This window comes from Photinus pyralis, unplaced genomic scaffold (genome assembly GCF_008802855.1).
Source record: "Photinus pyralis isolate 1611_PpyrPB1 unplaced genomic scaffold, Ppyr1.3 Ppyr1.4_LG6, whole genome shotgun sequence".
Classification (NCBI taxonomy): Eukaryota; Metazoa; Arthropoda; class Insecta; order Coleoptera; family Lampyridae; genus Photinus; species Photinus pyralis.
Genome location: NW_022170663.1, coordinates 35,437,703 through 35,581,881, shown reverse-complemented (window position 1 = coordinate 35,581,881; position 144,179 = coordinate 35,437,703). Strand labels below are relative to the sequence as shown.

The following is a 144,179-nucleotide window of genomic DNA, read 5'->3' as shown; positions in this document are numbered from 1 at the left end:
TAGCGAATTATCCACGTTTTTTAATAATGTTAATGCTTTTAATCAAGTTTACATTCATAGCTAAATTTCTGGAAACTGTTTGTGACCATAACATTCAGTTCATTACAACTTTTATCATACAATCCTCCTTATAAACCGAAATAAACCGTGATCGCAGGGTTCAAGATATGCACAAGTTTATTTAGGTAATCTACCTGCTGTTCAAATTTCCTCTACAACTGAGTCGCTTCCAATCGGTTCAGCCAGAAATTGGAGTACAGACAGACAGACCTACAGGCAATTTCAGTGAAATTTTTTACCCCATTACAATAGTATCTTGCGGGCGGTAAAAAAAAGGTAGCTACTGAACTTATTAAAATTAAAGGAAACAAGTATTGATAGTAGAATCAGGCATACGTTTTCTGACAGTTTTTCAAGGTACTGTGCTGTACTCGGCTTTATAATTATACCGTGTGGAAACTTGCCACGGAGTATTTTCTCAAATATGGAGTTAGTTTGCGCATGTTCATTTTGTTTTGATAGTAAAAATCAAAGCACTATTGTTGGTTCTTATTCTCAAATGTCTTGCCTTTTTGTGTGAACTGTGCGATATGGAAAAACAAATGTGCAATATCAGTGAAAGAATGGTGCAATGTGTGCACTATTAATGCAACGTGTGCAACTTGTGCAATAGCTGTGCAATGTGCACAATATTGTGCAATATTAGGACAATATGTCCAATATTGCATATGAGGTACCTCTGATATTGAAGTGATTACCCCCTCGCCTCTGAACAACATGAAAGCACAGGTCCTGCTAATGGGAGGCGAGAATCTCGCTATGCAGTGCGGGATACAAAATATACGCAATCTACCTACTACGGTGCCTAGAGGACCACACATCCAAGACGACCGGAGAGCAGGAACCAAAATATCCCTTCTAGCAATCGACTTGGCGAAGGCCTTCGACCAAGTGAAGCATGAAGCAATAGTCACTTCTCTGACGCTGCTGGGACTGCCCAAATATAAACGCGTGCCTAAGGGAGTATACTAGTATACAATGGTTTGGGAAGAAGATCGAGCACCAAATGAAAACCAGAGGAATCAAACAAGGTCTCCCCAAGGCTCTTCGCACTGGATAACGCCGTAGAGCAAACAAGGAGGGTGGAGAGGAACTTCAGCGCCAATGGCCAATTACAATTACCGACTCTATTATCGTACGCGGGCGACCTACGCATTCAGAGTCACACACGGAATCCGGAACTTCGTACGAGAGAAGAGAATACCGGCCAGCTTGAAAATGGAAAAAAAACACGATCATAGCTCCGACAAACCTCAGCGGAAAGTACTAAAGATACTGATGGAAAGCAGCAACCTCACGAGAAAGGGAGACTGAAGATGAGGCAGCTGAGCTATTGGGGGCATATAAACACGAGGATCCCCATAGAGAGATGGGGGAAGAGTGGAACAGAGACAAACACCAAATGAAGAAAGCAGACGAGTACTTGAGATGGAGGAAGAATCAAACATAAGCACAAGCAGCTAAGAAGAGGGGAGGAGGAGGAGGAGGAGGAGGAGACAGAAAAGGAGGACGACAATAAGAAAGGGAGACACGAGGAAACGAGATCAAAGGATGGGGGCGTCGGAAACTAATGCAGATATTCCAGTGGCGAAGCTGTGGCCGAACCTTTCGGATCGGACAACACCCAGTTAGCCCCCCCCCCCACAACCTCCCCAATCTACGAAATCCACCATATTGTTTGGCATATGTCGCGGTCCGGCGCAATGGCAACAAAAGTGGTGGAGAGATTCTACTAGGGAAGGGACACATCCCCACGACAGTTGGCCAAGTTCTGGGGGAGGCGGCTACGCCAGGCATATGCCAAAGTATCAAGTAATTCAGTACTTTTTGGTAATCTTCTCCAATTGTACAAACATCTACTTTTTGTAGTATCACACGCATCCATTTTTACTCATGGTTTACCCCTCGGAACTGTATTAGGCAAATTTCTGTAAAAAAAAAATAGTTCCCAAACTTTCAGATATGAACGGTGCAGTACCTAATCTCAGTACCTAATGGTATCATTAAAAGGTAACCCCGCCACAATTACTTGCAGTTGGATCTTAAATCTTTTCGCACAAGATAAATCTCATTGTGGCATAATTTAATTAAACATTGTAAGTGCGAAGCATAAATTGTAAATCAGATATAAATTATTAGCGTGTGCCACTATAAATTAACAAGTGGTTGTAAATTAACACCAGATCTTTGTTAATTATGTGGAGATTAGAAGTTAAACCACCTATATCACATCTAATTTGGTGCAGTTTCCAATGTCACTAAGCACATTTTATTCGCAACGGCACGGGAGATTGGCGAAAATGAAAAATATGCAGAACACAATGCGTGAGTGACATTCTACACCTTTTCCATCATGTTTGCGAATGTTAAGTTCATTATTCAAAAATATCCATTGCCGTGACTGCAAAGAAAGCGTGATCTAATACGAAACAGCGAAAGCTAGAAGGGGATTATTTCTCACGTCACTTCAGAAGATGTCTAATTGACATTTCTGCAGTGTCTCACAGAAATGGTCCGAGCTTGGGATGGCAGCCAATACGTGTTTCTTTTGCAAACTCAGTTTTCGTGTGTTCCAAAGACGATTGATAGGTGAATTTTTATCCAAAAAAAGACTACGTGGAGTGAATGAGTTGTTCAAAGCGAGAGAGGGAAATTGCAACATGCAACAATTTACCTTCTAATTCGACGACTTTTCCGGCCCTTTTCAGTGCCTTAACCGCTTCATCGTGGGTCGCCTCCCTTAAATCTTCCCCGTTGACGGAAAGGATGGCGTCACCTACGTATAATTGTTCGGTTTGATCCGCCGCCATCCCCTTGAATATTTTACTAATAAGTATGGGCATCTTGTTCTCTTTACCGCCTTTAATTGAAATACCGAGTCCATTATTATCCGATTTGACGACACGCACTAAACGTTTCTGATTTGCCACCGAATCCGGCACGTCCGGCGTGTCACTAAGTCCGCTGGGGGTTTCGATGTTATTATTCAATGAGCCGTTCAGCGTAGTCGAATTTTCGCAGGATTCGTCCAGAGTTATGCTAAGATAGTCGTCTTCGAGGGAGACGAAGACGCGATACCACTGACCTCGAACGTGAGTTTCGAGGATGCCAGAACGACCGTAGTAACCCGGAGAGGTAACACCGTCACATCCCCCTGACATTTTCACATATTTTCCCGTCGACGTGTTTCAATAAGTGCACCGATCATCCGTCCGCAAAACACCTGCACACTCTCTCGCACTTCATACGTTACTACTACCAAGAATATTGTTGTTTTTCGGGTTAGAGCTCTTTTACAGAAGCAAGGCCGTCTCCACGGATCCCCCACACGCTTCGTCGTAATGTTGACAAACACACGCCAGACTGGCCGACGTCGTCCTGTCTGAAATTCTCGTTAAAAGCGGCTTTCGCCTGGCACCCTCATTCCCTATGATTCGGCGCGCAAGGGAAACCCCCTCGCGCGTTTCCATGGATACAGCTATCCTTTAGAGCCCCTTTCCAAAGTCCTTTAATTTTGATTCACAACCCGGTTCAAGGTCATCTAGCTGCGGGCGGAAAACTCAGCGGAGCTGCAGGTCGGGTTCTCGACGAGGGTGAGGGTTGAATGAGGTTCGCCGCTGTAATTTTTACGTTTCCATTATCGTACACCGTAATCTACACTACACGTGAATGATCTCCGGCATTAATATTAATTGGGTTACCGTAGCGAACACAATTTTCTACCTGACGGTGTTTGATTCAGTCTAATATATGTATTTCGGGCCGCTACAAAATTTATGAATATTTATGAGACCGGCGCCAGCATTTTTTAAATTGTTTGGGGCTGTATACTAAAACTCCGAACGATCCTTTCTTCAATTAACGAATATTGTAATTGTTACGCAGTTAACAACCTTGCATAATTATTAAGTCATTATTGCACGCAACGTGAACACATGTGGATAGTGAATGGAGACGATGCCTACATCTTTCATAACGCGCATCCTTTGTCGACTGCTTGTCACATACTTAGCAGATGTACAATAATTTATTACTCCAACGTCTATTTTTGTATTGACATGCAATGACATTTAAAAGGAACGAAGAAACTTTCTCCTTCAACTCTGAATTAAGGATCCTCAGATTCTTTATAGTTTTGTATTGTTGTCCGTCCAACCACCCGCGCCAGAACTCTTTTTAAAAGTGGCCGATCGCGTTCAAATTTGGCGTACGGGTACTACGCTATTTATGTGATCAGGAAGCTGGCTCAACAGGAACAAAAAATATAGGACTTCGACTGAATCGGGAACAGGAAAAACTGTTGGCTCAATATAATAGAAATCAATATATTTTATTCCCTAGGTCATTTATCGAGTACGGACTTTCGCTAGTTTATTCCCTATGACTTTTGGATGTCTAACAATTCAAAATAGCTCTTCTCTGTGGTCTAGGCCAACAATTTTCGAGCAAAATGTACCCAACATTATTCTTTACGCATGTATTTGGAGTTGTAAAGGCTTTCAAACACTTAAAAAAAACGCATGATCTTGTACCTGTAACGTTCCGTTGAATGTACTCTGGTTTGTGTAACTGACTGAATGCGCTCCTTACTCTGTTGGAAGTAGTTAGTACCATTGGCATTTACATGACTTTCACTTTTGCTTTTGTCGTAGTAATGAGAAGAATTGCGAAGAATGTCGAATATTACGCACACAACAAGACCATACCAGGGAAACCTTCTACGGGACAAAAACCTCGGCATAGGCCACACATATACATGAAATAAATCACCTACAGCAATAATGTAAGAGAAAATACGCATAAATAAAACATCTCAAATTGCATGATTAAAATCAGATAATCCAAATCAAATGCAATTAAACAATTTCATAAAAACAAAATACACAAGACATCATAAATGCAGTGGAAAACATAATAAATCAATTCAGTACAAAAACACATCAAAATACCTGTACGATCAATTGAGCTAACACAACTCGTAAAATAATAAATTGCATATACATAGGAAACGTGTAAATGGTGTGGCTCTACTCCAGCCTTCAATTAACACAAGTTAATTTAACACCAAAAGTACATGTGAGAATGCCAATAGCATGTATTCGTGTGAAAATCGATTATCGCTCAAGCAGAGCATATTTTAAATAGAGGAAATGTTAATGAGAGAGCCTCTAAGTATCTCGCATTGCTAAGATGCCAAGAACTGCGATCCGCACGAGATGAGTAGGCAACAGATACAGTGAACGGTCGAACTGTATTAGGTACCTGCTCCACGGAGACAGGTTGAACCACTCACACACAGAAACATCAAGTAAGAGAGCCCCCCTTTTACTGATAATTTTACCACTGATAATCAACTCCTTGTGAATACAGAAATAACTATTTAATAAAACAAAATAATGGCATAATCACGTGTACAGTACAACAAACAAACATGATTCAGATAACGGTACTCCAAACAAAGGCATGATTGAATATCGGTAGTTTATGCAAAATCAGCAAAACGTAAATAATATCATACTGTGACAAGAAATTCAATGATTAATAGTTAGTACAAAATAGAATAAAATGGTTACTACCTGTAAATACACCTTCAAAACACCACAAACTAAATAATCAAGAAGAAAAACCAAGGCAAGCGCCATCTTCTTCATTCTGCCACGTTCGTTTTTCCCTTAGGTAGCTTCGTTATGAAAATCCCATAGTCTTCGACATCTGCGCAGAACGGTCGATTGGTTATATACAGAGCTTATCATATTTTTGTTTCAGATGTAAAGGTGTGTTGCCTAACCATAAGGGTGGATTATCACAACTGTTAAATTCAAATTCTACCCTACTGTAGAAGGTAAAACGAAACTGTAGTTACATCGTGCTATTAGGTTATACCTACAACGATATAATTTCGTCACGCTAATCTGGTCCGGCCGTCGGTCCGTTTCGTCCATGTTTGCGATTAGGGAAAAACGGATTAACTATACGCAAAGACTGTTAGGCTAGGTGCACACTTGCGATTTTCTGTCGCACGGTTGTGTAGTCACAAAAATAAAGCGAGGAACTCACAATACAATTAATTGCACGCACACGTGACGGAAAAAAAGCTGCGACTAATAGCGTTTTCGATTGGCAAAACTCGTACTGCACGAGTGTTGCACGAGAAACTGAAGAAATCCATGTGAAAATTGCTCTCAATGGAACATAAATATTCGTAAATATTTGCTGTCATTTGTCCATAACCTCATTTTAGATTTGTATTTATACAATGATTTAGGTAATCGACAAATCTGTATTCTAAAAAATGACTGAAACGATTTCACTATTATTTATGATAAACAATGAGGAATATAAATTTGAAATTCCTGTAAAGAACCAATTTTTGGCGTTCAGTTTAAATAGTAAATGCAACTTTTTGTAAAGTAGAAGTTATATGGCTAGTTCATCATCTTCGCTATCGCTAGATGACAACAAAAAACTCTCCAACGGAAGAAACAAATTCAAATTGTCGCACTTTTATTTTGAAACTTTGCTCCACGAGCTCTCCGACCTCGTGCGTCAAAATTTGCACTTAGTGCGTAATTGTTGCATCACATTTGCCAATGGAACACAGAAAATTGCCCTAAAATTACCAATAGAACGTAAAAATTGCACTCGTGCAGCACGACTTTTGCCAATCGAAAACGCTATAAAAAAGGTAATAAAAGTGTCGCTAGCAGTCTATAGAATATGAGTATTGTAGGATGGAGAGTTGAGATATCTATTTCTTCAAAAAATGACGTATTCCCCAAAACAGGATAAAAAATGTTTACTTATTCGAAAATTTTAATAGGAAGACGTCGGAAAGCAAGTGACACAGTTTTTGTGACGAGTCCATCTCAAGCAAGAAACGTTATAATTTCGCGTAAACTATTATACCGTCGCATCGCTAGAATTTATTATAATCCTTTCAACACATATGTTGAAACAGGGAGGTAGGCAACACATCATATCTAGCATCATACAGTTTATATAAAACGCTTTCTTGACGTGTTGCGCTTAATAAGCAAATGCATAGAACAAATTCTGTTTATCTGAGACATTGAATTTATAACTATCTGAGACTCGAATTCCAATAGGCAATATTACAACATTTCTAAGAAAATTTGAGAACCGGAATCCTAGTTTACAGAAAATCTTTCGTCAGAGATCATTTCGGATGCCATAGGAAATTCCTTCGTACAGGGTGGGTTTTTTCCAATGCGAAGGAAAAAGATTTCAGTAACAAGGACGATTAAATGCACGACTAATTCGTTATCACCGACAAAAACATGTTTTTGCATACTTGTATAAAATATTAATCTGTGTATTGATGACGGTTAATAATCAAATTAACTTGTGTTTCACATATATCGGTCAGGAATAAGATGGCTTCAGTTTCATGCGGCACTCGCCGAGAAAAGGCCTGGATTAGCGAAGACGAAAACCTTGTTGTACTCCGACTATTTCAATTCATTTCCCACCCCCGCTATTCACCTAGTTTGTGTAACGGGAGCCCGTCGTCTGAATTCTATTTGATTCCAATTTGCACTGTTTTTAGACTTAAATATGTGCAATTGCAAACGGTCACTGAACCACCCACATTAACACATGTCCAGTTACCTGTCCTTAAAAAAACTAAAACTTTACCGCAATGCCCTAAATAAAAATTTTGGCAATAAAGGACGTCTTGTCCTGCATCTACTATTATGAAAATCTCGATGAAGACTTAAATTTTGTTAAAACGGTAAACTCAGCAGTCTTAATCACCTCTTCACAATTCTAAAGAATTCTTTAACAAATTTCACGAGAACTCATACCCTGAATCATAATTTGGGCTCGATTAAACACACAGCTAATCATATTAACCAAAAAGACCCGTTTAACATTTAGTACGCCTATTCAAAACATTATTCCCTTCGACACCTTCTTAATCATTTTGATAACATTAATCAGAGGCATCAAATTTCCCCTTCTCATTATACTCATTATACACATGACCATACTAGTCAACTCGATCCACATAGCGGGATTTTTTCGATGGAAACCAAGTTTTACTGTGGTGGATATAGCGGTTTCCTCATTCACCCAGTCAAATGGACATTTGGAACCATCTTTTTTTCCATCGCATAACAGTATGTCTTGTACATAATCCGTCACTATGGCAGTCGGGGGGACTTTATGCTGATTAGGGGAACCTCGCCTACACAATTCCCAAGGAATTGGTAATGCATGAATTAGTTCCTTTATTTTTCCTATTCTGACTGGACTGTATACTGTATGCCCAAGTTGTTTAAGTTCACCGATGATGTCCTCAATGGGGATTGAGTAACGGATATTACCAAGCACGACTCGGTATGCCCTGTCCTGTTTCATTTGGTAAGTGTGGTGAATTATTTTATTACTGTTCGTATAACAAATAAATTTGATGGATCCTGTAGAAGAGCAAGAGTCTTACCAAATGACAGGTGCATACTAGAGGCGATAAAAGGCGTTAGAGGTTATAAGCGTTTTCAGGCAACTATTACTGTTGATTCTTCCATGCATTGATGAAAGTGATGGCTTGGATGATGATGAGGGGGGCAAGACTGTTGGATCTGGAAATTGAGAGTTTTAACTTAATAATGGGGGCATTACTGTTGCAGGAAAGCAGACTGTTACGCGGGAAACAGACTGTCGGGAGCGACGGCGAGACCAGAGGAAGTGAGGGGTATGGTGAACAAAGCGGCGTGGAGTAAGTAACATTATTTTAAAATTAATAATACCATCAGGAATTAAGAACTCCGTTAGATTTCTACCTGTTCCTGATGTAAAAAGTTTATCTGACTGAAGAACTGGAAGATCCCTTCCGGGGGATGATAGCAGGGTTGGAAAAACGCTGGCTGTTAAAACGTCAAAAATAAAAAATATATTGTTATTTATTTTAAAACAGAAGAACCACCTTCGTATTCCGGTAAGTGCCAGCGTTGGTGCCAGTTACTATTGGGGGTACTGAGGTTATGTCTGTTGGCGTTTCTGTTGTCTCGCTGTGTGCTCCCAAGGATTGCATTGGAAACTATAAATAAATGGTGATGGGATTTAAATATTATTTATTTATTTTCGCGAAATGCTTAATCCTAACGGCGGCGGCTATATTCTGTACACTGGATAGCTAGAAATACAGCACCATGAAAACCTAATTCATAACATTAATTTTAAATGGAACGGTTTTAACACTAGCAATATAAATACATGCATTCATTTCTTACACTACGGAAAATTACATTCTAGGTCAGTGCGTTCACATGTTATGCGCCAAATGCACCACGATTTTAGAAACAAAGTGCCTCAAATCCGCTTCTCTTAACTTTCCAACGTCGAGAACTTCACAGTGATTGGCTTCATCACCGCAATCATAGTCGGTGATGCACATGTTGGTGATCAGACTAAACGCAAAAACGGACATGTTGCAATGCCTCGCCGTAATAACTTCATGAACTGTCGACATACCAACCGCATCGACTCCCAGCATACCCAACATTTTTAGTTCAGCAACCGTTTCAAAACTAGGTCCACCGAGACAAGTGTAAACACCGTCGTGCACCAAATCGCCAAGTCCTTCCAACGCCGCAATCTCTTTCGCCTTCCTAACCAGTTGCTTATCATACGCCGTATTCATAGGTGGAAACCTGGGCCCGAAGCGCGCTTCGTTGGGTCCCTGCAACGGATTATTACCGGCGAAGCCCATCATGTTGATGTGATCCTTGACAAGCATAATATCGCCAACTTTGTAAGTCTTATTAAGTCCACCGGCCGCGTTCGTGGCGATCAAATGCGTCACGCCCACCATCTTCATAACCCTGACCGGCATCGCGCACTTCCACAGAGGATAACCCTCGTAGTAGTGGAATCGACCCTGCATGCACATCACGGGTACGCCGGAAAGGCGGCCGAAAACGAGCTGACCGGCGTGACCCTCCACAGTGCTGACCGGAAAATTTGGAATGTCTTCGTATGGAAACTTGATTGGGTTGCTTAATGCCTCGGCGAGAGACCCTGCAAACAGAAGATAACAGTATGTGAAGTAGGTCAACAACATGGGCGTTTTTACAGCTGTAATCAATAAACATTAACTTGAATAACAAATTGTTTTGAATTGCGCGCTTGGTTTTTTTCTGAATGAATTCCATGGATCTTTCTTCATAGTATCTCTGACGTACTTTTCTAAATTGTGAAAGAGAGCGATTGCCCGATTTCCTAAAGACGCATTTTGGCTTGAGAAGAACTGTGAAAAAAGCAAAAGAAAGAAAGTCGAATAATCTTTTCCGTTGACCATCACACTACAGTATGATATCAAGAATTATTTAGCGTGTGCTTTGCTCAGTAACAAGGACACGGTTAGAGTCAAGAAAAATTGAGCTTGTTTATTTCAGTGAACTATTACACAACGAATCCTTAGTTTTTTCCTTAGCGCAGAAAAAAAATTGTACGATTGTAGCATTTTATTGATCCTATCACCTAATTTTTTGGACATGGTGTTTCTTTCAAACCACCACGAACAAACCAAGGTTCATGCTAACTTTTCATAATGAATATTTAAACTGTAAACTTTAAATCGCATAAAAACAGTTTTATTATTTACTGTTACAGCTGATTGACTGTGGTGATAATAGTTCACCAAACTTATTCAAGAATAATCTAAATGTTTTACAATCACTCAATAAATGCCATAATCGCTAAATAATTTCGTTTACCAGTTCTGTTATTTAATGTAACACGGAGACGAGGGAAATTAAAGGCATGATACGCCTTTTGTGGGGTACACTACAGCTACAGTCACAGTCACCGCAATGAGTTCTGTAAATTACTCCATTTTATGTCATAGTGTGATAAAATTGTAATACAAAAGTCACTGGCAAAAGTAAATAATTAATCTGTTAAGCTAAATTTTAATGTAAAGTGAAAGCTACGTGCAAATGATTATGTATTCTGTTCAGTTAATCAATGCCAAATGAAAAGAAATTACCTTGCAGTGCAGCCTACGGTAACATTTGCAATTACAACTTTCATATTTATCAACTTAGTGTAACGTTCACTGATGTATATTAGGACGCCTACTTAACCTTTCAACGTATGAAATTGAATTTAGAACGCTGTGATCTAATAACTTAAACAAATGAATTGGAAGAACTCGATGAAAAGGAAGAAGATTTTTAAGCATCGGAAGGACTTACGCCGAAAGAAAACTTAAAATTTTTAAAAATTTGAAGGCTTTTCTGAGGAAGTTGACGAACCCGAAAAATAATTAAATATACTAAAAGAAAAGAATTGAAAGAATTCGAGAGAAAAAATTTGAAAAAAACCGAAAATCGGAAGAGTTTATAGAAAAATAGAGGGATTCGGATTCTAATAGTTAATGATAATTAAAACAGCTCCGAAATGCATGTTTTTTTGACTTTTTCAGAGGTCATAAAGTAAGTAAGTAAAGTTTAGATACTACGGCGCCGTTTTATTACAAATTAACATAAAGTCATTGTAATATAATTAAATTAGTAAAAAGGGTATTTCATTTTAGACTTTTGAGCCAATATGCAAATGAACTCCTCATTATATATAATTATCAAGTGCGGTAGATAGGTTAATTACTCCGTAACTGAGTAATTGTTGGGATTTACCCTGTTTACGAATGTGTACATTTCTTTAAACCAAAACTGACCATTTGATATTGTAATACCTGCTTTATTAGGTATTGCGCACGTCTGTCCGTCGGCCGTCCCGTCCGTGAACACAAATGCTTTTGCTATTATTTTGTTGAATGTTTATATAGGATATCGCATGACTTAAAGACTCGGACATCGCTTGAGGTCACCTACAGTCTATAGCAATATGGATAGCATAAGATCGATCTAGTAGAGAATTGAAATATCTATTTTTCGTTTCAAAGGACGGCCTATTCCCAAAAATCAAAAGATGTCCACATCGTTACTAATTCGTAAATTTTAATGGAAATAGTTCAAAGTGAATATCTCTAAACTCGAGTGTCGAAAAAGGTACTCTCGAAAAGAAAATTGACACTGTGGATAAGACGTACATTTCGGTATACTTTTAAAGTTTGTGGGAAAAACCATAATCCCAAGCAAGCAGCATGATAATTTCTCATAACCGTTGCAAGTATTTATTTTTGATTGAACTAACCCCTTAAATTGAATAGCTGGTGTTTTTCAGTGAAACGTACTCTTGATTTAAATTTTATTTAAAAAAAGTGATTTTTGATCTTTAAACTTTAGGGATCATTTTGTAGGTTAGGCGACATTTTGGAATTTAAAAGGAAATCATGGAATTATTTTGGAATTCATGGAATTATTTTGGAATTCATGGAATTATTTTGGAATTCATGGAATTATTTTGGAATTCATGGAATTATTTTGGAATTCATTTGAAGTCCTTTTATTGAGTTTTACATAATTTTCTAGAATTGAAACGAGTATGTCTTATCGTGACTGTACATGTATGTTTTGCACGCGACTAAAATCATCTCATCCAATGATTTTGAATGGAAATATCGTATTAAAATAGTCGATGTGTTTTTGAAATTGATTAATGTACGCATTTAAAGCGAAATTTCTTGAACTATTTAGCATTGTAAATAAAGCCAAAGAAATCTTGATCAGTTTTTGCCCGTAAGTCAAATGATGCCATACATTTGTGTTATTGTATTTCATGAAAATAATTCCGGGCACTTTTTACCATTGCAACCAAAGCCAAAGAAATCATCAAGGGTTTGTAACGAAGGGAGACGAGGCGGCGCAGCCGCTCAAGTACAGGCTATGTTCTCGTGTTGATTCAAATGATGACATCAACATCACTCTCCTTTGAATTTTTTATGACTATACCTACAAGCCACAATCTTATTTTGTATAAATGCCAAATGTGATTAGTTTTCGTGGCTTCTGAATATTTGAATACTGGAATACTGTTATGTAAAGGGTCTCGAAACTATTTAAATATTATACCCCTATATTATACAGGCTCTTTCTTAATAACATGCTAATATTTAATGAGGTGATTTTTCGACTCATTTTAAGAAAATAACTTCCTAACAACGTTGTTTAGAACGTCATAATTTTTGAGATACAGCGTGTTAAATTTTTAAGAAAAAATCACATTTTTGTCGTTAACATACCACTTTAAATATTTTTATGAAATTTGATGTACGGCATTTATGCATGAAAGAGCATTTTTTAATTTCGAACAGAGGCGTCGGTACTGGACTCAGACTAAATATTTTTGAAGGAAAAAGTGGTAAGCCACTGCTTTCTTTTAAAATAAAAATTATGTTTGGATTCCTCATTCAATTTATAACCAATTTCATTCATTTGCATGCTGTTTTGAAATTTGGCAGTAATAAAAATTAAAAACGATTTAGTAGGTAATAAGCGGATTTTGTTTTATTTGGCAAATACTTTTGACAGTTGCCTACCTCGTCTAGTTGTCACGTATTTAAATCACGTACGAAAATGACAGTAATGACAGCAAAACTTTTAACTCCCTGTATCTCAAAAGTTAAGACGGTTTGGACATACGTCCATAGGAAGGTTTTTTCTTAAAATGGGCCCATAAATCACCCCCTTAAATATTAGCATGAAAGAGAAAAACTCTGTATAATGAGACAAGTTATATCCTATCCAAAAGCGTCTGAGCTCAAATCATGAACTCTTAACCCTAAATAAATCCCGCACATACCCCTATATACTACTACAATGAGACAGGTTATGCCCTGGCCAAAATGGCAGGAGCCTGAGCTCTACCCATATTCTTCGTACCGTTAAACCTTGGTGTGAATGTCGAACTCTGTTACATAACAGCCTTCGAAACTAATTTCATGTCCGTGAAAAAGGGTGACACAATACTTTACGAGTATGTAGATACGATTATGAGGGAGATAACATTCCCCGATGTTGTCGTACGGACTGAAAGCTAGTATAATGTGAAATTGTAAAATGCAAATTGGAAAAGAAAGTAAGAGAGTACATGTCCTGGAAGGTTTTCAATAGCTCCTTTTCCTTCCTTGTAATGAATGAAGTCCCTAGAGCTATTCTCGTGAGATTAATGGGCATTTTTACCGACAAGTTTAAGTTGAGCTTAGCTTAAGCAGAGCTTAAGATCAATGACAATGCTTAATAGCTCAGTTTAAATTTATCGGTGCAAATGGCCATAAGAGGGGGCAACTCTGAATTGAATTTAGAGTTTATTGTTTTGGCGGGAGTTTTGCTTTTTGGTTTTGAGTTGCGCAGTCGCTTCTCGGCTGAACCAAGGCATTTCAAACGGGCGATTTTGTTTTAACTAAATTCAGATGATGTGGAGTTCAACTCAAAAATGATAGTCAAAAAGTTTTAGACTTAAGACATATACTCCATAAGAAAGCAAGTTTCAAAATATAAATTTGACACAAGTGGTGAAAGCGACGGTTATCCTGAACGCTTAGTCGTTTACTAATATGTTATAATCAAGTTCGAAAATTGGTGGTTTTTATCAGTTTTTCTTAAATATTTAGAAAACTATACGGTTAGTCGCGAAAAGTGTCGTGTACAAAAATAATCTACAGTAAATTGTGAACAAAAATGGTCTTGTGTATAATCCTGCTAAAGTGAACGGTTCCGGAGGGTGTAAAAATGGAAATTTTTCGTTTCTTTTAGATATTTTTGGAATACTCATTTTTTGTAAAAGCAAATTCCGGTTTAGTGGCCGGTAATATGTTAGTGATAAGCCCTTGAAGGAACGACAACCTTATCACTTTCTCAACGAGCCCTACTTTTAAAGTTTTTAAAGAGCTTTCCACAAGTCATCACCTCAAACTCGCGTACGGTCGGTCGGCGGCGGTAGGACGGCTTGCTTTCATCACGTGTGAGTTGTAAAAATAAGAGAGAAATTTCACAACACGAATAATATTGAAATGCCAAGATTGGGCCTATGTTGCGAATTTAGTGTTGGGCGAACGATTTTATCACCAATATTGCACCGATGTGGTGAAACAATGTTGTTTCCATATAGGGCCAGTCTTGAATGAACAAACACTGACCAAAACATGGCGGCCCATCATTGGTCCAATCTTAGTCAGTATATGCTGGCACTATCCAGTATTGCCAATATTGTATTAACATTGCCAATATTGTCTTAACATTGTCAATATTGATCCAACGTTCACATATTGGAACAATGTAGCACTATATGCGTTTCATTTTTCCAGAAAATCAAGAAACTTGAAAAATTTCTTGTTTTACACCCTCCTGAAATCATTCACTTTGGAGTTGGAGGGATACTTTTACTTTAGATGTTGAGGTTAGGCCGTTTTTTGGACTAATAGCACCGTACTATACATATGTCCAATATGATAATGGCAATCACAACTTACATATTTTATTTTACAATAAAAAATTACACGGATACTGTGTACGTCCATATACTTAGTCGCCTCACTTTTTGTTAATGCAATAATTTTTGAAAAGGTTCCAAGAATACCCTAAGAGCCTAAGATACACATAAGAGAAAATGCATTACAATCAATTTCAATTTTACCCTAAGAAGATTTTAGATGATTCAATGAAGATTTATTTCTTAGCCTAAATTACACGTAGTATCAATGTTTTTCTTTCAACTTGATCCTAAGATCCTAACAAGAGAGTTCTATGGAAATTACAACATAACACAGATAATGGTTGTAACAGATTTTCCCGTGCCTTTGGGTTGGCCATTTAGAATTTTGCAAAGAAATCTTAGGATCCCGCACCCCTATTCGAGGAAGAAATTGGCTACTTCCCCGTTTAGAGGAGTTAATAGGGAGTTTTTTGTCGTTCAATGTCTTTCAGGCATATTTCCTGTAGCAGGAATAACTGCAGTTTGCTTCTTCTGATTTTTACACATCCATTAATTAATATTCGACCAATCAGCTCACCAATCCGACGATTTTTTAAGTGATTAAAAGCTAGGTAGGGAAAGCGTAAAATATAGTGGTTGTCAAATTTACCCTCTTGTAATAATCTGCTTAAAATACACTCGATCTTGGTTTTAAATCATAATTTTATTTTTAATTCACTTAAATTTTGTTGCCTCCTGGAAAAAACTCTCGATCAAAACTCAAAAGCATAAGATAAAATTTATCACGCTTTTGATTTCTAGTTTTTTTCCGTTGCAACAAAACTTTCGTGTAAAAATAAAATTATCCGATTAAAAATCAAGCTCTTGTGTATTTACCCCCGAGAAAACCTGCCAAAAATGTAAAGCGAAGTAGTGATTTCTTCCTCTTCCTGACGAGAGAAAAGTGCTTGGTAACAAAACATTAAGCGCACGATACTGGGATGAGAATAAATGTCAGATAGCCGACGAGAAAGAATGTTGAAATGCATTCCAAAAGATGAAAATTTTCCTTTGTTGCATTGATCAGATATCTGTTTGAAGGGAGCATAGCTGTATCAGTACATTGTCACGTATTCTGAAGTTATCTTCTTTCCATTGATCAATTAGATAATCTGGCCAAAATTTCACATCACTCATTACAACCAGAACATGCAAAGTACCTTTAAGTGTAACCACAACGCTTCTAATAAATGACCTTTTTACTAGCTTTTATCATAAAGGTTAAGCAACAGACCGATACGCATTACTTTCGTAATTACCGTAATTTACATCAATGGCAATGCTATTTGCGCAATCAAAGATAAAAATTCTTGCAATTGGATCTGGATGCTGCTTTATTTAGTTATCGTGATAGAAAACTTCCTAATTGATTTAGTTCAATTACTTAAATAAATAAAAAAAATATATACCCTCGTTCCAATACGCACCCATTCCCGAACCACATATTATCCCAATGCGTGGCCTGTAGGGCACTCGGTCCAGAAGGTACTCGGCTATGTTCACCACCGCTTCGTAGCTGTACCTACAAAAATATGGGATTCCGGATATCAGCGTCTTTGAAATTTCACTGCACTTACACGTTGTTGTTGGCGTAATATTGGTCGTTGGATGTTTCATTTTCGACAGCGAATGCGTGCCCATTGCTGGCGCCATTCAGGAGTCTCTTTTTAAGTTCACAGGTGCCGTTCATTTCAGTGGACAATACTAAACCTTGACTGTGAAAGCAAGCTAAACGATTCGTGTGAGCAACTGAGTTCACACTGCGCTGCTCATTCTTATATGGTCTGATGGCATCTTATTATCATTTAGAAAAAGTTACAACATCAATAACGATATTCCACGCTTAAAATAAATTGCTAATTACGTCAATTCCACTGGCATTAAAAATTCCCGTAACGTTGCGTGCGCGTAATTGTGTTTTTAATTTTGAAGTAAACCTGGTGCAGATTTCGGAAGACACGCTGGATTTGGCGAAGAAGGCATTTATTGTATACCTACTGCGTAGGTAATTTATTACGAAGAAAACATGCTTAAGGTCAAGTGCATTTAAGTAATATCCCAAGAAGAGGGTGGGAGCGCCTAGTGTGTAAAGTGTATCTTATCTAGTAAGTTTTGTTATCTTTGAACAAAAACACTTTTTATTCAACGGTTCTATGCAGTACATTTCCCAGATGGGAAATGAAAAAGTATGACTCATTAAAATTGGAGATCCAGCGACGGATTATCTACAAGACACAACATGGGCTTAGGAGCCCAAAAAGTTAGGAGGCCTTAGATGACATTGTAACTAGTAATGAAAGTATAAAGGTAGCATGCACCAGAGATTGGTGGACGTGATGAAAGTTTAGAACAGTTCATTTCCAGGGGTGGTTTAAGGTTTTTTTGCATATGCTAACCTAGGGCGGCCAAAAACATGGGCATTTCACTTATACTGCAAAAAATGTCTAACGAATTTAACAACGAATGTTTACATTTCTTGAGAGTACTAGGACCAAGAGCAGACAACTTTTTGGATTTGATTTTTCATCAAATTTTGTGATTTTGATTTGATAGACGCTCGACCTCATCTCGCTCAAATACATACAGGGTGAGTTTTTTCTCACTTCCGCTATAGGGATCTCTTAAACCGTAAGGGATACACTGTCGATTAAATGGGCAAAGTTATGCAGAATTTTATGCTGAGAAATTATCCTATTCATAATTTCTTGTAGTTCTACAAGTAGCTAATTAACTAACACTCCGCCCACTATAAAATAAAGACACTAAAATAAAATTAAAAAAATGACCAGAAAACCGAAAAATGTCATTTTCGAAAATGCGCTGGCTATAAATCCGGAGGTCGGGTGTTCGAACCTGGGTTGAGGCGAATTTTTCATCTGGGGCAGAGATGGGAATTAGAATTAACCAGTTTCGAGCATTCTGCCGGCTACTCCGAATTACGTTTTCTTGCAGATTTCCTAATTCGTAAGGTAAATACCGGAGTGGTATAGAACAACTTAAGACCTTCTACAGAGGCACCTCTAAAAAGCATTATGTGGGTGATTGGGCGCTAGTCCTCTGGCTGACCAGGACTCTGTATGCAATTTGGTGTATAGAGCATCGCCCATTTTTTTCTTGAAGAGGACCATTAGGAGTTCCAAAAAAAAAGTGGGTGGCCGTTCCAACTCGAGTTATGACGTCATATGCATTAAATTCGCGGTTTTACCTAAATCATTCATACTAATCCACAAATGTAGCTGCAGGCCCAGCAAGTTGCATATCAAAAAGGTGTTTATTAGAACTAGTCAAATGTAATCGAATATTATTTAGTTGTTGTCACTGGTTCGAGATATGACGTCATAATAGCTGGCTGGCTGGCAGCTAATGCGGGCCCGTAGACGAACGCTTGCAGAAAGCCGAAGAGTGAACCGGGGCCGTGTAATTAACAACTTTAGGAACGGGGCTACATGATGTGGGCTGGCGACGTCTGGGCGCCATCTCCGAGTGTGGTGTACTAAGTGGAGATTTTTCAGTTTTTTTCCGATTTTGGTCCGATTGTTTCCAAATTGGTGTCATCGGAATCTTGTACCACTCCTTCCGTGATGGAATTTTGTTTTTTCTCCTAGGGGTGAAATTAACCAGCTTTCGCAAGGCGCGCGTCTTCGAGACGTAGTCGACTTTGGGCGTGCAAAAGTTTCTAGAGCTCGAATCGCGATTTCTTTTTCTCGTATCGCCAGTAGAAGCTTGAGCTATGAGAAGGACCCCAAAAATTGGGTACTATTTTGTGGAGGTTTTTTTAGCGAAATCCATTAACGTGCGATTTGCAGGTGAACGGGACGTCGGAAGTGGGTACAAACACAGGGAATGTGATAGCCTTCGAAAACATCTGATTGACGGTGGAGTCAAAACTGATCTTCTACACAAAAATGCGCTGAAGTCTCTTCGATCTCACAGCAGAACTTCGATAATTTTTTTTTAATTCGACGTCGAAGATGGCCATGACAAGCTCATTCTGAACACACAAACATTACGTTACAATAATTTGGAGACGAGTTTGGAGATGTATCACAAGCTGTTTAGTACTAAAGTTGAAATCTCCCAAGAAAAATAGATTGATTTAAAACATTTCGAAATTTTATCCGTACTACCCAAATTATGGAATAAAAATCGGTTTTCTAGCTGTATACGGAGTGTTCCAAATAAAAGTAACTACATGGATATCGTGAGAAAAAGACTAGGTAAAAAAATTCGTTAACGTCATTCGATTGGGTGTAGTCGCTTGTAGCTCCCGATGAAAATTTAAAATTTTTAAATATTGTGTCTTTCAACAAATTGAAACAGCGTCGTCGTATACAAACGTTAGGTATAACATTTACTAGTTGCGTCACATATACAGGGTGTTACATATATGTATGTAAACAAATTGGGCGGTAGAGGGGATCAAAACAATCACTTTTTCCAAATAAATTGAGGGTCCAACGTGTTTCGTTTGGGAGCCAACCTCATAAAAGTGGTAAAGTAATCATTTATGACGTCATATCTCGAACCAGAGACAACTAGAGTAATCTCAAAATGAGAAGTACATCGTGACGTCATTTGCGCAAAGCATGAAAATATGCCCGAGAGAGTCCTAAGGGGAGCGCGCGCGTTGACATTTGTGCATTGCCTCACACAGCAAATGTACTTTCAAACCTCAATTTAAATACCCTATGATACGCCACTAGTGGCAACAATACGCGCAGAAAGTGATGACGTCACGATGTACTTCTCATTTTGAGACTACTCTAAATAATATTCGATTATATTTGATTAGTTCTAATAAACACGTCTTTCATTTTATGTGCAACTTGTTGGGTCTACAACCACATTTGTGGATTAGTGTGAATGTGAATGGTTTAGTTTAGATGAAACCGCGAATTTAATGTATATGACGTCATAACTCAATACTTACCACGAGTTGGAACGGTCACCCAATTTTTTTTTAAGTCCTAATGGTCCTCTTCAAGAAAAAATGGGTGATGCTCTATACACCACATTGCATACAGCGTCTTCTGGTCAGCCAATGGACTACGCGTTGAGGGCCCAGAACAAGAAAGAGATAATAAATAAATAAAACATTATAAAACTATAAAGGTGCGTTTCGAGTGCACAGAGTTTTCACCGATGTTTCAACATTTTTAAGGGCAAATCACACGTCGAACGAAAAGTCGATTAGAGGTAGTCTGAGTTTAATAGTCCCTAAGCTAATAACGAATTCTGTTGCTAACGTACGACCTTTGGTAAGAAATTTATAGCTCCCGTAGGTCCCACGTTAACTGTTGTAATTTCCAGACTTCTGTATCTAAAGTAGTTTAGTAAAAATGCATAAGTAATTTAAACATTTGCTGTTGCTAGCACAGTTACCACCTGCATACCTGTGCACGCGCGATTCTGCCCTTTTATGTTTAAAAATATGTGCACCAAATTTGGTTCCAATTGGTTCAGCCGATTAGGTAAAAATCAGAGTTTTAACACACTTGCGCGTGCGCGATTCTGCCCAAAAGCTTTTCAGCTATTCTTTTAATATATACCCAAGAATATGTATACAAACTTTGGTTCCAATCGATTCAGTCGCTTAACCGGAAATGAGAGTACAGGAAGACAACAGACAGACAGACAGACCGGTAGACCGATCAACATCATCGAGATTTTTTGATTCGGATTCTTGAGGCTTGAAAACGTGTATTTCCGTCAAAATTATTAATATTCTGCCGGCTACTCCGAATTAGGTTTTCCTGCAGTTTCCTAATTCGTAAGTTAAATACCGGAGTAGTATAGACCAACTTAAGACCTTCTGCAGAGGCACCTCTAAAAAGCATTATGCGGATCACTATGTAATTGGGCGTAAGCCTGTTGAGGTCCCAGAACAAGAGAGGGATAATAAATAAATAAATAAATAAATAAAATAGTGGAGGGTGGGGGGGTGATTTTTTACAGATCGAAATGTTTTTTGACGGAATGTGAACCCTGTACTTTTCCGGATTACTAATATATTAAATTTATTTTCGAAAAAAGAAAACTTAACTTAAATTTTTTCCGAAAAAAACATTAACTATATAGAAAATGGAAAACACACGGCACCAATCGGAATACATTTGAGAAAGAATAGCGATTGATAGGTTCGAATCGGTCGAAAAATGTGACCTGTGGAGGAAGCAAAGCCATTTTTTTGCTAAAAATGTAAGTCAATGTGAACTAAATGAACCAACACCATTCACAAAACTGAATCATATTTTGGCCTGGAACATGAAAAAAAGACGGGGAAGGTTATAAAGAATATAGTGTACCTAAAGTATAGTGGAATTCAATTAATTCAGTTGATACTTATGTTTGTATTTTGTAGATTGTTGTTGATATTTTGGATAAATCATATCAAATTGTTTCATTTTGTGAATATGCCTCTCTGATATAAATAATTGCATTCAAGAAATAATCTTCACAAATATAACACGACCTTGATTAATAAGCGACTATTGTGATTGCTGCTAAATTTCTCTTGTATTTATTAATTTGACTCGACATAATTTTGGCGTTAATAATCAAAGATGAAAGCCCGAGAGCGAAGATTATTAACGCCAAAATTAATATGTCTCGTTAAATTATTATAAAATACAATCGAAATTAAGATGCAATCAAAATAGTCGACTATTTATCAAGGTCTTGTTATATTACCCTTGAAATTTATACATTAGACAATGTATTGATATATAACGGGTCGTAATAGTTATTTATGTATTAAGGGCATAATAGTGATGTTTATATTCTCGAGGGCGACGAGTTAAAAAGCTCAAGGCCCTATGGTCCGAGAGCTTTTTAGTCGCCCGAGAGTATAAACATCAGTTTATGCCCGTGGTACAGGTACATACACAATTTTATGTGTTTCAAATAGTTTATGTCTTACTAACCTATCATAGCACATTTTATATCTGTGATACGCGGGCATAAAGTACCACTTTATGCCCTAGGGCATTAAGTATCACCATAGTAACTCATTTATACTTAATGACAAAAGTAACAAATATTTGCAGGTCATTGAAAATTAGAAACGTCAATTATTAATTGTCAATATCTACTAAATCACAAGATTGGCCTTATTTCGTATAGTTTCTGGAACTTCTTCCTCATTCACGATGAATTGAATTATTTAAAATTACGTTTGACGTTTGGATGGTTTCAATCACATTAACAAATTTGAACCACGCATACTCGATCAAACATAATGAATTATTTTGTAAACGAATTTTGACGAAGAAAAAATACATACGTAACGATAACTTTGTGTAAGCGAATGTGTGTGTTTTACACATTGTAAAGAAATTAGCTATTTCATTTATTTATAACCCAAGTTGGTATTTTATTTAACCGTAAGAAAGCTAAACGGAAATTAGCAATATATAGTAAGAAGCATGTTATTTTAAAATGTTTAATGAATACTTTATTAACATAAAATGCACTATAATTCAATCACAGATTAACTAAACGTAAAAAATCGTCTCTCAAATCTTTACATCATTTTTGCACCCACGCGCGATTTCCACTTCACTTTTTTCAGCCTCCTATTCCCTTTTTATATTTTAACACCCCTCCTGAATTGATTTCCTTTCGTACTTGAAATCAATTCCCATCAATCCGTTCAGTCGTGTTGTCCGTTCTTTGCTCAAAATTTTTGTGAATGAATCCGCCAAGTTCCTTTCAGTTGGTACGTACTTCAAGAAAATTTTTCCTTCCTTGATGTCATCTCTTATCTTTAACGTTTTTATGTCCATGTGCTTGCTTCTCTCCGATGTTGTCTCGTTCTCTGCCAGTTTCTGTGCAGCCATGTTATCCATGTATATTTTCCAAGGTCGGCTCACATCATAGATTATTTGCAGTTCTTCGAATAGCTGCCTAAACCAAATCGTCTCTTTGACACATTCACATAAAGCAAGTAATTCAGCTTCCGCACTACTGAGTGCTACAGTTCGTTGTTTCCTGCTCGTCCATGACACAGGTCCTCCACTCATTATTGATACATATCCGCTATATGATTTGCGGTCGTTTAAATCACATCCCCAATCTGAGTCAGTGTAAATTTTAACGTTTGTTTCCTTATCATCTTTCGTATATACTATTCCCACGTCTAAGGTTCCCTTTAAATACCTTAGTATTCGTTTTAGTCCTTGTAGGTGTTGTTGACTTGGATTTATCGTGAATTGGCTCATATAGGACGTTGCGAAAGCAATATCTGGCCTCGTGTTGGTGGCTAAGTATAATAAGCTTCCAACTATTTTTTCATACATGCCTTTTACTTGGTTATTTATTTCAGCCATGTTTTTCATGTATTTTGCTCCAAGTTCTAACGGTGTTGCCGCTGGTTTACAATCCGTCATTCCAAAATTTTTAAGGATGTTTAGAATGTAATCTCGTTGATCTATCTTCAGTGATCCGTTGAATCGTTTAATGTTGATTGATAAAACCCTGCTTGCTTCGCCTAGATCTTTGATCTTGAAATTTTTACATAACGCGTTCTTCAATTTTTCTATTTCTGTCTTCAATCCGTGTAAGACCATGTCGTCTACATATAGAGTCACGATCAGAGTTCTTTCCGTGTTGTAGTAAAGACAAGGGTCCATTCTTGATCGTTGCATCCCCATCTTTTTCAAAAATTCGTTAATCTCTTGATTCCATAAATAACCCGATTGATGTAGACCGTACAGGCTTTTTTTCAGTTCGCAAAATACTTCTTCTTGTTTAAATTTTCGTCGAATCCGTCTGGTATCTCCATGTAGGTTTCTTCATCCAGTCTCGCATTTAAGTATGCACAGTTTACGTCGATGTGGTTTATTTCCCAATTTTTTCTTACGCTTATGGCTAATAATATTCGCATCGTTTTTCTCATGATTACTGGTGAAAAACTTTTCTCGTAATCTACATAATATTTAGTTTGATAATTACCTAGAGCGACAAGTCGTGCTTTGTATTTCATTATTCGTCCGCAGTCATCGTACTTTCGTTTAAATATCCACATACTTCTTAGAATCTTTGCGTCTCTGGGTCGTTCAGCTATATTCCACGTATCGTTACTTATCAAATTTTCGTACTCCTCCTGTATTGCTTCGTGCCAATCGTACTTTTCTTTACTTTTCATGGCCTCGTTGTAACGTTTTGGTTCGGTTTCTGATATGTCTTCGGCGATGGCGTATGACGTTTGTCCTGTGGTATCGTAATTTTCTAGCCATACAGGTCGTTTGCTGATTCTCCCACTCCTAGTCGTAGTTACTTCTTCACATTGCAGTTCATTTCTTTCTTCGTCGTTGTCCTCATCATTTTCTTGATTACTCACTTCTTGTTCGTGTTCGTTTTTCGTTTCATCACTGTCATCTTCTTGTTCGTTTTCGTTTTTCGTTTCGCTTCGTTTGTCTTCATTATTATTTTCCTTATTTTCATTGTTCGACTCGTTCATACTATCCTCTTCGTCATCTATGGATGGATCGATAAAACGATTCCATATTACTTCATTTTCGTTTTTATCGTTATTGTTATCTTCCTTCATTGGGAATCGTGTTTCATCAAACTTCACGTCTCTGCTTATAATTAGACATTCTTGTATTGGATCCCATATCAGATAAGCTTTGGAATAGGGTTCGTATCCAATAAAAATCCCTTCCTTTCCTTGAGGCTTGTATTTCTGTCTGGGCTGATTGTTTTTGTACCAACATTTGCATCCAAAACTTCTCATATGAGTTACTCCTGTTACTCTATTACTCCATATTTCGTATGGCGTCTTTCCTTCGTTACTCGTAGTTGTTCTTCGGTTTCGAATGTAATTTGCAGTCAATATTGCTTCACCCCAGAAATCGTCGTAGGCTCCCGATTGGTTCATGAGGCATCTTGTTATATTTAAAAGTGTTTGATTTAAACGTTCCGCCACTCCATTCTGCTGCGGCGTATATGGCGTGGTCAGCTCCCTTCGGATACCTTGTGTTCGTAGATAAGTTTCAAAATCCCTGTTTAAATATTCGCCTCCGTTATCGCTTCTCAATTCTTTAATTTTCCTGTCATGCATCCGTTCGACCTTCTTTTGGTAATCAATAAATTTGTTTAAAACTTCGCTCTTGTGTGTGATGGTATAGATCTCGGCATATCGGCTGTAGTCATCGATAAATGTCACGACGTATCTCCTTCCTCCTCTTGAATATGGAGTTATTGGCCCGATTACGTCACTATGTATCAGGTCTAAACAATTTCTTCTTCTATTTGCCGTCATTCGAGGGAATTTCTTTCTTTTAATATTGCATACATTACATGTGTCGCAGGATTTTTGCATTGCATTAATCTTGAGATTGTATAAATTTGCCAATTCTCTTGTTTCATTTTTACTTGGATGACCTAGTCTTGCGTGCCATTCGTTCCATTCACTGCATGTTGCTACGTCTGCTCGAGAAATGTCCTCCGTTATTTTGTATATGTCGTTGTCTCTTTTTCCAAACATTATCGTTTTATTCGTTTTGTCTTTAACAGTTACTGCGTTACCGTCAAAATTAACAGAATTTCCGTCGTCGCACAGTTTTGACACAGATATTAGATTGTTTGTCGATTTAGGAACATAAAGCGCGTCTTTTAAGATTATCTCTCGATTCTGGACCAATGTTACGTTTACGTCTCCTATGCCTTCTCCTTTTAATATTTCTTCTCCCGCGCATCTTATGCTTCGATTCTCAGTCTTCATTTTTGTGAATTTCTTCTTATCGTTTGAAATGTGATCTGTGGATCCGCTGTCTACTATCCATTCTTCTTTCTTTTCGTTTGCTACATAATTGGTTTGACACACGGTGACTCGAGAATTTTCCTTTTTATTCTTTTGGCCTTGAGCTTCGATTTTATTTCTATTTCCGTTCGTATGATCTCCGTATTGTGGACAAAAACGTCCGATGTGTCCGTAACGGTTGCATCGAAAACATTTAGTGCTTTCCGATTGATATGACGTTTCGCATCTAGAATTTTCTTTCCCATATGTACGTTCCTGGGTTCGTTCGTTTCGCCAATTTTTCTGTTGATTTTCACGTTCGCGAAGTTCGGCTTTTGCTTCGTTATTTCGTTTCGCTATATTAATCGTTGCGTGTTCGTTTGAGGAATTTTTGTTCTTGATCAACTTTTCTTCTTCGCGTAACTTCGTTTTAATCTGGTCTAATGTTAAATCTTCTTTGCTTAAGTCTATGGTCCGGATAGTTTGCTCGTATGTTTCCGGTAATCCGATTAGAATAATCCCGATTTTGATTTTTTCGTCGAATTTTAATCCGCGCTTATTTAATTTCTTCTGGATCTCACATTTGCGATAAACGTACTCATCGATTGATTCCGTTGTTTTCTTCTCTGAATTCACGAATTCTTTTAATAATAATATCGCGTGAAAATTATCAATTTTGGCATGAGCGTTTTCCAGAATTTTCCACATTTCGTATGCGGTGCTGCATTCGTCGATTTGAGATAGATTGCGGTCGTCCACATTCAAAACAATTAGGGCTCTGCATTTATCGTCTGCTTGTTTGTTTTCTGGTTTCGTTGCGAAATTTCCGTCCGTTAAAGCCGTATCTAGATTTTTCATTGTCGCATAACTTTTTATTCTAATGCTCCACGATGAATAATTGTCGTCGTTCAGTTTCGAGATATGATGCGATAAATCGTTCATTTTATATGCGTTTACTAATTTACGTACGTTTCAAAATTTCGCGATCGTAAAACGCTCGGTAAAACGCGTTCGTCTAATTCGTTACCTATCGGTGCAATGTTTATTTCGTTTTCGTAATATCGTATTTCATTTAGCATTAACGCGATCCGTACACTAATTATATGTCGATTTCAGTCCGTTTTAAAATATAAGGGAAACTTACGATTTGTTGGCGAATCATTTTCCACTCACGTCACTGTCAAACTTTTTTTTTACTAAACGTTCTGGGCTGCCATAACCTGTTATTTTAAATGTTTAATGAATACTTTATTAACATAAAATGCACTATAATTCAATCACAGATTAACTAAACGTAAAAAATCGTCTCTCAAATCTTTACATCATTTTTGCACCCACGCGCGATTTCCACTTCACTTTTTTCAGCCTCCTATTCCCTTTTTATATTTTAACAAAGCACGGTTACAAATTCAATTTTATTTCAGATGTAAATAGAATAAGATAATAAATACTGCTTTACGTATGTATATTCAGTATGAGGTAAATGAAGCGAATAACTGTAATTAAAAGGAAATCGAGGAGAGTTGTTAAATACGTCTAACGCAACCGAATGTTAAATAACAAAAAAGCTAATGCTAGCGCGAGTTAAGTATTTAAATAATCCATCGTAGTAGATAAAGCATTGATTGGCTCAGATTACTTCTATATTCGTGGATATCTATAAATAGAAATGTAAATAATGGGAAAGAAGCCTTCGTAAAACGACGTCACGCAGTGAAAAATCCGCGCCAGTCGTTGTCGCCCTTAAACCAGTATGTCCCATTAGGCAGATCCTGAAGATAGAATTTAAGCCACGAGCGAGCAAGCATCTCCATAAAGCTACCACCACATTGCAGAGGAAAGCTTTCGCCGCTTTTTCAAGAAAGAAAACGAGGAAGTTTGAAAATTTCCACGACAGAACATTAATCACCATGTTACCGTAGTGTGGAACAATTAACAGTAAAGTTGTTTATCAACAACGAAACCTAAGACCAAGCTAAGACTACGCTACATATTATCATTTACAAATATACACAAGTAGGCGTTGGCACCGTGGCCACGTCAAACGAGAACTCCTGTGGTGCCCAGCAAATCAATTTATTCCCATCGGCCTTCGTCATGTCAAGCCATAAAAAGTGCTCGGTTGTCTGTTTTCAACGTAAAATGGCGATCGCTCAGATGCGGACGGGGACGTTTAATCGCACAAACTACGGCGAGGCACTCTTGCTCGTTGACGTGGTACCGGCTTTTTGAAAAGTTCAGCTTCGCGTGGACACGTCTGAGGATGTTTTTCTGTCCAGGTGACGGTTCTTGATATAGGGCAGTAACCATACCCTTACTTTTTTTTTTTTTTTTTTTTTTTTTTTTTTTTAATGGGAATTAGGGAATGCCTATACGCACCATACCCTTACTGCGGGCTTCGATCTGTTCAAATTAAGCTCGCTCAAATGGAGGGGCCCGGTGGTGGCATGTCTCGCTTCAGGAGGTTGTCCAACGGTGCCTGGATATCCGCGCCGCTTGGTATGTATTCTCCAGTTGGCGAGGCATAGGAAACTACGAAGCTGTTTCCGTGAGATAGGTTGTCTGCCGTACGGATTGCTCATATATGGTCGGGTCGAGGTTTGTTCCCGTCGGATCAAATGATCTGCCCCCCATTAGCCTGTACCCTGAATCACCATTTTTCCAGGAGTGCCCGAAGCCGGTGTTGCCACAGTCTCCCCATTGTTAGGCGCAGGTGACGGATGTGATCCTTCCAATCACTCTGCACTGGTAGGAGGCGCCTTTTGTAGTTGAAAAGGCTGTCAGCGGTCTTGCCTCTTCTTCCAAACGCATTTACCAGTACCCGGATTTGAAGTCGATCACCGAGAATACCTTTGCGAGTCCCGCAGAGTTTCCTGGATGTGTGGCCGGTTGGAGCTCTCATCATTGGTGATGGCGTTGAGGCGTCCGTAATCTACGCAAAATCTAGGCTTGCCGTCTTTATTTGTTACCACGAGAGATGAACTGATGTTTTCAGCCACCAATATGGTTTTGACTTCCCCGATCCCCTTTTTCTCTGATGAGTAACGGGCCGAAACGGCATTTGGGATCGTTACAAGAAGATATGTTATGTTGCATTGACTTGTCCATCGCCTTGTTATCTGTTTCGATGCTGCTGAAAAATTTCACTAGTTCGAGCAAGAACCGACCTGATTGACATTGAGGTTGATCCTTTTTGCAATTTTCGCCTTTCTAAAGGTACGAACGGACTCTGTCTCCTGCTCCTTGGATAAGAATTGGTCGTTGAAGGTGCCGCGTATCACGTCGTTGTACCCAGGAAAGTTTGTTTCATAGTCGTGGGAGTAGGTTTGTTGGATATTCCATCATTCTACCGCCTCGCCTATAAGTTATACAGTCCAGTTACAGCGATGAGTTGATCCTTGGGATCCGATTTCGGTGAAGAATGCGACGGGATCCTCTAGCTGTTCGCAGCTGAAGGTGAGTAGCTTGGGTTGGGTAGCTTGCGTCTTTCCAAGAGCATCCACAAACGTTTGGATGAGATGAGACGAATGGAATTGCTGTTGGGCGCCACTGGAGTCGGGAGTTAGTGGTGTTGATGGCAGGGACGTCCATAACCGTGCAGCTGTCTTCTGCTGAAACAACGTCGGCGGTTCCTCCGCTTCTCGTCTGAATTGGTGCCACCGAAATGCGTTGCTGTCGACAGTCCTCACGTTGAGGGCGCCAATTGTTACCGTAGTGTGGTACAATTAACAGTGAAGATATTTATTATCAACGAAAGCCAAGGTTAAGGCCCGGATGGACTTGCAAGTTTTCTCACCCAAATTGCTGTCTGAGAGCTGGAGGAAGTTCATTGATGCCGCAACCCCTGTGGTAGGGCTTGATGAAGGGCCGGAATCGAGTGGGGTAACACACCAGCAAATTCTGTGACCGGCCCATGCAGAGCATAGCTGGGAAGAAAACTTCAATTCCACATCTAAAAAGCAATAAACAGTATATCCATAACAAACCACAAAGACAATAATCGATTATCTAATTTTTAACATTGAGATTTGATAAGTAGATATTTTATTAAACTTTTTATCAAATTATAACTCAAGTACCTATATGAAAAATAACATGTAATACACGTGTATAAGTGGACTTATCGCACTCACGCGTTTTCGTCGTTAGTCATTCACTATTGTAATAATATACTATTATGTTCGACTGTCCCTTTGATTTATAGTGTTGTTTTGAGTACAAAAAGTGGTCCCTTATTGGACTCTGTACATAATGATAGTGTTTTGAACTCTTTAAACAACAAGGCAAATAAAATTAAACTATTGTGATTATTAAATTTATAAATACTTCATTACAATAAAGGAATTCATTGTTTTAAACCGGAGTGTCCCAATATTTTAAGTCAACTTTACTGTGGCAAAAACGTAGAAAAACGTTTTCCATATCAGTCCTAAATAAAACAATGTGTGTCACACCTCCATAATATTTCACTTTATTGGTCGTTTTTGTAAGCCGTGCCCACTGGGCTCTCTCTGCCCTAAACAAGCACGCAGAGTAAAGTTATGATAAGATAAGTAGACTAGTAACATAAACAGCAATTTTCAGGCGAATAGGTGTTTAGGTTAGGTACAGAGCCGGAAAAATCTAAAAAAATTCAACGGCCTCCCGTTACACATAACAAATTTACGAACTCCGATCGTTAAATTTGATAAAGAATCCACTTGCGAAATTTCATCGTAATTGATTTTCGAGACATCGTGCTAACGAACAGACGGACAGCCATCGCAAAATTATTAACCGTCAATCGTATTAGTGGGTTGGGTTGCAACATAATGGAAAGTTATAGTTTGATGTTTAGTCTTGTTATCGTTAGTACTAGGCCTGTCCTTGTACATGAGAGGTGTAATATCGTGTAATTTCGTTTCCCCAAAAACCTTTTTTGATCGTTACCTCAACACCCAAAAAATCATGCAAATAAAGCCGAAATCCATAACGATGCTGATTCATGATACAAGATAGAGAATATATCCAATTAAAAAGGAATCTTTAAAAAAAAGTAATCTCAGTTTCCATAGCACCGCCATAACTACTCAAATTATCATTAAAATTTTTTTAAATATAATTGGCATCACCGATGAAATGACGTCGAAAGATATTCAAGGGTATCAAGGGCGGAAGTTTTAAATTAGCATCCATTTACATATCTGCCATGGTTTACCCACTACTCAAATTATCGCAGAATTTGAGTCAAAACTTTTCTAAATTTTCCGAAACCAAATAGTTTCAAAAACGGAATGCGAAAAAAGTGCACTGCCGTGCCAGTCGCTACATGGCATATCTATTACGAACGTTGCATTAATTGGAACACATTTACGATCCACAGCACGACATTAAAACGACATTAACGTTTCCGGAGTAATTGATAATAATTGTGGGTTTCATAGGTTCAAATGGCCCAGGATGAATGTTACTATAACGTGAGCCAAGGCAATTAATTATTTAAAAAAATAATTGCCTACGTTACCGACCATGAAAATTACATGTCGAATTTTCTTATAACGAGGCAATTAAATCTAATCAATTACTTTTCATGAGCGACACAAAACGTGTAGTACCTACAACTTTTTGTGAATCTAGTCGCCGTGTGGGTATATCCTTTTTTAGCACTTTTTTAAAGAATTAATATTTTGTCCGTCCATCCATTAAAATACAACTAGAGAGGTCGTTGCAGACCTATCACCAATATTTTGGTTAGCAATCGCCGTTTACTTTGTTTTATCATTGTGTAACTTTTTTTGCTTGATTGTTGGTAGAATAGGTTAGGGTTGTTTTTTTAGTGTCGAAAAAAAGCAAAAATAAATTTAATTCGGTTCAAAAAAGCACCAGTATATTGACGGTCCCTTTTTTAGTCAGTATCATCGTATAGGTTGGTAAAAATGCATAGCATTTTAAGACTTCGCTAGACTGAGTGTATTTTTCACAAATACTGCCAAAAATGGGATAGTTTACGTTTGTGTCGTCAGTTTTGGGATGTAACCTATATTGGGCGCAGTACGATTTTTGGCATTTTCATTTTGATCACTTTTATTAGAGGAACTTACCATAAAAACTTTGATTAATTTGCTCTACAAATAAGGAAGTTGAGTGTTGCGCATGCGCAGTAGGAAATTTGGCACGCCCATTTTGTTTGCTCCTCCAATAAGAAAGTTGATTATTGCCCACGTGTGTGTAATATCGTTTCGTTTCATGGATTACCCGCGACGACTCTGCCTCAATTGTACACATATTCCTTCCACATTTATTTTATAGTTTATAAAAACGTGTAACGAATTTCCTTTTATTGACACCTTTAATTAGAATACCATGAAAAATTAATTTCTGCTCCCTCCCTGCCACCGGCCACCTACTTATCTCGGAAAGTAGTCGTGCAGGAAACTTCTGGTTTGTACAAACCAATTCATTTCGGTGAGACCTTTCATTAGAATACCATGAAGGGTAGAACGTGTGTTCACCCCTCCCCCCACTCTAGAACCATTCCCCTAAAAGTAGTTCAAAACCGCGCACGTAGGTCCGGACGGACAGATAGACGGACAAGCGGACAGACAGACGGACGGACGGACAAAACGCAAACAATAGTACATTTTTTAATTCTTAAACAATGCGCTAAAAAGGGTAAAAATGATAGAAAATCACTCGATTTAACTTGGACCCAGTTCAAAGCCGCTCCACAGAATTGGTACATAACAATAAGTACAATCATGTTAATAATTAGATATCGGTAGTACACAGAAACAGAAAAGGTAACTTTCAAAAGCAAACTCAGGATACATATGAATTCAAGAGAACTCAAGAAATAAATACTCACAGTCTTTCCAAAGATATATCCAAAATTAAGTCTGTCCAAAGACACGAACAACTTAGAGCTTTAACAAATTAACATTTTTGTTTGACACTTGTAATTAAATCTTCCCACGACTCCTCCGACGAAATTGTGATTTGGTTGAACCTATGAACTTTCGTGATGAACGATATTTGTGCGAAGCCTTGAGTTAACGTGGTTCTGTCTTCTCAAATACTTTGTAATGAAATTCTCTTATGGGAGCAGTATTTGTATTTGTAACTAAAATACTTTCTCAAATATTTAGTATTCGAGTACTTTGCGTATATCCTTAAGACCGTGTACCAATTTTCAAAGCGATCGAAAGTTTCTAAACAAGTTATCCGTACACACGGACGTACGGACGGACAGAAAAGGATCTGTTTCAAAATCGCTAGGATTAATTTCAGAAAGGGGTACGGGTCATGTGCACGACGTACGATCGCTTTGAAAACTGGTACACGTGTGCTTAAGGATATAACTGATAGGTAAGAAAGGTCCGGAGGGCCTGGTACCTGTTATATCTAGTACTATTTTAAATTTGACAAGTATTTGAATCCTTTTCAAAGTATCCGAATACTTTTTATAGTATCCGAATACCTTTGACAGTATTAGAATACTTTTGAAAGCATTCGAATACATTCTAATGTATTTGAATACTTATTTTTGAAAGTATTTGAATACTTTTCAAAGTATTTAGTATGTAGGTATGTGCAGCACGATTCACTAACCTCTTCTAATTGTTTGTTGTTTTTTTGGTCTGTTACAGATTTGCAGAACGCGCCCTCTTGAGCTCACCAGGTTGCGACCGGTAAATTTTCATCGATTCCTTGATTAACGTTTGATTACATATTGGTTTTCGATATAATCGAATTGTAATTATTACATTTGCTTAAGATTCATTTAACGACTGTAGCTAGCTCGGTTGTTTTCTGCGGAAGCCTGTTTTGATATTAATACTTTCTCCGACTACGTGTTAATCCCGTTCTTGCTAAAAGTTTATTTAAATTTAAATGTTGACATAGCAGATCTATATATTACAGTGACCTATTTTTGAGGTAATTTGATTTGAAACCATCCATTGTGGCGTCAATTGTTGTTTATGTGCTACCCGATCAAGTATTGTGTTCCTTTAGCTGTTCAAGACCAAAACAAGGATCTCTTAGTCTGCCTTATTTCCCCCTTTTCCAACAGTTTTTCGACGAAAATTTTATTTTTGACTTTTTAGTGCAGATTCTGTGTTCTGTTGACAAAGAGTGTTTTTGTGAATGTTTATATTTTTTTCTTACTAAAAAGGTAAATAGAATTTAAGAATTAAAGATAAAAAGACATGAAAAACACTCTATAAAAACGGAGCTAAAAACCGCATTATTTTATAGAATTTGCATCTCTAGGATCAACTAATGTTATGGTTCAATTAGATTCTGTTTGTTTGTTAAATGTATAGCTATAGAGACATATTGCCGTATACATCCTATTCTGAAATTCTTAATTAAAAATACAAGCTAGAAAACACGCAATAAGTAGTAGATTAATTGTTTGAAAAAAGCGCTAAACGATTAGATACCCATAATCAAAAGTTGTACACGTTTTGTGTTGAAACTTGAAACTTGAAACTTTGACATATGCCTGGCGTCGCCGCCTCTCCCAGGATTTAGTCAACTGTCGTGAGGATGCGTCCCTGGTAGACACTATCAGGGACGTTTCTCCACTACTTTGTTGCCATCGCGCTGGGCCGCGACATATGCCAAACAATGTGGTGGATTTTGTGGATTGGGGGGTTGTGGGGGGGCGGCTAACTGGGTGTTATCCGACCCGAACGGGTACGGCCCCAGCTTCGCCACTGGTATAACTGCATTAGAGGGAACTCTTCTTTCTAGTGATAGCTTCTTATCCGGGCGTTCATTGGCTTCCGATATTCCTATCCTTTGGTCTCGTTCCCTTCCCGGTTTTCCCTCGTGTTAGGCCCTTTTTATTGTCCTCTCCCTGCGTTACTTTCTGTCCCCTTTTCCTCCTCCCCTTAGCTTCTTCCTCCACCTCCAGTATTCTTCTGCTTTCTTTCTTCCTTGATGTGTGTCTTTGCTCTTTTCTTCCCATCTTCCTATGGTAATCCCCGAGACCTCTACCGTTTGGTTTATGGTGGTGCTCCATGTGTGGCAGGGTCGGCGTACCTTCCATTCCGAGGCACACAGAATCTTGGCAGCCCGTATGATATGGTCTTTGTTCCTCTTGTTGGTATGTCCAGTATCTCATCTGAATCATCTTCAGTCTCCTGGTAATCGTCTTTCTTTCTAGTAGTTCTCTTCTCTGCTTTCTTGTAAGGTTGCTGTTTTCTTCAGTATCCTGACTGCCTTCCACTCCGCCCTCCTCAATGTTCATCTGTTGCTCCTTGTTAGCGCTGAAGTGTTAATTCCGTATAACATTGTCGGTGCTATGTTCGTGTTGTAAATCATCATTTTCCAGCTGCCCGGTATTTTCTTCTCTCGTAAGATGTTCCAGATTCCGTGTGTGCTTCTGAATGCGTTGGTTATTCTGTCTTGCACTGCGTTGTGCCTGCTGAGGGTGCTGTTTATGTACGTTCCCAGATATTTGATCTTGTGCTTCATGGTTATCTCCTTCTCGGCTATTATGGTCTTCTCTCCTTCTTTGTACTGGGGGGTGTTGTTTCTTGGCACTCTTATCATCATGTAGCTCTTTTCGTTGTGTATTTGTAGGTCCACCATTTCCAGGTGTACCTGGTACCACGCTGGCCTGGACGAAGTCTTCAGTGTCTTATAAATTATCCGGGATTACAAATAGATCGTCCGCGTACGCCAGTAATGTCGGTAGTAGTAATTGGCCGCCTGTGCTAAGGTTCGTCACCACCATCCTTGTTTGTTCTATAGCATGGTCAAGTGCTATCGCGAAGAGCCTTGGGGAAACGGACATCCTTGTTTGATCCCCCTGGTTTTCCTTTGGTGTTCGGTTTTCTTCCAAAACCATTGTATACTAGTATACTCCCTTTGCCACGCGTTTATGGTTCTGTTGATTAGGAATTTGGGTAGTTCCAGCATCGCCCACGCTGTCATTGGTATATTATTTTCTGTTTCCCCCTTGTTTCCTCCTTTTGTATTTTTGATGTGCCTATACCATTACATTTGCATATTCCTCTTCATTGGTCTGAGTTTGGCGATGTTCTCCGCGAACACGGCGAATTCCTTGATTTCGTGTTGCTCATAGGCTCCGTTTTCTTCTTCCTTGGCTTCCCTTAGCTCCTTCTTTGTTTCAGGTTAGTGTGGGTTTTGGCCCGCTTTCTGTTCGGTCACATGGGCGTTTCTGTTTCCCTAGTGTTTTCTTTGTTGTTTCTTTGAGCGTTTCGCCGAAGTTGTACACGTTTTGTGTTCATAATAAAAATCAAGTGTAATTGATTAGAATTAAAGTGACTAGGAAACTTCGACATGTAATTTTCATGGTCAGTGATACCGTAAGAATTGTATAATTACCTACTTGCATTGTCTATACTTTAGTAGGTAACCTTCATCCTGAACCTACATTTTAAAGTTATGAAACACAATTATAGTAGATACATATTCCATTTAATAACCGACACGGCAGTGAATTTGTTTACATCTCATTTTTGAAACTATTTGGTTTCGGAAGCTATGTAGTCATCTAGAAAAGTTTAGAATAGTATATTAAAGCATAAGTTGCAGAAGGCGCTATATTCTAGCACGAGTTCAAGTTTCGAATGAACGAGTGCTAGAAAGGCCTTCTGCAACATACCTATGCTTTATACTATTTTCTCTGTTGAGCATTTTAATTGTATTTAAAAAATTAACAATTCTGACATTTTCTGTAATAAATATTTCAATAAAGAAATTAAGTTGGCAACACCAACAATTTTTCAATAAAGAAATTAAGTTGGCTACGCTACATTTTGAAAAAATTCAATTTAACAAGCGCGTCAAATACGAATTTGTGCAGTATATTTTAGTTTTTTCAATAAAAAGTGAATAATGTGCGAAGAAATTCTTCCTTCCACTCCTCCAGAGCTTCGACAGTTAGCAGAAGAGACTGTTCATAATTTGCTACCAGGCAATAATTCCACAATTATTCTAAAAGTTTATAATAATTGTACATTTAGTGATAAAGATTAGTTTTGTAATTTTGTTAGGTTATAAAACCTCATTTGTATTAAATGTGGATTTCTCTAAGTACCTACACTGAATTTTCAATACCTAATGATTTCAATTACCCGTATCGTTAATAACTGTAACATAATGTTCTAACAATAAGTGAAATTAATCCTCATTTTACTAAACCGTTGAGATAAGTATTAACGTCTAAATCATCCAGGCAGAACTTTGAATTGAACATTCGCGTATATGATCAGCCTGGATGATTTAGACGAGCATGCCAACCACTGAATACCAAATGTTAAAAATCTGTCAGTTGTGGAAAATAGTTACCAAAAATAGTGTTGGAATGAAACTCATTCCAGGACTATTTTTGATATCGGAATACTGTCATTATAAACGCAAAACAGAGAATAGTATATTGAAAGACAAGTGTTATAATGCGACCTATTGTAATACGATTATCTTGTGGCACGAGTGGCGACGCGAAGCGTAGCCACGAGTGTCCGCAAGATAGGAGTATTACAATAAAGCATTGTAACACGCGTTTTTCATACTATTTTTTCTATTTCGGTGCTTTAATTTAATTAAAAAAATCATTATCAGAAACTATAGGGAACATTAGAACTACATGTTTTATGTTGGGAACACTTTTTATGCCGTTAAATTTTAGGTTGGCAGCGAAGTAAGACTGACATTTTGAAGTTCAAACATGGAAGTACCCAACGAAGTACCTACTTGTACTATGCGATCAAAAATGAGTTGCTGTCGAGTCACCTTTGGAATTTTTGTTTACGTGGGAAATCGTACTTAACTTGAAGTTCCAAAGGCGACTCGACAGCAACTCATTTTTGATCGCCCGTTACTAACTAGTAACTGCCAACGTAAGAGATGAGTTACCAAAAAAAACGACTATAATCACTGTCTTTGTACAACTGTTTTCGGCCGAAAACAGTTGTACAAAATCATCATTGGGACACCGAAATAGAAAAAACAAATTTCAGGATAATATGGCAAATATACGAATTGGCGTATTTAATATCTTGGTGCCCTTGAAACAGTAGTAGAATACATTTCTATATTTTGTGGTCGTAACGCGTAACGCTCGGCAGTCGCAATCGAGCTCGACCCGCTCGGCCGACTGTCGATTGTCCATTTGAAAGGAAATATTGCATTAAAATCGTCGGTGTGTTTTTGAAATTGAATTTTGGGTATTGAGATCAACGCTCAAAAAATATTTTCGGGAAAAGAAGTTTTATTCGAGGGTTTTGTTACACTAATAAACAACAAAAAGCCCTAATTTCGGATCTTGTTCGTGGGGAAAATACCGTATAACTTTCAGTGAAAAACGCAATTTCTTTCACCACGACAGAAAGAACCTTACACCTCCCTTGTATGAGGAATGATGACAAAATGAAACATCGAAATTGGGTGGGTATTAGGCGAATCTGTGCATTACAATATATAATAATAATTATATATTGTAATAAATTGTATAGTAAAACACCAATTTTTTATCGCCATTTTTAAACCGCCACAACCAAATCCATCCTGATCTTTTGATCTTTGACATCTCTTGGCCAAAATGCACGTGGTCATTAAAAAACCAAGGGATTCACTTCTTGAACATAAAAAAAATCCCGAAACCAATATCTGGAAAATTGCTGTAGTATGTGGGTATTAAAAAAGACGCGCGATAATACATAGATATGTGTGTTGTGCTAATATTAACTTTTTAGAATTTTATGTTGTCATCTAATACGTAGTGCTAGAAAAGGCATTATGACATACCAGATACCCATTGTAAAATCACAGAATGGCTTCAGAAACGAGCTTAATTCCTTAATTCGAGAGAAAACGGTTTGAATGGCTTTATTCCTGAAGCAGTGGCCGCAATTGATAATAAGTTTTCACAAATTACTTGTTATTATTGTTTGTAAAACGTCATTAAGTAAATATTATTAGTACCCTATAAGAAAAATGTAGCAATCGTTATCTAAAGATGTGGTTATTTTTGTTAATCATACTTTTCGTAACTAACCTTTCTCTTAAACAATCACTTTTTTATGTTTGAAATCTATATACTTGATTTGTTATCGAAGAAGCAGAGTGTAAACAATACGTCGTTTAATAAAACATAAATAAAGATAAAAGTAGGGCAAAATCAGCCCCCTGGTCTCATCTAGCCCTCACGCACGTTCTTTTTGGAAGTATGACCGCTATGTCACGTCGATCCAAGATTCAAATCCTTTCCAACTCTAAGGTAGCTGTAGTGTTGTTGTAAAACAAGACTTCGAAACACCATCTGACTGCCGGAAAAATGGGTATTTGAAATTTACACGCAACTCAAAAGGAAGTCCGCATTACGAGTCTTTGAAAAGTAGATGACATTGTTCTCTTTATTTTCGTCTGTAAGATTTGATGAACATTGAATTTGTTGTGGGTAGATTTAATTAGGTAGTATTAGGGATAAATCGTGTGATATTTCACGATGTGTAGGGTTGAAAATGTTACCCCCACGTCGGTACACCACTGTTTGTTAATTTTACTTGCTGACTCGTTGACTTGTAGTTGCTCCTTAGGATATTAACTCGTAGTAGAAAACTTACCTTTTTTGCTTTGCCTATATAAATACCTGTTATGTGGACAATTTGGGTAGATTTATGACAATAAAATTTGGGAACGTTGTGCTCAGATAAAGCCCCAATTTTAAATATCCCATCTAATTTCAAATCGATACGTTACCTGAATTATACCTTTAAATCAACAAATACTGACAAATGCAGATAATACATCATCTGCTTTACTTATGAGGTAAATGTTATAGGTTACAATTAAACAAAATGAACAATTCCATGCCATTTTATTTTCCTAACTGAACAATCTTAAATCCATACTGTGATGTTACGGTATCTGGAAAGTTCAATTTTACCATAGGAGTACTTTACATTTAACGTTTACTAATTAATTTGAATACCTATAATAATTTACACGTACCCTTATAATTCACAAAACTTGGGTGTAAATTTGCCCAAAGGTGCGAGCAGCTAACGTAAATTATATTAAATTTAACTGAAAGAATTAATTATTTCCTTTTGCTGGACTCTTTACTTTACTGCAACTGTAGATAAGACCAGAATTGAGCCTTCAATTTTGCTTCTGTAAACCCCAGTCCATTTCAACCAGTTCGCATTTTGGAAACCAATCGGTTTGGAAACGCGTAGTATTCAGGTATATTCTCTATCAAACTGCTTCGCCTGAGAGGGCGCCGATTTATGTCGTACGTAGGTTATGCTTAGATTAAGGCATGAAAGGCAGTTGGTAACAATGCAAATGGGGTAATTATTCAGGAAAACCAATCATTTTAAAAGACCACGAATCTGTCCTTCAATACAGCCATTATCGCAATTAATAGCAATTTCGCCACGGTTCGTTCAGATTATGAGCTACGAAAAATTGGTTGTTACTTTATGCAATCACGATGCTTTCCAAATGTCAAAATCTTTTTCTACTTTTTTTAAACCTATTTCTTGTTGGTATAAAATGCTATTGGACTATTCTGGATCGCCCGTAGGTACGCTTTCTAATTGCTCCAGGGCCAGGAGTCTCTTCCATATGGCGCATTTATTGTTATATTGTTTATGTGGATTGTAAATGTAAATGTTATTCCAGGACCCGAAGACTAACCACGTGGTTTCTACAGAAAGGTGTCTGTTTTTCGAGTTATAACTCAAAACAATTATTACTCCTCTAATCTCTTTGGTAATTAATATCACAACTTTATTCATTAAAAAAGGCGTTTTTAGTTTCAATTTACAAGTGCTTTACGCAATCCGATTAGATAGTAGCAACTTTTAATTTTAACATCTTTATCACACAGCTATCACTACGTTCTGGTGGGGCTATCAGATACCTCTCATTAAAAATTCAGATTCTGTTGCATTAATGCAAGATGTCTTGTTAACTACCTACTGGGATGTGGAGATTAGGTTGCAGTAGAAATTAATCCATGGAGAAAATTGTAAACAGATCGTATCTAAATTTAATTTTTGTTCGTTCAACTCAAGAGAGTCATCAATTCTTAAATTATAACTAACATGACATGGATTGATAACTTTATTCATGTTTTAAAGATAATCTCCAGTAAGACCCCCATGTTAAAAGCAGATAACAAGTCAATGTTTTATATAACAGCATCACGCCATCTTCATTAGTAGGGGAATTTTTTTTACAAATCTGTCATGTAACAACAGGTGTTTTGTAACAAAAGAAGAAGTGCTTACAGTACCTTTAACCTGCGTGGAGCCCGCATCTCTCATTTTTTAAGCCAAGTTTGCTTTGCTCGGTTTTTTCTACCTGGTCACCTTGTTCGTTATGGGCCTATCTCAAAGAGTAACTGATATATTCTTGTGTTGAAATACAATTCTTACTTCTTAGTGCCAAAAGTCCACGTAGGATAATGAAGTTTTGAATTGTCCTACAGTTATAACATTCACATATCTGATTTACCAGTAGTAAGAGCTGATCATTTGCGTACTATTGTAGCGAACATTCCGGTAAACCCGATAGGCATCGAGGCGCCATGAAAGACTAGTCATTGGCGATAAAGGACGAAGGCGGACGTAATCTTTCCGAGAAATCCGACGTATTTGTTAGAGAACATTCTGAAGCGTCCTTGAACACTCCAGAACATGAAGAAATATAATTATTTAAGCAAATCGAATTGTGGTTCGAGTACACTGCCAACTTCGACATGCTTGTGTCATGTTATAAATTATAAGCGATAAATAATAATTACTGTTATAAATTAGTCCATTTTTAGATTTATTTTTGGTTAATTTGTTATTAAATAATATTGTTATTAAATAAAACTACACGTAATTAAGTGTACGTTACACTGGTGCCAAATGTCGGGTTGTGTGTAAGTGAAGGTGTATGCCAGTGGTGACCAGAAATATGAAAAAAAAACTCCAACCGTCGCATCAGACGGCCTCTAACGGCAAAACAAAGAACTATTGTAATAAGAAATTTATAACACTAGCAACAAATTTACTACAGGAGCTTCTTACATCTAAATTAGTGGATTACAAAGTAAGTAAGATGGCGTAAGCATACTAAACATCTATATAAACGAGAGTAAGAATACTAAATTTAAATTACGAGCGAAAAGTACGTAACAAATGTAAGAATAAGCTACAGGCAATAGGAGACGAGGTGGACACGGGAACGTATTGGCACAATTGTGCAAAGAGACGACGCCGTACAGAAAAACGGGCGAAATGGGAGGGCCCCCGATATCACTTGGCAGGGCCAGCGTTCCATGAGGTCTTCGAGGTTACTCCTTGGGGTGAAAAGGACAAACATGTTCGGCGTAAAGGAGGTCGACTCGACTATAATAGGGATGTTTGGCATTAGGATACCAAACTGTTGCTTGTAAGGGACGAACGACCAAGGGCGCTTATTAAAGACCATAGACGGGAACATTCCGCTAACGACGATAACAGAAATAATAGAAAGACTGTCAAGGGCATATTAAAATAAATTAGGCGTCGGGGTGCTTTAAGAGCTAAGAATTCTCCAATGAACGTACGTAGGAAACGAGTGACGCATGCTTGGTGGTCTTTTTAGATGTAGCAAATGCGTTTAGCGAAGCGCACTAGGAAGTAATTCTTGCGGCTTTAGAAGAGAGAGGGAAACAGAAGCCATACCACAGAATATGGAGTACGATACGCGGTATATTCTGTGGCCATACTCGCACTACATTGGTACATATTGTTGTGTTAATTTACGTGGTTTGGACCATGTTTAATTTTTTTTATAGCCGCATTAAAATTTGTTGATTAAGTTTATTTAATTGTAAAGAAATTACGTTTTATAGAATAAGAAACATCTCGAAATTATTTGCATAATATTTGAAAAGTTTATCTCATGTTTTTCTCCGGTCGTAGATAAAAGCTTTGCTTATCGCTAAAAGTTAATCAATTTTCTGAACCGATGTTGTTGCAGATACGCACTTTAGATAAGAGAATTTTGTTTATTTTATAACTAACAAATAAGGAAGTGGAATCGAAGTTGGGACAAGAGAGGGAAATGTGTTAAAAAAAGAAAGTTAGTGAATTAAGGGAATTAAAAGATTTTAAGGACGTCCTGTTACATGGAAAAACCATTTGCGAGGTTGGCTTTTGATTTAGGGATCATGGGTATTGAAAAGGATTTCCAGTGAGTTGCAGTTGAGTGGTATGTTCGTAGGAAGGGACAAAAGATCGATCCGCCTCTTTTAATTCCGAGATTATGTACTTTCTAGTGGGTATTCATTTAATTAGTATGTACTCCTAGTACTAATGCGGAACGTTTCAACTAAAGAAAAAGTTTCTGTGAAAGAAAATCAAGGTAACATTCCACCAGTTTTCGAATTCATTATATTCATTTACTATGTAATTGGAACGCTGACGTAACCCTTCAATAACCGTAAAACACAATCCCAAACCTTAAATGTAGCTACGAGTAATCCACGCGTGGTTGTGTAGAAAATAAAATTCAGAGTAATGTGATTGCTGCAATTATTACATTGGAAATTAAACAAATTTTGGTAAATGCAATAACTTGAAAACTAGGTACCTACATACCTACCAACTGTTAATAGCGTTAATAGCGAAAAAAGAAGTACACCTACACAAGGAAATGCTCAAAAATTTGAGGGAGCATCCACAACGCAACCAACATACCTATTAAAACGCACATTAGACACTTAAAAAAAATATATTGTATTCATCAAATGCATCATGAAAAGTGTACTACAAGTTAAAGCTCCTCTTTAACCGCCTTACTTTCCTCTCTGCTTGAGTTTACAAACTGAATTATTTTGTCAAAATTAGGCTTGCCCTTGTAAGGAACAACACGATTGTCGCCCTTCTTGTAAAGTAAAACCTCCGGTTCCTTACGAAACGGTTTCTTATCAAACTCGTTTAAATCTACGTTGATTTTTCCTACAATAATACCAGGTTGATCGCGGTAATATTCTCCGAGCCGGTAAAAAACGTCGGTCCAAACACCACATTTTTCGCACTCATCCCCGTAGAAGAGGACAAGAACGTCGACAGACGGATCGTGGGCGACCCTCGCAAAATTAGAACCCACTAAAGTGTAGACGTCTGACTTGTTCCAGTCATCCTTAAGTTCCTCGCTTAGTAAAAACCTTGGCAGACGTTTCGAGTTAAAGTCTTGAAAAAATCTTTGGAGATTATCTCCTGTAAGAGGTGCGTCCATTTTGTACTTCTCCGCATTATTTTTGTGACTTGCGATGACAACCGTTGGCGTGTCCTGAAGTCGCAATTTAAAAAACTCCAAAGTATCCATGTTGCTTTTATCATCCGTGTTGATTAAAAGAAATGTCATACTTTTTCTGTATTCTCGAGCGAAAGGTTTCAGCAGCTCGACCACGCTGTCAGTGGTTGGGGCTTTTTTCGACGCGAAAAGAAGCACGAATGTTTGTACCTGTCCTTGAAAAATGGTGTCCGCGTTCTTTTCGTTTAACTCCGTGATTAGCAATGAAGATTCAATTTTAACGAACGTCTGAACGTTTTCTAAGGTTAATTCTTCATCAAACACCGCCTTGTTGTAATCAAACTGAAAGTGTCTCAAACGTTAATTGTTAATAAGTTGTGCTTTCCTTACGTTTTTAAACAACACAATTGGATGGGATGCATTACCAAATTTCGAACGAGATTCTCGATCAAAGGAGAATGTAAATGGGGGACGTTCGAAACTGTCTGCAATTTTTAAAAATTTCTTCAACTGCTCAGAAGGTCCCTCAAAGAAGCCTATGATAACCATATCTTCACCTATCACGGTTTTGGTAGCTTCCTGAATGGTGCGAAGTTCTCGGGCTGAAGGCCTCACTTGGTCTTTCAGCCATGATGCAATTTTCTTTGAGTTTCGGTTACCTTTAAGTACGTGACTTTAAAACGTGGAAGACCTTCGGAAAAAAATTACCGTGATACTTCAACGGGGTGCCCCGCCTGAACAGTTGCAACACCGGAAAACCTAAAATATGGTACTTTGCTCGTAGTTCAATTTCATCGGACGCGTTAATTTTTGCCAACTTAACGGGTATCTTTAGGTTAGATGTCTCTTTGGCTGCTTTAGTAAATTCCGGTTCGAGTTCTTGGCTATCCTTACACCATGGCGCATCTAAAAGTATTGGTCAGTTTTATGCGGAAGAAGCATTGCTACAATGTAGTTGTGCTAATTATGGAATTAAAAAGCTATGGAGATAAGCATTCTTGAATTGAATTAAAAGTGTCAAAGATAAGTATTAATACTTACAGAACATAACAAAAATGTATTCATTTCCTGTTATTGCCCTTTCGAAATTGTCCTTATCTAAGATCAAAATGCCGCTTTCTATTTTAATTCCATCACTTGTTGAGGTAGTTATAAAGGTAGTAAGTGAGCATAATAGCAGCATTAAACATTTCTCAAACATCTTTGTACTGACTAATTGCATATCAATTCAGACCAATAGCAAAAACGATTACATTAGAATATTCTACGTATGCAAATAACAACCCCGTCCTAATGTGCATATACTTGCGCCGAATGCCCCACCACAGATGACGTATGTATATACGTACGTTGAGGGGACTTGCTACTTGTTGAATACAAATATGATCTTTTGTTAATAGACCTGTTTTGAATTGTTTTATCGTATTGCTTACGGTGCGTCCACGTGAACACACAAATAAATACTTAATAAAACAATGTAAATACATAGCAAACACATTACAACAAACAAACATGATTCAGTCAAGGTACTCCTACTCATAAATCAAAGTTTGGAGCACGTTATGCTTTAATAAACCAACATCAACATTTAGGCAAAATATAAAGAATATAACAAATTGTGACATGAAATTCAAAGATTTGTAGTGTAGTTACTTAACCGCCAGGTTCTACGCTAACTTCACACTACAAGAACACGGAAATAAACCCGGCAACGTTTAAAAATGGCCACTCGAATGAAGATTCCCTCCAAAATTAAACAAGATCCCGCTTAAATTTGAAAAGTGGCAAGTGATAAAAAAACATCTAAGGCAGGGCCCCCTTCCGTTAGATGTAAACAACGCTTTGACCTGAAGCACAGTACGGAAGGTACGTAAAATAAAACACTGAAATTGTGAAAAGTTTGTTTAATAATGATCATAATTATTAAGATTGTGAAAGCCCAGAAATTTAAGTCGAAATAAATTACATTGCAAAAATACACTTTGAAAATGGTAGTTCACCGAATAAAAATAGAAATCGGCTGGGGAAAAAAGGACTTACCAATAAAAAAAACAAGCCCTCAAATTAATATTAAATATTGTGTACTTAAATTAATTGTTTGTAATGATGTGAATGCGTAACATAAAATTATAACATCACAAAAAGTAGCATGTAGACTTCAAGAGGTAACTTATAGGTTAAAAACAAGTTTTGGAAATTATGAGTCAAGTAAGCAGGTACCAAGATTCTAAAAGGGTGAAACACACAGGATGTGACTCATCTTTGGTGCATAATAAAGTCCTTTTGTTAAAAGCAAGATAGAAAATTACATGGCCTTGTGGGAAAATTTAACTATGGTAAAAATATGTGGAAATGATTGAATCGCCACTCATATATCACACGTAGATTCTAAACCGAAGAGTTTTGATTAGCATAATCTCGCCCCCGCAAGATAGGTAGCGTCGCCCCTCGTTCGGGGTTTCTAGCCTACAGTTGAATGTCGAAGACAATCACGGAATTAGGTGTCCTAGCTCAATTTTGACTACACTTTTTACCACCCCCGTAACTGCTTCGGCGGCAAGATGTGCTAAATTATATTTTTTTCATTCAGCGCTAGTAGTAAAAAGCTAAACACTTGTCTAAATGGTAGTAGTCGATGGGGAAAAAATTAGCTTTATACTATTTTTTTCCTTCAACGGGTGTTTTACGACACAGGTTGACTGGACTACAAGTGCCTATTCCTGAAACCATCGAAATCCACAAACTTTTTTGCTGTTGCCATCACAGTGTCCTTAATTTTATCCATCTCAGGTGCCTTACTCACTGTCTAACTTGTAGTTTTCTTCCAGTTATTACCAGAATACAAACCGTTTCGTTAGTACATAAATAAATACTATTGTTTATTTTCTTTATATCATTGGACTTGAGGCTAACAAATTTTAGTAAGAACTCGTCGAAGTATCCGAATACCAGAAGACAATCCAGCGCATCGAATTTGAAAAGCAACTAATGTTGTAGGGTGGAGTTGGGCGCTTCGAGTAGGTATGATCTCCACGGCGGCATTGAAGGTGCTGGAGATGGGTTGGTAGATGTAATTCTTTGGAATAGAAACAATTCCAAACAAGTAGGGCTGTTCTACGTGCAGCCTTTTTGAGGTGAAGTTTTTAAATGAAATGATGGTTTTGTTGGATAGATAAAATCACAGACAAAATTAATGATAATCGGAAGCTTACTGCCACTTAGGCAACCAAACTTACACAATCTAAAATTGCAACGTGGAAGTGCAAGTTTTCCGGCGGGGATTCGTGTGGGAGGGTTCGCACGCCGTCGCGCATTGTCGTGTTTGCTTCGGCGTTTCTTCGCCGCTGCCTTGATATAAACGCTACAGCAGGCAGCAGGTGGGGCCTTTTGTCCCAATGGCTACACTTGACAGTGACGGCGTATTTTGAATTGCAGATTTCACAATTTGAATTAAATGCGTTGTCAATATGTTCACCTGTTTGTATGCCAAAACAAAACTTTTATCTTTCTTAAGCATTTCTCTACACGTTATGATTTTACATTAATGCAATAGACACAGTTACACTATGAAGAAGCTGTAAAAGAACTATAAATAAAAAGTTAACACAAACCACGTCTTTACAAATTGGTTATTATTTATATTGAACTCTATACATTGTTTAAAATATTTATAATTAAATATAAAATTTAAACAAATCACAATTAGGTACATGTGAATAAAATAAGCTGCCAGTAAAAACAAATTTGATATGTGTAAACTGATAACTCAAATTGAGCAAATAAATTATAATGAAATTAAACATATTTGGTCCCAAATAAAAACTGTGCACTATGTGTAGAAATATATGTGACTCGAGTTTTGTACTATTAATTAATTAACACAAAATTTAAAGATAACAAATGCGCATTAGTCGCTTTTAGCTAGAAACAATTAAAAAATTTAAGAATACTGCAGCAGCAATTTACATTAATAATTAAAATAATCATCTAAAACAAACAAGAACAAAAAAAATTTAAAAACTCAATAAATTAGTACTTTACAAAGATCACAAATTAAAATTATGAGCTAAAATTGAAAAAAGGAACAATAGAAGCAAGGCGCAGAGTAATCATTTCCAAACACCCTGTGTATGGCGGAAAATCTAAGTACCGAATTAATACAGTTAAAGATTTTAGTACCGTTACATTAAAGAGTATGCAACATTTACCTCAGTACACGAACTTTATTCCTAATCAAGTTTAAAAATAATTATAAAAATCTATATACAGTGTGATTGACAGCTATCTTACATTTTTAGTGAATCTAATACAAATGGTTTAAATAAATTGGTGATGCACATTAAAAAATTTCATTCGTCAATAAATAAAAGTGATGTATAAATTTAAAACGTTAATTTAAATCAATCGCAGTGTATACAGCAAATTGTTTAGAATACTCAGTATACGATGCGTACAAAGTTAACGCAATTCTAATAGTAACCACGAGCACTACTTGTAGCCTACAACTAAGAATCGCCACTTCTAAAACACGTAAGTATCATTGTGGTTACACTTTTGACTAAATCCTCGCATCCAATCGGCCTTAACTCTACTACATAACCTCCCACTTGTAAATAGTTAACATACTTTCTTAAACGTTATTTAATATGGCAGGTCTGGTACAAAAACAGTATGCACCAATAATCTACTATACCTTACACTATAACCATTTACAAGTCAATATTTGGCTTTAAACAATAATATTAATTAATTTAGTCCTATGCGCACAAAAAATATTTATTTCTTCTTACTAGCCTTCTCCGCCATCTTATCCGCCTTCTTCTGCAACTTCTCCTTCTCCTTCCTGTCTTTCTCGATCTGCTTCCGTTCCTTTTCGGCCTGCATCTTTAGGTCCTTTATCTTTCGTTTGAGCCGATTTTTATCGTCACCGCAAATGCCCAGTATCTTAAAATCGGCCGAGGTTAGTTGCATGAGAGCGGTACCGTTCACTTGCAGTTCGAGGAATTTCGTTATGTGCTGCTCGAGGCCGAGCGCTAGCAGCCAATGGCACACCTGAATCATAAGAGTCAATAATAACATGTCAACAACGAATGGAGATTTTTTGGTTTTAATTGCCTTTGCCGTTTCTCCAAAAACAGAGATTACGGTTTTTTCTTTATGGATGATACAGGTTTGGATTATTTAATTTTCATTTGAAGTTAATAACAAACAAAAACTGCCCTGAAGTTTTATGGAAATTGTGCAAAGTGGATTTTGCCATATTTTAAAAAAGTTATTTTAGTGTGTATAATGTATACAGGGTGGTGACTTGCGCAACGCATCATAGGAATTTCAATGTAAAATTCATAACATGCGATTATTGGCTCCCCAAATTATTTTAGAGCAAAAATGTATTAAGGTTTTTTGTAGAAACAAATTTTTTACGTCAATAAACCGTATTAGTTTTCAATTTTTTGCATAATAAAGACGGAAAATTGGAAAAATAAAACCCCCATCTTATCAATAATCTGTGATGCCATGGAATTTTCTAAAACAAAAAGATATCCAATTATCAATTAGCAGCCGTTCGAAATGGATTTTATGATCGACTTGGTTACTGTCTTGCATTTAATGGGGACTTATTCGAACATTTATTGTAAATTGTTGTATTAGGAAACCGTTTTTAGTAATTTGGTTTTTCTATATGTTGAATTCGCTGTTCTAAATATAATACTTTTTGATAGAATTTGATTTGTTTTATAGCAGACATTCCATGGCATGACGGATATTGGCGTAGCTTTTTCTATTATAAAATTCCATGGCATCACAGATTATTGAAAAGATGGGGGTTTTATTTTTCCAATTTTCCGTCTTTATTATGCAAAAAATTGAAAACTAATACGGTTTATTGACGTAAAAAATTTGTTTCTACAAAAAACCTTAATACATTTTTGCTCTAAAATAATTTGGGGAGCCAATAATCGCATGTTATGAATTTTACATTGAAATCCCTATGATGCGTTACGCAAGTCACCACCCTGTATATAAAAGGCAATATTTGTCTGACTGTCTCTCTACTTGATGTTGGGCGTTCACAGCTTTGGACAAACCCACACCAAATTTGCCACAAGATCTGAACGAAAGTTATATACAAAAATGAACCTTCTGCAACCTTCATCTTCCTAGTACAGTAAAAGGAGAGCACCCTGTACAAAGTTAGAATGGTAGAATGTTAAGATTATGGAAGAGGGGGACTGATAATGTCCTACCAAAGGCAATGCTGTGCGTTGAAGCAAATTTTCATGTGTGCTCAACTGTGTTTGCATTTTGTTTACTCCTTCAGCCGTTTAGGCGATACGCGATTGTAAACATACGAATTCACTTTGTTGTTATTTTCTGATAATTGTATGTCTATCTCTAACTCTAAAATTGGGTTATTGTCGATTCATCTAATCGTTAATAGTTTGTTTTGTGTGTTTGGCAGTTTTACCGTTATCGAAGCTTTTTGAAAAGACAGTCAGTCTTTTTAATTGTAAGGTTTTGTGAAAGGAAGTTAAGAATGTTTCAAGAGAATTAAGTCGTCGCGATTAATGATAAAAGTGAATAGTCTGTGTGTTTTGTCATTCGTGCGTTTATCGGTTAAATGCAAGGTTGTTTTTTCCATCATCAAAGAGAAAATTTTACATGTACTAATAATATATTCATTGTGCAAGTACATTAAAAGTAATGTTTACACGCGTTATAAAAGCAGAACAATACATATAAACATAAAATATAAAACGTAAACTTCAAGAAACATCAAAATGTATAATTTAACGTCAATGTTAAGAAAATCTTTAATATTGTACAAGGGCTTTTCAGTTAAAAATGCCTTTATTTTGTTTTTGAAAGTATTTATATTTACTGATAGAAAAACAAGGTCCGTGTCGTCCAAATCGAAAATTAAGTGCAAGTAAGAAAGTGAAGTTTTGAATTACTAACACTTGAAGGTAATTAAGATTTCTTTAATTGTTTCAATCGATCCCTTGTTGTGTGGTATCTGTCTATAGACGCTGAATGCCTCATTTATTGGTGAACGTTAAATAAATTTTATTTTGTTTGTAAATGATCTATTGTGTGTTTAATCGAACCCAAATTACGATCCAGATAAGAGTTCTCATGTCAAATTTGTCTATTTGTGCCCAGGATTATGTGAGAAGGGAAGTCAATTTAAGTCTTATCGAGATTTTTCTTAGTAGCGGATGTCGAGCGTGCCTTGGAAAAATTATAATTAGTTAGTTTGCCATTGCCATTGCACATAGCAATCTACACAGACACTATTATACATTCAGTGCTTTTTAGTAACCCAAGGCACAAAGTGGTCTGATTACTTTCAAAAGATATAAAACAAAAACAGTGTATGATGAATGAAGACTTCCATTTCTTTGCTGCAGGCCGTACTAAAGCAGCACATATAATTACCAAAAAAAATTATCAGTCCTCGTGTGAGATCGAAGGGATTGTATTTTTGTATGGAAGATCAGTATTCTATTAGACAGTTTTGACTCCACCATCAATAATATCTTGTCGAAGGCTACCACATTCACTTTATCGATACCCGCTTCTCACTTCCCATGCACCTGCAAGTCGGTACACAGTTCCGACGTCACGTTCACTCCCAATTCGCATTTTGCCAGATTCCACTAAAAACCCGGGCCAAAATTATACGCATTTGTTGGGAACTTCTCATAGCCCGAGCTTCTATTGGCGACATGAGAAAGAGAAACCGCGATTCGAGCTCTAAGAATCGTACGGGCGCCCAGAGTCGACTACCCCTCGAAGCGCGCAGTGCAAAAGGTAGTTCATTTCGCCCCTAGGACGTTGACAAGATCATTCTGACGATGTCTACTTGAAAACCATAGGAGAAAAATTGTATTAGAAGATAGGAAAGATCTGAAAAATCTCCCGGTTAGAATAACACGCGCGGGGATGGCGCCCAGATGTCGTCGACCCCACATCATGTACACCCGTCCCTAAAGTTGTTAATTACGCGGTCCCGTTAGGTACATGTACACTCCTCGTCTTTTTACAAGCGTTCTTCTACGGGCTCGCATTTACTGCCAACCAGCCAGCCAGCCAAAGTGAGATTAAAAGCTACATTTTTACAAATAAATTTGCAAAAATGCGCTAAAAATTTAATGTTCATGGTTGAATTTTTAATGAACATTACACTAGAACAAAAAACCTGCTTTAATTGTACAAATGAAGTTAAATATTCTAGCGTTTTAGCTAGAGAATTTGAAATTTCACATATGTCTGTATTGAATTTGCCAATTCAGAGGAAATGCGTAAAGTTCCAGTAACTGAAAAGACACTATAAAACTACTTTAAAGACAGTTTTACAGTTAATAAGTCGAATCCACTAAACAAATCAGATGAATAGTATATAACTACTATACTGCATTCATGGAAGGCAGTAGATGGCGCTGTGTTTGAAGATAAGCACACACAGGAAAAATGTAAAACAGCACCAAAGTAGAAATATCCAGCACTGCGAACAGAAATAAATCACACGATTTCACACTTGGATTTTGGACGTTAACAGCTAATGACAGTTTAACAGTTTAATTAGCAATAGAAAGTACTATCTTACAAAATTCCTTACTCGTTTTATTTTGCAGCGTAATACTGACTCGTGCTTAACCAATCACAGTGAAGGTCAAAGCCTTCTACCGCGTCTTTCTTAAAATGAAGTTTCTTTTGTTTACACTGCTGTCAAATTTGTGTGTAAGGTGGGTTGCATAACTGTCAGGCATATCAATGCATTGACTTGTATATTTAAGAATTGAACATGGGAGATTTGTATGTTCAAAGTTAAAATTTACGCAAGAGGGAGGAGGACCTTTAAGCGTTACTTGGTCTACTGTCCAGAGCCACCATCAGCTTGAACTGGTCCTATTTCAATATACTGACAGAATCTCAAATGTTCAGCTTCCCTTACCACACTTTATGGGTCAAAACCTACTGTTGCTATGCTTAATAGTGTCCTTGCAGCTATTCCTGATCGGGTGTGCACTTTTATAACTGGGAACAGTGCTCCTGTTGCCACGTTCCGTTCTAGTTATTTTGTTAATATCAAAAAATCCATATTACATGGTTACAATCACTGTTACTTATAATTTACTAATATTTACTATATTATAAGCTGCCCTGCATTGCGGCTGAAACAAGAAGAGAAATGCTTTCCCTTCTTACATTCATAAATATGAATCAAGTGTGAGGTGGCTTGGAGGCATTTAGGAATGGGCAACTCATAATCAAGAGATATAATTCAAATAAAGCCTAACTGAGCAATGGACTTTGGACCAGCCTTTTATCTAAATTCGGAATCCAACGAACACTTTCTTTAAGTCTTATCCTTTCCTTGCTCTCCTTTTAACCACCCCAAAATAATTATAAAGATGCTTCTGTTGTTTAGGGTTATCCATTCTACTACAACATTAAAAAACAATCAACATGTGAGGCACAACATTTCACTTTTTCACAAATCAGGGCACATCATTTTACCAGGCAAAAATCAAGTGACAGAGAGTTGAGCCATTTTTTTTTCTGATCAACTTGAATGCGCAAAAAGTACCTGGCATGAGGTACACACATTTTTGCCTCATGGTAAATGGCAGGAACATCAACTTATAATTGTTTTACTTTTCGTTTCACAATAATTCTTTGTGCATAGTAATTCGGCGACACGCGTTTTCAGGTTATGACATCAAAGTCATGCGTTATTCCGGATGTTTATGATTTTTCAGGCTTTAAAGTTTTTTTCAAGAAAATTTAAAAGTCAGAAACATCATAACCTACATGTGCCCCGATTTCGAGCAACTCACCTGTTCTTTGCTCCACTCTGAAACCGGAGCGGATTGCCAAAAATGTGAGCCTCGCTTCTCGCTACTAATACTCGAACAAGATAAACTGAGATCAGAGGGATGTGTCCACGACGAATCATGTCTAGAAGGAGAAACCGAACCCGACGATAAACTGGAGGGCGACGGCGGCGTGGGCGACGTAGCGCCCTGCTGTTGCCAAGGCGTCGTACCTGGGGGTGATAGTGTTACTGGCACAACTTTTTTCACTGGAATAAAAATTGACTTTCTCAAGCAACTACTTTGCCCAGCGGACAAGCAACTCACCCCGAGCATTCGCTTCGCTTACTGCTTGCCTTATCTCCTCTAGTAAGTGTTGCGCCGTTTTGTTTTTTTCGCTCAAATCGTCCGTCGAATTGCTCACGCTCTCGCTACCTATTCGTTTCTCTCTTTCGGCCAGTACCTAAAATAATAACAGATCACATTTTACACCTTCTGAGACAGTGCAACAATACTGTCTTGATCGCCTAAAAGCACTTGTTTTTCACATTGAGCCTATGCTGAACCGCGCTCATTCCATATACCAAATGGTATTACTACCTTAAATGAAATTGATTAATACTTACTTGCTTTAACTGCTCCGCAAGCGACGGCGGCGGACAAAACCCTAAACTCGCACTCTTATTCGGAACTCCTAGCCAAGGATCCGGACTACTTTGGTGCTGGTGAGTGGTACCCTTTTGTACTCTGGCATACAAAACATTTGTATTCATATGCTGATTATTTTGCTGTACACTATATGTTTGATTCTGTGAATTGTACTGTGAGGTTTGCTGATTTGTATACTGAACACTATTTTGTGAATATCCGTAATGGTTTTGCACACTATAAATTGCACTTTGGGAGTTATTGCACTGCGACTGCTCTGTGCTTAACGTGCTAGGCCTTATGACACTATTATTATATTTTGTTTCGGACGTATAACCATCATTTTGATTTAGGGAACCAATCTCCGAGAGATCGTCTGTCGAATTGTAACTCTCATCGAGACCGTAGTCTGAGCTACTGTTACTAAGAGATCCTTTTTTACCACTTGGTAGCTGCCTATTCGCCAAGGCGCCTCTGTTTGCCAGCTCCGCTTTACTTTTACTAGCCGATATGTCTAGAAGTTCGTGAGGGGGCACTGCTTTATCGAACTCTTCTTTAATTGGCAACTTTCGTTCGACCGTAGCGGTCTTGTCGCCATCTTCCGGACTTGTATCCGATATTTCGGTGTCGGATAATTCGGCGTCTAAAGTTTGAAAAAGCGGCTTGGGAGGTTGCCGCCTCATCAATTGCGGCGTGAGTTGCTTGAGTGAGATGCTATCGTACGGTAAACCAACGGGGACCCCCGCCTTCTGTTGCGTATCCAGTAAATCCTGTTCCAGCGCGATTATTCGATCTTTAAGATTTTTGACTAACGAATTATACTCTGTATCCTTCTCCTGCAAGAGCTGCTGATAAAATTCTTCCCTGTGAATCATATCCAACTCTCGCTGCTGAAATTCGCGAACGATGCGTTTTGCTTTGGTGTATTTCTTTTCGAGCACTACGTACTGGCCTTGAGACTGTTCCAGCATATTCTGATATGTGATGACTTCCTTTCTCGAAACGTTCAATTTATTTTCGGCTTCTTTTAGTTTTTGATGGGTCTGTTTCAACTTGTCTGAACTATCATCGATTCCATTCTGTTCCATTAGCTACATAAATTTGATATATTGTAATTTTAATGTACACAATGGCTACCAAATGACCCAATAATTTTGCACTAAGAACTAATTCAAAAATTTGGGATCACTTGGCATATCAACTCACATTATTTTGTCAAGCATGCATGCAAAATGATACTGATAACGTGTATACCACGATTTTAAATCAAAATAAATGGATTAAAAATTCCATCAATTAAAATGGTGCAGTCCGAAAAAAATTTTCAAATTACTTGCACCAAAAATTCACAATCAAATTTGACAGATACATAAGGCAATAGGTAAGCATCTTGCTTGGTTACAGCTTTGAATAATTTTTACATACAGTGATATGAAAAAATATAAGTAAAAAAAACGGAATTCAAAAAGTGAGTTAGTTTAGACGCAATATTAAATATTATTCTCGAAAAACCAATCTTCTCTTACAAATTCACAAAAATATGGATTCGATCGATCGATATCTCCATAGCCTAAAGTTCTTTTTGCTTTTTTCGCCTTTTGAAATAAAACGAAATTTAGCCCAATGGCAAAACAACAAAAAACGGAGTGTGAAGCGAAAACAATGGTGAAACAATTGAAAGTTAAATGCAGTGATGATCTCGAATTAATGGGTATGGAGGGTAATGGATAAGCATCTAGATCGTTATAACTCCGTGTCGAGTATCACCAATTGTAGTTCCGTTCAATACTCAGCGTAAATCGAGTGTATAAGTTGCAATCGCCAGTGCCAGTTCATAAAAAATTAAAGTTTGTTACGAAAAAATTACGCCAAGAGATATTTATGCGTATTCCTTTGTGCGAGTTCGAAAATCTTGTAATCGTGCAGACTCCACGCAATAAAAGACACCGTCCGCTACTACAAAAAAACGTGTTCGTAAGTCAATTCCTTTGGAAACTTTACCTCTTATTCGCGCAGTAATCGCAAGTAAAGGGGAGATGAAGATAATTCATGCGACGCACGGGAATTACAACAAAGAAAACTGTTTGAAAAAATTAAATAATAAAGTAGCTAAAGATTTTAGTGATCGACTCACTATTGAAACATCTACTAGACCGCATAATAAAAGGATTATATACTTGAATGACATGGACATATCAACATTGGCAAATGAAGCCGTGAAAGTAGAAGCAAAAGAGGACAGTAAATTTTAAGAAGTAGCATATGATTTGGGGCATTTGTGTTAAAAGTATTCCCTCTCCAAAGCTGCCGAGTCGTTTAACCATAAAAGATGTGCTAAATGGAGAATGCGAAATTCCTAATCAGCTGTATAAGTTTATGTACCATTTGATAGGAGGACCAAACACTTTAAGTGATGATTCAGACCAGGTCGCTGTATCCTTGCCAGACGCATGGAGTTGCGCACGCAATCCTTCTAGATCACTCGCACGCGCGCGCTTAAAACTAAAGATTAAAAATCTAGACAACCAATAGGGCATGTCACATTTTTCAAAAGGCAACGTAATACTGTCGAACAGAGAATAAAATAACCTCCCATTTCATAAAAAGTTCAATAATAACTTATGTTTACCTGCTTGTACCTGGCAACGCGTTTATAGTGGATATTTTCATTACTCAAAAAAATAACGACTCCATAGAAACCTCGTCCTAAGCGCATTGGATTTGTTTCATGTAGGTAATGATTGTATGTTACATTAAAATCCACTGAAACCGACGCGGGAATGCGGGAACGGAAGCGGGACGAACGCGGTAGGTATATATTTGTACAGAGGGATATGCTATGCATACCGATGCGGCGGTTCGCATGGGTTATGCTTGCATATCCAGCTGTACAAATCTCTCCCGAGTCCGTCTCGTTCCCGCCTTCGCGCGTCAGTTATGGTCCTTAACAGTCACGACCAATTGCAACAAACATCAGGTTTTAATACTGATAACTTTCTCATTGAGAGGTTTTGGATAAAAATTTGTATTTAACTTGTGTGCCGGTGCCATTGGTTCTTTATCCACTTGACACTTGACTAAACAAAATATCCGCAATGAAATAAAATCATAATTGATAGATATATAGGGTAGTGGATACGCATCTTACCGGATTAGAGCGGCGAATAATAGTGATATAACTAGGGCTAGGATTTTGATGATTTTGTATCTTTTTTTTCTGAAAGTGTGAGACATTGCTGTTATATATAAACCTGTTTCAGGATAAAGTGAATCAAATGACAGCTACTTGGTGCATTTTTTTGCATTCTTTGCCATTTTTGAGGAATGGGTCCTTTTTTGCTAATTTTTACGATATTTTTAGCATTTTTTGGAGTTTTTGTGTCTTACTTTTTTTTGCATTTTTCAGGAATAGCGCTAATTTTTTTTTATATATTACGGTATTTCTCTTGGCGAACTTATAAACCTTTGTTAACGTTTTATTTTTCATGGTCTTCTGCAGATTTCTAAAACACAATGCAATATTTTTCTTTTCTCGGTAGATCCGGGTATCTTTACCTGTTTAGAAATGAAGCCTAAAACCTCCATTATAAGCTAATGCATAGTTAACGTTTTCTTGGAACGTGTTTAAGTCATCCACAAACGAATACCCACTAAGGGATTAAATTTCTTTGAGATGCGGTAAGTGAGTCAGTACCTTACATACCTAGTTTCTACAACTGACCTGCAGAGGGTGGAAATGGACCACCAATGAAATTCCTGTCTTATCTTACCTAATTGTTTCTTAACATAATTTTGCGGTCTTATTCAGTTTCATCAATAAATTTATTTCTTATTTAAAATGCCATCTTTTTAAATTTTTGTCATTTTTGCGAGATTTTAAGTCATAATTACATTTTTTATTTTGCATTTTCGCTGATTTTTAACGTCATTAAAATCCTAGCCCTAGTCTCATTGAGAGGTTTTGGATAAAATTTTGTATTTAACTCGTGTGCCATTGGTTCTTTATCCACGTGACACTGGACTAAACGAAAATCCGCAATGAAATAAAATCATAATTGATAGATATATAGGGTAGTGGATACGCATCTTACCGGGTTCGAGCTGCAAATAATAGTGATAACTTTCTCATTGAGAGGTTTTGGATAAAAGTTTGTATTTAACTCGTGTGCCATTGGTTCTTTATCCGCTTGACACTTGACTAAACGAAAATCCGCATTGCAATAAAATCATAATTGATAGATATATAGGGTAGTGGATACGCATCTTACGGAGTTAAGAGCTGCGAATAATCTTAACATACCATTTTAATTGACGCAACTTTTTTCGAAAGTGACGAATATCTAATGCTGTTAATGTAACATAAAAGTGTGAACATCTTACGATGACAAAAAACAAACTAAAGTGATTGTTATTTGATTCATAAATGCGTGTTAGTACTACATTTACCACTGATTAAGACATACCTTCAATTTTAGTCGTGCAACTTCAAGTTCAGAAGAGTTAAGCTTCCGCTGACTCTGTGTCACAAAACACATTTCATACAAATCAGGCAATTAATAAAACAGGTGCAAAAACAAATGTTAGACTCGTTACACAAAACAAAAGAAAATTAAGGTATAGTTACCTCCTGTAGCAGCAATCGTAAAGATTCAATATCGTTAATATCTTGTCCTTCGTGTTCGTAGGTGGTCTCGTTATTCGAAGATGAGCTCACAGTACCATCAGAAATGCTGCTGTGGGCGGAACCTGAAAATGATTTGAGTTATACTCGGAAAATGTTGCAATTGATGTTACCCATCATTAGTGTGGAAGCGTCATTTTGCTGTTCAGCTTCGAGTATCCGTTGGCGCCTTTCTTCCCTCTCTTTGTCAGCCAATAATGACTGTTTAATCAGTTGAGCAACCTCACTATTTTCGGGATCTTTTTCTCTACCAATACTGAATTTTACCAAGCCGGACGTGTTCCTCAAGACACTTGCTGCATATGCTTGGGTTACGCCAACTAAACTCTTTCCGTCTACTTCAATAATTTGATCATTCACATGAATGCGCCCGTCGCGAGCCGCTGCACCATTCGACGTGATAGTTTTCACAAAAATCCCTAAATCCTCAACGTTAGGTTTATCAATTAAAAATGAGCCTAGTTACCAAGTTTCTCTAATCCAGCGTCAGCCCCCACTCCCATTCCAATTATACTTAACCCAAGTCCCTCTGGACCTTTAACCAATTCAACCGGAAAAACGTCCATCTTTTCGACACGCTTCTCCAATTCGTACTCTGCAGATGCCGCAACCGGATCAACATCCTCATTCCTAACCTTAGCATTAATAACAAGGAAGACGTCTAAGAAGCCTTACCGTCGATCGTATTCGCTAATACTGAAGGTGGAATAGACTGTAATTGGCCCCGTCGAAAACGACACCTTGGAAGGTTTACGCACGTAGACTGGAAAATCGAGATCGTCGTCATCGTCCTCCTGCGGCAGACCTGGAACTTCCATGAAGAAGTGCCCGTCCTCGTAGTAATGCACGCCGTGCTCGATACCAACGATTTTAACGCGTTCCGGTCTGAAATCCTTGCAGTTTTCCGCATTTCCATCGGAAATACTTGTAACCGAATCTAAAACCTTGCGTTTGAAACGTGCCACGTTTAAATGACGCGAAATCGTACCAATTAAACCTGAATCGGAGACGCTCGACTCCATTTTAGATGAGACCCCTTCATCGTAACTCGAAACATCGATGCTGGACAAAGACTCTTTTGTAAGTCCTGTCGAATAGGGGTGCGTTTGTGGAATTAAATCGTCGTATCCGTCCGCGACGGACTCCGTGTGCGAATCCTCCAGTAAAGATGACTGGACTAGGCTGTCGTTTAGCGAGTGTGGTCCGATGGAGTCCAACAGTGAGTTTGGGCCTGATGTCGGCTCTTGAAGAAACGAACTGGATGTATTTGGGTGCCAGTGATTTTCTTGCACTTCAATTGGACTTAGTAGTCGAGTTACCTCCTGAGCTTCTTCATCGGATAAGAGTTCTTGCCTAAAAACGATATTACACTCTAAAATGTCAATTTGAAAAGGTAACAGTAACCCAATTCCGCTCTCTTCTGTACAATTTGTCATATTTGACATTAGGTGGCGTTAACGGTCGGTATTATAAAGCATACTGATTGGATGTTTTTCGATAAAAACATCACGTGCCTTGCAGCATTGTTAGCCTATATAGTTAAGTATGCTTTATGATACTGGCTGTAAGTGTTTTAGAAGGTTCATCTGTTGAAGTACCTTACGCCATGGTCCGCAAAAATTCAGCCTTGCATTTTTTTGAGAAAAAGTTGTTCAACTGATCCAAGAATATTGGCGGCTCAAATGCCCCGTTTTGTCTATTAAACTCAAGTTATTCAGATTCATTGTAGATCGATTAGGTAAATAAAATTCAGCCAAATTCGATGACTGATTTTCCTGCAATTTTACTTTACACTATTCCCCAATAAATGCAACTTTAAATTTTTATCACATAGCTTTTATGCAAAAGCTGATCTAAATAGATGAAAAAACAAAAATTGAATAGCTTCGAGTTTACATCAAAGAGGTTTGCTAGCAGAAAATGTCAAAGATACTTTGCGCCTTTACAATAATTCAACCGGTTTACCTAGGTTGGTAGATATTGCTATGGTTACACTTATTGGTACCCGGTTATAACGGGTGAATTATCGTAAATCTCCATAACAAACAATTGCTTCATATTAATTTACCTACGCCCGGTTTCACAAACGATGATTAAGGTTAATCATTAAAAAAAAATATTAGAATGTTACGCTACATTTGATTATGAGGTCACGGGTGTACCATTCTAATTTTTTAATCATTGATTAGCGCTGATCATCGTTTGTGAAACCGGGCACTAGTCAGCTTTTGTGTAAAAGGTCGCAAATGCACACTGTGAGATTAGGACGTTAATGGAGATTGTTACAATTGTTCCAATGGGAATTCCCTACACCTTAAATTGGAGTCAATCCAAACCATTAGTCATTTTTGCATCATAGTACCACCCGAGGTACCATCCTTTTTTGAAACACCCCGTCTTCTAATTTGTAAAGATGTCATCTGGACAAAATAACTTTGAAGTAGTTCGCGATTAAGAACAAAAATAATACAAATTCCAATTATTACCAAAAGAAAGGTCCCTTTTCAGAAAAGATGGTAAAAAGACGCCATATTGATTAGAAATGAGTCACCTTTAGGGGATACTCTTCCCATAGACCACCGCTTTGGACGATTGAAGGCAAAAGCGCGGATGCACCTTAAAGTTCGTTTGGCGTGGGATACTGAAGGTGGTAAGGGTGAAGGGGAGAATATGGCCATTAAGCTTTAGTTGACGCTTCTGAAGCAAAACCAATGAAAAAAATTGGCAAACATACTCAAAATTGGAGTATTACACGAACTTCTTTATCCTTTCAGCCCCTATACTGAGGGACCTGTGGGGAATAGCCATACGCCACACATATTCCCTAAGGATGCTATCCTACAAATCTCAACCCCACACTGTAATTGATCTGGCAACATTGTACATCATCTCTTATCAATATGCGGACATTAAGACCAGTAACGTACTAGGCAGCGGCAGCCAGACTATGGCCGCCAACCCCACACACGATTGCTTATTTGAGCCCGCCTAGAGCGCGGGAAATGTGTCGGATTGGCTGGTGAAAAAATCTAGTGAGATGCATGTCTGAGTTTGACAAAAACAATAATTCTGCCATGATTATGATATGGGGTTTTGTCTACACCCCCAACAAGGTACAGTTGATTCAAGAATTATAGCCCACTGACGCTGCTGAGACGATCAACTTATATCAACCAGATCATTGAACGATTTTTTACCACATGTTCCTCTCGGATGACGCCACAGTCTAAAATAAAGAGATGCACAAAGTGAATCCAGTTTATGGTCAATACCGTGTAAGAGAGACAGGAAGAAATTAGCTCAATCTATCACACTTCCACTAGTAAAGTGTTATGGAGTTTTCTTACCAAAATCATGTTCGCGCATTTTTCTTTCAAAACGTAAGGAAACCGTAATAGATACGAAAAAATCTACAGGGTTGCTGTAAAGGCTGTAATAAGGCTCTCCTGCTGGGATATTGATTCACAGTTTGGAGAACAATGAGATATTGTTATGCATGTTATGTAATCTTTCTTTATTATCCAAATTTTGATGGCGGCCGTCATCTTGAATTTTTAATGAAAATATGGTCTGTTTTCAGTGTGCATTAGACACACTTTGCATTCCAGCTGCGCAAAACTGTACGGGTCTAGGACACTTCGCCGAATGCCCACAACGCCGACACGATTTTTTGAAGGTCCATATCGCCGACTAGGGAGACTACGCCGACGGACACTACGCCGACCGTGCCCACATCGCCGAAACGTGTGCAAGGGACACTAAGCCGAACGTGACCACAACGCCGACTGTTCGAAAATCCAGGCCCCTCATACTCTGTCCAGTGTATGAGTTTGCATTTTAAAAAGTTTAAAAAACATGTCCTAAACCTACAAATAACCTAATATCCAAAGCTGCTTTGCTTCACACTCCGTCCAGTTTGATTAAGAATTTTCGTATGAGTCTGTAGTTCGAAAAAAGTTAAAAAAAATATTCTGAACCTACAATAACCTAACGTCAAAAGCTACTTGGTGTTGCACACCGTCCAGCTTGATTAAGAAGTGTTGTACGAGTCGACGTTATGGTCACGTTCGGCTTAGTGTCCCTTGTTCACTTGTCGGCGATGTGGGCACGGTCGGCGTAGTGTCCGTCGGCGTAGTGTCCCTGGTCGGCGATATGGACCTTCAAAAAACGTATCGGCGTTGTGGGCATTCGGCGAAATGTCCCGGCCTCAACTGTACTCAGTTCACGCTGAGCATTGATTTAAACTGTGCAAAAGATCTTTTATTGAACTTTTTCAGGAAATCTGGGGTTATGTAAGTTACGCTACTGCACAAGGTGATCATGATCACTGCATGTAAAAAAATCTACGGGTAAAGTTTGCAAAGCAGATTTACAGTTTTCAATAATTAACTTGCTTCCAATTAAGGCCCAACTTCTTATTCTAATGGCGCAAAATGTTCGTTGCTTGAAATGTACCATACATTTTCGAAAAAACTGTGATTTTCGACCTGAAACACTATGTATGTACTGTATTAAAAACAGAACACCAAGAAAGATAGGATAAAAATGTAAATGCTTACATTAAATAATTCAGTAGGACAACAAGCGACTATTGACAAGAAAATATTTAAATTTTAAAGACTACGAAACAAAATAATACTGAATCAAAGTGCTGTAATGTACATCTTGACTAAATTTAACAGACACATAACAAACTAATGATGATCCTTAATTACCATAGAAATAAAAAATTAATTAAAAAGAGAATATGAATGAAGGAATGAATGAATGATAAATTTAAATGATCTGAACACAAAAAGTTTAAGTGGTTACTGAACTGAACTGCCCATCAAATTAGCATTATTTTTTTTGTATCCGCCTATCCTACCTAATAATAAATTAACGTTTTCTTTTATAACTGAAATGAAATGAACCGTTTTTATTTTACTTACAAGAATGAATTTGCAACTAATACATTCAAATCAATGATCTAAATCTTTAGCGTTTATTATCCCTGACTTATTGGAATTTCAGATAATCTGCTTGGATTCGTTTAGACTTTTAAAACATTTCGAATATATGAATGCATGAAGATACGGCTAATCATTATTTAAATTACAAATCACAATCGCAGAAAGTATTGTTGCAAATCACAAGTCAATAAATTTAAGAGCAACTTTCCTAAATGCCCCAAAGTTCGGGTTCTTTTTTGAAAAAATAAATATATTACAATAATTCCAAAATTTCTACTCCTGGATGTCTCAACTCGTCCAAAATTGATACTTAAGGTTGTCAAAATCCAAATAACTAATCCAAATTATTTTAATATTACAGATATTTATTTTCTTTGTCCTACCAAGAAATGTAGTTGAAATGGACAAGGTTACTAGTCTCTCATTCGCGATTGAGTAGCAGACAAGGGTCAAAGGAAGGGCAAGGCACAAGTAATGAATTTGTATAATACTGTCGCATATTATACAGTTTGTCACACGACCAATGCCGACTATCTATATCCGAAAAAAGAGTCTAAAAAGCACTTGAGAAGGCCTATGAAATTCTCTAAAAAGTCAAACTAACTGGAAAGACTATTTATACTTTGGAAAGTCTGGGAATGGGAGTCCCTGGGAAGTCTTAATATTTTCCAGGGTGTTTATAAAACTTTCTACGATTTTGTACCCTTGTTCCAGAGCTTCTTGGGAGCTTTTTAATACTTTTACATATATTGAAAATCCATAATTTTCTAGGTTCTTTTGCGATTCTTGTAGGTTTTTCTGGAATTGATTGGGCTCTGTCAAACCCCTCAAACACGCTAGAAATGGCGTATGTCTTGGAGGCATAGCTTCCAAACGAAAGCTTTCATTAATTGGGTGAAATTTCTGTTTTATTCGCCCAATTTATGTCATTTACATATTCCTTCTGTATAACCACTCATAACAAACTTCATCCATATTGCTGTATCGGTCTGGGACGTTGAGGTTTAGGTCTAAGCAGATGAAGTGAATGCAGGTATTTTAATTATTACTCATATGCTCATTACAACTCATGTTAATCAATTTCGTGAGACTTACGAATAAACATAAAAGATTTCTGTAATCAATTTTTGTTTTGTTAATGCATTTGTGACAGCTCCAACTTGATTTATTGGGTTTTCGTTTATTTTGTAAAAGATTAATGTAATTGTCTAGAGATATGGTGGCTTTTTAAGTTGTTGATTGGTTAAGAAATTTCGATGCTGTCTAAGGAGGGAAGCCCGTTTAAATACTGGAAACGGCTTAAAATCGAGGACTTTTATTAATTGTGAGGCCGGGGTGCCGTTCATTAGAAGAGAACTTTTTCGTCAAATTCGAGTCCGAGTTGCAATCCTTTGAAGAAGCCTTTTATCAATTGCGAGGCTGAGTGGCTGTTTTGAAAGTTGAAAAGACACGCGTCTCTACGTTTGGTGGGTGATAAAGCTCTGCTAGTGGCCTTGTTTCCCAAATTGGGAATAGCAGTTTCATTGAGGGTCTCGCCTTAAACGGACAGCCGTTCGAGTCATCGGTGGCGTATTTTTGCGTTCAGCAAGATATCATAATCAATGGCTCTACAACCTGTTTGGAGAATTGAATTAAGAAGACCAAGTTTTTGTGCGTCACATTTCGGTTAAGTCCATTGTTTCCATTAGTAATTAGTGTTTTGTAACTTGAAAACTGTAAGTAATCATCAGATTTCCTGATATTTGTTTAATTTGTAATCGATAACGCATATGCGCGATTTGTTTATTCGGACGCTGTGGTCCAATTTTGTTAAATATGATTTTATGTTTATTTTATGGTTGCAGAACAAATTTTGTTTATATAAAATCGTGCAAGTCGTGTGTTTGTTCGATCCCATTAACAATTCAGAGAGATATCTCATACTCAATTAAGATTAGTTTTATTGATCCGCGCCCAAAGGTGTTGTGCCAGGATGCGGATATGTAATGAGAGAAATTTCATTGAAACTAGTTATTTATGTATGAGGTGTTTTGTATGTGGCCAGAAATTAAAGGGCCACAGCAATATTTACAAAAAAGCGTTTTTATTTTTAACAAATGGTAATATAGAGATTAGGTACATACAAGGGATTTTAATCTGAAATCCTCTTAGATTTCCGTATAATATCCAAAAATTTCACACATACTTCAAGAAATTTCATACAGACACGTTTAGACTAGACCCCCAAATACCAAATTTTATACATGATTTTTTCTCAGCCCAGCCTACGGATGCGTCCGTCCTTAGAAACTTCTTTTTACAAAATTAGACACAGTATAACCAAAAACCCATGTAAAACCGTTAGTTCCGCTATTGTTAATGAGACGAAATAAAAGATCACTCAATATTTTATGATTACTGTGTAGAACTACGTACAAAAGCGGCACAACCATTAACTCTTTGTTACAATTGTCTAACACTACTTAGTTTTATTAAATTAACGAAACATATAATTAACAGCATTAAACGCATGCATAAATCAAAATCAGTCATACGAAACATTACACATGCGTTGAAGCATAAGGAACATAAAACCGTTCGAGGTATGGCACATTAATAAAGTTCACAAGGCGCAAAGCAAAGAATAAAATATGCATAATCTTTACTTACCGAATTCTCTTTTCCAAAATTCTGCTGGATCCAAGCGAAACATGCAGAAAAAAGCAAATTAATAGATCAAAATACTAAGATAATCATAAAAAAAATAGTGCCTTCTACATACAGTATCAAAGAATGAAAGCTTAGGCAACCGAAGAAACAAAGTTCACTCACTTTGAACTAAGTAAATTTTCGGCCTCGTCCGGTGTCATCGTATCCGCGACCAGCTCCTTTATATCCGAGTAAACCGGTTCGATTTCTTCGTCGCTGGCGTCGGCGAATTCGACGTCATTTAAATCTAGTATGCTAGCTTCAGACTTAATTTCCTGCTGTAAGTTTAATATCAGATTGCTACCTAACCTACTTTCGCTTAATTCCGAATCAGTCTTGCAATTTACATTTAGATCGGTAGTATTTACAGTTTCGCTCGCGAAATCTCTCTCGCGCCGCAAGAATTCCCGACAGGCCCTCTCGTAACTCTCCTGGCTTTCCAGTTTCGCGAGCGTCGAATTCGAGAGGGATTTCGTGACGTTGTGGTACATCACATCGGAGTCGATCGACTTTTGCTGTATGACAGTCACTTGGGAAACGTCCGAGTCGGTCGACTTCTGATGCGTGAGCTCCGAGCTCGTCGTCGGCGCCGATTTTTGTTGTGTCGGTTTGTGGGGAACAGCGTATAGCGCTTCTATCTCCTGGAGTCTCGATTTTGCATCTAGCGGTGTGGAGCTGCTCGATTCAGTCTCGGTGTGCTCTTCCTGGTCGTCTCGATCGCCGAAAGGTTTTAGTTTGGCTTTAATTTCGGGGTACGGTTCGTTAAAGCCCCCCTCATCTAAGGTGGATGTACTGACGAGTGATGGGGGGCGGTTACCCAAGCCCGCCGCTGGAATGTTGAGTGAAATACTGGACACTTTCGTTCGACGTTGCACAGCAATATCTTCACACTTTTCTTCAATTTGCTTACTATGGTCGACATTATCTGTAATGAAAAGAATAATTTATTTATAATTCTGGAGTGATAGCGTTAATAAAAATATCCTGATAGCAGATATTATGCAATCGTTATTTACAAAATAATTGTAAAAGTCTAGAGATATTTTAATTGGGTTTCCTCTTCTATTGCAAATGTATGGTGATTTATTTATTTTGAAATAGTCAATGGTAGCTGCTAGCCAGCCCACTACACGCAGAACTCAGACATGTGTATCTCGAGGCGCGAAGGCGGATGAGACGTAATCTTTCCGAGAAATATAACATAGGTATTTGTTCGAGATTCTAGAAAAACTAGGAAGTGTCCGGAAGCAACCGACAACTACCGAGAAAGACGGTGTTTTGTTATATAAGCAAATCGGATTGCGATACACGGCAGTTCCAATTACGACGCCGAAGTAATAAATAGTTCGCACTGTTAGTTATTGTTAATAATTTGTAAATAAATAAACGACGTAATTAAATTTACGTTACACTGGTGTCTGGTGTGGGGTTGTGTTTAAGTAAACAATTAGTGGAAGTGTATGCCAGTACCAGATCTACATTTAAAAAAATGAAGCAACTTCTGCAATTAATGCAAGAAAGGAAAGCCGATCAACAAACAATGGAAGCCAAAATCGAAGTAGGCCAACAAGAACTATGATTCAAGATGAGATACAGAGTGTACAAGATAAAATTCATACGATAGAAAATGAAACTGAAATCGACGAACTACGAAAACAATTTCTGTTATTGAATGAAGAACGCAAAAAGAGTGATGTGGAATCTGTAATAATACAAAATATACTTGCTGTTCCACAATGGTCCCGCAAAGCTCCCGAACCGTATGTAAGTATTGGATGGAAAATAACCGTGGTCCACCTACCTGAGACAGTTCGAGGCCGCCGCTGCTCTAAGTAAATTGACGGTGGAAGAGGAGGCAATTTTTCTGATAGTTGCGCTAGATGTTTTGTGTGCGATTCCGGAACATCAGCAAAAGGAATTTGAAGAAATTGTATCACCGTTTCAGAGCTGGGTACTCCTCGCGAGCGTTCCGCTCCAAGCGCAACGCTTGCGAGCACTTTTCCGAGCGACCGCTTTCGAGCGTTTACTTAAAGTGCTCGGCGCTTTTTTCTGCCGATGAGCGGTTTTTCCGCTCATGAGCGTTTTTTTCCGCTCGCAAGCTCTTTTTTCGCTCGCGAGTGCTTTTTCCGCTCGCGAGCGGGTTTTTCCGCTCCCGAGCGCTTTTTCCGCTCCTGATCGGTTTTTTCCGCTCGCGAGTGTTTTTTCCGCTCCCGAGTGGTTTTTTTTGGCTCCCAAGCGCTTTTTCCGCTCTTGAGCGTTTTTTCCGCTCACGCGCATTTTCCCGAGCGCTCGCGATAAACCGCTCGAGCACTTTTAGCGAGTGCTCAGAACTCACTTGGCAAAACTCGACGCTCGCGAGCATTTTTGATAAAATAAGAGTGCTCGTCGCTCGAGCGGTTTTTTAGAACGCTCGACCCAGCTCCGCACTGTTTGAAGCTCGATATGGAGATAAACATTTACAGCACTTGTATTACGCCCAATTAAAGAACCGAACGCAAAAATCAGGAGAAACTTTGCAAGAAGTCCAAGCCGCGCTCCAAGCTGATAAAGACCGTTTGATAATATTGACCTCCTACGGCTCCAGAAAGCTTTATACAACAGCTGGCGGTGCAGACGTTCATCGATGGTGTTCGCGACGGAGAAACGCGGCAAGCTTTGAGCTGGCGCGACTATAGAAGAAAGGAACAAAAAAATAAAAGAAATATGAGATTAGAGGAGTTGGAGCAGTTGGAGAAATGGACGAAACGACGAGGACTGCGATAAAAACGGACACATTAGAGGAAATTGTACAGTAGACTGACCTATAAACAGGCAATACTAGAACGGATCAAAGGGAAGGAGCTAGCAAATTGAGCCCCGGAGACTGTCATCCTAGCGTCCAAGCCACATCATTGAAGCACGAAGATGCACGATGCATGGTACTTGTGGGTGATGGTTTGGGCACCGCAAGGACCCCGGAAGGCTCAAGAAGATGAACGTGATTTAAAATGGTAAGAGAATGGGTCCACCTGGGAAGAGGTATCTCCATACGATCCAGTTCTAAAAGCGTATTGGTCTCAGGGAGACTTGTTGAGGTTAGAAGATGGTGCTCAGAAGAGTGTTCTAAAAAGTGATAATGGCATAACCATCAGGGTGCAGCGGAGAGCCAAAAAAGAATGAAGTACTACAACAAATGCACGATGGTATATCAGGATGCCATCTAGGAATTATGAAAACCCTGGTTAAGGTGCGGGAAGGATTCTACTGGGTGAACTGCAAAGAATATGTGAAGGAATTGTGCAGAAAATGTGCAGTGTGTGCCACAAGCAACGGACTCCCAAAATGTATAGGGTGGTCCATATAAAAAAATGTAGTTTAGGGTCGTATAAAAAAACCAAACACCCTGTATAAAAACTGTATCGCGATTGATTTTGCATTAAAGTACTCTAAGAAAAATTTTTAATTTTTTAGTTATAAGAAAGTTATGGGGCATTAAAGAAATCGACTAAGTTCGAGAAGTAGGTATGCCCTAGCGGCCAAACGAGTAGAGATTCTATATGTGCTCCAGACAACTAGGTCCATTTTTTTAACTCTTTCCTTCCAATATGGACCACCCAGTACATTCGATTTACGCATGTGCGTGCACTTTTTGACAAAATGAGCATATCTTTCAACATTCTTAATTTATTTCAACGATAAAATGCGAATCATCCTTTTAAACTCAAATAAAAAAAGCGTTCCGACATTTTTTTTGTTAACGCATCGAGTGTATCCATCAAATTTCATGACATTCTTAGAAATCACAGCAGGAATTGCGGTTGGAATGTGTTTCGAATTTTCGGATTCGTTATTTTGATGTTGCTCCTCTCCCACCAAATTTTGTCGACATCACAAATATTATCGGACCCCCATCTTACAATAGACACCAAACCCACTAACCTCGTATATGTATAGAGTCCTGTCCTTTTCAGAGAATCCGAATCTTTTGTCAGAATTTCCATAACACGCTATACCTATGTGGAAGCTATAGGCTACTTCTTTCTTATTTCTTATGTACGCCATACTAAATTTTTACGGAATGAGATAAGAGAACAAAAAAGTGGGTGTTTTTGTTGGGAAAAGAATGTAAAATATTTGATTTTCAACAATAGCCTAGTGCAGGGCAAGCTTTTGTTGTGGAAGGGCCAAATATTTTACGCGGAGATTAGTGTGGGCCGTACGTCCACACTTGGGTCATATGTTGTTACAGTACATATACCTTGACGGCCCGTTGCAGGAAAGCGAATTATAATCAAAATCCTACATTATTTGCCAAATCTGAGTTTAAAAAAGAATTCTGACATTTGATTGGTTGCATACTGCAGTATAAAGCCAATCAAATGTCGTAATACCGGATTAAATAATGATCCTGGATTTTTTTTGTGCAACTGGCCGCGAGTAAGATTGAAGGGACTGAAGCGCATTTTTGTGTAACAGATCAGTATTCTATTATCCAGTTTTTACTCCACCATCAATAAGATCTTCTCGAAGTCTACCACATTCCCTTTGTCGGTACCCACTTCCGACTTCCCGGAATTCGCGTTGGAAGTTTTGACTCGACCATCAGTAAGATCTTATCGCGGGCTACCACATTCCCTTTGTCGGTAGACACTTCCGACGTCTCGTTCATCCTAATTCCAATTTTGGTTGATTTCGCTAAAAACCCCAATTTTTGGGGCACTTCTCACAGCTCGAGCATCTATTAGCGACACGAAAATGAGACTGTAATTCGAGTTCCCAAAGCCCAAAGTCGACTGACTACCTTTCGAAAACACGCGAAAAAACTGAAAAATCACCACATAGTATAACACGCTCAGTGATAGCACCCAGATGTCGCCGACCCCACATCATGTAACCCGGTTTCTAAAGTTGTTAATTACTCGGCTCCGGTAGGTACACTTAACACTCCTTGTCTTGCTACAAGCGTTCTTCTACCAGTCCGCGTTTGTTGTCAACCAGCCAGCCGGCCAAAGTGAGATTAAAAGCTACCTTTTTCAAATAAATTTGCAAAAATGCGTTAAAAATACAACTCCTAACTTACCTATATATTGTACTCATAATGTAAATGAAATAAAACAAAATATTCATGAAAATTATCTGGCGGCGAGAATCCTGCTGGCCGTAACAAGACAGCTCGCGGCCGCATGTGGCCTGCGGGTTGCCGACCGTTGGCCTAGTGGCTAGGATACCCGCTTGCACCCATGCTCGGGTTCGATTCGTTGGTACGAACACTTTTTTACACAAAAATGGTAAGTTTAAGATTGTTTTTTCAATTTTTTTAAAACCAAACTTACACAAAAAAAACAACAAAATTTGCACAAAATGCGTGAATACGAAATTGGATTAGCCTCGCTGCCCGCTACGTACTACGAGCTACGTCCTGCTTATTGATGAGTTTCGTTTTTGAACATGTGCCAAGAAAGAAAACGAGATCCTATACGCTTGTCTAAGGGTAATTTATTATTTTTAGCACATTGTCGAGCATATTGTTGAAGAATTTAAAAAAATGTGCCACAGTTTCCGTCCGTCCGTCCGCCCGTCCGTCTGTCTGTCCAGACCGACTTCTCCGGTTTTGAACTACTTTTAGAGGAGTTGTCCAAGTAAAACTTTTGCGAATGGAGGGGGGGGGGGCACATGTTCTACCCTTGATGGGATTCCAACGAAAGGTCTCGTCGAAATCAGTAGATGACTGGAAGGGACGGGAGGTGAAATTAATTTGATCTTTCATGAAATTCTAATTAAAGGCCTGCACTGTATTCTATCAACTACCGCCCTTCTATTTGAGCCCTTATTAAAAGAGGGGATGGGGGGCTGAAACTGTTTTTCATGGTACTCTAATGAAAGGTCCCCACGAAATGAATTAATTTTTACCTCGATTTTTACCAACCATAGTCCTCGACCCCTTACGGTGTTCGGATATGATTCCTTATATTTCAAGAACATATTGTCGGAGGAGGGTACTCACAAGGGCGATTGGAACGGCTGGAAGAAATTATCAATTGGTGATGTCAACACTTTAAGAGTGAATATCTCGAAAACGGTTTGTCGGAGGAAAGTACTCTCAAAGGCAAAATGAATGATCTGGACGAAGTGTCAAGTGGAAAGTCAGGGCAAGACATATCTACTGGCACAGATTAAATACAACTACTGGTGATATCAAAACGTTCAGTGCAAATATCTGCAGAGCGGAGTGTCGTAGGAGGGTACTCTCAAACGGCGGAAAGATCGCCTTGGCAAGACACATCTACTGGCGATGTAAAAACTTAAATGTGATTAATATTCTTTATCCCATTTACATGGAAAAATGCTAACTTTCAGACGTTATGTGATCGACCATTTATTCTTCAATGCAAAATGATGGCATACAAATTAGTGCCTGCTGCATCTTACCTAGAAGACTAAACCCTTTCCATAAATCATAAGGTTTACAAAAACATTATATGATTATACAGTTGTAATTTTCCACAGTTAAATCAAGTTCAATCTCGCATGCTTATTTTAGTCACAGAAAAATGTGCCTTCAAATTTAAATTAAATGAATCACCCCTTAGTGTAAGAAGGAAATTCCCAGACAACAGCGGAACTGCCATTCCCAAGATGAGAATACAAAAGACACTCGATTTAGTTTCAATTACGCTTTCAAAATGTTCGAAATGAAGCTGAAAAATGTTAGAAAGTTAGAAAATCCGATGGTGTAATTACAACTAATAAACACTAATCAAATTATTAATAGCCGTACTAATTAAAAATTAAAAACGCCGTTAATTTCAAATTATAATTATTGATGGTTACAATTGAGGTTACTTTCGGTGAATATTGATTATTTTACAACATAAAAATTGATGGAAACAAGACGTGCGTTTGTTTAGTAATTGTTAACATAGAAGTAGGTACTGCAGCTCACCTGAACAGTCGATGCACATAAGTCGAAGGCGCAAACACATTTTCCCTATGTACTTCACCATTAGAGACACTAATTTCATACATAAATTATGATAGAATTCAATCAATGTGTACTACAAGACAACGTCGCTCAATTTTAAAGTAGTTGGGAGTTTATTAATAAACCGTAAGTTAAAGTGAGGCGGTTACATTTTCACTACAACTGTGCACAAAAATGCGAATTAGGTGAGTGTAATTAGCGAAAAACGCGCGTTTTTTTTTCGTTCCGAAATTAATACGGAATAATTAAGTAAATAGGACTAAGACAGAAGTTAGCAGAAGCTTAAGTCTGGCCTCTCCCAAACATACTGATCTATAAATAAATTGATGTAGACCTACACAGTTGGTTTTTGTTTGGTGTTGCTGTTTGTTCCTTTTACAACGACCCACACTTACAATTGCTGTTACTTATCATTAAGCATCAAGATTGACATGACATTTTCATTCAGACCGTCAACATTCAACGGTATGCATACACAATGAATGGATTGTTAAGGCTGCACATGCGAACTTGACGCGCGGCGACGACGACGAGGTTCATAAACAATTTCATAAACTGCAACACCTTAACCTTAATACATTTCATTAATATTCCCTTTTTGTGAAATATTTATAAGCGTTTATCAAACAAAAACGATTTATTATATGGACCCAACCTTAAAATATCTGCGAATTATGGCCGAATACATGACCCTCCACTTGAACTAAAACAGCGCTACTGTCCTTATAGAGGATTCTAGGTGCCAATCTCTTTTGGCAAAAGTGCTGCTACCAAATGGAGAGCCTGCATGTGACATGTCCAGAATCCAGATACCTACAAGGCTACAGCAATCACTGTGAGTCACCAATAGCATTGCTTAAATACTAAATACCAATACCAAAAAGTTACACGGCCTATACTTAGGTGAACGATCCATTGAGTTATGCAACCTAGCATACACCTAAGCATAATGACATGTTCCCAACCGCAAGAACCGAAAAGTTCCTAGCATTAACTTTGTGCTCAATTAAGTTCAACTTTTTTTGACACGTTGCGCTTCACTTTAAACTTTTAAAGGAAAATTCGAAGATAGGTACTTACAATATTTTTAATTTGTTTGTTTCAACATATCTGACCGAATTCAGTTTTTTTAATGGTGCTATATTACATGTTCCGTCCGCCAATTCATCGATTTTAAGCTGAACAGTTTGAAATAAAAAGATGCAGTTTCTAAAATATTCCTCGAGACGCGGCTACTAATATGGTTGACCTAGAGGTGAATTGTCAAGGTCAAAATTAAAAAGGACCACAAATGCCTATAACCACAGACAACATAGTATATGTTGTCTGTGCTATAACTTACGGAATTACACGTAGCAATACGAGATTTTTAGTTCTTTATGCAACGTTAGTACAGGGGGTAGAGTTGTACGGGAAGGAATGCCTTTCAGGCTTCGTGGTGCTCTCATGAAAGGTCGTAACAAAAGGAATTGTTTACTAACTTCCACCCCCTCAGACTCCCTGTAAGCGGCATCGATCATAACTTTTCATATACAGAGGGTCCCCTTAGTTAGAAATCGGGTCATATCTCTTAAAGGAATGATGCTACAAAAAAGTTAAAATACAGATTGTTTGCTATTCTAATGTGCATAACAAAAAAAATATTTTTATATGTACAGGGTGGTCCAGAACCTTAAAAGATACAGTGGAGGTTAAATGGAGGGAAAGTTGTCCCTTTTTGAGAATTTTTGAAATATTGAAACTTGTACCTCACGACACATTTATGGGGCACTGTGTACGGGGTGATCCAAATCGGACACGTTCTTATGGAAACATTCTTTACTTTAAGATACAAAAAACAAGTATACATTGTGGACAACTCTTGCGCAGATAAAGCGCATTTTTTTTAACCGAAATAGTTTTTGTTTTGACATCACCAATGGATATATTTCTTGCAGACGTCTCATTCGCCCTTTGTGTGTACCCTCTTCCGATAGGTAATCCGTTCTTGAGGTATAAGGGAATATACCCGATCACGATAAGAGGTCGAGGAGGAGGGCTATGGTTGGTATAAATTAATTCCTTTCGGTGAGACCTTTAATTAGAATACAATGAGAGATAAAATTAATTTTTAACCCCTCCCCTCCCCCCTCGAGCGCCGTTGCTCGCTGATCTCGAAAAAGAGCCGCACGGGAAAGATATAGTTTGTACAAACCAATTTATTTCGATGAGACCTTTCATTAGAATACCATTCCACTTGGCACCACTAAATACATAAATAAATAGGCTACCTACTGCAAACAATTCCAAGATTCTAGGACTATTCCCCTAGAAGTAGTTCGAAACGGCAGAAGTGGGTCCGCATGGACGGGCGGCCGGACGGACAAAACGCAAACAATAGCACATTTTTTTTAATTCTTAAAAAATGCGCTAAAAATGGCTAAATCTTTGTTACAGCACTTTTTTATGTAGGATCCATCGCGATACACAATTTTTATACAGGGTTTTTGGTTATAAAGCTACACTTTTTCATACTTTCATATTTTGGAGTTATTGAAAAGTCAAATTAACGTATTTTTATTGCAGAATTCTGGGTTCCATGGCGAACAAAAGATGGCAGAATTATTTAAAACGGCAATTTCTTGGTCATGTGTATTGTTTATTTATATATTATACTACATACTTATTTACTTTGTTCACAATTATTTTTACGTTCTTTGTTTTTTTGTATGATTTTGAAATTTAAAATATTTGAAAGTAATAAACGTTTCTTTTCTCTACAAATATCGAGACAAATATCATCACAAAAAAATCTCTTCTTACGATTTCCGACATCCCAATGGTCACCTCGGGTCACCCTCGAATTTGGAATAGGTACCCTGTACTTCATGAAAAGAAATATCTCCCGATAACTCACTAATGAGACACCCTGTACTATATAGAGAACGAAATGTCGGAAAAGAGGTTACTTACAAAGGCGAATTGGTAGATGTTAAAGCTTCAAATCTCCAGAACGGAAAGTTGGGACAAGTTACTTACAAAGGAAAGGGGGAAGGGAAGGTATGAACGTGAAGTATATTATGCCTATGCAATCAAAACAAGTTGATAACATGTCGAGAACGGAGGGTTGCACACAAAGGATACATATTTAAACTACACAATTGTAATGTTTTTTCAAAAATTCTAAGCTACGATATGTAATCTCTTATCTCTTATCATGTTAAGAGTATGGGACAGACAGGCAGCAGGCGAGAGAGCTTAGAGACACGATCTTGCGGCCGACCGATGAAAAATGTTGTGTAAACTACGTCACGGAGACGTTAATTTGGGCTTAACACTAGCAGTAATAATAGGCCACCCTGTATGCAATGGAGTAAATCTGGCGGGTTTTTTACGAATAAACACAAAGTTGGTTTATATTACTTAAATTTGTATTTCAGTAAATATTTGTTTTTCTATTTTTATTTTGATTTTATCGCTTTTGTTAGGTTGTAAAGTTATATCTGGATCGATCTGGTCGTTTGCGATAAGAATTGTTATTATCAGGTGAAATTTAATTAACGCACGTGTTTTAACGCTGTTAAGAAATTGCAGATCTTGCGAAGAATCGCGCGTTTCATTAGGAAAATTTGGCGCGTTCCGTGCTGGCTGGCGATTTATTTGAAAATTCATGTGGAAGGAGATTGTTTTATGCTCGGTTTTATGGTGGAAGTGGTGTTTCGTTAAATTTTAAAACAACGAGAAGACAGGGCTTTTCCTTTCGTGATGTCTCGTTTGACAGATATAGATCTCCTCCCCCCTAGTGCAGCAAGAAATGCCTTTCTTCTAATCAATTTGTAATGATGTCTGGTCAAATATGGGAATTCTTTCAATTATACTCTTTTTTTGGTATAAGTTGGTAGAGCGCAATGTGTATTTATACACCAATTTTATTGGGGAAACTGCAAAACGCATTGCTTTGATGTACATGAGCTAAATTTTTTGCGCGTTTTCTACCATGCTCTCATTTTGGTTAAGTTGGTGGAGCAGAATCTTCATTAATTTCGTCGCGGAAATTGAAACATGAATTGCCTTGATGCATCGCACAATAACTAACTTATGTGCTCTCTTAATCATGGTTCGATCTTGGTCAACGTGTGGACACTTTCTTTGAGAACACAGCTTCCTTCAGTCTCCTCCTGCTGCGAATGTTTCAAATCGAAAGAGCGCCGAAAAGCGATACAGCCTGGCACTAGTGTCTCGCCGGCGATAGACTCAGTTGGAATTCAACTTGCTTGTGCACAATCTTTGATTTGAAACTAAACCATCATGGAGGGAGGGGGGGGGGGTTGCAATGTAAACTGCCCCCTTCCCTCCCCTAACGACCTCGTCCTTATCCAATGGCCCAACTTCGGCCTCGCTTTAACTGCTTTAACGCATTTACTTTTTTGACCTTGTCGGGTCACTTCGTGATCGAGTTATTGTCGGATGACTTCGCGACTGAGTTACTATGAGTGTATGACACTATAATTCCGTATCTGCGAACTTCCGGTAGATCTAGTCCATTTGGATATCCTTCAGACACCAGTGGGCTTAAAGTAGATCCTTGTGGAACAACCGCATTGGCTTTTAGACAAATAGATCAGGTTTGAATGAACTTTACTGTATAATGCAATAAAATGTTTCACAGACCATCACAACAATTAGACACAAAGTCGCTTGGCTAACACGATAAATCAAAGTAATTATGCTAATAACGTACGTAATAATAGTCAAATTTATTGGCGCTAACGGTAATGTGCATATAAACGCTTGCTTCCCGTTCACGAATGACAAGAATTAATTGTCAGTAACGATTGGCACGAGTAAATTATTCTTGAAAAAGTAAAAAATTATTTTCTGTTCGAAAGAATATCAGTCGTAAGAGCGGCACGCACCACAGCACCGAGAAGGACGACATGAACCATTTAATCCATTAATTTCCGTAATTATGATCCGAGTTATGATCTATGTATCAAAACTTGCCCTCTCATAACTTACATGTTCTCCATCATTACTTTTTCCGCATTGTATTCGTACAACAATAAACTTGGCTCACATTGCAACTGTTATTTTCATGATATCAACGAACACATGTAGCATGTTTAAAGGGTCATTCTCAACGCATAATTGCACATGCGACAATACCTGCATTTTAACACTTGCACTTCTGAAGCCCCTTTGAGAACTGAACAATTCATATCCGGATTACAAGAATAAATTGAACTTATTTCAGTCACTGAAATACCTAACTAAATGACAATACACTTATAGAGAATAAAATTGAGCATAGTACAGCTACAGGGTGTCCCGTTTTCGACACGTTTATAGGATATCTCCGTAATTGTTAGTGCGATCCTCGGTGCGATCAAAAAAGTAATATAGACATCATGTGCTGTGCTCTTTTTCGGTTAAACGTAAGATGGTAAAATCAAAATATGAAAAAATTTGCTCGGCGGAGCAATTATCAATTTCTGAATAACCCTATATTTTTTTAGTTAAAAGAAATTCGGATAAATGATAATTACAAAAGTTTCTTTATAATGATTTTTGAATATGCCGTTTTCCGAATAAGTACACGGGGTCATCTAAAAAAGTTATCGCACCGTACCTATATTTTAATCTCGATTTTAATCTACTAAATAGAGCATATTAAATTCACTTTTCAAAAATGTAACACTAGGAATGATATTCAATAGATACGCAAGTGCTTCAAAAACATTAAAAAAATCAAACAGATTTAAAAAACTAAAAATTAATAAAAAAACATTAATGATTCACAAAATGCAACCGATTTTTGAATTTTAATCTCGATTTTAATTAATAAAATCTTTTTTTGGATCTGGTTCTGTTTGAATCAATATTCAATTTTTTTAGTTTATACTTTTGAAAAGGGAATTTAATATCGTTCTAGAAAAAAATATACAAAGTATTCGATTTAAAAAATTTTCTCTTCAAAAACATCAAGGATATTATTAAAGAAAAATCAAGTAATTTAAAAAATTAAAAAAAGATTCAAAAAAATTTCACAAAATTAAAGAGGTTCAAACGATTCATTTCAATCTTTTTGAATTTTTTCAGTGTTTTATATTTAAAAAGAGAATTTAATATCTGTGCTATCTTTCTCATTAAAATATGTTTCATTTAAAAAATGAGGTTAGGCCCTTAGGTATACTGAAAGCACATTATCCAAAATTATTATGAAGAAACTTTTGTAATAAACATTTTGATCCTTTTTAACTAAGAAAAGATAGGGCCATTCTGAAATTGACACTTTTTTTGATTGTCCCCCCTATCTCTGAAGCGAGCAAATATTTTCAAATTTTGATTTTACCCCGTTTTAAGTTTGACTATATTACTTTTTTACGGAGACCCTATAAAAATGTCTAAAATGGGATACAAGCTTTGTTGCACCAATTTTCGAAAATGCACAACAAGCTTAAACATTCACATTAAATACACACACCCTTCCTCCGAGTGGAACAAATTGGGTGTCAATTAAAAGCGTAAAAATTACTTAATATGATTTGGACGCTGGACTACCACCATTTCCAACAAAAAATTTATATAAGTAAAATACGAGTAGAATCGAAACTACAGGATTGGAACGAACTCCCTGCCATTTTTGATTTTATAAGGGTTCACTTTATTTAAATTTTAAAGAAAGAAAACAGAAAGTGCTTTTTTGGCTAGCACAGAGATCACTCTGCCCTTTTATGTCTAATTTGGTTCCAATCGGTTCAGCCGTTGAACCGGAATGACAATACCGCATTTTTCATACGTAGACTAGCATCTCGCCCCTGTCTATTACGGTAGCGCTTTTTGTTGCATCCCAACAAAATTGCCCAAAAATTAACCAAGGAAGAGGAAACACATAAGTGTTCAGTTATTGCGCATCAAAGGAATGAAACAACAAAATGCCACAATATACGGGATGTTCCATTAAAAAAATGAATGCCTACGTCACACCTCCTACTTGAGACACCCTGTATATAAAATTTTTAATGCAAAAAAACGCGAAAATTCAAATACTAATCGAAGTGTCAGAGAACTGTTTCAGAACATAAAAGCCTTGAAGTCTACCTTTCTCATTACAGACCTCTTTTATTGCAAACATCTTGAGAACCGAAGGTCGCTTTAGATTCAATGAAAGCCGCCCGCGGCATCTTGGGTTGCGTCGAGTTGTTAGAGGAAGCGTACGTTATTCTACCCTTCATGGTATTCTAATAAATTGCGCGTTATCTGCACAAGAGTTGGACAGATCTTTCTTTCTTTCTTCTTTATCGGTCCCTTTAAATACCGTGTCCGAATTAAATAATCAAAATCAAAGTCTAACTTCAAAGATATAAATAAATAAATTCAATTAAATCCGAGAAACCGCCACCAATCAGAGCGCGAGTCCACGAATTAATTTCGCCGATCAATTTTATTTAATTGAAACCTGAAAAGTTCTAAAGAAATGGTACCTACATCTAATTTCTAATTAATTATCTTTTTTATCGTTCGTTCCATCTTTTCAGACCATCCGGAATGACGTATAACGGCCCAGCGCGTTTTTTTCGCCCGGGATTTCCGAGGGCCCGACCTTGTACCACAAACCGAGGTTACTCCTTTCATTGAATCTAATGCGACCTTCAGTTCTCAAGATGTCTACTCAACCGGTAAATTCCCGGGTCACGACTTTGCACTACAAAACAAGCTCTCTTCTTAGACACCAACCTGGAAGGTGGCATGTGAGGCAAAGGAACCCCGCGGGGGGGGGGGGCAATAGTGTTCCTGTTCTACTGAGGTCAATGGATCTCTTGCGGGCTGGGAATTTGATGTTCGTGCAGCACTCTTCTACTTGTTTGGGGGGGGGGGGTATTTTCTCGGGAACGAAATGAAAATAAGCATGTTGAAAGTTTAAAAACACTTTTATTTATTTAATTTTATTAATACAGATCAATTTATTAGGTAACCTCCTACGCTACCAGCACAAAATAATAACATTCTCTATTGTGCAAATAAAATTGACAAAACATTTCACTCAAGGTATAATTTATACAGCGCGACGGAAGAATGTCAGTCACCAAAATACTGTTCCATTTTTTTCAACTTCGTTGCCAAAGGCGAAGGAGCTAGCCAAAAGTTAGATAAATTCAATGTGGATACAATTTTGGAAATAATGCCTAATAATGAAATCAACCTCTGATAATCCCAAATAAAATCCAAACTTATCTTCTCAGGGGACATGAATGTGACAAGTGCCTATATTACAATCTTAGTAAACTGGCTCCTATCCAAATATATGGAATTTCGATGTTGGAAAATTACCATTTCCCACTCGATTTGGAAGTAAATACTAAAACAAACGCCAACTTCTCTTTCAACGCTTAAAAACAAGAAATATTACTGACCGATTGTGAATAAGTGTTCTTTAACCTCTATTAAAAACGAGTGCCAAAAAGGTACAAGAATAGAACCTCTTGAAAAAAAGATCTTTTATCAAACCTGTACCAATCTAAGAATAGACGTCACCTAATTTATAAAAATAAAGAGAGGAAACGCACCTGCAATCACTACCACGAAATAAATCATTTGAATGAAACAATAAACCGGGATTTTGGGAAACTTCGGGATTGGAGAGTTTCACTATTAACAGGGTATTAAAATACAAAATGAGTATTAATTGTCTGCATAATAATTGCAGGCGCACCGAAGCACGTCCGGCCGTAATTGCACAGAAAGAGAAATGTTATAAATTATCTTATCGAGATGATTCAATTAGTATTTGGAGAAAAGCAAAAGAAAGTACTGATGGAATGGGCACGAGACTCTGCTAAAGGAGCATAGAACTGTACAAATTTAGTCAATCAATGTCACCTAGCACCGCGGGCTCAGAAGTAATTAACCTATTACATATCAGTTGCTCTAACGAGGATAAACATTGCATAAATCTTTTAATGTGAGAACCAAAACAGGTTTCCTGTTGGGGGCATTTCGCCAGACAGTAAACATTAATCTAGATATCACCTACATTAACCACAAACATATCAAATGCAATCGCCGATGCCGTAAGGTAAATTACCTACATTTAGTAGGTACATTTAAACCACCTACTTAAAATTTACCATTTTTAGAGGGTTACGAAATAAATTTGAACCAATTTTCTAGGTTTTGATTTGATTTTTAAAAATATTCTGCTATTCATAAGCAGCAGCGTTGTGCCGCGTTTACACGAGGTCAATAACTGGACTCCATTAACAGTGTGGTAACCTACCCCTACGGTTAGGCAACACACCTTTATATCGGAAACAAAAATATGATACGCTTTGTATACAACCACTCGTACAGCGTTTTCGATTTTGATCGTTCTGGTCCAGGGGATTTTCATAACGAAGCTAGGGGAGAAAGTTAGTCAGTTAACGATATTTTCGAAAGGGGAGCTGGGTTGGAGTACAATGGTGGGTCTACCGTTTATTTTGTTTGTTGTGTTTTGAAAGTGTATTTGCAGGTAGTAACCATTCTAATCTTTCTTGCACTAACTATTAACCATTAAATTTCATGTCACAATTTGTTATTACTTACATTTTGCATAAAATATTTGATACCGAAGCAAGGAGTACTCTATGCTTTTGTTTTAGTACCGTTATCTGCACCACGTTTGCTTGTTATACTGTACAGGGTGTCCCATTAATAATGGTCACAGGCTATATCTATGGAACCGTTAATTGCACAGCTTCGGGAAAAAATTTGTTAACAAAAGGGGCCAAGAGAAATCGCTGGAAATTATTTTCAAGTTTCTAACTTCGCCGCTAGAGGGCGTATGATTCATGGTTAGGTAGAAAAATGACTTTTTTCTTAAAATATACCCAACAAACATGCATAAAAAATACATGCATAGTAATCTTGTATCAATTTTGCATCATTTTGATGGAGCACAAATTGCTCTAGCTCATAAAATATGAGGAGTGGGGAAGGGGAACATCTCTTTAAGGAATTGATTGTAACTTCGGATTAGGTTAACAGATTTTCACAAAATAGGTCTTGTTGGAAGGAGCTCTCTTCGCGGAATCAGATTTTATTAAATAGAGTCTTTTTAGTAAATGTGATGAGTGGTAGAGGGCGCGATGTGACATTAACATAAACTTTGCAGGTTTTTTTGATAATTTCAAATGGAATGATATTATTATTATATGATATTATCAAATAAGGTGAAATAGTGAGAATATCAGTGAAAACCGGATTTTGATATCTGTTTTCTAACCATAGATCTGGCGAAAATACGAATACATTCACAAATTTTAATTGCAATATTGATGCTCATTCAAGTTGGCTTTGAAACAAAAGAAAACAGAACAAAAGAAAGTTTATCAGTCCTTTCATTAAACGTATTCGTGCGAACTATCACCACGATGGGTGCCCGGCACATTTCTTGGTAAGCGAGAGTCGAGGCGAGAGTGTTTGAATTTGAGTTATCCTGGCAAATGGATAGAAAGAGGAAGTATTTTTTCATGACCAGCTAGGTCACTCGACTTAACTTGCTTAGACTTAAATTCGTTTGAAAGGATAAAAGACGCACAGTCTTTCTAACAAGGCCAACTACAAGAAACGATATGGTGACGAGAATTAGAAATGTAATTCATAGTCATGGCTGAAGTTAAAGCAACTGTTCTCTCTACACAGCAGAGACTCGTCTTTGTGTCGAAAATAATGGCAGACATTGAACATTTACGTTAATTATAATTATTATTTCTTTTATTATTTACTTAATTCATATTTCTCTGATTTAAAGTTTGAATCATTTTTTTGTTGCTCATAATTAAAAAACTTAGATTGAGTGTTAATTTTGAACTGCCATCGCCTCATTCACTTTGACATAATTATCGGTTGCTATGTGTTCATTTGTTTCAAATCCAATTTGGATGAATATAAATATTGCAATTAAAATTTGTGAATGTTCGTATTTTCCCCATATCTCTGCTTAGAAAACAGATATCAAAATGCGGTTTTCACTGATATTTTCACTTTTTCATCTTATTTGATAATATAATATAATAATTATATCGTTCCATTTGAAATTTTTTAAAAAACTTGCAAAGTTTATGTTAATGTCACATCGCGCCCTCTACCACTTATCACATTTACTAAATAGACTCTCTTCATGTAAAATCTGATTCCACGAAGAGAGCTCTTTCCAACAAGACCTATTATGTGAAAATCTGTTAACCTAATCCGAAGTTACAATCAATTCCTTAAAGAGATGTTCCCCTTCCCCCACTCCTCATATTTTATGAGCTAGAGCAATTTGCGCTCCATCAAAATGATGCAAAATTGATACAAGATTACTATGCATATACATGCATTATGCATGTTTGTTGGGTATATTTTAGGAAAAAAGTCATTTGTCTACTTAACCATGAATCGTACACCCTCTAGCGGCGAAGTTGAAAATAGTTTCCAGCGATTTCTCTTGGCCCCTTTTGTTAACAAAATTTTTTCCCCGAAGCTGTGCAATTAACGGTTCCATAGATATGGCCTGTGACCATTATTAATGGGACACCCTGTACATGTGATTATACCTTTATATTGTTTATTAAGTATTCCGATTCTTCGCTGTATCTGTTACTTTCTTACTGGTAACCCGCTGCCGGACGGTGCGTAAGCTATAAGAAAATTTTGATGTTTCTCTGTATGAGTGGTTTAACTGTTTTCGTGGAGTAAGTACCTCATACGGCCCGGTTCTTCGCTGTATCTGTTGCGTGCTCGTCTCGCAGCTCTTGGCTCTTAGCAAAACTAGAAGGGGTTCTCTAATTAACATTTCGTCTATTCAAAATGTTTTGCTTGGGCGATAATGGACCTTAACATGAAAACTTAATATTGGCATTCTCACATGTACTTTTCGTGTTAAATTAATTAAGTTAAGTAATTAAATAAGTCGAGGCTGGAGTACAGCCATGTCATTTTGATGTTTTTTTATGTACATGCATTTTTACCATTTTACAAGTTGTTTTGCCTGAAGTAATCGTATATTTGTGTAATGTGTTTGTGTATTGATCATGTTTTCCACTTTTATTTATGATGTCTCTTATGTCTGGTTCTTGTTGATTACCTGGTTTTATCGTAAAATTTGAGATGTTTTGTTTTTGTATTTTTTCTTGCATTTTGTTGCCGTAGATGATTTATTTCATGTATTTGTGTCGGTTATGCCGGGGTTTTTGTCCCGAAGAAGGTTTTTCCCTCGGTTTTTCCCTTGGCCTTGTTGCGCGCGTAATATTTTATTTGTTCTTGTCTTTTCTTACGCAAAATATTCAATTCCCTACCCGATTACGGCTCACGTCCCAACACATAAGAGAACCGATTATTCAACGTAGGAATTCATTCGTGCCACCCATAACGAGCCGACTGCTACCGAGAATCGGTAGTGCGTCCGTCGTTTCGACTTGAAAGTTAGATGGTTCTGCTCGTAGTTTTTGCGTTTTTCTCCAGCCAATTGTAAGTACATATAAGGTACCCCTAAAAATCTTTGGAACCAGCTCCGTGTAAACACCAACGGAGACCCGTTACGATCTCGTCCAGTCGAAACATGTCGCGCCAGTCTACTGTCTTCAAGAGTAGCTAGTGGGCCAGTAGCAGGCTACTACTCAAAGGAGGACTCGCGTCGTGTAAACTGAACTAGCCCACGCCCGACGCAACGCCAGTTGGGTTACAACATTTATTTCAATCCTTTGGCGTGAAAAACACTGTATTTATATCCTCACGGGACACTGATGATGCGCACTCATCCGTGGGTTCGAACTGACTAGACATTCTGAAGGCTTCCAATGAACTAGCTTCCTGTAAACGTTAATTCACTCGACTGGACAGGACAGCTAGTGAAATCCAGTCAGTAGAGTCCAGCTATTGTCCTACTTACTGCTCTGGCTGTTTAAATGCGTGTGAAAGCTTGAGGCGCAGAGAGGTCGTGGGAGATTAAGGGGTAGGATTACGCGACGATTTTGCAAGGGGTATATCCGTTGTTAGTAAGTTTGCTAGTTATCGTCAGATCTGGTGATTTACCGGGAAATTATCCCCACGCTTAGTAAATTTGTAGGTGTTAAGCGTTTCGATTGGATGGAAAAATTAGTTTTAATTATTGGAAGAGTGGGCGTGACTATGAGAAGGAGGCTGCCAGGCAATTAGCTTTCATCTGCGTGTTTTATACTTTGGCGTGGCACTCCAAAAATCTAGAGGGTGTAGTATTTATGGAAAAGTTGCGTGCACCTTGAGTAGCGAAGTATGTATAAAAACCCCGTTCAATTGCGAGTTAGAAACTACTACGGTAAATTAGAACAATAGTGGAGTTTTAACCTACAAAGAATCAAACTCGCGTGACTAAGTAAAGTTGGTTTGCAAACAACAAATGCATAATATCCCGCCGTCTGAAAAACATCAGAATTTCCACTAACCTGTAACGGAACACTTTTCATTGCTCTCCTGTTCCTGCTTCTCGTCCTCGGTTTTAACCCGACTCGGACTGCTCGGCGGACTAATGGAAGACAGACTACCGGATGTGCCGGACAAATTGTCTCTACTACGTTCCTTTTCCTCTAAGGGCGATTTACTAAAACTATTCGGCGACCTTGACGACGTCGACGATGCGGCCGACGATGGTCGCAGGCTATCCTGACTCGGCGATTTGCTTTTAAGACAGGACTCGTGATTAACTTCTGGCACTTCGTTTTTAGGAAACAACGTTTTAGGTGATTCAGTCGAATTGGAAGGGATAACGGGTTGTTCGGAAGTAGAGTCTTTATCGAACGATCTTCTGTAGTTGGAAGTGATGTTTGTCGTTGGAATTACAGAGGCGGGCCTATTTCGTCGCACGACATTTTGCCTTCGTACCGGCTCTGTGCGTTCTAATTGGGGAGGGGGTGACGTGGGAGGGGTTGGTAATTTATTATTGAATGACGCGCTTCGTGTCGTTATGTTTTTGTTACTATCGCTAACCGTTTCTTTATTACCGTTGGTTACCGCAAATTTCACTTCCGCTTTATTCGGATCACTATTAAATCGTGACGAACTGCGAGATTTCGAAAAGTGCGACGTCCAATTTCGTTGCTTCTCGATCAATTCTTTGCTATTAAATTTTCGTTCGGGTTTTTCGGGTTTTTTCATGATGGAGGGTTTAGTCCTTTCCTCATCAAGTTTCGTAACGCTTTCGTTATTATTAACCGACCCGTTGACCTTATGCCCGTTCATTTTGCCAACGGGAACACTACTGTTTAACACAGGTACACTATTACTAAAATTATTTAGACCATCTTTCGAAAGCGAAGGAGGCGATGGCGACCTTGAACCGTGATGCGATTTCGTATCCCTATTCTCACTATTGGCGGAACTACTTCGAGATCTCACGTCCAAAATACTGGAAGCACTTTTAGTCGACTGTAGCGGAATTACTTTATCCCTGGTGGTGCGATTTTCTTCACCCAGTTTTTCGAATAACGCTCGCGCGTTGTTAAACCTTGCTACGTGTGATTCGGTACGCATGACTGTAACGTTGGGACCTTCCGATTCTTTTTTATCCGATTCTAGGTGTTTTGGCTTGGTGCGTAACGGTGTGATTATGTCTTCTCTGATGGGCGCCTTGTTCTGGAAGATGTTGGCTATTTGAGACACTTTGGTACCACCCACGCGAGATCCTTTCTTATCTTCCATACTACGAACCTGCACAACAAATAGTAGTATAAGTAATAACATAAGACCATAATTAAAAATAGATATCTACACATCATTTGATATTTGAGACTTATCTCTCCTGATAACAAATGCTATTCAGATAAAACTAATCCGTTACACCTTTTAGTTTTGTTGTTGTATGTTTCAAGGTCGTCTAATGAAAAGTCTCAACGAAAGGAATTCAAAAGGGGAGCTTACAGAAGGCGATTGGAACTTCTGGACGAAATATATCCATTAGTGATGTCAACATTTTATGAGCGAATATCTCGAAAACAGTCTGTCGGCGGAGAGTCCTCACAACGCGAAGAAGAATCGTCTGGACAAGACATATCTATTACTGAGGTCGAAACGAATAACTCAAAAACAAAGTGTCGGAAAAGGGCGGTTGAAACGTCTAGACGAGACATACCAACTGGATACCTACGTGCTTGCCTTGTAATATTTATAATATATTTCTATATTTTATTTTACTTGAGTATTATATTTCACCTCAATGTCGTACATTGCATTTCAATCCAGCAAATTTACTGGTCAATAACTATTAAAATTTTAACAATGCCTCTTAAGATCCTTTGACATAAAATCTTACGGTACGTTCATGCAACAGTAACTAACGGTATAAATTTTTTCGCAAAATAACACCACATTCTCGTTTTCGGTGTTCGATTAAATCTTTCGACTAAGCAACCTGCCTATAAAAGTCTTCTTATTTGTTGTGTTCCGAGGTATATTTTAATATCAGTTTCCTCGTAACTTAATTTATCACTTTTACTAGTTCTAGTTAGGTACACTCGCGACGCTAGTTTGAACAGCATATTGACTACAAGCGTAACGCTAGCTCCACTGTTGCTCCTGTTCGAGCCGTTAATCCAAAATTTTTGAACCCATTTTATACAAAGCTTTCGAAAATTTTAATTTACCTAAGTACTACGTTTGTAGTAAGTTCATATTTAGTACTAGGAACCGTCAAAATTAAAAAAAATTTGCTTTCAATATATTTTAATAAGAACCGATCCTCGGAAGACTCTCTCAATGTCTACCCTGTATTTAAAAAAGGTGTAACGTTATTTCCTTACCGTTTGATATTCCGGATTGAATTCCGCTAACTGTTTGATTTGTATTTCTATTTTAATTATTTTCGCTCGTACTTCAAATTTAGTATTTACTCTTATTTATATTCCATCTAGGCCGGTAGTTTTAGATGTAAGCTAATTCATGCAGGAAATATATTTTGATCTTAGTATAGGGTTTTTTACGATGTTCTTTGTTTCGCCGACGGAGGTCGTGACGAGTTTTCCTTAATTTCTTTCGGCGCATGCACTCCTTTGTACAAGGACGAGAATCGATCATTACTTGTAGAAGTACATACACGTCATTACAGTTACTCGACAATTTTTGTCAGCTTTTTCGAATTTATTGGTGCTGTATAAGTTTAGGGAAGATTGTTTCTTGTTATTTTGCTTTCAACACTTCGCTGGCGCATTTGCGGATATATTTTACAAGTTTTAAGGACGTTTTTCAGTTTGTTAACAAAAATTATGCCTTTATATATCATATTCAAATTTTTGTAATGACGGTCAAGCATTTTTATTGATTGGTATCGGTTATTTTAGTTGCCATGGATACAATAAATAAAACAAAACCTCTACGGATCCATGACCTACTACTTAAAAACCGTAAAAAATTGTTTTTATTTTTGGTTCATGGATAAAATTTAAAAAATAGGTTTGATATATTAATGTAATCACGAAAAAAATGCAAACAAAATTGACGTTAAGATACACAGGGTGTTTCGTTTAAAAATGTCAACTTTAGGTCAAATCTCAGAAAAGGCGGTTAAAAAATTTGTTGTGTACGCCACTGAATTCTACGTAAAAATAACTAAAATAGGCAGTTTTAACCTTTTTTCTATCTTACATGATTAGTAATAGGGAGCTACAAGACGGTCTTATGCCGCTAATGGCAATAAGCCATGGATTCCGCAGTACCGATTACCAATCAATGATTATTTGCTAAAGACGTGTCGAAATGATGCAAGTACGCTGGCGCCAGTAAACGACGGCCTCGTAAACTAGCCGCTAGTGAATGTAAACACACTATTGTTAGTACGCAAGTTGACTTGCACAATGAGTTTACACCATGTTAGTTTACTGGCGCCACTGTACTTGCATCGTGTAAACGCGCCTTAATGAAAGTCGTCCCGTACCCATTCGAACGATATACCCTCGACTCTGAAGTTTTGGCGTGCGTTCCTGTCCGGCTAACCACTTACCGCTCAAGACAAGACAGTTTGAATTGGTGTAGGTAGCGGCTCAAATGGAATATGGAGTAACATACAGTAGTATTTTTAAAAAACCGATGCACCACGGAGTGTCAACTCAAAGAGCTCTACAAATAACGCTTTAGCCTTTTGACCTCTTGTTAAAAAATTAAACTGGAAAAATTAATTATCTCTATTATAAAACAGGTTAGTATTCCCATTTCGATAGTATAAAATCAAAAATGAGGTGAAATTGATTATCAAGATGGCGGATACTGACACGTTTTGTGCAAAGTGTAAGAAAGCTTCGGTTAACAAAATGAATTTCTTTGTTAACCCCTGTAAGGGGTGTTGTAAATTTCCTACGTTAGATGTCGCCTGCTGTCATCCGAGCTGTCGTCCAATCAAAAGCCTTCTTATATTCCCACTAGTTTAACAACCGCAACGTACCCGTCGAAGGTGTCTCCGCAACAGACCATCATGATCCTGAACGGAGAGAAGATGCTATCTGTGTTTAGAAAATAATGGAACCCTTTTCGAACATATACTCTAAATTTAGTTATTTTATTGGTTTTTAATGAAAGGTGAGTTTACAGTCCCCATGTAATTACACACTTTCGTCAGTACCTATACAAAAATAGCCGTCCTTATACATCGAAGAATGTAACAAAACCGCACAAAGCGCGCTAATAAAATTTGTTTTTCAAAAATACTGATTTGTCGGAGCCGTATGGTTTGGGCTGGCAACAACCTCAATGAGTGGATTTTGATAAAATGTCTCGTATGTATTACCTGCAGAACTGGACCACTGCACTTAGTTGAACTTGAACCCCTCCTGAGAAATTATGAACAATGGCGGTATTGCAGTTCCTTCTGCTTGCCCGTCTGTCACGATTTTAAGGGCTCTCAAGACCCTTCGACGCTCGTCAATAACGTATCTCCCCACACCTTCAAGTTCCAAGCCCTTGCGATTAGCAGTGCAAGTATAACAAGAGTTATACGTCTGGCATGTTGTTGAAGGTTCTTGCTTATTACCACCGAACAATAGTAAATACCTAAAATTATTGTTAATTTGATTGAAAAATATGCTCATTAACGACAGTACGCTAACATCGTAAATAAAACTTTTAACCTACATTTTACTTCACGAGTAAAGTGGATTTATTGTTTGTTTAACTTTACGACGCGTTCGATTTTTTATGTTAGTACATTGTTATCGTGTAGGATTTCATGCTATTAGTCACAGTCCAATATTGTTAGCGCTCGTAGTCATAACATAACATACACCAACAAAAAAATCATACCTACACTTTGTTTCAATTTTTTTATGCTTAAAAAAACCATTACCTAATGGTGTTTTTGCAGTGCATTGTGTTCCGAAATTTTCGTTTCCATCTCTTTCGTCATATTTCGTGCTAACAATACAATAATAGGTAAATAATTCTTTTGTGTACAGAATGATGGGTTGAATATTTGAAACGTTCCAAATAGAAGATTCCACTATCCTACACATTTCCTGTCTGGTTGAACGTTCTGGGCTTACCCAAATTTCCAGTCTAACATAATCATATACAATTGTTGTTTTCAGTACAAGAATATTACCTCTAACATGCTTATTTTAGCTATTTGCGACAATATTGAAAATAATTGAACTTAAATTAAATTTAAATGAAAGGTCTCAGCAAAAAGAATTAATTTCTACCAACCCGTCCTCCTCGGTCCCTTATCGTGGTCAGATATCATTCCTCACATCTCAAAAGCGAAGTGCCGGAGGAAGGTACTCACAAAGAGGGATTGGGACGTCTGGAAGAAATATAGCCATTGGTGATGTCAAAAATGTAAGAGCGAATATCTCGAAAACGGTTTGTCGGAGGAAGGTATTCACAAAAGGAAAATGCAATATTGCGGAGAATGTCTGCGAGGGCTTGATTCTTCTGGCATTCTCTCCCCAAGAAGGCAAAAATCGATTAAAACAGCATGGTACAACCCTATAGCCCAATTACTAAGCTATTTCGGTTTTAAAAAATGTGCTTTATGCACAATTTATACTTGTTCAAAACACTTTCGATTTTCATTTTGATTTTATGTTCAGCACCGGTTGTTACTTTAACCCCGGGGATAGACCCCACTCTTTCTGGGGGGTGAAAAATGTGCTAATTTTAAACAACTTTTGTTCTATAAAATTTTCTCTGAGTTTTCGAACAATTTGCGAGTACAGGTGTTAAAAATTCAACCAAAAAATCACCGTTTTCAGACCATTTTTCGCGAATAACTGAACAAGTAAGTTTTTTATCGAAGAAATTACTCTCAGTAAAAATGCAGCTTTTATTCACAGCCGCCCTCAAAAAAAGTAGTGAAATTTGTATTTCTCATTTTTTTCTCATCAACCAAATACTGAGGGCTCGTTTTTGAATAGGTTTTGTAGTGTGCCCTTTCCGATTTTGCGAAATTTTTTCAATATTCCTGCCACGAAAGGGCGCGCCCCTAAACGGGGATGTGAAAAAATTCTGATTTCCACGAAATTTGGTACTGGGGGTGAAAATCACGAATCTGACATTGGAGATTTGGAGCTCGATTTGGAGATTCGACAAAAAATTCCCCTGCAATTCTTGGCCGGACAATGAAAATGGAGAGAATTCCACGAAATTTGTTGTGTACAGGGTGGTTCAAATTCGTGACTCACCATTGGGGTCTCCGTAACGGTGAGAGATACAGTGTAGGTTAAATTGGGGCAAAGTTGTCCCTTTTTATAACTAAAAAACGCTTTTGAAATTTTTGATTAATCTTGGAAAATAACTAAGTGATCACCTCGGTGATCACCGAAAAACTAAAAATGTCAAATGTTGCTTTCATTTTCTCTAGCTTAAATGGTTTCCCCCGTTAGCATCTTCTTGACCCCTGTTTTTTTTGAGAATCTGAATCTGTTATCAGAATTTCCATACCACGCTATAGATGTAGACGCTACATGCTACTACTTATGGGCGCCATCTTGGATTTTTACGGAATGTTTAGAACAAAAAAAGAAAAATAATGCCGTGTCACTCTCTCTATACTTTTACATAAATTTACATGAAAAATTTCAATGAATGTCTCTTCCGTAAAAATCCAATGTCCATAAGAAATAAGAACCTGCAGCGTCTATATCTAGCGTGCTACAGAAATTCAAATTCTGAAAAAAAAGTTCTCATAGATGGTGCTAACGGTATGTTTCCGACCGCTTAAGCTGGAGAAAATGAAAACAAAATTTTACATTACCAGTTTTTCGGGGATATCAGTTATTTTGCAAGATTTTTCAAAAACTTTTCAAACGCGTTTTTTTTAATGACAACAAAGGGCAACTTTGCCATTTAACCTCTGTATCTCTCACCGTTACAGAGGTCCCAATGGTGAGCCACGCATATGAACCACCCTGTACACACTCGATGAGTTAAGAAACAAAATTGTCGAATAGTTTTTTTTTAAATCACTATTTAAACAAAAATTATACACATTTGAAGATTGTTCTATCAGGTCAGAAAGTTTCCCCGAATTTTCGAAAATTTTCATGTTCAAAACATCCAAAAAGATTCAAACAGATTAAAAATATAACCAAAAAATTTGTTAAAAAAGGTTCAAACTCGGGTTCAAATGATTCAAAAAATTTTGAATTTTTAAACTTTTTTTATAAATCTTTGTTAATCTTTTTTAACCAATATTCAATTTTTTAGTATTATATTTTTGAAAAGGGAATTTTTTTTTGCAATAAACGTTTTTCTGTATATGGGGTCATTGTGAAATTGGCAATTTTTTGATTGTCCCCTCCGAGGTCCCCTCGTATGTCTTAAGCGAGCCAAAAATTTTCAAATTGGGATTCGTTTGGCCCAAAAAGAGCACTATATTACTTTTTTGATAACACTAACTGTTACAGGGATACTCCATGTCGAAAATGCGACACCTTGTATATTAATTTTAAACATGCATTTCGCAATGGGCTCTCTGTATGTCTTGTGAATCGGGTCATATATTATATCGCAGTAATTATTTTTCATTGTCATTATATTTAAAACATCTGTATTTTGATAAATTAGTTAAATATTCCATTCTTAATACAGTTGGTAGCAGGTTGTTTAAATCTCAGCTTTTTGTCTATAATTAGTCCCAAGTTCTCCACTTGATTACTGACATATTTGAAACCGCTTACTGTGAATTTAAATACTAATAAATAATGATAAAAATAGTCATTGCCAATAGCTGTTAATACCTCAACAATCACCAGCAAAACAATAGAGTAACATTTTATAAAACGAAATTAGCAAGTCTGCAAGTACCTAAAATATTGTGCGTTTTCAGTTCCGTTTCAGTTAGTTATCTATAATTACATATTCTCCGGATCGATTAATTCAGTAATTGTTTACGCTAAGCCTAATTGAACAAAGTACATTTCTGTGTAAATCTTTAAGCTCGGTAAATATCTACACGTGGCGTATTGGCAAAGTATGTTATACATTGAGCCATTGAGGGCACTTGAAGTACCTAGCTAAATATAATAAAATAGTCAATATGGTAAACCGGAAACCGTTTTTATTCACTAAATCTACCTCTTCTGCTGAGGTTCCAGGGGTTTACACCGAGGTTTACACACTATTTGGATACTATGGGCCTTCTCGACCATAGGGAGTATCTTTGCGCGCCCTAACAATTCAAATATTGCTGGCAGATTAAGCGACGAGGAAAACACAGATGGTCACCATAGAATGAGCGCAAATGGAATTTTTCCGTTCAGGTGAACAGAGTACACTCTGTTCAAGACAAGGATGTCTATCAAGGGGGATCTCCGAAACCATAGAAGATACGACGATGGACAACTTACACTTGAGAGAGATGATACGCCTAGTTAAAACCAGAAAATTTCGATTACTTCCGAAGATATACCAGAAAAACCGAAATTTGCCGATTTCGTTTTTATTTTTTCTGATGTTATTTGAACAGATACAACAAAATAAAAAACATGCGTACACTGATCTGGCGATTATGTTGAAAAACAGGTACAAGATGAATCTTTCCAATAGTCTATTTTTTCCGAAATTTTTTCAGTTCAAATAAAAAATAACTTATACCTGAAAACAATGTGGGAACCTTATTTTTTTTACAATCATCGTATATAACAAAGTCATCGTAACAAAGTGACGTAGATAAACCACCTTTTTTACAAGTAAATACTTATCAAAATATTCTCCTCTAACATCTTATCACGTGCACTTAGTTGTAAATGAGGTGATAAAAGGTACAATTTGACCTCGAATTTGACACGTCGTTTTGAAAGGACTAATGGTAGTGTTTTTGTATTAGACGGAAACATCAAACGTTTTTCAAATTTTTTTATATTTATAATTCATATGTATGATGTGTTTATTAGTAATAAAATTCATCGTGCAACGGACACTGAAAACGAGACGAACGGATGTATAAAAATGTTGGTAATCTCGTTGATAATGGAAATGTCAATTTTAGAATATTTACACGAATTTTAGAAAGGGGCAAATGTAATTATGATTAATGAGTTTTGAATTCTGGAAACGTTTTGTTAGTATAGTAAAATTTGACTCAATTTTATGGCAATAGTGCAGTAGTTGGTAGCATAAGAGTATTAATACCGCCTTTTTTCGTTTTTTATACTTTTATCAAGATGAACTAATATTTTCACAAATGAACCTCACCATTCACTGTTGTACAGCTTCGATACATTACATTTTTGGCAAAATTTCTTTAAAATGTGTCAAAATATGTGCTGCACCCACTAGCACAATTCGCAGGAATAATTTTAAAATACCTTTTAGCCCTCATTATTTGAAAACGTTCTAGAGACCCAGAGATTCCTGCGTGGTGAATAAATTACCCTAGGGCAAGGTCAGCGTTCTTTGGTAACTGCAACCCCTTCGAAACCTTGATAAACTCCAACAGTGTTAACAATGGACGAAAATTAGACTCCTCCTCGTTTATTCATACAGCGCTCCTCGCAGCGCTCACAATCATTCGCCAGGTCAAAGATCTAGGTTTACAAGTTCGTATTCGCGATGTTAATTAGATGTGTAATGTTTCAGAAAGCATACTACAATTTTATCGACACGGTTATTTTTTATACTTTAATTCCGCGCTTTACGAATATTGGTTCGTTACATTTTACAAAATTTAATTTTTTCCGTCGGCGAAGTTTGGTGTAGATATTTTCAGATATTTATAATATTTAGAAATATTTAGCGTATACCTTGCAATTCGCGGAAACCTCTTTTTGTATCTCCCCTCAAAACAAATCTGTATCTTGAACATCGAAAAACTGCACCTTTCACAACGAAATTGCTTATCCGAACTGTACACTCTAAACTGAAACCACTCGACCGCTAATTAAAATCGCTCGGACAATCACGCTTTCAAAGTCAGTACCCACTACTTCTTTGCGCTTCGCTATTTACATTAAGGCAAAAACGGAACCAACGAAATTACTGCGACAGGCGTCCGCGAGGGCGTCCCCTTTAAAACAATAGTAGACCAGCATCTTTTGTTTATACTGCATTTTTTGACTCGGCCAAAACGCAGCCACCGCCTACTATGCGTACGAAACGGTATACCTACATGCACTTTTCCCCAAGTACTGCAAAGGGGGGTCCCGTTACACCACACTTTCAATTTCCTTTTGTGTGTACCTACCCTCTTGCATTACTCCATTCTGGAAACATTTGCAATTGTAGTTTGGCCCCCAATAATCAGATGCGGTTCGATCATAACTCTACTTTTGTATCGTTTTATCGGACGAAATTTAATTAGCGCACGTGTTCTTATCGCTGTTAAAAGATGCGGGTCTTATACAATGTGCGCATTATTTCGGCTGATTGCCGGTTGATTTAAAAAATCCTCAAGAAGAAGTTTATCTAATGGTGGACGTGGAAATGGTGCTTCCTTAAATACTGAAATCAACGCAAAAACGCGGCTGTTAGCTTTTCGGGACTGTTAAAGAATGTGTCTCGGAGCGCGTTCATCTGTTTAAATCTCGGGAGGTCAGCCCTTATATTCATTTTGTTGAGGACGTAGTGGCCGGTTTCGAATTAAAGTGTGCAGAAAAAGTTAAGCAAAAACAATCTTAATAAAGATGTAAGTTATCTTCAAGTGAGGCCGTAAAAGTTAGTCCTAGTATGAGTAAACAAAGCAGTTGTCCGTCAGTCAGTTGTAAAAGGTTTGTCGAGAGGTTTGTGTTTCATTAAAAGCTAAAAGTTTCTACTGCGTCACCAAAATTTAAATATACATGAATCGGTTCTTGGAAATCGAGCCATCGAGTTTGGTCTTTTTGCAAAGAAACGATTTTGACATCTTTTGGCTAAAAATATTTTGGTTACCAAAAATGCATATGGATACTTCTTGGGCAACATGCAATAGAGTTTGGTCTTTTTCCAAACAAAATTGACGAATAAACAACGATTTGGACCGATTTTGGGCAACAATGTGATAGATGCCAAAGTTAGCATTTGAGAGTTGCACGTCTGGAACTCATACGGTTTCATGTAGCGAAAACCCGATAGTCGATTAGAGGTCTACAAAATTTATTTTATCAACAATAACCTATCCCAATTCTTATATATTTAGAAGCGAGTTGTAATGGCGTGGTGCATTGAGGCAAGTAACTACTATTTTTCATTTGTGATATGATTAATTACGGCTCGCATTCGCGCACGCTTTCTCATAATTTAGGTCTCGCCATAAGCACTTATCTAGCAACCTTAACAAAAGCATTTGTTGCATCCGCTAAAATATAAATTTTGCATAACAACGTTTTTTTCTCGGTTTTTTTTACTATACACTGTGTCCAAGATAAAAAAGGGCCATTATGGGCCTTCTGGGAAGGCTTAGAGATACAAATTTGGTTAAATGGAAGAAAAGTTTCGCAATCATAGGCGTTTAAAAATCCCTGAAAAAATTTTTGGTTCTTGAAATATTTTGAAAAAATAGATTTTCTCGATTTTACGATTTTTTCTGTCGTTAATAATTGCCTTAGAGCAAAACCAAGGACGCCTCCATTTTTAATGCTCTTTAAGGTGGCGTATTTTCAATTAAGTTTGAGGGATCGGAAATATTGTGCAATCAATTCCGTAGTTGGGAAATTCTCCCGTTTTGACTGCAGTGCAGAGTAAGATTTATCATTCGTTAGGGGATGGTTAGTATCTCGGTTAGTATACAAGGTGTGGGTAAATTTTGGATACGTAGTTAGAGTGGAAGATTTTGTATGATTACGTAGGGACCACTTTGTGAACCCAATTCAATAAATTGCAATTTTTGTTATCGGCTTGTGCGATGGATCAGAGGTTTTTGTTTGTTTTATATGGGGGCGTATACTTGTTGAATTTGTTTACAATAGTAATTTTGCCATAACTTATTTATCGTTGCGAATAATCGGGAACTTTCGAGAATATTCGGGAGTTTTCGGTAATATTCATCTTATAGTATACTATTTTATACTAAGTACCGAACGCGAAATCAATCATTTAATAAAGTTATACTTATTTCTTAAAAACAATAAAACGCATCTGAATTTTAAATTGTTTATTTGTTATTTAAACTGGGGGTATGGCGTACCACCACGAAGAATCCCAGACGATTTTCAGTGGGGGAATTTTTTGACACTCAGCTCGCATTTAACCCGGCTCATATTCAATAGCACTCATCCTTAAACTCGTAGAAGTCGATTGGCTAAGGTTTGACATCGCGGTCTCTTTCCGTTCTCGAGTTAGACGAGGAACAGACAGGCGAACAGACAAAACCATCGAATTTTTTTCCAAAAGCCACTTACGACCGCTAACGAATGACAACTATAGAAGGGACAATAATCACTGGCACATTTCAAAGTAGTGCACATTTTCCCATTGCCCTAGAAACTCCCAACGACAAGATAAAGTCGTAAACCTATTTCCGATAAAAAGGTCTAACAAAACAATAACAGTTTAATGCGGAAGGTCAACTGCACCTACCATCAAAAATCGCAATAAGAAATAAAAAAATTGTAATGATTTCTATTTTGGATTGAATTGAACAAGGCCATCTCGCAACAAAATAGCGGCGTAGAAACCATCGATTTTCCTCCACGCAATCGAGTTCGTATTGTAAACACGGTTATGTTAAAGTAAAAGTTGACCGTAATTACAACTTAAACTGTTCCGTTCGTAATTGCTTAGGAAAAGTAGAAAACAAAGAAGGCGTAACATCTGCGCAAAGATAATTTTTATGAAATAGGAAATCTTAATTGCCTTCAAACTCGCTTTTATTTTTTCACGCTTTCGTCGCCGTTCGCATGACCAAACCCTGTATTTAAAATGACGACAAATTTGGTTGTGCTTATCGGGCACGTTTTCATATTATTTCGCAATCCATTTGTAATCGGCCAGGTGCCGTTAATTGCGTAGCGCCTATGCTGCGCCGTTTACATTAATTTTAAAGGAGCTTAATTGACACTTCCTCTACTGGACATTTAACTTACCAAATTTCCCACACGAAGAAGTCATCAGTAGTACCTACCTGCAGGCTTCTTATACCCAACCGCAATTCATTAGTGTTCAATGACAGATTGCGTCACAGATAAGATAAGAACCTGCTTCCTTTTACCAGTCATCCATCGCGTCGGAGCGTTTGCCGTTTTATTTCGGCACGAGACCTTGCTTTTGATTTAGTTTTAACGAGCGGAGAGAGGCAGCTCGAAATTGATTACCACAAAAATAATATAATCGGATTTGCTTTTACAAGGTGACTTAAATTGTGAGGAGGAAATTTGATTTTTAATCGAAAAAGAGGGAACACAAAATTATGGGTGCATTAAGTTGCAACCCCCACTAAAAAGAATAGCAAATCTATTAATACCGTTATTTTGTACTAATTGTGTACTTACTTGTACCACGGATGCCAAATTTTGTACCACTACATTTTAATCGTTAGGACCAAATCTACATTGGGGTTGCAACTAAACGCCACCACCCCAAATATTCAGATTCTTAAAAACGTTTGTGCCATAATTTTATACTCATTTTGTACTAATTTGTACCGTAAATAATAAGTTTTGTACCACTACCTTTTAACCACTAGGACCAAATCTACATTGGGGTTGCAACTTAAAGCCACAACCCCAAGTATACAGATTTCTATAAATGCACGGCCCATAATTTTGTACTCATTTTATACTCATTTGTACCGTAAGCAAAAAATGTTGTACCATTACCTTTTAACCGCCACTATCAAATTAATTTTGGAGGTGCAACTTAACGGTACAACCCCGAGTATACAAACCCATGCAAATTTTCGCGCCATAATTTTGTACTAATTTTGTACTGTAAGTAACTAATTTTGTACCAGTACTTTTTGACAGCTAGGATCAAATATATGTTAACGTTACTATCTCGTGCTTATATGTACATTCATAAAATTCTTGACCCTTGATTTTGTACTCATTTTGCATTAAATTTGTACCACTGAGTTCCATCCACTAGTATCCAATCTATATTGGGGTCACAATTTTGTTCCATGATTATACACTAATATAATGTATCGTTATAAGGAAATTATTTTTACGTACATTATTTTGTCCCTTTTTTCAATTTTTCTTAGGTACCCGTAGTAGTATTATAACTCTGAATCCGTAGGTAGCCTATACCTTGAAGGTGTGCCAGACGGCCATTAAATTTTGCTGTCTTAAAGGAAGGGACCCAATGAATTATTTCCTGAGATGCTGTTTTTGAAAGTGAAACGTGCATCACATAGGGCAATCAATTGGTGTAAGATTTTGCATACGCATTCCATTAGTGGTGCCAAGTAAAACTTTTGAAAATGTCTGGGGGGGGGGGGGGTAAACACCACGTTCTACCATTCATGGTATTCCAACGAAAGGTCTTATCGAAATAAATTGGTTTGTACAAACTATAACTTTCCTGCGCGACTCTTTTGTGAGAGCAGTGGGTGACGGGGCCTAAGGGCCCCGGAGTGGAAATTAATTTTATCTTTCGGGGATTCTAATTAAACGTCTCAGCGAAAGGAACCGTTTTCTACCTACTACCGCCCTTCTTTCTGACCCCTTACTAAAAGAGGGGGTTGGAGAGGCGGGGGGGAGTGGAACTGGTTTTATTCTTCATGGTATTCTAATGAAAGGTCTCAGCGAAAGGAATAAATGTTTACCAACCATAATCCTCCTCCTCCTCGACCCCTTATCGCAATCGGATATATTCCCTCCAATCCAGAACGGATTGTCGGAAGAGGGTGCTCACAACGGGCGAAGAAATATAATCTACCTATTGGTGTTGTCAGAACTTCAAGAGCGAATATCTCGAAAACGGTTTGTCGGAGGAAAGTACTCTCAAAGGCAAAATTAATCGACTTTAGTAGAAGCAACAAAATTTTGATTGAAAGAAGGCCGTAGAAATTTTAGGTCACGTCTAATATCATCGATGATAGAGTTGATTAAATACAGTTGTGGACAAAATAATAGCCGTGTAATAGATTGATCGGTGTGATTGGTAAAGTTTCAGTCGCCTCACTGGATGCCAAGTGTACACACAAATTAAATAACGTATTATGATCATGATCAATATTTAAACTTCAAAGATAAATAAATAAAAATGTTTCAAAACCCACTCGTGATGAGTAACGGGAAAATGTAGACCATATATTATAAGCTATTAATAAACGAAAACCCGAAGTGTCTAGCTGGCCCAGGGGCCGAGATTTCAATGGAACAGACAGACAGATAGACAGACAGACAGGCGACGGCAAATCGAGCACATAAACGTTACCTCAACTTCGTTAAACGCTACAAATACCAAATGAGAAAATCGAGAGTACGTACATAGGTACTGAAGATGCAAAGTAACAAGTGAGTCTGCATAACAAAAGTTTTATACCAATTTACACTGAAAATAAATACCCTCGTAAATAGCTAAATACTTATATTAGGTACATCATCTTTATAGTCCATTAGAAAACGTGTCTTACGCATTATCTATGTAATTAACTGTTTGCCTGTCTGTCTGCGTGTCTGTCTATTTGTCTGTCTGTTGCAACCACAACATATATACATTTGGTCCTAGCGATTAAAAAGTAGTGGTACAAAATTTGTTATCCGCGGTACAAATAAGTACAAAATTAGTACAAAACAACAGTATTAATAGATTTGCTAATCTTTTTAGTGGGGGTTGCAACTTAAGGCTCCTCAAAATTATTTCACGGGACAATTTGACAACATGGAGAACTGGAAATTCTAAAGTAAAGTATAGTTCCCAAGTTTCATAAAGAACCAAAACCAGCCAAAAAATCTAATCGTTTGGCCGATTTCTTTAATGCTCCATAACGCTCCATAACTTTCTTATTATTAAAGATAATTGATTTTGGCAAAATCTTTCTACCATTTTTCCATGTAGAATCCATCGCGCTGCACAGTTTTTATACAGGCTTTCGTATACGACCCAAAACTACATTTTTTCATACGGACCACCCTATATATATTAAAGTTTTTAAAGCGACCGTAAAATTTCCTAAATTTTGATGTATCACTTGTTATATTTATACTCGTATAAATTTATAAATTTGAGTTAAAGCCTTCATACTTATTATTCATATTATTTGCAATATTGCACTTTATACATTAATAGTTATTTATGTATTAAGGCCTAATAGTGATGTTTATATTCTCGAGGGCGACGAGTTAAAAAGCTCGAGGGCCTATGGCCCAAGAGCTTTTTAGTCGCCCGAGAGTATAAACATCAGTTTATGCCCGTGGTACATACACAATTTTATGTTTTACAAATAGTTTTCTTCGTCAAAATTCGTTTACAAAATAATTCATTATGTTTGATCGAGTATGCGTGGTTCGAATTTGTTAATGTGATTGAAACCATCCAAACGTCAAACGTAATTTTAAATAATTCAATTCATCGTGAATGAGCAAGAAGTTCCAGAAACTATACGAAATAAGGCCAATCTTGTGATTTAGTAGGTACCTATTGACAATTGATAATTGACGTTTCTAATTTTCAATGACCTGCAAATATTTGTTTGTTTTGTCATTAAGTATAAATGAGTTACTATGGTGATACTTAATGCCCTAGGGAATAAAGTGGTACTTTATGCCCGCGTATCACAGATATAAAATGTGCTATGATAGGTTAGTAAGACATAAAATATTTTTATTGCAGGCATCTAGGTTTCCATGGCGAACAAAATATTGCACGATTGTTTAAAACGATAATAAACATATGAAAATTCGGGGGTGGCCATTGGGATTTCGGAAACCATAAGGGACACAGAATCCATTAAAAAAGGCAAATTTGCGCGGCTTAGAAAGCAAAGAAGTTCCGAATGCGCTAATTCCTTTTTTTTGGGGCCATTTGAAAAGATTTTTGCAAACAAACGACATTTTCTCCTTGCAACTTCTCCCAACTCATGATTAGATTTCAAGTTCGACACTTCGTTTTGTTGGGGCCCCACGGGGCCCCATCATCAAATTTTAGGGCATTTTTTAAATTAAAAATGAAATAATGAATTTGCATTTAATGGTAGCAAGTGGAAGTTTTAAAATTGAGGGGAGGGGGACATAGGCTCCAGGTTTATGGTGTTGTAATGACTCATCTCCTCGAAAAGTAAAAAATTGGTTTATTTCAACTCGAGTTTCAATTAGAACCCTCCTCCACGACTTCTTAGCGAGATCGGTGCATAGTTACAGGAATGAGGAGGGGGGGGGGGCTAGTTTTATACTTCATAGAACCCTAATTTGAGATTTGGAGACTAACTAAAAGTGCAAGTGTAATCGCTCGTTTCGAGGGCTGAAAGTAGGTGTTCGCTGAAGAATAATTAAATTAAAACAATTAACAGGATACTAACAATAAAATACTCGTTGCTTCTAAATTGTCCAAACAGGTGGCATTTTCGAAGTCGAAGGAAAATTTACACATACACTGCTTCATAGCGAACATGAACAAAAGTATGTTTCTCGATAACAAGTGATAACAAGAGCAGTATTGGAGAAAGCGACCGCGGTCGAGACGATCTCTTCGACACTATAAGTGTCACTATCAAATATACAAGGTGTAATAGGTAATACTTAGTCGTTACACCCGAAAACGGCAGTTAGAACGTTTTTATGAAATTTTTAATCGATCGCTATTTTGTTATTTAAAAAAATAAAAAATAATTGCAAATACAAATAAAAATAGAAACCCGAGACATAGTTTTGAAAATTGTTGTTTTTTTTTCAAGTCTTTAAAATAAGGGAGTTATGACGATTTTCGAAAAACAAAAGAACGCCAATTACGTCGAATCCGGGCACCAAATCAAAAATTTGAACTAAGAACAGTTGTTTGTTTTAATGACTTCTAACTGCCGTTTTCGAGTGTAACGACTTAGTATTAACACCCTGTATAATAAGTTGTAACTAAGTAGCGATGCCTTTGATCAAACTGGTTCGGATATAGACGGCAATGGCGTAACAATCAAACTCAGTGATACGTAAAGTGAATTTTTAACCAAAAATTTAGAGGCGAATTGCTTTGTGAATTCATTGTTGTTAATGTTAAGGTACGAGGTCTGACAATGAAATGAGATTGATTGTAAAAAACTCGTATATGAAAAACTTAAGGTACATAAATATGATCTCCTTCAAATAGCTCCCCTTGGGCAGCTACACAATGGTTTCAGCGAGGTTTCCAGTTTCTTCTGGAAGGCTTCAACTGGTAGCGCCTCGAGTACCCTCGTCACAGGCTTTTGCATATCAGTTATCGGCTCGAAATGCGTTCCTTTCACGATTTGTTTGAACCGGGGGAACAGAAAAGTCACACGTTGACATATCTGGCGAATATTAGGGCTGGGGCAACCTCGGGGGCAACAATGAAATGTTTTTTGAAGTCAAAAACTGCATCACGCTGAAGACACGATGACATGGTGCATTGTCGTGGATCCATGTGCCTGCGATTTCTGGACGGACTCTAGCGACTATTGTTTCGCAACCGTCTAAGTACTGCGATGTAGAATTCTTTATTTACGGTCTGGCCAGGTGCTACAAACTCCTTATGTACCACACCGTTACTATCAAAGAAGCAAATCATATCGTTGTATTAATTTTTGATTTGCTCATTCTTGTTTTGTTTGGCCTTGCTGAACCAGGAGACAGCTACTGTTGACTTTGTCGCTTTGTTTCAGGATCCTAGTCAGGATCATACTGAAAAAAAACCAACTCTCGTCGCTAGCAATGACACGGTTTCCAAAGCCACAGAAGGTACGAAGATGTTCAAATTAGTGAAACCATGTGTTATCATTATCATACTTGAAAGAAAAAAACCAGACAATTCCGATTACTTCCGAACTTTTAATTTTTTTATGTTACTTGAGCAGATACAAAAAAAAATATGTTATACACTTTCTCATTGCCACTATTTGGGTTCTACAAAACACCGCTGAGAGATACAACGTTTCGTTTCGGATAAATCATCATCATTTTTGACTATATAAGGCATACAAAAAACAAAATAAGAGTTGGAAACGAGGTTGGAAACTGTTGGTTTCAACAGGATGGTGCACTCGCGCACAAGACTCTAATCGTTCGAGATATCTATCTGTAAAATGTCCTGGAAAATGGAATATTTGTTCCTGGAAACCGCGGATGTTCATTGATAGCCCGTGGATTTCTGATTATGTTTAAAAACCGAGAGACCATCCATTACTGGCATTTGGTGTACACTTTGTTGGCATTACAACAATTTTGGCAGTAACAGAATTAATAAGCATTAATTGAACATTGATAAGCAGTAACTGGCACTGGTACTGATTACTGAACGTGTCCAATCAAGGCTAGGTACTCTCGATTTGGTTTTGAAACATTGCATCAAAGATTCAACCACTATTTCCGAGCATTCAGCTGTTACGACACGTGTGACGCATTATTCAATAATTATTGTGTTTAGTGATTTGCTTGGTGCTTTGTTGTGTATTAGAACTTTGCCATAAAGTACAGAATTCTCATTTTGCGCACACTTCTGTACCGTGTGTCCTATTTTGGTTAAGACTGCAGTATCTCGGCTGTTTTTAAAGATTGAGACTTGTGGTTTGCCACCTTTTTTGTGGCATTAAAAAATGCCACAAACAGAATCAATCTAGTTACGTTTGTTTCTGAGATACAGGGTGCAAACGAAAAGTTTGACTTTTAGGACGTTATATATCCTCGTATATATCTTACTGTTCATGTAAGATACAAGAAGGGTTTAGAATGTTTAGATATTTCTACATAGAATGCAGTGGCGTAGACAAAAACCGTTCCTGAGATATGTTCCAACGTAGGCATTTTTATTTTATACACCACCCTGGATACCGTTACGTTAATTTTTTGCATTTTTTCCTGATTATATTGGTGTATCGCAACCTATACTTTTTTTTATTTGATTCCTATATTTTCTATTATACTCGCACTATATTTTGCAAAATTCTGTAATGACATTCTACCGTCAGCAATTTTTATTGATTGGTCTTAGTTCCCATGGATACAATAAACAAAACAAAATTTCCATGAATACATGGCCTAGGTATTATAAATCTGCAAAAAAAAAGCTTTTATTTTTGGTTCATGGTTAAAATTTAAAACAAAATATAGGTTGTGATACATCAATGTAATCAGGAGAAAATGCAAAAAATGGAAGTTAAGATATACAGGGTTTTGCACTTAAAAAATACCTCGAAAAATACCAACTTTGGGTTAAATCTCAGAAACAGTGGCGCTACATTTTTTTACTACGCCACTGCGTAAAAATGTCTAAAATAGTCAGTTTTTACCTTTTTTTGCTATCTTACATGGATAGTAAGATAGGTATGGTATGATACCGTCCCAAACAGTCAAAACTTTTCATTTTCACCCTGTATCTCAGATTGATACTGTTTGTATGACATTAAAAGTTTTACAAAAGGCACATGGTCGGGAAAACCCTCGGAAAACCAGAGGGAAACCACAAGTCGAGCCACAAGTCTCTATATCTTTAAAAACAGCTGAGATACACTAGTCTCAACCAAAATAGGACACGGTCCATATTACCACAGATTAACTACAAAATCTGTAATATTCCAAATACTTTAAAATGTAATGCTGTAACAACCTAAGGATGCAATATAATATGTCGAATTATTACAATAGTGGCTTATCTGGGATCTGGCCCAATCGACTGGTTTGATTGGTCGAAATTGTCCTCCGGTCCCGGCTAACTGGGCCTGTAATATTTTGAGTTGTCCAATTTAAATACGTCTATGTTTTCTATTTATAACAGAATAATTATGATAATTTAAGCGAAAGCACAAAAAATACAATCAAAGCCTACTTTCCCAATAATTCAAAAAACAACAGACTTTATAATCTTCTGGCAATTTTCCCGCACGCTTTAGGAAAGTTGACTTAGGAAAGTTACAATAAACGAATACACCTACTTTTGATTAATTACCTAAAGTTTATTCCGATAAAAACTAAGCAGGATTCTGAATTCGAACAGGGGATGGCTTAGAAATGCGCGGGTCGCTGTCACCCCAGATACGTACCGTACCTGCATGACCAAGATTGCATCGGCTTCCTTTAATTATCTACAACTGATAGGATTATCTTATCATTCATTGGGCAAGTGCAGCACTAGCCATTTCAGTCGCAAAAATCGGTAGATTTTCAATGGTGTTTGTAACCTCGACATTGACATTTACAACGCCCCCCTCTTATTAAATCGCCGTGTTCACCCCAAATAAAGCAATCGCTTACTAGATCTCAGAAACGCTTACTTCAAGTAATAAAAGTACGCCCGTATCGAACGTAAGTGAGACGATAAGGTGCTCAAATAAACAAATAAAAAGAAAATCGAAACCGTTAGGTGAACTTACTTGTTAATTTATCGGACTCCTAATTTCAAGTTTGTTATATGGAATGCTCAACTTAATTTTGACCAAACAAGAATCTTCTTGCACCAACTGTCACCGACTTGTTCACTTTGAGCGATTTTTTTGCAAATGTACACATAGCTACACTCCATAGCTGCTACTTGAAGTCGCGCACTTTTAGTTAAAACATCTTTACACCTCATTAGGTAGGCAATATTGGGTCATGTTTTTTTTTTGGTACCGTATTTCACACGCAAAACAAGTTTTGTTGCTCTCAGAGAGCAACAACCCTGAGACTTCTCGCAAGTTCGTGCAGCGCAGGACTTCACGCCCGGCTTGGCGATCGCCAATGGCAGCCCTTCCGTATTTACGGTAGGCGACGAGAGTACGCGAACGCGATAACGGAGGAAAGTTTTACAATCCGAATTTGCTTTTATAATGTTCCACAAATTTTGTTTATTAGTTTATTTTTAAATGGGAAACTTTTTCTCTTTACTTTACGTCCTGTACGTTTAATTAATGATTGCTACTCCGAAGGCGGCACGGCCTCAAAGTAATAGGAACTGCTCGTGGCAGTGTTGACTTTGAAAGCCGCCAAATTGTTCCCTAATCGATAGTTGGGAAAATTAAGTAAACAATAATCATCGTCCGTTGCAGGGGAAAAATTGACTAAACTAAAACTCATTCGTTTCACTGCGCCCTTTCGTTGTCATTAAGCAACTCTATACAATCATATTAAATATACAAGGTTGAACATACAGGGTGTCGAACGGTGATTGCGGAGATTGTATTGTATGTGTAAAATTTAGACCGCGTAATAATAATTTGTTCTTGCTGTACTTTTTTTTGCAATATTTCAATTCGAGATCATGATAAAATATAAAACTTTGTGTAATGAAGTACTGGGGGATCAAAAATGAGTTGCTGTCGAGTAGCCTTTGAAAGTTCAAGTCAAATACGAATTCCCATGTAAATAAAAATTCCAAAGCTAACTCGACAGCAACTCATATTTGATCGCGTTGTAGTAGAATTACAAAAATTGAGGCTTCCAAGTGCCAAAGCAATACTGGCAGCTGTTTTGTCAAATTTTTTGAGTTTTGGTTATAATTCCTTATAGCCCCTCGAAAGCTCTGTGGCAAACCTTACACCTACAGTTTTTTTATATTCCGAGTGTCAAACAAGTATTTGAGACCATTTCTTGGTAAAATTGTTCACTTCTGATTGGAATTCCGGATAGGCCTTCAAAAGTTCTAAAAAGTTTACGCAGACGACTTATATCAATCAATCTGTATTAACGCCATTTGGCACAAACTTTTTACAGTAAATCAAATATACGAAACATGTTTTTAGCGCATTTCCACAGAAATAAAAAAATGCGCTATTGTTTTTTTATAATTTATAAAATCATCCTTATCCATCTTGTTTCCTCCCCCCCCCCTTCTCCCCTTCTGGCACTCTATTCCTGATTTCCCTTGCTCTTTCCCCCTTTTTAGCGCATTTCCACAAAAATAAAAAAAATGCGCTTATTGTGGCCACTGTCCGTCCGTCTGTCCGTTCGTTCGTTGAGACGCTACTAGTTCTTTAACTTAAGAGCTATTGTTCTACTTTTTTCGATATTTGGTTCGTTATGGTGTCGAGGCTTGCACCAAGGAAGGAATTTTTTCTGCGTTTATTGCTAAAAAAAGTTATTGTAAAAAACCAAAGACCGTTTTTTTACATATTCCATAATTTTACACTTTTGCCGTTTATTAACGATCCGAGAAATCGTTTATAATTTTGTATTGCTGTCTGTCGTCTGTCTGTTGGTCTGTCCGTCTGTTCCTTTGTTTGTCTGTCCATGTATCTGTCCGTGTAAACGATAACTTTGTTTAGACATGTCCGATCGCTTTGACATCTCCGTTAGTTGTGAACTGAATTGCATGAAATTCAATATGGGCAGAGCTTCAGCGATATAATACGCAATGCCAAAAGTTGAGACGAATCGATTCAAAATTCCCAGATGCCCTTTTCGCATCTCGGCAATTTATAAACCGAATTGCAAACTTTTTTAGTATTTAAATGAAATTTGATACATGGACACTTGGAATAAATGAAAGTCTAACGCCAGTTTCAAAATTTGGTTTTGCGCATGCGCAGTGCCAACTTTTTTATTTATGGAAGCATTGAAATGAAATTCTTCTTATAAACTGAAATTGAAGTAGCACGTCAAAAATGTCCTCTTTTTGAATATAAGGAGAGATTATGGAATATTCCTTGAATGTTGCTAGAATAGCGCACATTTTCGCATATTTCATAGGTTGCTATAATAAAAGGCAGTTGTTTTATCAATATAACCCATATACTTAATTATTATGTAAAAAATGTACACACATTAGGCAGTTAATTAAAAAAATGAAGGCAGTAACTAAACATATAGGTCATATTATGTGATGTACCATCCAAATGAAAACGGTGTACATACTTAGCTATATAAAATATAAACAATGTCTACTGATCTTACATTAGATAATTATGCATGCACCTTCTATTTACTTAGTAGGTACCTACCCTTTTTGATCACTTTTAATTAATAAAACCTGAAACAGCACGCGAACGCTACATACCATTGCATCAAAAATGTGTTTTTTTATTCTAAAAGCATTTTTGAAACTCCTCTTTCCTATTTCTCACACCTGTCTCATCGCTCTTCCTAGGACTCTTCTTCCTTTTTTCTTATTCTCTTATTTGAGCATTTGCCCCACTATTTTGTTGCATTTGGTACCCTAAGTATTTAAATTCTCTTACTTCCTCTACTCTTTCCTCCCTCCATTTCCATGGTGTATATCTTCCTTTTCCCCCCCCCCCCCCTCCCAAATTCCCTTTAAAGTTGATAAATCTTCGTATCTTTTGGTATTACTGCACAAGTGCACACACGCGGATATGATTTTCACTATATGCCCTACGTTTGTTTTTGTTATCTCTACTCGTATATACTTACGTAAAAACCATTGATTATATGTGTATAATCAATGGTAAAAACGTTTGCATTGCGCACTCTGTGCATGCGCATATTTGATTATACCAATGATATCTTTGTTTTTACAGAAGCGTTTATGGTTAAAAATTCAAACAAGATTCTTCATAAGAAATTTGGCATTGCCACAGATATACGTATACCGTATATCTGTGGCATTGCGCATATTGTATAACTTCAAAGAAATATGTTAGCATTGCGCAGTCAACGCATGCGCACATCTGATTTTTACTATATGCGATATGTTTGCCTTTACTAGAAGCTTATGTGGTTAAAATTTCAAAAAAATCCGCATGCGCACATCCGCGCATTAGTAAGGGGGCTGTTGCATAGGGGTAAAAAATGGCTCCTCGCTCCACTTTTTTAACAAAAATACATGTTTTAAAGTACCAGGAATCCGAATCAGAAAAAATCTCGATGATGTCGATCTGTCTCTGTTGGTCTGTCTCTTATCTCCGATTAAACGACTGAACCGATTGGAACCAAACATATTCTTAGACATAAATTGAAGAGGTTTTGGGCGCATGCGGAGGTGTGTATAGGTGGTATCTGTGCTAGACACAGCAAACTTTTATGCGATGCGTTTGCCTTTACCAGAAGCATCTGTGGTTAAAATTAAAAAATAGGATCTATACCTACATAAAGGACGAATAAGTCCCGGGTAGTAATTCTAGATCCGAAAATTTGTTTAATTACGTTTTGCCTTGAAACGAATAATAATAATAATAAAATCGTAGATTATTGCCTTGTAGCATAGCGAATTGGAGTTCTGATTATAGTTTTAGTCGTTCTGGAGAGTATCTCAATAGTTCTGAAACTTTCAGTAATCGAATTTTGTGTTAAACGTTACAATTGAAAAGTATAGAGAATCTTTAATATTTGAAATGTTACGGAAAATATTCAACATTTATTATATATTTGACGAGGTCTGATTGGAGTTTCGTATAGCCCGTTAATTGTTTAAACAGGATGTTGGATGACATCTCCCCCATGGCCTAAGGCCATGATCTCCCCTGTAGTAAATCCGTCATATGTCAAAAAACAGCCAAACGTTTTTGTGAAATGCTGCTTTTGTAGTTGAAGCCTAAAAAATTGTCGATATTGGATATTCTTTGTTATGATGAACCACAGAACGTTTGCCCATTTCATAGAAAAGTACCAATTATGGAAACATCAGTTTTTTTTACCTCGGAACATATTATTTCAATGTACTACCTACGATAATACAGATATTTAAAAAAATATATTACGCGATTTATAAAAACAACAACAACCGCCACGTTGCATCGAAAATTCAAATTAGAAGTAGGTAACACACAATATACGTATGACATGTGTTGCGTACATTACAACAATATTACGACGTATACTCGATGCAACATGGCCGCTAACCTCAACAACCAATCAAAAATTAGATTCTTTTGTCACCACTATCGCTATAAAGTCACTGAAGATCACCCTTGTGGCCCTTTGTCTCGGAGCGCGCTGTCGGACGTAGCGTAGTATAAATTATAATTCAGTTCAGTGGACACATGTGGACCAACTATAAATGAATGGGGCCGGGACACTTCGCCGAACGCCCACAGCGCCGACACGATTTTTTTATGGTTTTCAAATCGCCGACTAGGGACACTACGCCGACCGTGTCCACATTCTCGACAACTGTGCAAGGGACACAACGCCGACAATGCCCACTTCGCCGACGGACACTACACCGACCTTGACCATATCGCCAAGTGTACAAAGGGACGCACTAAGCCGAACGTGGCCACATGGAAGAGCAGCACATGGCATACATGTCATTGCTGAACGGGACCGACAAGAAATCCAAATTCCAACTTTTTAGAGACAAATTATCCAAATAATTTGGATTGTTTTCGTCAAGATATCCAATTTTTATCGACAAATTATCCAAATCCAAATAAAGCGACAAAATATCCAACCAATTTGGAAACTCCGATTTGGATATCTTGTCGGTGGCGCGACAAGATATCCAAATATCGAATTTTTTTTAGACAAGAAATCCAAACTTTTTGGACAAAATATCCAAAAAGTTCGGAAATTTTTTGACAAGATATCGAAACTTTTTTAGACAAGAAATCCAAAAGGTTTGGAAAGTTTTCAACAAGATATCCAATTTTCGAATAGATAAAGGTACGCCACTTTTTCGTGTATTTGATCATTACCTATACGTTTTTAACAGCAGTTGTTTTCAGCGTGAGACCTTTGTGCTTGGCAAAGTGCTGAGCTTTAAAAGTACTTATTAATTATAATTTTAATCAGGCATGAACTTTGTGTGGTACGAAAAATTCCGAATCAGCATTTCAGTTTCAGTGTTAAACCCCGGCATGCATTCAGTATGTTTTTATACAGCGTTTAATAGTGTAGTGTAGTTGTTCATTTTGCTGCTATCCTATAACTCGCATTTGTTACTAGGCACTAAGACGCTGTATGAAAACATACTAAAATGCTATGGCGTGCTACTGAAATGTTTCGTACTGCACAAGGTTCATACGTGATTAAAGGGCTTGCATAAAATTTGGATTTCTTGTCTAAAAAAGTTGGGATATCTTGTCAAAAAATTTCCGAACTTTTTGGATATTTTGTCCAAAAAATTTGGATTTCTTGTCTAAAAAAAAATCGATATTTGGATATCTTGTCGCGCCACCGACAAGAGATCCAAATCGGAGTTTCCAAATTGGTTTGATCTTTTGTCGCTTTATTTGGATTTGGATAATTTGTCGATAAAAATTGGATATCTTGACGAAAACAATCCAAATTATTTGGATAATTTATCCCTAAAAAGTTGGAATTAGGATTTCTTGTCGGTCCCTTGCTGAACCTCGCCCATTCCTAGTGAATAAAGGCATTTATTATTATTATTAATTCGCCGACTCATACAACACTTCGGACAGTGTGCAACACCAAGCAGTTTTTGACGTTAGGTTATTGTAGGTTTAGAACAGAAACTTTTTTTGAACTACAGACCATAGACCATATAGTAGATGGACTGCTATTAGCCCTATGCTTTCAATACAAAATGGGTGGTCACGGATAGAGGGCACTGTAGTCGTGGGTATGTGAATCTCGGGGTAAACCCGGTAAACTAAAGTCGTATGAACACCACTCGGATCGCGTCAAGAGTAGCTTTTATAGTAACCGCGTAGAACGGGAACCTTTAAATACTCTTGATTAGCTTCTATACGTCCAGAAATACGGATAGGTTTGCTTTTTTGGCATATCTAGGCAATTAATTAATTGACGTTTGTTAATTTATAGGTTGACAGCCTCAAATCGTGTCTAATCGGACAACTTCGGACAGACTCGTTTACCCTGAAACTCACATACCCAGGCGATGACCTTGACCATATTTTCGTTACAATTAGCAGTCCATGTACTATAATGGTCTAAGCTACGAAAATTCTTAATGAAACTGGACGGAGTGTGAAACAAAGCAGCTTTGGATATTAGGATATTTGTAGGTTTAGGACATTTTTTAAAACTATTTATAAAATGCAAACTCATTCAAAAATTCTTAGTGAACCTGGACAGAGTATCGGGGGCCTGGTTTTCCGAATATAGTCGGCGTTGCGGTCACATTCGGATAGTGTCCGTCGGCGAAGTGGACATTGTCGGCGTTGTGTCCCTTGCACACTTGTCGACGATGTGGGCACGGTCGGCGTTGTGGACCTGGGCATTCAGCGAAGTGTCCTAGACCCAAATGAGTAAACAATGCTCAGCAGCTCCTTGAGACGGCCCATGGTCAAGGACGGCCCTGACAATTTTACCGATTGTAATTCGTGTTTAACAAGTTGCCTATCCCTATGCTCATTCTGGTTCAGTTCAGTTTCCTATCTACAGTCTACACATGATATCAACTTGTTACTTTACTATTCTGTAAGGCAAACCTAGCTTACTGGTTTTTTAGAAAATATGCTTTTTTGGAAGATTTGACAATTAAAATTTTACTTGAAATTTGACAACTGTCTGTAAAAATCCCTAGACTCAATGTTACCAATGTAAGAAGGGTAAAGGTGTTTTGTTTGGTTATTTTGCAATCAACATAAATTATCCAAATAAATGTAAAGAAGAAAATATAAGTAAATCGTGTATATTCCTAATATTTGAGGTAGTAAATTGTGATTATTTAATTCCCCTTAAGAGCGCTTTAGTTCATTAGTTCGCGCAAATGGTCTGATAATGGACTCAAAAAACGGTCTTTTAGATACGGAAAACTTCAATTTAAGTCTGGATATGGGCGACGATAAACTCGACGAGGTTAATTATGAGAGTGATGTGTCTTCCAGCAGTTCGGAAAGTACGAACGCGCCGTCTATTAGTTCTGTGAGTTCGGATTCTTCGGGAAGGGGGCGACGTTCCAGGCACAAGAGGGGCCGCTCGAGGGACAGCAATTCGCCGCCTTTTAAGCGGGCGCAGCCCAGAGGCAAGTCTTACGATTATATGACTAAACTGAATTACCTTTTTCGTGATTCTCGCTTCTTTGTGATCAAATCGAATAATGCTGAAAATATAACGTTATCCAAAGCGAAAGGGGTTTGGTCTACGTTGCCCCAAAATGAAGCAAATTTAAATCAGGCGTATCGAGAGTCTCGAAACGTGCTGCTGATATTCTCGGTGAAGGAAAGTGGGAGATTTGCTGGTTTTGCTCGGCTGCACAGCGAATCGCGACACGACGTACCTGCGATTTCGTGGGTGTTGCCGCCTGGACTTTCAGCGAAAGCACTCGGAGGTGTGTTCAAAGTGGATTGGATATGCCGTAAGGAATTACCTTTCAACGAAACAATGCACTTGTATAACCCGTGGAATGATGGTAAACCAGTCAAGATTGGACGCGACGGGCAGGAGATCGAACCGAGAGTTGCTGAAGAACTGTGTCGGTTGTTTCCCGAGGACGATGGAATTGAAATGACTCCAATATTGCGAATATCCAAAGAAGCATCTAAGAGAAATGGGGTTCGCGGGCACAGACATCCGAAAGCGCGAATGCCTATCGCTCTGCGTAATTCCTCACTGAGCAGTATGCGTGGTCGTAATTCATCGTATTCGCGTAGAAAATTCTACTTGACTTCTCGAAGGATGACGTCGTCGGGGTCGGCGTACCGCAGTTCGCCGTCGCCAAGATCGCGCGATCGATATTCCTTTTATGATCGAGAATCCTCACGTCAATACACGGCGGCCGCTGCCGAAGCGTACGTGGCTGATTACATGCGTTCCATGCAACATCAATTACCTCCTTTACCGTACGCGGCACCACCAGGTCTGTATTCTTCGTCGGCTTATGACTCGATCCCGCCACCGCCCCGCTACTATGAAGGATTACCTTTTCCAGAATATGCAACATCGAGAAGTACAAGTTACTCTGACAAGAGATCTTACGATCGTTCTGTAGATGAATTTCTCTGGAGAACAAGTGACCGTTCCAGAGTAAGGGAGCGGGATAGGGAACGTCACCGTTACCGCGATAGAAGGTGAATTGGCACTACTTTGTGTTGTAGGCAATACACAAAATTATTATTACTGTACTTCTACTGAGTTTGTTTATATTTTAGGTTTGTGTAGGTTGAATGTAAGTATGAAAGAAACAGTTTTCAAATTTACAATAATTTTTGCGTTTTAGTAAGGGCCAATTATGTTCATGCTCCCATCATTTTCTTGTATCATGATCTCTAATTTTTCGATTTATCAACAAAAAAAAACAAATTGTTTACATTGATGTGTAATCTTTGTATAATTTTTTCTTTATATTTTAATAAATAGTGTAGATGGTAAGTTTCATAACATTTATTTTATCGTTGTTGGTTCCATTTACAATGTTATTGTAGCCTGTAGTTTATCATATCCTGTTATACAGTTATTGAGTTTGAGATGGTCTAAAACTAAAACCCTCATACTAGGGTTGCCACCTTTTCCGAAATTGAAGTAAGGACAAGCAGTTTTGTTGAGGGGAAGAGGAGGGGGCACTGAGCGTTCAAATCAAAAAATAAAGTATAATGTATAAACAATTTTAAAACTTTATTTTCATGCTTTACATTTACTTAAATATAAATGTATATTTTTCGTTTCCTTTTTCGATAAAATTTTTCTCTTCAAGTCTGTCATAATTGTAAAAATATCAGTCAACATGGCGCGAAGGTAGCGAAAACCTGAAAATATAAGCGTGTAAGGACGTATTAAGATAAAACAAAAGGACATAATAGGTAAAACAAGGACTGTTCTTACCAAATAAGGACAGGTGGCAACCCTACCTCATACAGTGAGTCTGAAGTCTTTATTAAGGTTGTTCTACAGGCAACTCTAATACTACTTCGACTCCAGAACGAAAGTGAGTTTAGCAGAACATTGAAAATTTCAAATTTCTTACTAGTTCTATTTGCACTCATATTATTAGTTCTACAGTTCGAGATGAATTTGTGTAAAGGTTCCGTTTATTTACACAATTGTGTCTGTAATGTGAGCACTTCATTATCCAAAATTGGGAAAATTATTAATAATAATCTTTATCCTATGAACATGATAAAATGAAATGAAGATTGTAGAAAGAAGAATCACAAGGCGAAGTTCAGATGTACAAAGAGAGAGAGAGAGAGAGAGATCCTGTTAGTTCGGATAGTTCTATCACACTGTAAAGAATAAAATAGTGCGACAACGACAACCTTTATATATCTTTTCGAAATGGTAAAGTTAGACTTATAGCCTGTTAATAATATCATTCATTATAAATTAAACACAATCTTTATTTTAATTTGATTATGTTACCTACTCAAAGCTGGCGCCCAGGTTTGCACTGTACAAAACTGTAAAACATTGTTATTTGTTATATAAGACGATAAAATAAAGGGATGTTTTAACCATATTGAGTGAAAGACGAGATGGTTACTTTCTCTTGATCGTCCTGTATAATATACAAAACTTTATTTATACCAGAAGCCAGATTGTCGCGGTCGTTTGCGTAGAAACAACATTGTCGTATGTTCTGAACGTCGTTTTATATCATGCTCCGGATCCCATTTGAAATAAGAATGATAGATGTCATTAGAATACACAATCTGTTTCGTTTTATCTATCCTTGCGGTTAAAGTGATCACTTTGACTACCCTTATGGTTAAACGGCGACTTAGCCTACTCGTTCAAACCTATGCCAATTTAACATACTTATTGCGCTATAAAATAAACATATAAAGGTTCTTGTTAAGAAGGGCCAATGGAACGCCAATGATAAGAGATTTCATTTCTTTACTTCACTTTAGGTTTTGGCCCTCTGTACTAATTCTTAATTTGTTTGGCAAATAATAGAATAGATGATATGTTCGCTATGTGCACTCACAGAAGTCTGAAGAAGTTTACCTACTGCGTAAAGGTAAGTAGGCTCTTTGAAGAAAATTGTAAATATTCGATATTCATGCAAAAATAGTTAACACCAAAAAGCTTGCAGAGACTTTATAGTCTAAGAGCTAAAGCTAACTACAGAAAAATGTTAGTTACCGTTACGTGGCTGATTTTTCTTGTAAAGTACCCTGATTCGTGATACATAGCCAAGTAGAAATCGTCATGTCTACTATAGCCAGAGACTTGCTATAACTAGACTGCGCTTAACGTATCTAAGGTGTTGTCGACACAGTATGCAACACACAATGCACCGCGGGGCAAAAATCGCTGAGATGATATGCAATACAATGAAATAAGCCGTTATTTTAGATGTTCCGTTCATTAATCATTCTCGTGATTAGCTCGAATTAGTGAACAGATACATTTCTGTTGATAATAAACCAATAAACTTAGGTTAACTTGTGCTTATCAACATGTACTCTGTCGATAAATTTTTAAATAATATGCTGATTTTCAACGGATACAAGTTTAAAGGGCCAATGGATCAGAGCCATTCGAATAGAAAAATTTACTCCCACCATAGTGCATTTGCGGGGAATGAAGCCGATTTTAGAAAGATACCTACGAAGGTGTTAAAAAATAATGCAATACCGAGCGTTTTCGACTTTCCCATTCACTTAAAATAACGTAGAACTATTATTCGACATCCTTTACCAGCAAGACAACGGCAATACCTATTTTCCTATTAGGTGTAGACGTAACTAAGTACCTACTTACTGGTACTAAGTATATTTCAGGTTTTGTTACAAGAAAAATAGCTAAGTATGTTAAATGTTCCATTAGTGCAGATGCGATATTCGCATCAGAGAGTCATTCAAAGCTTTTAACTAGAAAAAATCGTGGAGGATTGTTGCACGTATCAAGCGATGCATTAAAAATTTGCCAAATTGCTGAAAATGTGTTCAGGTTTTTCATTCAATCCACACCACACCGCGTTGTAAACAAAATGGTTATCAGCAGTCTAAGAAAAATAAATAACAGTTACAGCCCATTTGGGTTTTTGGATAGGCATATATTGAAACAAAATCCGCTAAATAATCATATCTTACTACTTATATCTTTAGTTTTAAGAGTATATTTTCCCATACGTGTTCACCACTAAAATACACATATAAATCAAATTAGGACTAGAGTAAGGCAGTTATATACCAATTTAGTTCAAAAAAAATACCAACAAATTCGATTAAAATAGTTAACAGCTATATGTTATCTTTATTTGCTACTAAAATTTAGAATAAACATGGCTAAAGCAAGCTGCAGAACGTACGTCTGCCCCGCGATGAACAGTTGGTTGCCTATCCTATCTTGACAACAGGCGTTTATAGTAAAATCTACGTTACGCGCGGTCTAGTTATAACAAAGTCTCTGACTATAGCGAGATCCCGTAGGTACTGATGGCTTCGGGCTGGGGACGGGCGATCAATTAAATATGTCAAATTTTAATAAAGCTTCTGATTATTTTTAATGGTGCCTTTATTCTGAGTCCGACGCAAATGTGTGACTTTTTTGTACAGCTGATTAAGACACATATTTTTTAGTGCATCTTCCAATAAAATTGGGTGCGCTATTGCAGCCACTTTCTGTGTCCGTGCGTCTGTCCGAGGTCTTAACTACTACAGTTTTCAGAGATATTTAGTTCGTTTTTTTTTGGCATTCGGTAGCGTATAGCCCTGGTACCTGAGCCAAGGAAAATCTTGACGATTAAACTGCGCAATGTCAACTTTCTTTATTTTAACGAAGATACTCACAAATGGCTGGACAGTACACCTGTTCCGTTGCCCGGAAACGCTTGATTTCGTTCCACGATATCTGAATTTTGAGTAAAGATGAAGAAGGTGTCGAATATTCCTGTGAAAGGTAGCTTTAGCTAGACAATAACGCCGGGGTTTACTAAAATGTTTTAAAATAATCTTTTTTAAGGGTAACGTCGAGGGCTGTTAGGGTGCCATATTTTGGAAAAGAAAAAAGGAAATAAATTTTCCTGACATTATTGCCTAGGTATTAAGTTTACAAACTTATCTCAATTTTGGAATTTGTTCCAACTTCATTTGTAGATAGAAGTTATCTTGGAAAAACAACTTAAAAGTTTTCTTCAAAAGCGCGAAAAGATAGCTTCCGCCGGCGCCGCTTGGTTTATACAGATAAAAAATCTGCATTATAAATGGTCTAAGTACGTTTATGTTTCTACCATCAAACATACAGCCAAATTTGGCGATTGACAATAGGCAACTTTACATATACTCCGTTCTAATTCCTTATTTATAAAGATATTGGATTAGATAGGTATAAACATATTGCATATTGCACAAATAAGATGCGCGAATGCGTAGATTGCGCAGTGCCAACTTGCATATACAGTGAGTTTTTTTTAAATGCGAACATAGGAATTTGCATACAATGTAATTTTTCTATTTCGGTATCACAATGACGATTTTGTACAACTGTTTTCGGCCGAAAACAGTTGTACAAAGACAGTGATTATAGTCGTTTTTTTTGGTAACTCATCTCTTAAGTTGGCAGTTACTAGTTAGTACAAGTAGGTACTTCGTTGGGTACTTCCATGTTTGAACTTCAAAATGTCAGTCTTACTACGCTTCCAACCTAAAACTTAACGGCATAAAAAGTGTTCCCAACATAAAACATGTTAGTTCTAATGTTCCCTATAGTTTCTGATAATGAATTTTTTAATTAAATTAAAGCACCGAAATAGAAAAAATAGTATGAAAAACGCGTGTTACAATGCTTTATTGTAATACTCCTATCTTGCGGACACTCGTGGCTACGCTTCGCGTCGCCACTCGTGCCACAAGATAGTCGTATTACAATAGGTCGCATATTGTAACACTTGTCTTTCAATATACTATTTTAAGGCCGAATGAAACTACCTCGATTTTTTTACTTATTTTTTCCAGTATCACTTATTGTGAATCGAATGGAATGCAGCAATTATTACATCAGGTGGAGTACCGCAAACACTACATTCAATATCAGTCTATCACCGTCCATTTTTAAAGTTCAAGTTTGATGGTTTTTGAAAATTCAATTATTGGTAGTTGTCGCCACTTCGTCGCTGTGTATGGATTGAAATTTAAAAAAAAGACTCCAACCTCAAAGCTTTATTGTAAAAAAGTTACATCGCAAAACTATTAATTAAATTTCTTAAGCAATACATTGAGAAATCATTTCACCGATTCGTCAAGTGGGATGAAAACATTGGAAGCCCCGAAAACCTCAAGGGTATGAACGCCAGAGATGTACTCACACTGGACATAAGAAGCATGTAGGGCGAAATTGTTATAAAAATGAGAATGTAAAACGAAGCTTTACAGCAGCGTAAGAACACCATAAATCAGTGGTACAAATCGGAAGAAATAACTTTGCAAACTTTTCTGAAAGCTCGGGTGTAGATTACCTTTTACTCTTTGACGAACGATTTTATAAACTACAATTTGTACTACAAATGTGTGTTAGTTTCTATTTTTAAGGTACCTGCATCTACATGTGTCAATTATGTAGGTATAAGTAATATACGCATATTGAATTTCATACAATTCGGTTCATAACCCACAGAGATGTCCTTATTTTTTGGGCTACATTGCCATCTACAAAATTTCATCGTAATCGGTCAATTCGTTATCGAGATATCGTGCTAACGGACAGACGGACAGACACCGCAAAATTATAAACTCGCTAGGAGCTCGTTAACTAGTTCTAAAATTAGTGGCTCTAGCTGGCGCTAGGTCAGCAGAGCACCAAACGCAAAAATTTTACCCGAAAAGGCAAACTGGTGGTGCTAGGAAAAATTACCCCCCACCCTATTGGGGGGTGGCGCTAGCTCTACAATTTGTGGTGCTAGCTGGCGCTAGTTCTGACGAACACAGCGCTTGCTTTTGGAAGTGATCGGACGCAATGGTGGTGCTAGCGTTAACATAGCACCCCCCGAAAGTCAAGGGCTTTTCTGCAAAATCTATAATGGCGCTAGCCGAACTCAAAGTGGCGCTAGCTATAGAGATTCTAGCTCAATCTATCTTTAGTTAGAAATTTGAAATGGTGGTGCTAAGTTAACGGACCCGCCGCTTCTCGACAGTTGCGACCAGATTTTCTGCTGCTTTCGGACCAGCAGAAGAATGTGCGTATAACAGAAGATCATCAGGATCAGCGGCACGAAGAATAGCGACGAGAAGACGATTCTAAATTTGATTTCTGACAAAAATGATAGCGTAACGCAGCCAACCTCCCAAAAAGTCATCATCCGAAACAGTGAAAAAGTAGGTTTTTATGAATGCGATTGAAATGATCCATAGTAGTATGACGGTGATTGTCGTTTTCCTCGTGGTCATGATGGAGATGTAATGGAGCGGTTTCAAAATACCCAAGAATGGTTGATACTTAAAGGCAACAGGTGCATTACGGTGATTATTACACCACTTAGACGGTACATTTCGATCGTTACGGTGCTAAACACGATGCTATTTCGATTCCGTACACTTTCGGTAGATAGCAACCCCAATCCTAGCAGTGCGGATGTGCACGCGTCAGCAGCCGCTAGACTTAGGCTAATGTGAAGCGTTGGCGATAACGGTCGTCGAATCCAATGTACCGCCAGTAACATCCTAAAGTTGATGATTATTGACGCCAAGCAGAATAGTAGCATTGGGGGGATGTAAAACAGGCTTTTCAGGTTGTTGTCGCCCAGATAGTGTAGTTTGAGGTATTTTGCAGCATGATATAGTTTTCCGAGACGTTTTCTTCACTCATTGCGGAATCTGAAACCAAACTTTCCCTATCAAAAATAATGGAAGAAGATAAGGAAAGTGTTTCTAGCAAATATTCACATAAGCAAAAATTGACGTCAATTGTTTTCTACCAAATAATTGTTTGTCGAGTGCAATAAACATTTTACAGAAACGTCTTAAAGTTTGCGTTCCTTCGTTATCATGATGTACATATAGACGGGAGTAACGACTTTAGTAAGGACTTTGGGTAGATTCTGTAAAATTCCAAACCCTGGTCACAAAATGGCATATTAATTATTCAGTTCTTCAGTTTTTATAAATTATTGCAAATAAACGCAAGCTAATGTTATATGGTGTAAAGACAGGCTGATTCAAATTCGAGGGCCACCATGGGGTTCCCTGAAATTGTTAGAGGTAGGTAGGTAGTTTAAGTTTGGCAAAGTGGCGTATATTGATGCTTAAGAAAATGCCGTTTTGAAACTAAAAAATTTTCGACCACTTTCGGAGATATTCTGAAAAAACGAAATTTTGAAGATCGTATTTATTTTTTACCGAAGATATTAAAAAAAATAGTGATGTTCTTACCTGTAAGTATAGTATACGAGTATATGGTATATACTCGTACTAAGTAAGTATAGTTTTGGGTGTTCTTTACCGGCCTCCGTCTGCTCATTATACTTCTCTCCAAGAACTTGAGGATACCTTAGAGCTTTGATATAAAATTAGGAAGAAGTCTAACTAAATGGGAACTTGTGGTTCCGTGACAATCGGTGGAGATGTAAGGTGTACCTCTCCCACTTTTATAATAATATAATCGGTTTTATCGAGGCCTACGATACTTACAGGCCGGAGCGCTCGAAAAAGTCACGTGACGCTAGGAGTCATATGAAATACATTACGGCTTATGGAAAATCCGTGCGCGGCTTCACTATTTATTTTTTTACTCCGGATCCGTTCAACATAGAGCCACGAAATTTCAATGAGAGCTTCTCAATAGTACACACAAACAAATTATGGTGTTCGTTAATTTTTAATAACACAAAAAATAAATAATTTTTAGGTTTAAAGTATTGAAAATAAAACGATGTTAGTAAATCCGCGTTTTTCTATCTTTACATCATCATATTTCTTTTTCTAGGAACTATATCATTATAATTCTTTCGGTGTCTTAAACTAGAATGATATGCGCCTCCAACAATGCGTATATAATGCCTTATCTCGTATTAGTATAGCTTTAACAGGCCCTACAAAATCGCGCATTTATTATCCGCGCAGAGAAAAATTCACCATGCGAGAAACTTTTTTGTTATTGCTATAATTGTAACACATATGTATATCAAATGAATTGTGGCCAAAGGACACAAAAATGTTCTTCTTCAGAAGAAGTCTCTTGTTTCCTTTTTTCACCAGCTAAAGTAAATAGCGCGATTTTAAGAATAAGTGAACGCGCAAAGGAATTATTATGTTTCAAATATTTGTTAGTAATCGATTTTCAAATTGTGTTTGTGAGATTTAAATTTACATTAAACTTATAAAATGAAAAATATTAAGCTTATTGCGCTTAAAGTCGCATTCAAGAGGAGTATTTTGCATCAAAGATTTTGTTTCGTCGTGTAATTTAGCAGAAGAATTAGAATACATAAGATGTTTAGATAGAGGTGGTTTGAGATATCCCACTGGTAGTTTCCTGAATTTTTTAATAATAGCCTATAATATTTTTAAACAACTTATTTCTGAAAGATAATAATAATAATAATAATAATAATAATAATTATCCCTAGATGCCCAATGTACGTGTGTGATTTTTTTTTTTTTTTTTTTTTTTTTTTTTTTTTTTTAAGGACCCTACATAACTTCACCAGACACAGACACAGACACTAATCGTTACTTGATTTTAATCCGTGCGATTAGTTAACCAGGCTAGACCTGAGTTCTCACAAGAAACACCGACCATAATAATAATATTTATTATACCGTTATCCGTGTGGGTACACTTACGGTCGTCATTGGAAAAAAAAAATATTACAAACAAAATACAAAGATACATTCAGAGACTAACTAACAGAAGAGGATAACAGAGTACAATTTTACATATTATATCGCATAACAGTTTTTCATGAACTCTTCCTGACAATAAAAAGCATGTTTTGAAAGAAATGTTTTGAGGCGTGACTTAAGAGCTCCAATGGGCATAGATCTTATATTATTAGGAAGGCTGTTGTATAGAAGTTGAGATTGGTGGACTACACCATCCTGTGTTTTTGACAACCTGCAGTACTGAGTTCGGAAGTTATGCTTAAGCCTAGTATCGAGATATAGATACGAAAAAGATTTTTTGTCATGCGGTAACCAAAAATTATTATTAATAAAAATATTTTTGAAGAATTTAGAAGTAGATGATGAAATTTGCGACCAATGTCAGAATAGTTTTAAATGGTACATTTCAAAAAGTTTGCAAACATTTGCCAACATCCTACTAAATAATTATTCAAAATGTAAGAATAACAATTTAAGGGACAAGACTAGGACAACAAAAAATTGAAAAAAATAGGTAGTTTTATATTAAATTAAGAGTTGATTATTGGATTTTAAAATATGACTGTGTCTACATTCTTAAAATATATTATTAATTTTATATTTGTACTGTCCGGCACAGCCTATTCCTTACAAGCTGTACTTTTTACTAAAACTGCTGTAAGTTGGATAGAAAAAGTTATTTTTTAAAACTTCCTTATTCAAAATGTTATTTTTATATATTCATAGAATGAAGATGAAAGCCCACGATACTTACCAGGGCTCATAGACGGACAAAACAAATTTCCCATTTCACTTTCACACGAGTAATAACTAAAATACTTTATGTAGGTACTGCAAAATTCATATTAACGAAGATATAAGATATACTCCATACATTTGACTTATAATATCTTTAATTTTTATAAGTTTAATGTAAATTTGAATCTCACGAACACAATTTGAAAATCGATTACCAACAATTATTTGAAACATAATTCCTTTGCGCGTTCACTTATTCTTGAAATCGCACTATTTACTTCAGCTGCTGAAAAAAGGAAACAAGAGACCATTTCTTAAAATTTCCTTCTGAAGAACATTTTTGTGTCCTTTGGCCACAATTCATTCGATATATGCGTAACAATTATAGCAATAACAAAAAAGTTTGTCGCATGGTGAATTTTTCTCTGCGCGGATAATAAATGCGCGATTTTGTAGGGCCTGTTAAAACTATACTAATACCAGATAAGGCATTATATACGCATAATTGGAGGCGCATATCATTCTAGTTTAAGGCACCGAAAGGATTATAATGATATAGTTCCTAGAAAAAGAAATATGATGATGTAAAGATAGAAAAACGCGGATTTACTAACATCGTTTTATTCTCAATACTTTAAACCTAAAAATTAATTATTTTTAGTGTTATTAAAAATTAACGAACACCATAATCTGTTTGTGTGTACTATTGAGAAGCTCTCATTGAAATTTCGTGGCTCTATGTTGAACGGATCCGGAGTAAAAAAATAAATAGTGGAGCCGCGCACGGATTTTCCATAAGCCGTAATGTATTTCATATGACTCCTAACGTCACGTGACTTTTTCGAGCGCTCCGGCCTGTAAGTATCGTAGGCCTCGGTTTTATACATGGTATAATCATTGAATTTATATGTTTTATAGCGAATATTATGCTACGAATTGCGTTTGCACTGAAGATTTCAATACTGTATTCTTTTGTTGGTACTTATAATAGTCGCGCGCACTTTAAATGAAAACGCTGCCGATACCAATTGGGATACACAACATTTTATAGAACAAAAATTGGAGACAATTAAATGTACCACAAAAAACTCCGGACTGCATATATCTATCTTTAATCATTAAGCCATATCAACCATTTAAAGTTGCGCATCTTGATTGCGTTGGCGTTCATAGAATCTTTGATTGCGTATCATATATTAAGGGTTGAAGATACATGTATGCCATCGCGGACTTTTTTGTAGGAAATTAAATTCTCTACAATTTATCTTTTACAACTTTTTTTGCATCTCTTTTTGTTTTCTTAGCGTTTGTGAAAAAATGTACGCACATCTTAATTTGAACTTTTCAGAAACTTTTCAGTTAAAAAAGAATAATAATAATAATAATGCCTTTATTGAGCTACACCTTACACGAAAAAAAATTTGTTTTTATTACCAACTACTCACAACTCAAAGGGCGGAGTTCAGATTGTAATAAAAATTATTACTTCCTGCTCTTCCACTCAACCCAAAATTGAAAGTTTAAATGATAATAATAATAAAGAAAAAAAAACAACGTAACTATACTACCTACTTACGGAAAGAAAAAGAAAGTAACTATACTACAGATAATCTTAAGAAAAGAAGAAAAAAAAAGAAAACACACACATTTGAACTTCAGAAACTTGCTTTTGTTGTATGAACATTTTGCCCTCTTAAACTGTTTTAAAGAAAATGATTTGAGATTTAGAGGGAGTGGGTTATAACTCTTGTAGATGTTGTAACTAAAGCATCTTTGAAATAAAGCTGTTTGATGGAGTGGCGGACTTATTAAACCCCTAAATCTCAAATTTAAATTATGTACATCGGTTCTATAGGTTATTTTATCATGGAGGTACGCCGGTGTCTTATTTAGGATGATAGAATGGTAAAGCACAAGACTATGATGTAGTCGCCTATTTTTCATATTGAGCCAATTTAAATCTTTCAATTTATATGTGATTCTATCATATTTCCTTATGCCGAAAATTAATCGCATACATCCATTCTGCAACTTTTGAATGCGCCGTTCGTCATTAGTATCTAGACAAGTATTATAAAGCATATCATAATAATTTAACTTAGAAAGGACTAGAGATTCACAAAGAAGAGTTTTTATGTTTATATTTAAAGAGTGTCTAATAGAGTAAATCTTTTTAAGATTGCCGTAAGCTTTTTGGGGACAAATAGAAATATGGTTTTTAAAACGGAATTTATTATCAAGATGAAGACCTAGATTAGTTACAACATCTTTAAAAGTAATCGCTTCATTCCTAATATTAATATTGATTTGAGACATTAGCATTTCCCGCTGATTTGCGCCGCTGAACAATATTGCAGTAGATTTGCTTGAATTTAAATGTAGAGAGTGAGATTGAAATGTGTTTTACAAAGCATGTAGGTCTGCGTTTATGCGTTTACAAGCGTTACTTACATCTGCAGCTGGAAATGAATAGTAAATCTGCGTATCATCAGCATAAGAATGTAATTTGGTCACAGACAACATATACTACAGACGGTCAATGCAATGCTGTAGAAATAAACGCAACACCTAATAGAGTACGGTTAGTGTGTTGTCTACCTTGAAGCAGTCGAAATAATTTGTTGTAAAATGTGGTAGACGCACAGAAAACTGTTGTGTGTGGTAAAAGTGTGTAATAGATGGAGTCATTTTTGTAAAAATAAAATACATATACTCAAACCTTACTTCCTCGGCTTCAACGCCGGCCTTTACGTAGATAAGATAAGCGCTCACCGCCACTTGTATAACATCATAAATTACATGAAAGAGGATACATTTTAATTCTTCATTTTTCGCTTTTCTAAACATTTAAAAAATTGATGGAGCGAATTTGGTTATACAAGGGCGGAAACTAAATTTAGCCTCCACATATAAAATTATGAGGTTGGACAAGGAAAGATTTTATTAGAATAATAAACATAATTTTTGTTTTTCCATAATAAATATATTATTATACCGGGTGGTGACTTGAACAAGGCACCATAGGAATTGCAATAGTAATTTTTTCATTTCTGATTATTGACTTCTGTAATTATTTTAGAGAGAAAGTCTATTTAGGTTTTTTGTAGGGAAACAAATTACGAATCCATGCATACTATAGCTTTTAATTTTCTGAACTTTGAATTCCAGAAATTGGATAACTAAAAACTGGCGCTTTTAAGAAAATCAGTGGTGCCATGGCAATTTGAAATCAAACATGGCAAATGCAGGCGCTTTTGTTTGATTTCCTAACTCCATGGAATTACCGACTTTATAAACGCGACAGTTTTTAATTTTTAAATTTTTACTGATTCTGAATTTATCAAATACGAAACAAGAGTATTTACCGATTCGTTTATATAATTCGAGGTAAATCTTTCACTCACGCCTTTGACGCTCCCGACGACGGCGACGACGGGCGACTTCACTTCAGCGCCCCCCAGAATTGGCGTCCAGGGCCTGGGCCCCCCTCGCCCCTCCCCCTCGCACGGCCTTGCCTACCTATATGTATATGTGATATTTATTATACCATGATCTGTGATAATAACATCACAAAATTTTTTGATTAGGGAAGGGAGCACTTAACGAACTTTATTTATTTTATGTCAATGTGTATTGTGTAGGGTCAACATAGTCCAGCCAATTAGCTCCAAAAGTATTCTAAACTGGATGTTGGCATTTCACACAACGAAACCAAGTGTATTCTAAGTAGTTCCCTGCCCGGATTCTCCCGGAACATATTGCTATATACACAAAAAAACCAAGAAAAAATGGAAAAATGCAGTTTTTTTCGCATTTGACTTCCAATTATCTCGTCAACTAATGCTCGAGCTCATAGAAATGAATTTGTTTCGAATAGAATTTTCAGTTGGTACAGAACCGTTCATTTTTAAATGTTATTGTTTTTTCTGGAAAAATACAAAAAAAGTAATCCCAAAAATTAACATTTGTTTTTGTTGATACGCCCTTCTCGATGCTTTGTCTTTCAAACTGGATGACTCCCAGAGCGTTTTCAATATTTTTATGGATGGTGGAACCGTAAAACAACCTATTCCAACAATTGTCTCTGTTGTCCCGATGAGTTTTGCAAATCGACGGACTGTGGAATTAGTTTAGTGGAAACCCCAGAAATAGAACAAGAAAGTAACTTTATAATAGGCCCTTGGCACTCTGTTTAATAAAAATCATACCAACTGTATCTGATAGAAAAATCGATTCTAAACAAATCGTTCTCTTCATTTTTTCCGTAAGAGGAATAGTTAACGAGATACCTAATTAAGTTAAATGCGAAAAAACGTTATTTTCCCATTTTTTCTTCGTTTTCTTGTGTATAGCAATATGTTCCCGGAGTTTCCGGTCAGCTAGACTGTCATTTACGGATTCAGGGGATTTTTTGCATACAATACACATGGTTTCGTTGAGTGAAGTGACAACACACTAAACCGGCAGACAGTAATAGATACAAAACTATAAACCATCTCGAGGATCGCTATTAAAACTTTGCTTATTGACAATTTTCGTAGGTAATTGCACAAGTGCATCAAAATGCTCTTTTAACAAATTATGAAAATAACCGAACGCAGTTTTTTACTGATAAGATATTTGAATAAACAAGTAAAAAGGTTTTCGCCCTAAGGCGAGTAACTTCAGCGCATTTTCCATAAATTGATCAATACTTCCCCAAATGCCATACCTATGTGCGCTACGTTTTTCATTACTAGATGCATATATGGTTAAAATGTTAAAGAAATATCTTCATAAATAAGGAAGTTGACACTTTACTGCGCAGTTGATATTGCGCGTCCTGCGCATGCGCTTATTAATCTGATATTTACAATATACAATACGTTTGCTTTTACTATAAGTATCTTTGGTTAAAATTTCAAAGAAATATCTCCATAAATAAGAAAGTTTGCATTGCGCAGTCTGCGCATGCGCACATCTGATTTTTACTATATGCGATATATTTGCCTTTGCGCAGTTCAATCGTCAAGATTTTCTTTGACTCAGGTGCCAGAGCGATACGCTACCGAATGCTAAAAGAACGAACTAAATATCTTGAAAACTGTAGGAGTAGTTAAGGCCTCGGACAGACGGACGGACAGAGAAAGTGGCTGCAGTAGCGCACCCAATTTCGTTGGAAAATGCGCTAAAAATTATCAGGTTTATTTTGATGCACGAGTGTAATTCGGGGGAATATTTCCCGAATAGACATTACAAACTCACCTTACCTACTTATCAAATTGTTAAGTGTATTCCCATGAAATGTGCAATTAGCGCAGGGCTCTTTCGTTTTCTACAATGCAATTACCGCCGTAATTGACCGATAATTGCACACCTCAAATGGGATTTATTACATGATGAGGCAAATATTCATTCGAAAATTGCTTATGTTTAGGTTTTCTTTACCCAAGTTAAATGAATTTAAATTGCTGATTGCAAGATTTATTCCACAAACGGAGAGACAAGTAGGCAAGTAGAGTACGTAGGTATATAAAAAAAACACGGAGATTACACTTTTTTCGAGAATTCGAAAAGTGGTGCAAGTTATATCGTTTCTTATGCACTCAAAGACAACGAGTAATACGTAATTGCGAATATGAAGTGATATTTGCTTTGTATGTGTACCTGCAAAGATTATCAGCACTTCGCCCAGATGTAAATATGGGGATTTCTTGCGAGAGTGGGACAGCTTTCTAATAATAAAGTATCAATACTTCTTTCCCTAGACAATTTGCAAAACCATTCCAAAATAAGAAATCTGTAGAAGAACCAACACATTGTTGTATGCGCTAATAGATAGAGCAAAATAGAGGGATAGCAGGTTTTTAAATAAGGGGACATGTGAAACAAAACTTGGCGTGCTTTTTCCCCTTAAGATTGACCGTCTGTAGTATATGTTGTCTGTGATTTGGTATATTGAAGACAATTTACTATGGTGCATGTGTAAATAAGAAACAATAATGGTCCAACAATGGACCTTTGTGGTACTCCCCGGGTAACACTTTTAAAAGTCGATATTTTACCTGAAATTTTAACTGCTTGTTTCCTGTTGGAAAGATAACTGTCAATTAAGGCTATGGCTCCCGGACTGAAACTTACATAATGTAAAATAGCTAGAAGCATGGCATAATCTAACGTATCAAATGCTTTAGAGAGATCTAGCAAAACAAGAATAGTTGCTTTACCCTGGTCCAGTGCGGAAATTATATCGTCTACAATTTTTAAAAGAGCAGTGCAACAACTGTGCATATATCTGAATCCAGATTGGACATCCGGGATTAACTTATTTAAGGACAAATTGGTTCTAATTTGTTTTTCAATTACTTTTTCTAAGATTTTTGATAAACTTGGTAGAATACTGTTTGGACGAAAATCATTTAGATTAGATGGAGATAATTTCTTAGCTACAGGGATAATATAAGCAAGTTTCCATTGTGCCGGAAATAGCGAATTTCTTAAGCAAAAGTTGATCATATGTACTATAATCTTAAGTAGATAAGGTACACAAAGTTTGATAATTCTTAAATTAATACCATCTACTCCAGTGGCTGTAGATTTCATAGCGTTTATAACCTTAAGCACTTCGTCTTCAGTAGTTGGTTGGAAAATAAGAACAGAACTTGTTGGGTGTTTTGTATTATTTAAGTAAAACTGTAGTTGTAACTGATTGTTAAATTTGCGATTAGGTACAGCATTTAAAAAATGTTCATTAAAGTCGTTAGGGTTTGACAGATCTTCAGGTATTTCAATTTGTTCACATTTTGAATGAGTTAGTTTTAGTATATCCTGCCATAGAATTTTAAAATTAGTTGTATTGTATAGGTGATCAAAGTACGCCTTCTTTTCACGTCGAATAGCACTGTTGGTCACATTACGTAGCTGTTTGTAAAATTTCCAATTCCGATCTAACCTAGTTCTTGTAAATTTAGGAAAAGCCGAGTCACGTAAATGCATCATTTCTTTAATAGTATCAGTTAACCACGGAGAGAATGATTTTATAATACGAGATGATTTGAATGGCGCATGTATGTCGAGTAAAGTAGTTATATTTTCCTCAAAAAAAAATTACCTTCCCTTCTATTGTGGATATGTCATAAATGTTTCACCAAGGAATAGATTGTAGACGTTATGTAAATTGTAAAGAGTTTAATTCATTAAAAGTCCGGTGTCTCTGGCGTAGGTACGATTCGAACCCTTGACCTGCATCTTGTAATAATTTCAGGTCCTTTTGGGGGTTCCGGTTGGGATGATCGAGGCGTTGTAAAAATTGAAACTGTCGTTATTTTTTTAACATTCTGCTCAAAGCGCAAAGGAGATATGGGAAAATAGGAAATGAACAAAATGATAAGTTCTTATTTTCATGTTTATTATTAGTGCAATTCACTTATTATCGAGCTCCTAGCGAGTATATAATTTGGTGTCTGTCCGTCCATCTCGAAAACGAATGAGACGATTACGATGAAATTTTGCAGGTGGATTCTTTATCAAATTTGTCGATCAGAGTTCGTGAATTGGCACTGTAGCCCAAAAAATAAGGAAGGCCATTTTGACATCTCCGTTAGTTATGAACTGAATTGCATGAAATATTGGCATAACTTTAGCAATATAATACGCAATGGCAAAAGTTGAGCCTAATCGATTCAAAATTCATAGTGCTCTTTTGGTATCTCGGCCAGTTATGAACCGAATTGCAAACTTTTTTATTTATAAATGTATTTAAATGTAATTTGATATATTTGATGCACTTGGAATAAAAGCAAATCTAACACCAGGTTCAAAATTTGGTTTTGCAAATACTATAGCCATAGCCAAGAGATCGTTTGCTATATTTTTACACGTTTACTTTACCCATACTAATAATACAACATCAGAAGGGCGCGAAGCAAACCACTATAATTCCGCAAAAGTACGGTATGGGCAGGATTCATTTCACTCAACAAAACTAAATGTACTCTATGTAAAAACATCCGGTGAATCCGAAAATCATAGTCCCCCTGGACGGAAACTTCCGAAACATTGTTATAAACAAAAAATGAAGAAAAAATGGGAAAATGTCTTTTTTTTCGCATTTGACTTCAATTATCTCGTTAAATATTGCCCTGAGGGAAAAAATGAAGATAGGCGATATTTTTTTATGAAGTTTTCCATTTTTTTACCGGTGAGATAATTTTTCAGGTAAGTAATGCTTACCTGAGAAGAGAAGTGAATTTGTTTAGAATCGAATTTTCTATGAGATATACTAGGCTAGTCAAAATAGGTGGTTAAGGTAGAAAAAATTAGTAACAAAGGGATCTCTGCGGAAATGAGTACCCAATAGGGTCCTTATTAACCCCTAAAAAATCGCACTTTGTCGCATTGGTGGAACTTGGAAAAAAATGGCCGCCATCTTGATTTTTTTAGAATTTATTAAATATTTCGTAAAGTATACATTATATCAAAAAAAATCAAGAGACTTTTTTAAGGAGAATCAAAAGTTACCTGTAATAAAAAAAAGTTTAAGTCTATTGATCAAAAAACAAAAAAGTTATTGAAATTTATATGATTTGGCAATATGGATTTTTTTAAAATTTGGTAAATATCTGAATTAGTTAAAACTGTTTTGTATGCCAAATTTTGAAAATAAGCATTTTAAAGTAAAATACTCAATAATTGGGTAATTATTCACATCTGTGTCGAGACTTAGATGTATTTCAAAAACGTAATGCAGATATAGCAGTTTTAATTAAATCAGGACTTAAAATTATTTTAAATCTGTACCGGTGTCCAAAGAAGATTCATGATTTAATGTAGCAGGTAAGTAGAGGGAGGCAAATAATTGAATGTTTTTATTTTCATTAGGTTATCGGCTCACTAGAGTCATTTATATATTTTAGCAAGGTCTGATGATGAAGTGAGCTTCGAAATCGATAACCTAAAGAAAATAAAAACATTCAATTATTTGCCTCCCTCTACTTGTCTGCTACATTAATTATATCCCAATAATTCACATGGAGCAATACATCAATAAAAAAATTTAAAAAAAAGATTCATGATATTAATGTGCTGTTTGGCAGCTTCTTCGGTTGGTGGTAGTGAGGCTAAACACAATTCTGAATTTAAGCTTTGCCTTGAAGTCATTCGCATATACAGTGTGTAAAGCGATGGGGTATACAAGAGGGAATTTTTTTTAAAATATTGATTTATGAACAAAATTTATTCTTCATGATATTTTTTGCTTGTTTTGAAAGTACCAATAACGTTTCGATTGTTTGTGGTTTGATAGCAATACGCTATCTTGATTATAATGTAGTATGATAACTTTCAATAAAAAAAATTAATTTTATTATTTTTCCCGATTTCTATAAACAAATTCTAGATTATGGAAACGTTATTGGTACTTTCAAAGCAAGCAAAAAATATCATGAAGAATAAATTTTTTTCATAAATCAATATTTAAAAAAAAATTCCCTCTTGTTTACCCCATCGCTTTACACACTACACGCTAATATTATGAATCTTCTTTGGACACCGGTACAGATTTAGTAGTTATTTATGTATTAAGGGCATAATAGTGATGTTTATATTCTCGAGGGCCTATGGCCCGAGAGCTTTTTAGTCGCCCGAGAATATAAACATCAGTTTATGCCCGTGGTGCATACACAATTTTATGTTTTACAAATAGTTTTCTTCGTCAAAATTCGTTTACAAAATAATTCATTATGTTTGATCGAGTATGCGTGGTTCGAATTTGTTAATGTGATTGAAACCATACAAACGTCAAACGTAATTTTAAATAATTCAATTCATTGTGAATGAGGAGGAAGTTCCAGGTACTGTTATAAGGTCAATCTTGTGATTTAGTAGGTATTGACAATTAATAATTGACGTTTCTAATTTATCAATGACCTGCAAATATTTGTTTGTTTTGTCATTACGTATAAATGAGTTACTATGGTGATACTTAATGCCCTAGGGCATAAAGTGGTACTTTATGCCCGCGTATCACAGATATAAAATGTGCTATGATAGGTTAGCAAGACATAAAATAATTTTAAGTCCTGATTTAATTAAAACTGCTATATCTGCATTAGGTTCTTGAAATACATCTAAGTCTCGACACAGATGTGATAATTACCCAAATCATATAAATTTCAATAACTTTTTTGTTTTTTGATTAATAGACTTAAACTTTTTTTATTATAGGTAACTTTTGATTCCCCATAAAAAAAGTCTCTTGAGTTTTTTTGATATAATGTATACTTTACGAAATATATAATAAATTCGAAAAAAATCAAGATGGCGACCATTTTTTTCCAAGTTCCACCAATGCGACAAAGTGCGATTTTTGAGGGGTTAATAAGGACCCTATTGAGTACTCATTTCCACAAAGATCACTTTGTTACTAATTTTTTCTACCTCACTTGTATAAACCTGTCTAGATCGACCAGCCTATACATTTAGTATGGAACGTTCATTTTTAATTGTTATTGTTTTTTATGGAGAAATATAAAAAACGCATTTCCGAAAATTAACAATCTGTTATTACTGAGTAAAATTCATCCGATCTTTTTGAAAATCCGTATTTGTTCACTTCTTTTGATAACAAAGCAATACGACAAACCCGATCACCGTAGGTATCATAGCCATTGATTAAATAAACAAACAAATTGGGTAACTGCCATAGCGTTCTAAATTTTTGTACAGATGGTGGAGCCTCAAAGCAACCTTTTCCAAAAATTGTCCCGATGATTTTTGCAAATTGACGGTCGGATTTTGACGTATTTTTTTTAATGTACGTCTCCGATAACTTTCTGTTCGCCTGTTATGGAGTTACATTCCTTGTTATATTTCGGAAATTATTCCATTTGTTAACTAGCAAAATTCTTCGGATTTTGAAAAAAAAATTGTTGGAAACGGTTGGTTTAGGGTTCCACTAACCTAACGGAAAGAATTGAGAACGCTCTGGGGTCACCCACTTTGAAAGACAAAGCGGGGTTTTTTAAATTTGTTTTTAATTAATCAATGAGTATGATACCTACGGTGATCGGGTGATCGGTTGCCGTATTGTTTTATTATCAAAAGAAGTGGCCAACTACGGATAATATAAAATATAGGATGAATTATGCTTTAGTAACAGATTGTTAATTTTCGGGATTACTTTTTTTATATCTTTCCATAAAAAAAATCCATATAATTAAAAATGAATGTTTGTATGTTTGTATGTCCCTTATGCCTGCCTAAACCGTTCATCCGATTGCGATGAAACTTTGGGGAATAGTTGGACGTATGTCCGGGAAGGTTTTTATATAATAAAAAAATTTCCGTCTGTCTGTACGTATGAATATCCCTTATGCTTGCCTAAACCGTTCATCCGATTGCGACCAAACTTTGGGTAATGATTGGACATATTTCAAGGCTTTTATGTAAGTAAGTAAATAAAATTGTATTTGTCCTGCCTCAGCCAGCTGCCTAAACCGTTTATCCGATTGCAGGACGAATGACTGCGAAAGTCTGTCTTTATCTCATATATATAATATATATAATATAATTTATGTACGCGCATCACTTCAGAACGACTGCACCAAATTAGATAGTTCTTTATTTGTTGTGTTTGCGTTATCGAAACATGTGACGCTCTAAGGCAAGCAAATAGGAAACTCTTTTCTTAAAAATGAAAGCAAAGAATAGCCTAATAAATTTATGAATATAATCGTCCAGATATAAAATATAAATTCGTACCTACCTCCCCTACATCTGCAACTGCTTTAAAAACATGTCCGCAAATTCCATTTATAAAAAGGGCAAGGTTTGCAGTGACTACAAAATTCATTCTAACCTGTGCCTCTGAGGACGACCCAACATACAATTAAGCCATAAAGGGATTAAATTTACCAAAGGTTTAAGAAGTAATTTAAGATTTACTATAAACTACAGTAGGTACGACTAGGTACTCATTGGTACGGGCTTTCTCTCGCTTGGAAAGAGTGTCCAAGATAAGGATGTCTATCATGGAGATCGAAACTATAGAAGATACGATGATGGTCAAATTAGAGAAAAGATGCGCAATTAGAGCTTGAGAGAAAACAAAAAAATTCCGATTACTTACTTCCGAAGATATGACAGAAAAACCGAATTTATTTTTATTTTTTGCTGGTGTTATTTGAACAGATACAACAAGAAAGGCAAAAGACACTTTCTCATTGCCACTTTTTGAACAAGACAGCACCCGCGCTCACCTTGCGAGCATACCTATCGGATAAATTCCTGGAAAATAGAAAAAATGTTAGATAAGTTTGCACGATTAAGATGTTGTGCGTAGATGCACCATCCTGTTGAAACCAACAATTTCCAACTTTTGTTTTTATTTGTGTGATGTACATAGTTGTATTCGTAATAAAAAGTGCTACTAAATACAGTGTGTACTTTTTCCACGGGCCATATAAAAAAGTATAGTTTGTGATAATATTTCCGAAACAAAATGTTGTATTAAGAATCTTCCAACGGTGCTCAAAAAGGGGCAATGAGAAAGTATGTTTTGGGAACAAGAAAACAGCAGTTCTAGGTTCTAATGTAAACCCGAGTGTCTTCAAAAAGTTGATGATTCGAGTCCAATGCTCCAAAGAATTCCTTCCGCCAAATGCATCATTTTTTGGTGCAAATATAATTCGTGAAAGGGGCTTCAATCCAAATTTTAAGGTATTATTTTTTCTATAATAATAATAATAATAATAATAATTTTTATTCGTCCCTTGAACTAAAGCGTTATGGGATATGTCATTACAACACAAAATGCCACAAGTAAAAACAAATAAATAACAACAAAATTTAACATACAAATGCGAATTTTTTTTATAATGTGTCCTCTAAATAATCCTTTAGGGAATAATAACTTTGCACATTAATGAATTACACGTTTATAAACAGGAGTAAATCGTGATAATAAAACCAAAGAATGCCAAATAGTAAACAAGTGCCAAAATTAAATGTTTGCTGCAAGTGTACTCATTATTTCCTTGTAAAATAAGATTTTTTAAAAAGACTAGTTCGAAATTCGCCTTTTTAATTAATCTTATTTTACTACGAAATAGGGAGCACATTAATTTGCAGCAGATAATTTGCTTGTGACGCTTACTTACCTACTGGAATTCTTTTGTTTTCTATCACGGCTTACTCGATCCTGTTTATAAACATGTAATTCATTATTGTTTTGTGAAAAATATTGAATCAAAAACTAGGGGGTTTAGGCACAGGACACCTCTTATAACAATTGAATAGCACACAAAACCCTATCAAATAGAGAAATAAAATAGTGGTAGGAAAACATTAATTGATTCAGTCACAAAACGAAAGGTACCCACATTACTTTCAAACGCTGTGACAACGAAACTTCGTACAGAAAAACTCATAAAACATAAATTGTAGAGAATTCAATTTCCTACAAAAAAGTCAGCATATGTGTATCTTTAATCATTAATACATGATAAGCGTTCAAAGATATTATTGATACCAACGAGGACACTAGGTGCAACTTTAAATGGTTGTTAAGGCTAAACCATTAAGATAGATATATGCCGCCTATGAAAATTTCTGTGTCTAAATTGGTATTTGCAGCGTTTTCAATTATGTACGCGCGCCTATTATCAACATAAGAGTACGGTAACAAATCAATGAGTGCAAGTGGGAGAGTTCAGCCTGTCTTTGTCCTACACATAAAACGCTCTATAAGAAGGAAGAGCGGAAAGCGCGCATATAAATCCAAAGGTACTTTTCACGTTCATTTCGTGGCTCCATCTATTGCTCAAGGTACTTTTAGAGACCCACGCGAAAGTACAGGCTTAGACTTCTTCCTAATTTTATATTCAAAGCTTAAAGCTCGGCTTAAAGTAACTACTTACTAAGTACCTATAGTGAAATAATGAATGAACAGTTTGAAAGATAAAAGACAATACGAACAGGGATAATCAACAGCAACACGAAATCAAATTAAAGAGTAAAAAGGCCAAACAATTGTTCTTTGAATTGACGAGTTGGTAAACTCTTAAGAGGCGACGGCAATGCATTGTACATCACAGCAATGGTGTAGCTAAATGACCGCTCAAATAGTGCCGTTTTATGTTGAGGTATAGTTAGTAGCCCTCTATGCCTAAGGTTTAAATTGTGAATGTCAGTCCTAAATCTGATATTATTGTATAAGTATGGTGGCCGCTTATCGCAAATGATTTTATGAAATAAAACAGCATTGTGAAGATGCCGCCTACTCGTCATTGAAAGCCAATTAACGTCCTTTAACACCAGAGAGTTGCATAATATAATTAGTGATCAAGCGAACTTACCTTATAAGTGAAGTTCGATCATAATTATATGAAGTGTCCAATCCGAAGATATCACTTAGATTATACACCATGTAGTACACCCATGTAGTACTGTTGCGCACTAGGTTTAAAGAATAATATTTGAATTTCCCGCTACCCGCGTCTATCTTACTCGACCCACGCCCCTCTACGCTCATTCTTTAGAGATAAAAAGGAGAGGGCCGAATTATTGGCAAGGGGAAAAGACAAAGAGGGAGGGAGGGGAGTGATATCTTCGGATTGGACACTTCATATAATTATGATCGAACTTCACTTATAAGGTAAGTTCGCTTGATCACTAATTATATATCAGTGTCCAATCCTCAATATCACTTAGATTATACACCATGTAGTTGTTTAGAGATCAGGAATAATTCGGCCCAAGCAAGCTGAGGCAACTCTGTTGTCTTATAAAGTAACCTTTAATAACCGAATATCCTAACTAAACAGTGTAAACTGGTTGTGTACACAACCGAAACTATTAAACGAAACAATAACCGAAAGGAAATATGATAGCTTTCTTGCACTAGCTATTCGGTGCCATATGATAGGGTATCCCCGTGATCCACAGCGCGGCGTTAGATGCCCTCATCCAGTTGACTTGATTGGATCACGAATTTGGCAAAAGCAGTCGGGTCCAAGATAGGCCGATTATAAAACGTTGTGAAGGTAGAGGCCCGAGTCCAACCCGCAGTTTGAAGAATGTTTGAGAGAGAAAGCCCATGCCTATATGCCGCAGAAGTGGAAGCATGACGGAACGAATGCGGCTTGAAAACATTTGTATCCAATCCAGCCGTAAGCAAAGTGTTCTTAATCCAGCGACTGATGGATTGTTTGGTAGCGGTTTTATAAGGCTTTTTAAAAGTAATAAACAGGTAGTCCTGATTCGGAGTCCGGAGGGGTTTTGTGGCCTCTATGTAGTCAATCAAAGTAGTAGCTACACAGAGTAAGGGATTTTCAGCAAATCTTGGTATTTGCAGGCAAGGCTGAGATCGATTGGTACCCGAAGTTTTAATGGGGTCAGTGATGGGAATCTGTATGCCCTGTGGAGAGGTATGTATGTTTGTTAATTTGATTAACTGGATTGTCTGCAGGCGATGGCCTGTGGTCTAGCGATTCCTTTCATAAAGCGCGAAAGACGCGCATCGTTTGACAGTGGTTGCAAATGAATAAGCGCCAACGCGGAGCGATGGGAATTCATGCTACCGTACTGGAGATTGTTTCCCTCGAACACCCGCTGTAAAAATTATATTATGGAGGGAATCGGTGCTTGAAAAGGAGAGAGAGATCGTTCGCTGCAGAAGTTCCACCACTGTCGATAAGTTGTTTCATACTGTCGCATGGTCGAGTCGGATATGGATTCTACCATGGTGTCGATGGCACAGTCCGGGACTTCTTTCTTGCGAAAAGCCTCGCAGATAAGTGCGCGGCCACCAGGGTAAGTGCGCTTGACACCGGATGTTGGTGACTAAAAATAGAAGATAACGTATAAGTTTTTGGAGGAAAAACCTCTGCCTTTTTGGTTAACTCTTGGAACAACGGGTACCAAGGTTGCCCTGGCCAAAGAGGTACGACTAAAATACCCTCAGCTCGATCCTGGATAAGTTTTTGTAGAACTCGTAAAATAAGAGAAAACGGTGGAAACGCGTAAAAAAACTTGTTGGTCCACCTTACGGTAAAGGCATCGACTGCCCACGCTCCAGGATCTGGTCTCCAAGAGACATACTTTTCACATTTGAAATTGTGGTGGGACACAAAAAGATCTATCGAAGGCTTTCCTAGAGAGTGGCTAATTATATCGAAAGTGGTTTCGTCAAGCGACCATTCGGTATCAGTTGGGAGGACACGGGAGGCTCTGTCAGCCCTCCAATTATCTTGGGAGCTGATGTGTGACGCGAACAACCAAATATGGCGCTGTTCGCACCATTGCCAAATGTTGCGAGATAAGCGGCTAAGGGCAGGATATTGAATGCCGCCCATTTTATTGATGTACGCGAGAGCTGTGGTGTTATCAGTGCGAATTAGTACATTAACCCTTGTCGAATCCGATACAAAAGATTGTAGGCCGTAAAAAATAGCGAGAAGTTCGAGGATGTTGATGTGGTACGCCTTTTCCTTTGGGGACCACCAGCCGTGAGTTGTTTGTGTATTACAACAGGCGCCCCACCCAGTCAATGAAGCGTCTGTATATAACTCCACATCAAAAGCATCCTGGTGAAGATCGTTAAAGGCACCTATAACAGTTTGGGTCCACCAGCGTAGGTCCTTAAGCGCAGTTGATGTCAAAGTGACAAGCACGTTGTAATTTTCGTGACTGGCAAGAAGTGCTAGATATTGTTATCTAGCTAATAATTTTGTATAGAGCCAACCGTACTTTGTAGCGGGGCATACCGCAACAAGCGAACCAATGAGAGTTGCTAACGCGCGAATGGAACAACTAGGATTCTTTATTCGATTGTCAATTAAAAGTTTTAAGTGGCTAGCTTTCTCATAGGGGAGTTCAAGCTGCATTGTTGAACTGTTAAATATAAATCCCAGAAACTGTTGCCTCTGGCTAGGTACTAGCGAACTTTTATCGTAGTTTATGAGGAACCCTAAAGTTAAGTCGTTTAGGGTATACGCGACGTTTTCTGTGCAATCCTCTTTGGTCTTACCAAAGATTAAAAAATCGTCTAGATAGTTCACGCAGGAGATGCCCTGTTGTCGTAGATGGGAGACTACAGGTTTCAAAGGCTTGGTAAAACAATAAGGCGCGGAACAGAGACCAAACGGAAGGCAAGTGAACTCAAACAGATTATCCTCAAAAGCGAAACGCAAATAACCCCTGTGGTGTGGGGCT

At 37.1% G+C, this 144,179-nt stretch overlaps 5 protein-coding genes, 1 long non-coding RNA gene and 1 pseudogene across 14 annotated transcripts in view; 2 read left to right on the top strand and 5 right to left on the bottom strand.

Moving 5' to 3' along the window:
• LOC116173018 (beta-1-syntrophin-like) overlaps nucleotides 1-3,469 on the bottom strand; it is a 131,528-nt gene extending 128,059 nt beyond the window's left edge. Inside the window, exon 1 of the mRNA XM_031490306.1 lies at nucleotides 2,735-3,469. Within this exon, the coding sequence (XP_031346166.1) occupies nucleotides 2,735-3,221 (487 nt within the window). The 5' untranslated portion in view covers nucleotides 3,222-3,469. The remainder of the gene's footprint in view (nucleotides 1-2,734) is intronic.
• Nucleotides 3,470-8,323: 4,854 nt separating this feature from the next.
• LOC116173023 lies at nucleotides 8,324-9,672 on the top strand. 2 transcript variants are annotated; one of them, XR_004145836.1, is made up of 3 exons: nucleotides 8,324-8,445; nucleotides 8,508-8,800; nucleotides 8,857-9,672. It is a non-coding gene; the product is annotated as an uncharacterized LOC116173023 (long non-coding RNA). The 2 variants fall into 2 exon arrangements; XR_004145835.1 differs by having other exon boundaries at nucleotides 8,508-9,672.
• On the bottom strand, nucleotides 9,139-17,302 carry LOC116173017 (purine nucleoside phosphorylase-like). Of its 2 annotated transcripts, none has more exons than XM_031490304.1 (3): nucleotides 17,037-17,302; nucleotides 16,869-16,981; nucleotides 9,139-10,101 (listed from the first exon to the last, which is right to left on the bottom strand). In XM_031490304.1, the coding sequence occupies exons 1-3, from the start codon at nucleotides 17,147-17,149 to the stop codon at nucleotides 9,347-9,349; spliced, it is 981 nt and encodes a 326-aa protein (XP_031346164.1). In that variant the 5' UTR covers nucleotides 17,150-17,302; the 3' UTR covers nucleotides 9,139-9,346. The 2 variants fall into 2 exon arrangements, with proteins under 2 accessions (XP_031346164.1, XP_031346165.1); XM_031490305.1 differs by having other exon boundaries at nucleotides 16,887-16,981.
• Nucleotides 17,303-43,917: 26,615 nt separating this feature from the next.
• Nucleotides 43,918-45,743, bottom strand: LOC116173885 (protein disulfide-isomerase-like). The gene is made up of 4 exons (XM_031491611.1): nucleotides 45,500-45,743; nucleotides 45,167-45,364; nucleotides 44,849-45,117; nucleotides 43,918-44,800 (listed from the first exon to the last, which is right to left on the bottom strand). The coding sequence occupies exons 1-4, from the start codon at nucleotides 45,678-45,680 to the stop codon at nucleotides 43,976-43,978; spliced, it is 1,473 nt and encodes a 490-aa protein (XP_031347471.1). The 5' UTR covers nucleotides 45,681-45,743; the 3' UTR covers nucleotides 43,918-43,975.
• Nucleotides 45,744-48,152: 2,409 nt separating this feature from the next.
• LOC116173971 lies at nucleotides 48,153-109,400 on the bottom strand. Of its 5 annotated transcripts, none has more exons than XM_031491714.1 (14): nucleotides 109,062-109,400; nucleotides 87,634-88,894; nucleotides 67,372-68,173; nucleotides 67,210-67,233; nucleotides 60,597-60,961; nucleotides 60,284-60,545; nucleotides 60,075-60,238; nucleotides 59,722-60,027; nucleotides 59,552-59,673; nucleotides 59,391-59,444; nucleotides 54,906-56,018; nucleotides 54,607-54,742; nucleotides 54,304-54,548; nucleotides 48,153-49,510 (listed from the first exon to the last, which is right to left on the bottom strand). In XM_031491714.1, exons 2-14 carry the CDS (start codon nucleotides 88,883-88,885, stop codon nucleotides 49,235-49,237), a joined length of 5,121 nt encoding a protein of 1,706 aa, XP_031347574.1. In that variant the 5' UTR covers nucleotides 88,886-88,894; nucleotides 109,062-109,400; the 3' UTR covers nucleotides 48,153-49,234. The 5 variants fall into 5 exon arrangements, with proteins under 5 accessions (XP_031347574.1, XP_031347578.1, XP_031347575.1 ...); XM_031491718.1 differs by having other exon boundaries at nucleotides 54,304-54,512; XM_031491715.1 differs by having other exon boundaries at nucleotides 67,210-67,230; nucleotides 109,062-109,399.
• A 6,687-nt stretch (nucleotides 109,401-116,087) lies between these two features.
• Nucleotides 116,088-118,817, top strand: LOC116173972 (YTH domain-containing protein 1). Of its 3 annotated transcripts, none has more exons than XM_031491721.1 (2): nucleotides 116,088-116,200; nucleotides 116,297-118,817. In XM_031491721.1, the coding sequence occupies exon 2, from the start codon at nucleotides 116,326-116,328 to the stop codon at nucleotides 117,562-117,564; it is 1,239 nt and encodes a 412-aa protein (XP_031347581.1). In that variant the 5' UTR covers nucleotides 116,088-116,200; nucleotides 116,297-116,325; the 3' UTR covers nucleotides 117,565-118,817. The 3 variants fall into 3 exon arrangements, with proteins under 3 accessions (XP_031347581.1, XP_031347582.1, XP_031347580.1); XM_031491722.1 differs by having other exon boundaries at nucleotides 116,097-117,349; nucleotides 117,422-118,817; XM_031491720.1 differs by having other exon boundaries at nucleotides 116,097-118,817.
• Nucleotides 118,818-122,579: 3,762 nt separating this feature from the next.
• Nucleotides 122,580-124,228, bottom strand: LOC116174943 (annotated as a pseudogene).
• Between the last annotated feature and the right edge of the window lie 19,951 nt (nucleotides 124,229-144,179).

Excerpts from the sequence above, each read along its gene's own strand:
- LOC116173972 (XM_031491720.1), top strand. The coding sequence starts at position 116,272 with ATGGACTCAAAAAACGGTCTTTTAGATACGGAAAACTTCAATTTAAGT.
- LOC116173017 (XM_031490304.1), bottom strand. The coding sequence starts at position 17,149 with ATGAACGGCACCTGTGAACTTAAAAAGAGACTCCTGAATGGCGCCAGC. Across the intron at positions 16,982-17,036 it reads TATTACGCCAACAACAACGT|GTACAGCTACGAAGCGGTGG; the intron begins GTAAGTGCAGTG and ends ATATTTTTGTAG. Across the intron at positions 10,102-16,868 it reads GGGTGCGTATTGGAACGAGG|GGTCTCTCGCCGAGGCATTA; the intron begins GTATATATTTTT and ends TTCTGTTTGCAG.
- LOC116173971 (XM_031491714.1), bottom strand. The coding sequence starts at position 88,885 with ATGGAAGATAAGAAAGGATCTCGCGTGGGTGGTACCAAAGTGTCTCAA. Across the intron at positions 56,019-59,390 it reads TTGCACGACTAAAATTGAAG|CTAATGGAACAGAATGGAAT; the intron begins GTATGTCTTAAT and ends AAATTTATGTAG. Across the intron at positions 54,743-54,905 it reads TTGCGGAGCAGTTAAAGCAA|GTACTGGCCGAAAGAGAGAA; the intron begins GTAAGTATTAAT and ends TTATTATTTTAG.
- LOC116173885 (XM_031491611.1), bottom strand. The coding sequence starts at position 45,680 with ATGCAATTAGTCAGTACAAAGATGTTTGAGAAATGTTTAATGCTGCTA. Across the intron at positions 45,118-45,166 it reads CACCCCGTTGAAGTATCACG|GTAACCGAAACTCAAAGAAA; the intron begins GTAATTTTTTTC and ends ACGTACTTAAAG. Across the intron at positions 44,801-44,848 it reads CAATTGTGTTGTTTAAAAAC|TTTGATTACAACAAGGCGGT; the intron begins GTAAGGAAAGCA and ends AGACACTTTCAG.